We start from the raw sequence: 144,179 nt of genomic DNA, 5'->3' as shown, positions 1-144,179 counted from the left end.
GCAATATACTTCATTTCTTGTAACTCATCCATAGACTTTTGTGATTAATTAGAAGGCATCTGTTAGGATGAAAGCACACCAAAGAGCAGGGCTACGTTGTCTTTGAATACCTATTATTACTCTTATCTCCTGACAGAGACGGTAGAATAGTTTCTTAAAGAGAAATGTCATAACTTATTCTATCCCTCTGGATTTCCAGGAAGAAGAAACCAACAGGAGCAATAAAATAATGGAAAACTTTTAAACAACTAAAATCAGGCTGTCAGTTGGTAATTCTGTTTTAGCTGTTGGACTGCTTTGATCAATGGGACAGCTGTGTAATCAGGTAGAATAGGCATATGGTTAATATAATCCTGCGGGGGAAAAATGTAAGTTTTGTAGAAGAAAAAGGTGGTTGTGTTCTTTCCTAAGGCACTCTGTGCTAGGCACTCCTCATGGAGACCTAGGTTTTTATATGCTTCAATTGTAGAAACCTCCTTTCCATTAATTCTGGGGTTTACTGCAGAAATGAAGTACCTATACTGTCTATACCAATCACTGAGCAGTTCCTTTTGCTAGTGCCCTGTTGGTGCCAGCTGTATTGAGAAACGAAAGAGGCTCTAGAGATCTTATTGCAAACATATGTGAGTAATGGAATACACACACAATTCAAAGACAATCAGACTGTCCTTTGGAAATTATAACAAAGTCTTTTGTTATATAGATCATGTAAAACTGTGGATTTCTCTTAAAGAAACAGCTGTACCACAACATTTGATTGTACTGATGTGTAACTTTAACCTAAAGTCAGGACAAGAGGTTACTATAAGGACAGAATACAGAGAAAATAATGGTTGGTTTGGAAAAGGGGTCAAGCAAATCTGCTTTTTATCACCATATTTATTGGATGCACAACAGGACTGATGAAAGTACTGTGTCCTATCTCCAGTTCTCCTTGGCCAGTGGTTTCCAACCTTTTTTTTTACCCTGGACCACTTTGGCCAAAGACCACTCTCTAACATTAGTACCAAAAGGGTTACAAATCAGTTTTTGGTGAACTTTAGATTCAGTTTGTTTATTTGGGGTGCCAATTAAGAAAATTGCATTGGATAGATCACATTTCTGATTCAGAACACATGCCATCAAGTAGTCACCATCTGCTCACCCACAGAAAACAATATTTAATAAGCCTCGGCACTATAAGAGTGTTTCGCAAGACCAGTCACTCTTGTTGCAACAGTGTAGTAATGGTGAGGCAGCCGACCATATTTTTATTCTTTTGGACCACTGGTGGTCCATGGACCACAGGTTGGGAACCACTGTCCTAGGCAGTCTATCCCTTCAAGCTTCTTATCATAATTATATACAGAATCAGAGGACTCAGATGAAACAGATGGGGCTGTAAATCAGACAGTAATAACATCAATGAACACTGGATTTTTACTCTGATCTTCTCCATACAGTAGTATAATCTACCCCACATTAGAGACTCTCCCAGCATTGTGTAGAAACTTCAAAGAACTACCATGTTGTGGAGAAACAACCAAAAAAGTCTGTTTGTATTAGTCCAATTGCATACTATGCAACATGGCTCCTGCTCAGAAACTCTGTCCCTATAAAAACAGAACCAGATCTCCAAAATATAGTTTTATACTTTGGGGTAATGTCACCAAGTGGCTCTAGTATATATTGCTAAATATTAGGTGTGTTTATATGGTTTAGAACAGTGATTCCCAAACTCCTCCTCCTCCAGGTGTTTTGGACTTCATCTTCCAGAATCCCTTATGATTGACCAAGACAGCTGAAGCTTCTGGGAGTTGAAGTCCAAAACCCCTGGAGGAGGAGAGTTTGGGAATCGCTAGTTTAGAATAAAAAGTGATATATTAAGTACTGTACTTGTCATTAACAGAACAATCTCAAATGCAACCAATATACTGTATCTTGCCATCATTTCAGTGTGACCCTCATGGCACAAACCCACTAAAAATTTTACACGACTAAAGTTCCATTCTGCAGCTCTGGCATTACTTTTGTACGCATTTCAAAAGGAAAAGATCATCCTGTTCCCTGTGAAGTGACTTTACAGGCCTTAGTATATACACCCTGAACACTTTTTTTATTTTTCTGCATATAAGAGAAGATACTAGACTACATTGTTTTCCCTTGATATAGCTTAAAATTTGCCATTTTCAATAGCTGTAACATTTATTCCGTCTGATTTCCTCAGGTTGCTTGACTTTGCAACCAACCTTCCACAATTATTTCCAATGCTCATGTTGTTTTCACTCTTAAAACAAAATGACACCGTAAGCAAAATGCTCTCAACTGGATCAATCTTTCCATATGTGTGTGCTGGCAATACTAACATTTCATTAATACTGGCTTTTGCATAGAATTGAGCATATATCAATGGACGTCAAAATAAATATTGACCTCAAGCATTACTTTAGTCAATATTTATATCTTCATTTGATCAATCCATCTGATCACCTGAAAGAATCCGATATCCAATTACTATTTATTTGAGGACAGGGGAAACTGTATAATACTAGTGTAAGTATTACTCAGGCTAAACTAATGCTCTTTTCTTACAAAAGAGACTAATAAATGATAAGGCATCTCATAAAAGAGGTATGACTCATTATTTTCCATTCAACCAAATGCCAATCAGCGTAAGCATAGCCAAACAAAGATTATATGTTGCTGTTAAATGTCTGATACTCAGTAGGCATGCCCTGGGTACAGCTTGCTATTATGTTCAAAACAGGAAAAGTCACATCTATTGATATTACATTGTATGCTGCTAAAATGGGAAAGGGAAAATGACGTGTCAAATGTGCTGGACTTGGCTGGAGCTGAGTCATTGCCAATGTCATATCAACTTAAAACCTTCACAATTAGTCATTGTTAGTTGGGGAACTGGGATCTAATACAACTTTTGAAAAATTCAACATGAGTATAGTAATTTTTCACGATGTTAGGTTGACTCCTCAGTTGGTTTTTTTCCAGGCAGTTGTTCTACAGCTTGATTGTAGTGCTGACTTGGTATCCAAGATCAACACAAAATATTCTTAGAAACACATGGTCATAAAAATTGCATGGCTCATCTGGTCATTATGCTTATGATGAATCATGTCTAGAAATCATGAACTGCTTCCAAATTAACTCAGTTGAACATGATTCCCAGTGAAATCAAAGGTACAAGTGAGTAACTTAGCTTTAATGGAAATTGGTCAGGCCTAGAAGTAAACTCCAATGAGGGCTTGCCTACTTGAATAAAAAACCTGGACTTACCACAAATCCAGTGCTGGCCATCTAGACAATGCAAGGTGACTTCCAGTAAGTAACCAAAGTTTTCTACCCTTAAGCAAACTTTGCTGTAGTTTAGGCAAAGTTGGGAGATACTCCAAAGTTTGCAGGAAACTCCTGCATATCCTTGGGTTTCATGGTCATCTGGAGAGCTGGATCATGTCCATTTTGGCCTGATCCACTGTACAGGCAAACATTCCCCGTCCCTGATTCGTCCCTATGTCACTGCTGCCACTCCCCAGAAGCTCCCTGTGAACACTTGGCATTTACAATTGCATCTGCTGATATCAGAATGGAATTCCTGCAAGACCTGCTAGAAGAAAGGCTCCCTCTCTCTCTTCCCCTTTTGTGATGATGAGGCATTATCCCATTCTGATGACAGCTAACACAATACGAGATTATAGGGAGCTCCATAGCTGGTGGAGACAACATGGAGACAATATGATGGGACAGCATGGGGATCCAGGTACATGCTGGATCTAGGGGAACTCCAGGGCACATATGTGACCTGAGGTGGGACTTATTCACAGATAAATATAATACACATTGGATGGCAGCCTTAAACTATCTCCATCACAATAAATGTATTTGTTCAGGCTATGAAATAAAATGAAAACCTATTCGCTTTAGTCAGCTCTCAGAATAGGAAACATATGACAAAAGAAAACACTTAGCTGATGTAAAATGTCATGGGTGATTCTAAGTTTATCAAAGTGGCCAGTTGAGGCCCCAGGAAAATACCAGGAAGTGAAAAAGTCTAGCTGTATGCAGTCTGCCTTGGAATTCACAGTTGAACTTTGATAACTATTTTGAAAACTTTAAGTAGAAATTCTTTCCCTCACATCAAATCACAGTTGCAAATGAATCCTAGGTATATGAAAGGGGAAATGTAGCTCAGTTCACTAATATACAGCATAAATAACAGATTTATTGATTTGTTCTATGCAACAGAAATGGTCCTGGCAATCCCTCTAATCTTTCAAGCTTACTCAAGAGAAGTGCCAATATATGTCTGGTCTTGTGTTAAAAAAAGAGAGAATTATACATGTGTATATTTAAACTCAAAGCTCTCAGTATATCAAGCCTAAGTCATAATGCAACACACACATGGCTTAGGCTCATTATCTCTGCTCATTTCCTTTCCCAACTTCTGGGCTTCAGCTCTCCTCTCACACATCTGCACAACAGTGCATGAGTTCTCCAGCATGAAATGAGATGCCATGGGACGTGTTTAGTACTCCCGTACTTCTCTCGGTCTAATGCATTGTGGTCCCTGCCACCACTGTCATTACTGTGATTTTTTCTCTTATGTCCCTTTGGCATTTTTGCATGAATAAGGAATCTGGAAACTCCTGATTCAACTAGTAAGAACATTTTTACTCCCTTTAATTCTGAATCTTGGTTTTTTTCTTATTTTTCAGGACAAATTGTATTCTTATTTCTGGAAATTCCATAGCTTGCTAAAAATACAAATAAATCAGTCCCAGAAAAAGAAACCAAGCTTGAACACTCTCTAGTAGCCAAGTTGATTAATCAGAACCTGTCGTACTTTGGCTATATCATGAGAAAGCATGGCTCATTAGAAAAAACAACAACAATGCTTTGTTGAAGAAAAGCAGCAGGTAATAGAGGAAATCTGCATTACAGATATACTAAATCAAGGAAGACACAGCTCTGAATCTAGAAGAGCTGACCACTCGTGATAGTGTGACGTTTGGACACTCATTCATAGGGTTGCCATAAGTCGAAATCAACTTGTTAGCAACAATAGCATTTTAACTATGAACCAAGATTTTTGGTTTTGGCTCCAAACATCCAATCTATCCTTAGTATATCATCTCAAAAGGAAGCCTTTCTGAGTTCAATTCTATACTGCTAAGTAAGAGATGGAGACAATAGTCCTAATTGGTAGACGTCCAGTTGATTTTCATTGTGTCAAAGTTGAATTGAACTACTTCAGTCTGGCACAATATCTAGACTAAAAGTCCTAGACATGTATGGAGTTGCCCCGTTTTGGAATTCCCTGCTCTCAGTTTTATTGCTTAATATGCTATAATTAGTAAGGTTTATAAAAATAGATTTGGATCATCAACTGTCTGAAATAAATCCAGTGGGTAAAAAGTGATAATGATCCTGCATTAGAAATGAAAGAGGAAATATTCCCAGAAAAGAAAAGTGTAAAGTTTGTGTTAAAGCATAAACAAGAAAATACAATAGTCTTGGGAATGGTATACTTCCCACCCCCAACTTTCTGTTTGGGTTTAGGACAAGTGGAAAATTAAACTGGGAATTATTTAATAGCAACGAGACATAAGGTAAAAATATTGAACAAACAAAAATGTATGTCATTTTTATGATGATTTCCATCTGTAGCTATCAGCCATTCTGTGATATACATCATACCTTGCTGGCTTATTAGTTTGTTTTTATGAACTTTCACTCTCTAAGGAAATCGTATTTTCTGTCCTTTTTATTATTTTATTGCAATTCATTGTGAAACACCTGCCAAAAGAAATCCTAGGAGCCTCTACAGCACAGGTATTTTAAATCACTTTGAGGCTATATGCTATCAATTTGTAGAAAGTTATATTGAGTAATATTCCTATTCCAGGTATTGACATTTTTGATACACTGAGGTTTGGAATACATCACAGTCTCCTAAAGGGGAAAAAATGTTGTGAAACCACTACACATTTGTTTGATCAAAATGCATCAACACCTTCTGAATGAGTGAGTCGAATCTTTATTATATTGCTTTTATTTCAATTTGAATGAAGGAGAAAGCTTTGACTTGTACTAGTACAGAAATGGCAAGCGTTAGAAATCACTAAATATTTCTATAGGTTTCAATAAAGACTTTGGTTTATCAAAGGGAAAGCTATACAATTAGCAATTATTTATGGTTATTCACTGGTTCAATTAAGATATAATGATTTTAGTCCAATCAACCATTGTTAATTAAATCAAGAACAAGCACTCTGTTTGTTCTCTTCCTCTTCACTTCTTCTTTCTCTTTCACACCATAATAAAACACTCCTGGAGTAGTTTCCCATTGCCTCTAAACTGTAAATCTATGGTTTAACTCTTTGGTTTCCAGTCAGAGACTAAACCAATTTTCTAGTTTGGAAGTCCCAGGAAACTGTGGTTTAGTAAAACTTGGGACTATAGTACTATAGCACATAAGCAAACAGAGGAGAGGAGGAACAAGACAATATTCATGATAAGCCATGGTTTATTGGCTGAGATAAGGACATGATGCTTTCAACTCTGAATTGCAGAAAGTGCTTCAGTGTAAAAATCAAACAAATGTATTATGGCAGATCCACAATGAAGATCACCTACATATACATATATATGTATGTATGTATGGCAAAGAGATGCCATATATGCCTGTGTTAAAAGTCATAGAAATACTGCACTGGTAAAGGCTGTTCAGCCCTTTCCTACAGTGGATCACTGGTGGGGTCATCACAATGAAGATGGCCATGGTAGAGAGCCTCCTGGGCTCTGGCATTTCATTTGTGGTGCACTTTTTCTGTGAAGGCTTAACTGGTTATTTGTTTTATTTTCCAGTAATCCATGCCTCTTGCTGTGTGTCCCAGAAGATTAAGGAGACCCCAGGCCTACTGCAGTTGCCTGCCTTAGATTTACTTAGTGTCTTTAAAAACTCAGCACTTTTAAGATGCTGTAACTCATGTTGTTCAGTATTTTTAGAAGTTGTTTAAATTATTCATTGATTTGAAACTAGGATTGTTTACATTTTGTATAGTTTTTTATCTATTCTAGTCCCTGAGATATCACAATAAAAGACAGATTGTTTTAATTAATTAATATGGAAAAATACTATTAGGGACAGATCTTCATTGCACCTAGATAACATTTCAGAATCATTCTTTATGTTTGCATTTTGAAGTCCTAAGTGAAACCTGAAAGAATAATAACGTTAACGCTTTTGACTGTGCTAAAGATATCTAGAAAAAGATGTATTTCTTTGGACATTTTACAGAGAGAATTTATACTCTCTCTTTTGTGAAAATCTCTATTACAATCTCTGGCATCCTGCCTGTGTCTGCCTTGAAGTTGCTTGTCAGCTTATGGTGACCCCTTGAATTTCATAGGGCTTTACTTTGGCAAGAAATACTTGGGCAGTTTTAGAAGCCCCTAATATTCACTATTGATCTCCCATCCAAGTACTAACCAAGTCCACCTTATGAGACCCAGCATGGCATAGTGATTTGAGTACTGGACTATGACGCTGGAGACTAGGGTTTGAATCCCCGCATGGTTATGCATAACGTAACCTTGAGCAAATTACATACACTCGGCCCCAGAAAACCCTATAGTTCATTTTAAGGTTGCCATACTTTGGAAACATCTTCAAGGTACACAGCAACAACCACCCTCATAGGCATGGTGATCTCCTCACAAAAATAATCTATTGGGTTGTCCTTTTTTAAAGGTGAAAATGCAGCAACTTCTAACCCCTCAAAATTGCAGGAAAAATATTCTCAGTTAAGCCTAGCTGAACCGTGTCAAGATGCACCATTTCCTTGGCTACTTCAGCAACTTTGGGCTATCTCCGATTGCGACTTGCATATTTTATACCAAACAACCTGCCAAATGTCATGACGAGGTGAATAGGGAATAGAGAAATCATTCAAAGTGATGGATGAGCTGCAGACTTGATTATTTATTCAAATTATTCCCCCAATGACCGAGCCCGGATAGTTGCAGACAGCATTTTGTCAGAATCATTAGAAAAGGGCAAAGATGGCAAGAATTTAATGACCAAATTAGAGTTATTGAACAGGCTGTTGCATGACAATGCGGGGGTGCAGCTCCCAGGCAGATCTACCTACTTTTACCAATAGACATCATTAGGGAAAGCTGTTTTTGCAGAACTTTTAGGCACCATTTGGTATTGAGATGAAAGTCATTTATTAGGCTGTAAATTAGTTCAATAGCAATTCTACCAACTCCAGCTCTATATGGGGATGCATCTACACAGAAGAATTAATGCAGTATTGCACCAAATCAAATCACTTATTTCAGTCATAGACCAGCACAGGAAATAAAAGTCACATTTTCATACAAATTTGGTATGTTTAGTACATTTCAAATGTAAATATAAATACTGAAGCACAACAGGGGGTGAGGGAGTGGAAGGGGAAACAGGGTAAAAATATACAGGTCTATCAGCAAATTATAGAATCAAGGAAGATGATTACTGGATACACAGTTAACTTTTGGGACCAGTCATCCTCTGATGGATTTTGTATGCTGCTGCACAAAACTTTGCAGCATTGTAGGTTGAGCAGTATTGCCCCACTTTCAATGTCATCATACAAAGCTAGGTTCAGCGGCAAATACCGATCTAGCCCCAGTCATGCATGTAGCTAGCCGGCTCCATTCACACGATGATGTGCCGGCTCTGTGGGTGCAGAGGGGCAGAACCGGCATGCAACTGCTACCAAGGCAAAACAGGAGGTTTCAGCTGTTGCCTGTTGTATGGGGGGAAGCTGCATGCACCACAAATGCCCCATGCTTTTCCCCATGTAATTGCCCTCCTGGCAGGGAATGCGATACGAAGTGAGGCAAGGTGAGGGGTACCAAATTCCACCCCCCACAACAAAGAGGAGTGCTGCTGCCAGCAGTCTCCACTAGTATGGTGAGGATATTTAACTGTCATGGCACAATGCTATGGAATCCTGAAATTAGACGTTTTGTGAGACATCATCACTCTTTGGCAGAGGGGGCTAAAGATCTTGTAAAATGATAACACCTATGATTCCATAGCATTAAGTCTGATATGGAAACACTGATATAGAAGCAGCCACCCACCACTACAAATACTTCCTTGTTACATTTCCTTCACCTTCATGATTTCTCCTTGTTTTTTTTCCCCATTTTCTTTATTGCTCATTCTTTCATTTCAGAATGCCATGTTTCACCTCAATCTGTTGAGTCATTTTCTGCGTATAGTAGGGCACAGAATAACTCTATTTATTCAGGCCTCTTGATTTCTTGATGTAATTGCAGAAATGTGGTTGTATCTCAGCCATCAAAAGTTGGGAAAACACAGTACTAGAGATATTGATGGTGTTCATACAACTCAGGGCAGCATTTTGGGAGTAATCCCCAACAAATAATTCTCAGCACGCAATGCCAGAAGTCAATAAAACAGTCAAAGCCAACTAACAATGGGAAATATGTTGCAATAAAAATGACAGGTGCCATTTTAAAACAATGATTACAGATCTCCCTAGTGGAAGTCAGTTTCCTGTAAAATCAACAAATACAGAATAAGAAAACATATACTACTGCTACAACAAAAAACCCTAAGGGTTGGGATGGGGGAATCAACACTCTCTAAGATGCAGTTTTGCTGATCCAACAGGTCCAACTAGATTCTTTTTGCAGGATAAAAGTAATTGGCGGTAGCATTCATTTTTTTTTTTGTTTTTTCAAAGATGAGGGTCAGGATATCATTGGAGTCAAAGTTCAAGTAAACAAGTCAGGTGAGCTGGTAGCAAGCAACAATGAAGAATGGGATGAAAGCAGTAGTAGCAGAAATAAGAAAATAACAGCAGTATTAATTTGATGGTCAGCCATGGAATAATAAGACCAGACACAGAAAAACTGGATTAAATAAGGGCTATTTATTCAACCTATTTCTTGTTTAAGTTGAACCTGAAAGAAGCAAGAAGGGTGAACAATTTGATCAGGGTTCAGATGAGGCCATCTGTTTACTTTGGACTATCTCTTCAACCTTCCTATGAGCTCTGAAGGAAATCCAATAGTTGGGTTGCTCCCCAACCGGTCACTTACCAAAGTGTAAACTCAGGGTATTTCCATCCAAATCCATATAAGTGAGAGTAAAACCCTCAGTCATCCTCAAGGGTAGACACCTTCTCCACTCCAGATCCTAGGACATGAAGAGGCAGTTCCTGAGACCTAACCTATAAGTGAGAAAGTGTACACTTAAATTCTCACCTCCATCTACTTGCTACAGATCAGAATCTGCTCTGTCCCTGTCAGTTCTTTTGACTTTTTTCTATCCTCCAGTGTAATTCTATACCCTAGAATCATGCAGTAGAGCAGTGGTTCCCAACCTGTGGTTTGTGGACCACCAGAGGTCTACAAGAACTAAAATATGATCAACAGCTTTACCATTACTACCTCATTGCAACGAGAACAACTGGTCTTGTGAAACCGAGTCTTATTAAATATAGTTTTCTGTGGGCAAGCAGATGGCAAATACTGGATGGCATATGTTTTGTATCAGAAACTAGAGCTGATGTGGTCTATCCAATGAATCAGCACCCCATATAACCAAACAAAATCTAAAGTTGACCAAAAACTGATTCATAACTCTTTTGGTACTAATGTTGGTGAGTGGTCCCTGATCAAAAGAAGGTTGGGAACAACTGCTGTAAAGTCCATAAATACTTAAAAGTGTTATCTCAGTTTCAAAATATATATAGTGGGCCTATTTTCATGGTTTTCCCAATCCTGCATCCCTAGCCCATACAAAAGTCTAAATGCTGATACATTACTTTCCCATAAATTATTACAGCTCATTACCTATTTCTCATCAAATTTATATACTACAGTATTTCTTCTAGCTACAGCATATATCAAATAACCCAATTTTATGATGGAATGTCTTCATTCAATTCACTATCTCTTATCAAATCCCTATATGCTTGGTTTTCTATTATGTCTCTCCCTCCTCTCTAGGGAGATTGACTGCACCACCCATAAGAAAAGTCTTTTGTATGCACACAAGCTATTCTTCTAGAGACAAATGAGTAAACTGATCAAATTAAAACAAGACTTTCTAAGCATCCATGAAGCTGGCAGATGAATCATAGCTTGACAAAGTTCATTTTTTAGACTGTACCTCCCAGTATTCTAAGTGGTCAGTACAGATAATAGTAGTCTATTTTCCCACCACATTCTGAATTGTGGATAGTCTAGAGGTGGATAAAAGTACTTCTTCCACTTTGGATATAATTCCAAGGGCGTAGAATTTTGGATCTAGGTTCTGTTGAAACACAGGCCCAGGCCTTTGGAATTGAACCCAGAGAAATCACTGGGCATCTTTTGCACACTTTATGTAGGTCTATGTGTCATCACGCATGCATACTGGGACATGTGGTTCAATGATGCTATTAAGCTGAATGTCATGCAGCATTCTCAAGTTCTCTGAGGATTAAATCCTCATTACTATTTTAAGACTTCCCTAGTATATCAAGAGATCAGCCATTAAATGATGAAAGCTAATAGTATCATAAGTCAAGAAGAAATACTATCGTAGCTCAAAGCTGCTCTAGAAAATGTCAAATATATGTACTGAATCAAACAAGTTCAACTAGTCCATTGTTTGGATTCCTACTAATATATAACCCTACTGACATTAAAACATTTAGTCACATTGTTTTCGGTGTAATGTTTAGCAAAATAATTGGCTACTGGATGAGCCCGTTAAGTAAATGAGATGGTAGTATCTTAGTCTGTGAGAATTTTCAGGACATATTATTCCCCTTGACTCTTTGGCTTAACCCATTATTTGGAAAAGTTTTTTTTATAGAATAACTCCAAGAATTCCCCAAATTGCATGGCCAGTGGAGATAATGTCTGATAATCCAGTAGTAATCCACCCTTACATTTCCAAATGTTATATCTTTTTATATCTCGAATCAATTACTTTAACCATAAATACAGGTTGTATCTTACACTTTTTGTTGAAATAACTCTATTTAAACCATTTTGTTTGAACGTATTAAGTTGCCTCACTCTAGCATAAATAACATATTTTGCAACAAGTTTTATATACATTTTGCTATAGTTGCAACTTTCAGCAGCACCTCCTATGGTCTGCTACCGCAGTCCAGTACATACAAGGGTTATCCAGAAAGTAAGGTTACAAGGCATGTAGCTCTCACGGGGAATTTTCTTAGGGGAAGTTGGTATCACTGCCATGTAGTGGGAATCCAGCGGAAGCAAATGAGCAGTGCCGGTCATTAGTAGCTCATCGACTGGCATTGTGGTGACAGTTAGAGATGAGCATCCTCATTCCATTTCCCTCCAAGTGCAAAGTTTGCACTGTAATACTCGATCTAAATGCTCAAGGCATGAATACCGCTGCGATTCATTGTGAAATTGTTTCAGTTTATGGAGATGACGTAATGTCAAGGCAGCATGTGACAAAATGGGTATGGAATATATTGTGAGACCATGAAGAAACTTCACAGAGCCATCCAAAACAAACATTTTGGGATGCTGACAGTGGAAGTCTGTCTCTTTCATGACAATGCATGTCCGCACACAGCTCATGCAACACAAGAGTTGGTGACTTCATTTAGTTGGGAATGCCCCAATCCCATGCCCAGGGACTATCATCTGTTCACTAAATTGAAGGAACACCTTGATAGAAAACTCTTTTCTGATGATGAGATGAAAATCAAAGTGATGAACTGGCTGAAAAAGGCAGAGGGACACTTCTATGACACACAGGCATCAAAAACGTGTTCCACAGATGATAAAATGTATTGATAATGTAATACCTATGCTACAATTAATGTAAGTTTTATTAAAATATATTCATTCTATGTATTTTTTTAAAAAATCTTGCAACCTTACTTTCTAGATAATCTTTGTATATAAAAGGTTCCTTCTGTTTGTTGTCTCAAAAAAGGATGAATCACTATGCTTAGTGAAATGTACCCTAGGACAGTACTTAGGGCAATGTGTAACAAATAAAAGCGCAAGATACATAAGGCAGTCTTGGAACAATTTTAGGACACAATTACATATAACATTATCTTGTGTTACTTTTGATATTTCATTTGATATTTTGATTTGCCTAATGTTGATGATGTTACTTCACTATGTATCTATGTATAAAGTCTATGAAGTGATACATCATGTGATGACATCATATTACACTTTGTTTATGCTAAACAGCACAAAGACACACGAAGAGTAATAGCTAAGAGTTTCTTAAAACACCTATTTTGGCACTTAACTAAATCCCACAACAGAAGAACCATTTGTTTCTGTTTTTCTATTGCAAAAGAGTTGACGATACAAAATTTAGCTCACGGCAGTTTAGCACTACACTTGCCCAGGACATGTTATAACCTGCCACCATCCAAAAATTTCAAAGATTTAGGGAAACAAAGAATGCATTGTCCTGAATGTTAATTTTGGTCCATGTTAGCCAAACACCAATCAAAGCTTCCTTTGTCTAGCATGGCATACCTCTTCATCTACTACTCAAGCCAACAATGCCATAGAAACAGAGGACTGAAATCCAAAAATAATTTAATGTGTGCTAAATTGTCCCAGTGAAACTGCAGGAGAGAATAGAGCAGGTTTTCCTCTTTTTAACCACAAAGTGGGCAGCTCTATGCTGATCTATACTGATCAAGGAAGCAAACCCAAAGATCAAGAAACTCAAGACATCTGAGTCTGGACACACACAAGAAGTTAAAACTCACTTAGTTCCATTGCATAGCCAGTATTATTACCTCCAAAGACTCTCCCATCCCACTGTTCTGATGCAAGCAGTATGTCCAACAGGTGCTCCTGAAGAGTATTCTAAGTTCCTCTACAGAGCGTCAGAATCCCAAAAACTCCAAATCAGTTTCAGGGGATGTAAAAGTGATTACCTGAGCCCAACCTTTTATCACATTGTCTGTTCCCTGGGCACTATAAGGAGTTCTGGGAGAATTCCTGATCTTATTTTCTGCAATCTCAATCTTTTTCAACCACTGCCTCTGTCTCCTTTCCCCCACCAGCTACTTGCTTAATCTGTAAATACCTGCATACTTGTATCCTCTACCTTATAGGATTGGACAAACACAAAACTATTTATAGATCTCAACCATAGGACTACTTTTTGTGACTAAGGGTATATCTGCATGGTAGAATGAATGTCATTTGATACCACTTTACGGCCATGGCCTAATGCTACGGGATCCTGGGATATATAATTTGGTGAAGCACCAGTACTCTGGCAAGGAAGGTAAAAAGCTACAATTCCCATGATTTTGTAGCATTGAGTCATATTATTATATTGTAGTGTAATCAAACTACATTATTTATACAGGGTAGATGTATCCTAATAATCGGTTATTCTGTGTGGATTAGCAGGGGCCAACAGGCAGGCCCGTAGCCAGGATTTCGTTTCGGGGGGGGGGGGGCTGAATTTTTTTCAGGGAGGGTTCGGGGGGGCTGAGTTTCGGGGGGGGGGGGGGCTGAGTCTGAGTGAAAGAGGGTCTAGCCTAGCAAACCTTTTGTATCATTACCCCAATACCCTCATGCATATGGGATATATTGAGTATGGTTATCAGATCATGATATGAATAAACATAACAGTTTAAATAATGCACCAGTAAGGCCTTTTCGTGAACCACCATGAGAATTTGGGGGGGGGGGGGGCTGAAGCCCCCCGAGCCTCCCCTCCCCCCCAGCTACATGCCTGCCAACAGGTTACCAGCACAGCTCTTTTTTGTGTTGCAGTTGTCCAGACACTTCATATGTCTCTTTTTCTCTGTCTTTCTTTGGGTGATCTCAATGTCATGTATATCATGGACTGTCTCTCATGGCTGAGTATAATTGTCTTCCAGAATCTTGGCAGTGGTTCTGTAAATGGCCGTGAAGAATAAGAACATATATGTCAAGATGGAAGGCAGTCCTTACAAGGAATTGCTTGATGTACCTTCCTTTTGCCCTATATTGGTGCTTATTCAAAATCCATAGCACCGTTGGCGACAGATGGCCTCCAGTTACAACACTTGAGACTGACTTTTATCATATATATATATATATATAGAGAGAGAGAGAGAGAGAGAGAGAGAGAGATCTGAGTACAAATCAAGCACCTTAAAAAGTGTTTTCATGTCACCAATATGTTTTAATAGATACACCCATTGAAAGTCAAATGAATGAAGCGTCATTATGTGTATGCTAAACCTTTGGAAATGTCTATCCATAAGCATGAAAATAGAGAGTTGCTGTGAGGTTTCCGGGCTGTATGGCCATGTTCCAGAAGCATTCTCTCCTGACATTTCACCCACATCTATGGCAGGCATCCTTAGAGGTTATGAGGTCTGTTGGAAATTAGCAAGTGAGGTTTATATATCTGTGGAATGTGCAAGGTGGGGTAAAGAACTCTTGTCTTCTTGAAGCAAGTGTGAATGTTGCAATTGGCCATCTTGATTAGCATTGAATGACCTTGCAGCTTCAAAGACTGGCTGGGGGAATCCTTTGTTGGGAGGTATTAGCTGGTCCTGATTGTTTAATGTCAGGAATTCCCCTGCTGTTTGAGTGTTTCTATCATGCCAAGCTGCCATATTCCTTCCATTCACACATGTTTCAAGGGTTGCATTATGATGCTTTAAACTAGACTTCTTTCATCATGATGATATGCAGTTAACCAGTTGTGGCTATATGAAGATGTCAGCAATTCAGAGTGAAATTTCTGAACTCACTCTGAAAGGACAATCAGATTTAGCTTTGTGGTAAGTTTGACACAGGAAATGATTTATGGATATGAATGAGTCATGGACCTTTGAACTCACTCATGTTTCTGGATATTTTACAGCAACATCTACCGCTGGAACAATTGGCTCACAATGTTCCTTCCTAGACCAATTAAAAGTTTATGCCATCGATTTTAAAACTATCATATTCAAAGGGGCTAGACATAGGAAGCTGGATAATAGTTTTGCTTATTCATTCAGACTCCTAGACTTTTCCATTCATTAAGATATAAGAGCAATCTAAAACAATATGGTGTTTTCAAAGCTTTAAATGTGGAATTTTTAAAAAGCTGAATATGCACAACATAACAGAATAAGATAGCTGTTACAATCAAAGTCAAACTATTAATTTAATATATGATTACTTGTAATTACTAATGAATTGCTAGTTTTGATTCATTTCTTTTATTGGGTACTGGATTAGGGTTTTCCAAAGACCAAGTTAGAAACACACACACACAGAGAGAGAGAGAGAGAGAGAGAGAGAGAGAATTTGCTTAAAGAAGCTTCTCAATACACTGCTGTTGTTTACACCAAGCTTTTGCCAAAATGTTTCCGGTTTTGTGTTAGGACCTCAAAGCAGTCTAACCATTTTCAGGAGAAAAGAGTTTGGTACTGCATGCTAATTAGGAATCTAACAAATGCAGGTCAACAAAACAAAGGAAAAGCTTTTCCGGAAAAGGACAAACTTGTGATTTGAGAAAGAAAAGCCAGGAAGTTTTAAAAGTGAAACAGAGGTGAATGAAACCCATGTAGCTTTTGAATGCTGTGAAACAAGATGATTTTTCAACATAGTTAGTGGGAAGAACATTTCATTAACTCCATCCTTATCACTTGGCTCTGATAAATGGAGATTTATACATTTTTCACACAGCAAAGAAACTCCATAGTTTTTTCCCCAAGAACAGAACTGTGCATCAAAACAAATTATTTATGTCAAATAAAACTTGTTAGTCTTTCAGGTGCCACAAGGCTGTTTTCTTTGGTGGAACAGACTACTGCAGTTAACACCATGCTCAGGAAGATAAAGATATGCAGGGCATCCAATATTTCTGCAGCTCAGAATGTCTTTAAAACTCAGTACAGTTTAGAAAATGGCAATCATTTCCTTATCAGGTTAAGGACGTAATCACATGGGACTTGGGATCCATCCAAGAATACTTTCATGACAGAGCCTGGATGGAGCTCTGACCTTCCTCTGTCCTGGAAGTATCTTAGGATGGAGCTCCAAGAACATGGGTGGCAATGGTTTCTCCTATGCGATGGGGAAGAGGGTGATGTGAGTGATGCGGGGCTCTTAAGGATGGTTTCCCCCACTGCCCAATGGATGTGCCACACTGCCCACTAGATTTCCCTGCTGTCCTCTGGCTTAAGGACCTCAATGTGATAAAGCCTTTAGAGCATTAGAAACTGTGTTCCTAGCAGAGCTTAAGGAAGTAACTTTTCTGGACAACTAGAATCCTCTCTGTGCCAACATGACTCCATGCTTTAGCCCTAAATTCGAAAAAATGCCAATAGGTTTTCCAGCTGATGAATCAAAGTTGCCATGCTTTTTTGTGTAGTTTCTGAAAGTGGTGCAAGCACTTTTTAAAGAGTATGCCAGCTTCTGAAGAATTCATTTTCTTTTCCTGCATGACTGCTTTCCAACTTAACATTTAAACTGGATTTGGGAGAGGTACCTTTTGGGCTAGAACTCCAAGAATCCTCTTGGCTATAGGTCTTCTAGGTATATAAAATCAAAAGCATCAGATGTGACCAATACATAAAGATGGTGCCCTGGATGTAACAACATTTTTGGTTGTGCATTTATTTATTTATTTATTTGCGACATTTATTTGCCGCCCTTCTCACCCCGAAGGGGACTCAGAGTGGCTTACAAGATACACACACACACACATGCAATATATTATACCATTAGCACAATACAATATCAGCACTAAACATCACTATATTGTACTATACAATTATATTGTAATATTATTAGTAATATTACATGTAATATAAAATATATAATTATAATATCACATTATTATTAGTATTATACTGTATTACATTATAGTATTATATTATATTATATTATATTATATTATATTATATTATATATTAGCATAGCACAGGTGACAAGGTGGAACTGTCCCCTGGCCTTCCCTGTCTTCACTCGGGCTCAGAGCAGCAGTTGGTGCTGGGGGGAGGGGTCTCCAACTGATGATTTTGGCTATGTGTTTCAAATAATGTACATGTGCTTTGGAAGAACTTGCACAAGAAGGTATTTCCTGGGAATTGGTAATGTCCCTTCTTTCCCAGATGCACAAGGGCAACTGGAATGAGTCTGGTTGCATCCCAACAAACAATCGGTAGCTGAGGAGATGAAGCTGTACCTAAGAGCTTCCAATCCTGAGTTCTTAACCACGGGGTGGGCGGAGTGGCAAAGAAGAAACAGTCTCTGACCCTCCAATGGTATAGACAAGAATTCATCCAAGTATGCTCACTAGATCTTGGTCTATATTTTCCATAATTAAAACCTATTCATATGCCCTAAAGCATATAGAGGATGTCATATATAAAAAGAAAGGATAGAATCGCAATTTCAATAAGATGCATAAAATGGCAGCTTGAATTAGAAAATCTTTCAATAGTTTGGTGTGTAGCAGAGAAATATCCAAGCCAGTGGCAGTTATAGGCATTTAATTAGCACTAAAACATAGATGAAGATATTTGCATCAAGGATTTTGAGCACCATGTGCTTTCTTGGCATTTGTGGCTATTGTGGAAGAACTACAACAATGCGTGCTGAAAAAATGATGCAAGAGATAAAGTGAAAGGGCTTTCAATCAGCAAAAGTATGTGGTTACTATTATGTATATGCTATAAATAGAGTCATTTGTGAAATGAGGCAGAAAGTGACTGCAAAGAAAAAGGCTTGTGATGGACCAGACAGCAAAATCCATTCCAAACAGGATTGCTTTAAGTACTGATTTTAAATGTAAGATTCTTTCTCATAATGACTTTGCCAACAAAGCTTTTCTCAGCTCTGTACAGAGCAAGCTGAGTCCATGATATGTTAGGTTCCCTTCACAATATCTTTGGATATAAGCAGAATCGGATACTGCATGCCAGATGGCCAATAACAGAAGATTTGCTTGGATGTCCAAATAACCACACACATTATTTTGCATTTCAATTATTTTAACCCAATAAAAATTTGCTTCAGAACAGCCCCAGATCCAGCATGTTTATCCTGAATCCAGGGACACTGTTAAAACAACCCAAAACAGTAGCCATTCTGCTGAACTTCTACCTCCTTCAAATTGCCAGTGCTGCTGTTCCTAGCCAACCCAAATATGGTTCACAGGCTGACTAGGGGCAGCAGCATCTGAGCTTCTGGCCATTGTCGCTACCTCTACTGATGTTTGAATGAGGAGGCCATGCAACCAGTAAGAAGGGGGTCAGTATTTCCTACTTCTTCCTGGTTGAATAAGTGAACCATTCTGACATCAGCGGAGGTGCCCACAATAACCAGAAGCTTGGATGGAGTTAAGATCAGCGACACCAGAAACCCAGATACAATCCATTTCCTTTCCTATGCAGGGAAAGAGTGATGGTAGTGGTATCTTTCTGGAAAGCTGAGCAGGCCGAATCAGGCCTGACCCCACTGTCTATGGTGCAATGAAGCCTGTGGAGTTCCGGCAAACTCTGGAGTATCTCTCAACTTTGCCAAAAGTAGGGCAAAGTTGATTAAAGGCAAACAGATGCCAGAAACCACTGTGAGTCATGAACACTACCAGAGGCCCATTTGCAGTACATTTTTTAAATGAATTTAGACAAGTCCTATGTTTCAACTGCTGCTCCTCTGCAGCTCATTCGCCATTACTTGGGAGTGGATAGAAGGGGATCCAATGGGACATACTTCATAAAATAGAACATAAAATTGCTCTGTGTATTTCTGGGGTGATTGTATTAATTTCAGTTGGACTTAAACTTGAGTAAATACATATCAGTTTGTGCTCTTCTTTTCTTTGTTTCTTTCTTTCTTTTGTAACTTGGTATTGAAAGGCTAAGACTGAAAGTAAAACAGCTGCAGCAACCAAAACCTCATATAACCCTCTTTTGATTTATTATTTTTAGAATACAACAGAACTCTAGATGCCACTCATAGTTTTATCTTTCAAAGCTCTCTGCTGGCAGGCTTCTCTTTGCAAAATATTTTGTCTCTACCACAAGCTATCATATTTATATTTTTGTTTATTGAAGCTCAATACAATGCATCCACTTCTGAATTTTTGCAACTGTACAGAATATTGAATTGTGAGCCATTTCCTGCCTCTTTCAGATTAAGATACAGCCACTGATAGTTTCTTGGAAAGCTGGGATTAGGAAGCTTTAGTGGATCATTTCCTGATACCTTATCATTGACCTAACCTTGTGCACATAATTGATTATAACGTCTTCATGTTTTGCATCTAATTAACTGCACGTACGTCATTAATTCTTCCTCTTAAATATCAATATCCTTCAAAAGATACCCCATCGTTTTTTTTCTTTTTAAAAAAACTATCTGAAGTTACTTCTGAAATTTCTTGAAATCTTGCAGAAATAACATTTTTTTCCAAGCCAACTTGGTTATCTAACTTTTTGAAAGGCTTAAAAAATATTTTGAGTCCTAATAAGCAAGCAATATGTAGGCAAAATAATTATTTCAGAATATCATTATTTAAGTCAATGATTCCCAAACTCTGCTCCTGCAGGTGTTTTGGACCTCAGCTCCCAAAATCTTTGACCATTGTCCAAAGTGGCTAAGACTACAGGAAGTTGAAGCCCAAAACACCTGCAGGACTGAAGTTTATAATCACTGGTTTGGATAGCTTAAAACAGTCACATTTTTTGGAACTACAGCTCTTAATGGACATGCTGACTAAGAATTCTAGTCCTGCCAAAAGTAACTTTTCTAACTAGTTATGTTACGATATGATCTAATGAATTAACTAAATTACATTCAACATTGGACTGAAGAACTGGAGACACACTCAGCCAAACCTGATTCTTGAGAGGTGCTGTTTTCACTATAGTTGCCAACAAAAGACAAATTAAGTCTTTTGTTGATATATGTATTGTGTATTATGTTTTTTATGCTTTTAAACTGTATATTGCCGATTGTTATATTTTGTTGTAAACCGCGCTGAGTCGCCGGCTAGGCTGAGAAGCAGCGGTATACAAGTATAGCAAATAAATAAATAAATAAATAAATAAAGTTCTGCAATAAATAGCAGTTGAGGGGATACCTCCCGCTTGTCATTCCAATATCCCTTATTCCTATAACAGTATTCATTCCCCCCCCCCCGCCCCCATTCAAACATCAACACCTCTTAGTTGCAAACCATTTCAGCAGGTAAGATCTGAGATTATGAATGGATGAGATTTTGTTTCAATTCCGTTCATCAAAGTTCACACAGATTCTTCTCCTATTTAGAATGAAAAGAAGTTGAGACTTCCAACACTGGAATTTGGAACAACCTAAGCAGACAGATATACCCATCTAGGTCAAATGTTTTTAGTGCTTAACTCTTAAAACCTGGTTTTGGATTTCTATCCCTACATTCTGTACTGAATTAGGGTTACAACCTATTTACTGGGTGGCGATAGGAGCTAAGCCTAATGTTATGGGAGGAGCTTTATCTGTTCTGAAGAGACAATTTCATTTATTTTCTTTTTTGAAGAATTTGCCAACATTTGCAAACGACATCCTATTTGGACAGAAAGAATCTGTGGTTTAATAAATATGAATGTGCAATAAAGTAATATAGTGGGCTCTTGGTATCTGCTGGTTCTTAGTTACAAGACTCTCCATGAATACCAGAATCTGTGGATGTGCAAAGGCCCATTTATATGCAATGGTGTAGTAGAATGTTGTGCCTTATATAAAATAGTAAAAGTAAGACGAAGGCTTTCATGGCGGGAATCACTGGGTTGTTGTAGGTTTTTCAGACTATATGACCATGTTCTAGAAGCAGGAAATGTCAGGAAAGAATGTTTCTAGAACATGGCCATAAAGCCAAGAAAACCCTACACAACTCAGTAAAAATTAAGACTTTTCAAGCCATAGAAGGCTTAATACATGGATTTAGTCTCCATAGATAAGGAAGGCCAACTTTACTTATGGATTTTCTCCTCTCTAGGTCTGATGTTATTCCACCACCGTGTCACCAAAGTAGAGTGCCTACTTGCAAAATTAGGAGTCAACTGGGACTTTAGCTACTTCTTAGAAGTCTTATATCAATACTATTTTGACAATTGTTAAAGTTTATCTGTTTCTATTATCAGAGTGTTGTTTTCAGAACATGGATAAGATCATATTTAATTGCAACTCACAGAGTCCTTAGCCAGTGTACACTCAGGAAGTGAGCTTAGGTGTATTGCATTAAGGTCTAAAAGAAACATTTACACTGCTAAAGGCACTAATGTCATGTATCTGGATCAGGGCAGACAGGAGGTGAAGATTTTTTTTTGTTCATGTACAGAGGCCCTCAGAGAAAATGAATACTGTAGTGGTAGCAGAACACCACGTTTCATAGTACAATTGCAGTCATTCAGTACACTAGTGTTGCTGCTAAAAATGTAAGTGGCTATAAAAATATCAATTGCTAGCAGGACTCCATTTCATTAACCTTTTTGAATTTCATATGAGTAGACTCCTGTTCAGTCTTATTCATTTCACACATCTATTTTATAAGCAGGCTCATGGTGTTATAAAAGCCCAGAATTGCTTATTAGGCACAAAGCAGGGAGAAAGACAAAAACTGGCTCCACTCACTGTATCTGCCTGGTGAAATAATTCAGACTCGAAAGAGAGCAGGAGACACAAATCTAAAATTAGAACCTCAGTACAGAAAAAGAGAGATACATGTCTAGAGAAACATTTTTTTTAAAGTAGGGAAAAATTTAGACATATGTCTGGGTGTGTGTGGCACATTAGTTCATGTTTCTGAGTGTTTATTTTGCCCAGCTAAAGGAGAAGAATGTCTGTCGTGATAAGCTTGGCAAGTGAAAAATAGGAACCCAAATGCAATGCCAAGCTGCCTTCCAGAGGTAAATTCAGTGATGTGACCAACATCTGTCACATACGGTTATTTCTGTCCCCAAGACAGAACAGAGTGTGTTGCATGAGGGCTATTTAATATTAATTTGCACTTGTCATGAACTCTTTGTTTCTAGTAACAAAGAAAATGTGCAAAATGCTATCTTTAGGCACTTGTGCATGTGACAATCACTCCATGAAGGCCACCTCCCATCATACCCTATGGCAGCTGCCTTAGAATGGCAAGCCATATTTGATTTGCAGTGACTCATTACTTTTTGGATTCAGAGGTTTTCTCTATACCACTGAAAAGCTCTTAACAGATAATTTATAATGATGGGGTTGATGTGTGATTAATGTAGTGGTGAGGAGAAGCACATGTTGTATAGTATATTTTGCAGATAGTCACCAAAGAATGCCAAATATCTTGATTGACCTTGCAATACGATTACCGGATTCAATAGAGGCCAATTTCTTTAATAGCAGTACCCAGAAGCATCTTCAACACATGGAGCTTTGTCCAATCAATCAGAAGGCAGCTCCAAGAGATGGGAAACTTGAACTCAAAAGACATGCTACTGCCACTCTTCCCCTGTTGTGGCTCGAAGGGGAATGTAGTCCTTTTAAAATACAGCTTTCAGTTTAGAGCAGAATATTGATCTTTTCATCTTCCAAGTTTTCAACAGCTATACAAACTTATAAAATAATAAATGAAGTAAAATGGATCAGGATTCATCATGTAATACATTATAATATATATTTACATTATTGCATCCCAACTTTATCATTCTACCAAAACAAATAGAAAATGCTAGCCATGATAATAGATTTCAATGTGTCTGCTCTATGTATTATCATGTTTAGGGGTGTGTGCTTAGAAAGACATAGAAAGAAAGACAAATAATAATGATTATAGTTATGATTGTGGTGACGTCTGCAGTTTAGAAGAACTTCAGCTGTACTTAGCTTTGGAAGAACTTCAACTTTCAAAGATCATCATTTTAGGACAAACTGATTTGAATAGTCACTTTTGAAGAAGAATTAAGAGCAGATACACTACTCTTGGACATGCCATGTAGGACCCTGAAGCAGTAGACTGGGAACCCTAGAATTCTGACTTCTGGACACAAAAGGATCCGTGGGAGTGACATCATGAGTTACAGGACTGTGTAACACTTGCCCCAGTGATGTTTGCTGGTTGTTCATAACACTATGTAACACGATGCTTGTTCCTGTGTTGCAAATGCCATTTTCCAAATTGGTTCTAACATAAAACCTCGTAAAATGTATATTAAACTGCAAAAACTTTGTTTTTGTGGAACATCCTGCACCACATTTTGCTATAGTTTTTCAATTACTATCTCATTGAGTCTCCACCAATTCAAAATAGTTTGTGGCAGCCACAAAAATGACATTTCTGGGTATAACAACTACTTTCAGAGTAAATACCACACAATTAAACAGGAATAACACTTTCAAACTAGGGGAGGGGGGATCAAATTTTGTCACATAGTGTAATCAAATAGTGTTCTCAACCTGTGGGTCTCAACCTGTGGGTCCCCGGTTATTTTGGCCTTCACCTCCAAGAAATCCTAACAGCTGGTAAACTGGCTGTGATTTCTGGGAGTTGTAGGCCAAAACACCTGGGTACCCACAGGTTAAGAACCACTGAAATAGACAGTATAATTGAGATGAAAAAGAGAAGATAAAATGGCTGTAGATTACACTAATGCAGGAAGAGTGAATGAGTGTGATAAAGCAAACATGCAAACTACTGGGTTAGTGTAAGTTTTTCAGGCCATGTATAACCTCACAACCTCTGAGGATACCTGCCATAGATGCAGGTGAAATGTCAGGAGAAAATGATTCTGGAACATGGCCATACAGCCTGAAAAACTTACAACAATCCAGTGATTCTGGCCATGAAAGCATTCAACAATACATACAAATTACCGTTACTGAATATACACATGCAAAAGTTGTTAATTCTTAACATTTTCCACACTTTTTCCAGTATGTGAGGAGGATATGGCAGAGCTCCAGGGGAATGGGGTCATAGAAAGAGTTTTAGGAATACCTGTAGTTCACTTTGTACACTTTGCTCAACTCTGCTCTTTGTTTGTGAAGCAGGTTGCATATAACTCTGAAGCTGTTATCCTGTGTACTTATTTGGAGTAAATCCCATTGAACTCCTCTAAACTGGCTTTCAAGTCAACACAAATAAGCTCGGGCTTCAAGACTCTACTTAACAGCACTTTCTAATAGGAGGATATATCTAGTCATGTTTGAAAATTGCAGCTTTGAAGATTGCTTTTTGAACGACAGAAGCATTGATGGGGTGTTACAGTTTCTGCACTTGATCTATTCAGACAAGTCATATTCCAAGGTAACGGCTTCTTTGGCATTCAAATTGCCACTTAGAGGTTGATAAAAAATGTAAAATAAATGCACGAATATGAGAAAATGAGCCTTATGTTGATGATCCATGCTCTTTTATTATTATTCCCTAGGTCAGTGTTTTTTTATACATATATATTGCCCAAACCATCAACACTTTTCTCTTTTTAAAAAATGGTTTTCAATTTTGTTTGTGGCATTGCTTTCAAAGAGAAAAATCATCACCTTCAGTCCAAATTCACAAGAGAGTAATATGACTATCTATCATGTTGTCTTGGAGCAAGCTAGTAAGATTTCAGTGCTAAGGATAGGGATAAAAGAAATTCAATTAAGTAATTGTAGAGTGAAAGCAATCAAGATTAAATGTATTCTCAACTGCTGAGCTCTCAAATTCTGTCTTCAGAAAGAAATAGCAGAATGGTTTTTGGGGGAGAAAACCCAATCACTTTGTGACAATTTATTACAGTTCAATGTCGTCAAAAGTCAAGAATTTGAATTTCCTTCCATCTGTCTGTCTGTCTTTAAAGGAGCATCATCATTTCTATATAATGACTCCTTGGAAAGTCCATTTAACACTCATGATATTCATGTACTTAACAAGCTGTGTGATTTAATTAGATTCACAAAGGTTTGGGAAAATCCTGCCATGCTAAGCAAAACTACCCCATTTTTCTTTTTTTTTCCCCCCTTCCTCCTGGAAAACAAACAAACAAAAAAAACCCTTCAATTTTGTCAAACTCAGGAAGAATTATATTGCAACCAACTGACAATAAAACAAAATAGAATGGCAATTTTGGACTTGATCCAAAATGTTTCTATTTTGAAGTGTATCCAAATGAAAATGAATGTTCGAAAGAATACTATTTTGAGCTATCGCTAAATAGATAATTGACTGATACAGCTAATACACTTAAATCTCTTTAGGCTGAGAGACCTGCTAAATATCCACAATATTCAACAATCCACAATATTTAGATATCTGATCATTTTTCAAAGATATAAAACTGGGTCAAATGACATAACAATAATTTATATTTGTGTATACAATATACAACAAACATGCAATACTTTGTAAGAGAAAGTGGTCTCCCACAGACTTACTCACTTTACAAAAGCTGGGTAAAAAAAGTGAGGTGATACCCTGCTTTCAAAACGCACAACAAAGAGAAATTTAGTGATATTGACTTAAGAAAATCAATGTGGCAAAGACTTTAAACTACATTGATATTTTGATCTGATTTATCCCATTGGTCCCTGGCTCTGGATGGTACTCACTGTCTTATGGCTATAATCATATAGTTGAACTCCTAAGTAGAAGGAGTAAGATACAGCACTGATTTGTCTATTGTTTACTATTTTGCTTTTTTCCAGTACAATGAAGCATTAGAAATTGACAAAACATTGGATTGTATGGGCAGCTATGGAAACTGGGCATATGGTCCTACAGAGATGGACATCTCCTCATACAGAATGCATAGAGAAAAGAGCAAATCTTTTAAAGCTTATAATAAGAGGAAAGAGAATTTCATGGGCAAGAAATTAACAAAACATGTGGCCTACATTTTAAAACTGGCTGATAGTTGACAGGGCTCATTTACACTGACCACTTAGGTTGGTATGCAGTTGGGATCAGCCCAGCAGTGACTAAATGCCACACATGGCTCATCCGGCTTAACTGGCACAACATCACCTTAATGCAGCCTTGCTCCGTGTTAAACAAAGTTGTAGAAAAGCTTGAATCCTGACCCATGATTCAAGCTTTCCCCTGACTTCAGGGTTGTCAAGACAACATATCTTGACTGTCAACTCACATTCCTGGGATGAAGAATTCCAAGAAAAGGGGATGGCAACCTATTGTTGTCCCTCTCCCCATATCACAGCTATCACCAGCTGCAACATGCCATATACCTTGATCTTTGGTTCTTTTGCTGATATCAGCCAGAACTCCAAAGACCATGTGAATGAGATGTTGTGGCTGGCAATAGCTGCAACACAAAGGCAGAGGGAGAACCCTAATGTGGCTGCCCAGTGGCACTGAGTGGCTGGGCAGTCATGAATCCCTCCCATCTCTGAGGCAGTTGAGAAAGTCCTTATCTGGCCACCATGTGGAACTGATCCAGTGCCTGAGGCACCAGATCTGCCCTTCATTAGTGGTCAGTGGACTTGTGAAGAAATATAAAAATTGTTATCTTATTTCTTCATTCCCTTCTCCTTCTGTTTTTATCCTCCCGACCTTTTATCACGTATTGTACATACTCATCTACACATCTAGAAATTTTAGTCAAAAATCGACCCAAAAAAACCAGATCAACTTACCCATGTGAAAAGTAAATACTGTACCTTAACTCCTGCTTAGAAAGAACCATCTTCTTTGAGTAGAAAAATGTCAGAGCGCAGTGTCTCCCAGGGGAACCTAAAAGAAGCACTATCCCACTTTATTCTCTCCATTATGGTTCAGCTTCAGCTTTTTTTAAATGCCTGGGCAGAGAAATGATGGCAGCAGGTTTTCTGCACTAAGCAAGTTGTGGTGGTTGGTGTTTCCTTTATGTTCTGGGACAGAGAAGCTCTTGCTTTTTGCCACCCTACTCAGACAATGCAATTAATCCTTTCTTGACAAGCTTTAAAAGTGTATTGAAAAATAAACCATGAGTAGAATGGTGAAATGCCTTTTTGAATATCTGCAGAAAAATGGTGGTGGTGGTGACTAGAAGCTGCTGGTCCCTGAGTCCACTCTGGCCCTTTCTCCTCCCTATGGAATGAACCTCAACTTGCCTATGGGTCATATCATAATTTTTGACTCCAAGTATATCCTTGATATATACATGGTCAACTTATACGTGAGTATATAAGGTAATTATTTTCATTGCTTGAGCTGTGTGACCATTCAGCTAAATTCCAAATAACAAAGTAAATGAGTTTGAGAGCTCTGCATCAGAAATGGTGGGAGATGGCTCAAATATTTGGGCAACCAAATGAGCAACTTATGAGAGAGGCCTATTTGTGCTTTACATATGTCCAAATATCTGGCAACTAGTGAGGAAAGTTAAACAAGTAGTCCTCATGGGCAAGAGTTGCATGGAGAGATCCAGTGTATGTATTTGCTTATCACAAACATAAATATCATTCACCTTCAGAAGTATCATTCACCTTCAGTCTAAGTGCATCACCCTTCCTGCACCTAAAATGCAGCACATGGCGAGCTTTGAAGATGAAAACAATACAGTTCAAAGCATTTCCACTATTATTTGTATCAGTTATTTTAAAAAGACATATTTCCATAGGTCTTTTTTAAAAAAGGGGGGGGGGAGGGTAGAAAGGCTTTGCTGAATAAAAAACAATAGCCTGGGCTGTTGTTTGTACAAGATTGCTCTTGTTTCTTAACCAGTGGGGGAAAATTACCTGTGGTACCATATTTTGACTCTGAACAGGGATTTCCCAACATTGCCAAAGGGCTCTGACAAACTGAACGTATTGGCTTATCTTCCAGTTATGAGAAATAGTCTTGTTCCTACATTCATTCTGTCAGAGTCTTTTGACAGGAGGTTGTCAAAAGTGACAAATCCACTTGTGTGCTTTTTAAGAATGTGCTTACGGCAGAAAAGAGGGCTAAATACATTGTTAGTACTACCTAGAGAAGACCTGTTGAAATGAATGGAAATTGATGGATTAATTCAATCTTACTAAGGTGGGATTTAGCCTTAAATTTACCCATAACTATTATGAACACAGCATAATTGTACATGCTTGAATACCTTCAATAATTTCAACAGATAGTGCTGCCAAAATACATTTTTCTCATTTTAATTTGCAAATTTCTTTATAGCTATACATCTAAGGAGTTTCTTCGGTATGAAGAAATGCTTACTTGCTTGGGGGGGGGGGGGGTCCTGATTTGCCAAAAGATAGTTGAAATTTAAATGAACATGATACCATGCCATAGTCTTGATTGACTTGGCACTTTCCTATTACATTTACGTATGACCACTATCTTCCCCAGGTAATATTGTCATTAACTAGGGATTAATGCACTAGCAGCCAAGCACATTTGGTGATGATAGACTGGGTAAAACATCCATACCATTAAGGATTGGGGAATATTCAACATTACCCATTACCCCACTTTTTCTGTGGTGAGAGTACTGTATGTATATGTAATGTGAAACCTGGAAGTACTAAACATAATGAAATGCATAAAATGATAGGTCACCTGGTCCAGTGTGGACCATATCTCCTGAATTAAGTTCTACAGCATGAATACTATCTCTGAACTCTGAGCACGGTAAATAAATCATATAACATTTGGTTTTGGAACACCAGAGTATCAGGCTCTAAGAGAAAAACAGAGATTTTAAAGAAATCCTTTGACAGCTAAGGGTTATCGAATTATTAAAGCAAAGGTAACCAGAAGGATTATTCTAGCAAATATATTAGCAAATGTTATGGGGAGCTTTGAAGATGAGAACAATCAGTTTATGTTTGATTCCAAAAAATGGGAAGCAAAATGTATGGATTTGAAGTTGACATGATCTTATCAAATAAACATATCACGCATTATACTTCACAAAGTATAAGAGGATGTGAGATCATGCCATTGGTCTATTTCCATTCCTTACATCTGTTTAATGAACTAATAAAACACGTTCATGGATAATCACTTGCCTTTTAGCTTAGCAAAAGTGAAAGGAGATATGACAGAGGAGTATAAAGCTGTGCATAGTGTATAGAAAGTAGTGTTCGTTTTTTTTTAAAAAAATAGAATCTGAGGTTGTGACTACATCAGGCACGGGAAAACTTTTTAGAAAAGGGGTCACATGCCTGGGTTGGCCTGGGCAGGCCTGCCGGGCTGGGAGGGGGGAAGGGTTGGCATGAGTGTGGCCAGGGGTGTTGCTGTAGGGGTGGGAGGCCAGGGGTGGTTGGCACGGTGCAGGGAGGGTTTCACACACAGTTGCATAGTGCTCCTGGGAGAGTCCTGCACAGCTGTGTATTGTGCAGGGTGCTACTCTTCGCAGGAGGACACTGTGGCCCACCATGTCCATCCATGAAGAGGAGGGCTCGGGAAAGCTCTGAGCAACCATGTGTGACTGGGAGGGTGGGAGCCGAGTCTGGGTCTGGAAGCAAGAGCTCAAAGGGCTGCATCTGCCCATGCCTGAGTTACAAGGACCAAATAAAGTGAACTCACTGTTCAGATGTTTCAAACAGTCCACCCAACATACAACTGGATTCACAGCAGAAGGACTGCATCTAGCCATTAATCCAGTACAAGGAGAAATGGGATTTACTCCAGGGCTTCCAGGAAGCTGCAGATCGATTCTGGTGTTTTGAAGGTGTGGACACCTGCATCAAGCTTGATTCTGTTGCCAGATAAAAGAAGCTCTCTTGCAGAGGCTGGCTGACAACACCACTTCTGGTGAGATCACAACAGTGCACTGAACCATGTGACCAGGAAAAGTGGTGTTGCCAGCATGCCTCTGCAAGGAAGCTGCTTGCAATTGGTGATGCAGAAGCAAGCAGGATGACCCCAATGTGTCTTGGCCTGGTTGGCCATCTGGACACTAAAAGTGTTCCAAGGATGATCCCAGGCTGCTTGGGGCAATTCTGGAATAATTTACCCTGGAATACTCTGGCACAAAGAAATGATGTGAAAATCCCCCCTCCCCCAGTCTCCTGGTGCATCATTTCTTCATGCCAAATGGGCACAAGGAGCACAGTTATGGCGGTCAAGTAACTTTAACTTTTTTAGAGGTACATTTGGGATGCTTCAGGGTAGCTGCATGCCATCCCAATTGTAATTAGGATTGCATGTAGCCACCCTCCTCAGGAAAGCCCAGGTTTTTTGGGGCTTGTGGGAATGCAGATCCATACCAAAATGATGTTTTAAAAACCCACTTTGATGTGGATTTTCATCCTGTGCGGAAGCGGCCCATAATGTTTAATTGGTTATGGATTTTGAGAACCTGCCCATATTCCGAATTCCAAGAAAAGGTGTCATCCTACTGCCTTCCTTGGTACATCTTATTCCCGAGGGGAAATGTGGCAGCAGCTGACAGACCTATTTACCATTCGAACAGCACAAGCTATGCATTTTTGAAAGGAATCCTTTGATCCTTATAATACAAATAAAGTACAAAAATGTTGGGCTTTTGAAGCAAACCACTGGCATTCCAATCATTCCTTTTCATAGATATGCTGTTGTCTTGTGGTATATCCCATGTTTTGAATGCTGTTTGTCTACTTGAGTATGCCAAAAACATCCAGAAGCTAATCCCATTATTTGAGGCTGCCTAAAATCACTAGCAGTTGGACATTCTAGATAGATAGATAGATAGATAGATAGAGATAGATCAATGGATGGATATCTGTTATGATTTGCTGGAAAAAAAAGTCACTTCCCATAAAATGATCTCATTCTTTTTTTCCCCTGCCAGTATCTTGCTGTTTAAGGTAAACTTTGCATATGGTTTAAAATCCTGCTGGAGGATGCACACTGGTTCAATGAAAGACTTCACTAAACTCAACTCATATCTTTTCTTGGTTATGCTATCTTTCGGGAATCTAAATGAAGGCCAAAGAGGGGAATGTGATTCAAGGGGGGATTGAATATGTTGTTGGTTAACAAATCACTGTTGGGAAGCAATATATCTTGAAATATCATCAATAAAAGCATAGAATCAGTGGCATTAAGTGACAAACTTTGCATGCCTTCTCTTTGCACACGGATCTGACAAGTCCAAATGTTTTAATGTTCTCACCAGAGTCTGAAAATATTATCTTTTGGACTACAAGGCTCCAAATTCTGAAGCCAGTATGGTCAGTCAGAGTGGGGCATTGTGACAAGATGAACCCCTAAAATCACCTGTGCATGAACTGTATTAACTTTGCTAGAATAACATTTAGAATCATAGAATCATAGAATAATTGAGCTGGAAGAGACCTTGTGGGCCAACCAGTCCAACCCCCTGCCAAGAAGCAGGAAAATCACCTTCAAAACTCCCCCGACAAATGACCATCCGGCCTCTGCTTAAAAGCCTCCAAAGGAGCCTCCACCACACCCTGGGGCAGAGAGTTCTACTGCTGAACAACTATCACAGTCAGGAAGTTCTTCCTAATGTTCAGGTGGAATCTCCTTTCTTGTAGTTTGAAGCCATTGCCCCATTGTGTCCTAGTCTCTAGCGCAGCAGAAAACAAGCTTGCTCCCTCCTCCCTATGACTTCCCCTCACATATTTATACATGGCCATCATTACTCCTCTCAGTCTTCTCTTCTGCAGGTGAAAGATGCCCAACTCTTTAAGCCGCTCCTCATAGGGCTTGTTCTCCAGAGCCTTGATCATTTTAGTCGCCCTCCACTGGACACATTCCAGCTTCAATTGCAGTGGCTAGAACTGGACAAAGGATTCCTAGTGTGGCCTGACCAAGGCAGAATAGAGGGCTAGCACGACTTCCCTGGATCTAGACACTATACTCCTATTTATGCAGGCCAAAATCCCATTGGCATTTTTTTAGCTGTCACATGACATTCCTGGCTCATGTTTAACTTGTTGTCCACAAGGATTCCAGTAGCTCAACAGTAGTGCATGTAAAAAAGATCATGCACAGTAGTGCATGATCTTTTTTACATGCACTACTGTTGAGCATGTGAAAGTGTTCATTTAAATTGAACACTTGTTAGAAACATTGATCTGTTTTGCTGGGACTTAAACAATATTTGCTGCAGCAAAACAACAGTGGTATGCAGAAATCCTACCCATACTACCTTCATCTGAGGAGCAATCCCTAGAGCAAAGCCCCAAGGAAGCAAAATGAATGGCCACTTTCCCACAGACACAAAAATGACAGTTGTAGTCTATGGCAGGCAAGCTATTGCAACCATGGATGCAATCTAGCAAGCGAGGGGTCAAAATCTGTCACCTCTCTTGTTTTGCTACCTGAGCTATTTGGTTTATTGTGGCTTACCTTAAGGTTGATTCTGGTAGTACAACAGGAGCTATCATTTTTAGCCTATGAGTGACATTATCAGATATTGCTCAACTGTGTTGTCAAATAGTTGATCGCAAACTGGAAGGATAGGTCACTGGGACAAAAGTTGTATATAACCAGCAGTATAAACAACAACAAAAAATGCAGTCTATTGCATAGATTTTAAAATTACTCTCAAACACTTTTTTACATTCTTAGTTTTCTCCCAAAGCTTGAAAGGTTACTTTTCAACAGGAATTGCTTAGGCTGGATCTATACTACCAAGGAATGCAGTTTGAACAGACATTATATGGTCAGCGTAGAGACCCATATAATGCAGTTCAATGATGTTCAAACTACATTATATGGGGTCCCATCTATACTGCCATAAATTGCATTATATTTCAATGCACAAATTGCATTATATTTCAATGCAATTGCATTATATTACAATGCAGTTCAATGCAGTTAGACTTCATTATATGAGTCTACACCGATCATATAAGGCAGTTTCAAATCTCATTATTTGACATTCTCAATCCAGCCTGAATGTCAGAGTTCCAATTTCCTCAAATAAACTATAATTAGAATAACATTTTACCTTACTGTTTCTCAAAGGTAACAAAGATTATCTGCTTATGGCTGTGTAGACTCAGGCCCCTTCTACACTGTCATATAATCCAGATTATTAAACCAGATAATCCACATTATCTGCTTTGAAATGGATTCTATTAATCCACACTGCCATATAATCCGATTCATACAAAATAATCTGGATTTTACATGTCTGTGTAGAAGGGGCCTCATATAATCCAGTTCAAAGCAAATAATGTGGATTATCTGCTTTGATAATCTAAATTACATGGCAGTGTAGAATGGGGTCTATTTAAGTTACTTTAAAAATCTGAATGCTGCAAGCCTCAGTTCTGTGGAACATAGCGCACTTTCTTCCATGAATGTCATTGTTGCTCAAAGAGTTACAAAAGAGCATGAGACAAAAACCCAAGGCATACCACAAGCCAGCACTTGACCCATGTGACATTCCTTCCTAAATAAGGGCACACCCTCATAACTATAAGAAATAATATAAAATACTGTTGTAATACTAGGAAAGGAGTAACATCCCTTTTTGTTGCTATTGCTGCCAGCCTTCAAGTTATTTCCAAGCAATGGCCACCCTAAGGCACACCTATCATGTGGTTTTGATAGCAAGATTAGTATAGAGGAGGATTGCGTTTGTCTCCCTCTGATGCTGATAGAGTATGACTTACCCAAGGCCACCCAATAGACTTCTGTAGTCAGCTGGGGATTCAAACCCTGGTTACCATAGTCTGGATCTACACTGTCATATAATCCAGTTTCAGAATGCAGATTAACTGCATTCTAGGGCAGTGTAGACTCATATAATCCAGTTCAACACAGGTAATCTGCATAGTCCAGTGCGTAAACGACTTCATTATGCTGGCTCATGAAATACCTTGCTGAAATACAATCATACTGTAACTCAGGGTGTATATACACAATTTAATCTGCCATGGCACAATGCCATGGAATCCTGGGAGCTGTAGTTTTATATGGTCTTTAGCCTTCTCTGCTAAGGAGTGATGGAGTGATGCAGGTACGCAGCTTGGGTGTAATCTTGGACTCATCGCTGAGCCTGGAACCCAGGGTTTCAGCGGTGACCAAGGGAGCATTCGCACAGTTAAAACTAGTGCGCCAGCTGCGCCCGTACCTTGGCAAGCCTGACTTGGCCACAGTAGTCCATGCTCTAGTCACATCCCATTTAGACTATTGCAACGCTCTCTATGTGGGGTTGTCTCTGAAGACTGCTCGGAAGCTTCAAATGGTCCAACGATCGGCAGCCAGGATGCTAACAGGAGCGGCACTCAGGGAGCACACCACTCCACTGCTGCGCCAGCTCCACTGGCTGCCAATTTGCTATCGGGCAACCTACCTGTCCGAACGCGTCTCCTCCTATGAACCAGTTAGGACATTAAGATCGTCTGAGGAGGCCCTGCTCTCGATCCCGCCGGCTTCACAAGCATGCCTGGCAGGGACGAGAGACAGGGCCTTCTCAGTGGTGGCCCCTCGGCTGTGGAACGCCCTTCCTGCAGATATTAGATTGACCCCCTCCTTGCTGGCATTCCAGAGGAAAGTAAAGACCTGGCTGTTTGAACAGGCATTCGACTAAGCAGTGTGATTGATTGACTGACTATCGGAACACGGAATATCAGATAACGAGTTTGGATTCTGATTTCATTTATGAGACCTGATGGATTTGTTATATTGATGTAGTGATGTATTGATATTGATGTTTAATGATTTGTGATGCTGTTGCTTTTAAATGCTTAATGATTTTGTATTGTGTATACCTAAATTGTTGTAAACCGCTCTGAGTTGCCTAAGGGCTGAGAAGAGCGGTATACAAATAAAGTAAGTAAGTAAATAAATAAATGGTGCCTCACCAAACCCATGTTTGCGTAACATTGAGCCATGACAGTTAAAGTAGTGTCAAACTGCATTAAATCTACAATGTAGATGCACTCTTAATTATGCTATTGCACATTACAATGCTATGCTGAAGTGGTTGAACTCTGTACTCTAGCATACTATTCCAGGCTGCAAGGGAGGCACTGTATTTATTTATTTATTTATTTTGCCTCCAGTATATAGTATCCCTGCAAAGAGTAATCTAGAACTTCAGGGGGGAAAAATGGCTCAGCCGAAATCTGTCTCTGGTGTGTTAGTTAGCTTATGACGTAATAAACTTTTGTTTTGTTCTCTGTGTATGTTTTCTTTTTAAAGATGGGGATGATTCCAAATATAGTCAGTCCTGCTGGAAGACTATCACACAAATTACAATAGACACATAGACAGATACATTTAGTTTCAAAGTATAGCACGTAAAAGAACTGGATAGAGATTTGAGAGAAAGACACAAGTATGTAAGAGTCATGTATAACGTATGAGGCGCAGCTCCTTTATAAAACAGCGAAAACAAATGTAATTAAGAGAACAGAAGGGTGGGATTTTTTGCTCTCCATATGAAGTTGTGCTATCTATAAATTTGCCACCTTGCTGTATCATTACAAATTGTAGGTCACCCCAGAGGTCAAGCACTTCCTGTGACAGTCTGGTTAAATCTAAGCTGTGTAATTCATGCCATCTGAAATCACATAAACGATAATGACTCAATGTTATGGAATCACATGAGTTGTAGTTTTACAAGATATTTAGCCTTCTCTGCCAAAGAGTGCTGATGACTCAACAAACTACAACTTCCAGGATTCCATGGCATTGCACCATGGCAATTAAAGTGAGGTCAAACTGCATTAGTTCGACAACATAGATTCACCCTCTGACGCTTCAAACCACATATGAAGTTGCAAGACCAGAGAATGATGACTTTTCCAAAGAATCATCATCTATAGAAGTCAAACCAACCATGTTATTTCAACTTTTGTGGCAAACCGCCTCTCCCAATCTACCCCAATCTCCCAAACTACAGAAATACAATAATAGTGCATTGCAAATAAAAGATAAAGGTTTCCCCTGACATTAAGTCTAATTGTGTCTGACTCTACAGGATGGTGCCCACCTCCATTTCTAAGCCAAATAGCAGGTGTTGTCTATAGACACCTCCAAGGTCATGTGGCCAGCATGACTGCATGGAGTGCCATTACCTTCCCGCAGATCTTCTCACATTTGAGCTTCTCACATGTTTTTGAACTGCTAGGTTGACAGAAGCTGGGGCTAATAAATTTGCCACCTCACTGTATCATTACAAATTGATACACCCCACTCCCCGGATTCAAACTGCTGACCTTTTGGTCAGCAGGTTCAGCAGCTCAGTGGTTTAACCCACTGTACCACTGGGGAGAGGGGGCATTACAAATACTTGCTGCCTTTTTAATAGCACCAAAATATCAATTGGTTCCCTCAAAGAAAAATTCAGCCGTATATAACCCCAAAATGTCTCCCAATCTCCAACATGCTAGCATAGCAATAGTGTAAACTTCAGCTGATCATTTAGAAATGTGAAACACAACATACATCAGAATTCTAAGGTGAATTAAGGTGTTTCGGTTGCCATGCAGCTAAAAGTTTGGGAAATTAAGGAAAATTCCAGAGTTGCTGTTCTGTGCCTTCAAGTCATTTCTGACTTATGGTGATTCAAAAGCAACCTTTTCATGGGTTTTTTTTTTTTGTACGATTTATTCAGATTTGGGGGGACGTTTTGCTTCTTCTAAAGGTACATTTCTGTTCTGCCTAATGGCAGGCCAACCTGTGCTAAGGTATGGTACATTGGATTTTAAATAGTTGACACCTACATCATCTGAAAGAGGTCTTCTCTTCTCATTCAGTTCAGGATTTCTCACATTACTCCATGTTATGTTTAGAGGCCTAGGGCTCTTTAAAGTGAGATGTTGGATTCGTTCCAAGCCTTAGAAGATGCAGACTTTATTATTCTATAATTCTCTGATTAAGGCCACATGGCAACTGTCTTTGCTTTTCCAGATCCAATCAGAAAATCTGGAGTGGACTTTTCACTTTTCACTTAGTCCAAGACATTCCAACAAAGCTGATCTGGGTCCAGGAATGGATCAGACACAAACACTGGAGAAACACAATAAACTAACTCAAAGCTTAGAAAACTGTTTTTTAAAAAGCAATCTCTAGTATTTTATTCTCTGTATATCAGAAGTAACTCATTGCTATTATTAATTACAATGACGAATATATATATTAACTTATGGTATTGTTTCTTATGTTACTTACTACATTTCCACTTCTCTCTGACCTATTCTGGTCAAATATTTTATAATAATGTTTTTAAATGTTTAATGTTTTAAATTGTTTTTAACTTACTGTTTATTGTTTATGACCTGAATCCAAATTCCTATATTTCATTACTACATTTTTAAGTTAAGCTGAACTGTTCCTGTTTACTTGCTCTATTTCTATGCTATTATTCCTATGCCACTATACGTTTCTATCCATCTTGTTGACCACCCTATCCTTTAACTAGTTTCGCATATTGGCCCCTCCCTCCCATCCAAAAATGAGTCTGTTGTTGCTTTTGATGCTTGTTTTTATTGTTTATGCTGTTTTATGCTATTTTAATATTTTATTGTTCTGTTTTTAATTGTATGTTGCCTTGGGCTTGGCCCCATGTAAGCTGCCCCGAGTTCCTTCGGGGAAATGGAAGCGGGGTAGAAAAATAAAGGTCTTCTTTTTCTTCTTCTTAAATTGCTCTTATATTTGTTATATCTGTTTGTACATTGTGGCATAGAATTCCTGCCAGTGTAAGCCGCTCTGAGTCCCCCCCTTGGAGGTTGAGAAGGACAGGGTAGAAATGATGGAAATAATAAATAAATAATAAATATTTTGAGACAAATCGTCACTCCCAACATGTTTATACATGTTTATCTAAAAAGTGATATTCAAACATTATCAGAAACTATTACTTGTTATATCAATGAAGTAATTTTGCTCATACTTGTGATGTTATTTTTGACATGTGTCTTTGTTACCACAAAAAGTAACATGTTACAGGAACCTGTGTTACTTTGTAACCCATTATTTCCAAGCTCCTCTCTGTGCCCCTTTCCCAAATGGTCCTAGCTTTCATCCCTCCTAGTTGTCTGTTGTGCATTGTTTCAGCAATGTCTAGTACGGCTGTGCACAGATTTGGTTTTCACAATGAGCTTTGGGTGTTTCAGCTGTTTTGGCTCTTTCAACCAGCTCTGATGCCATTTTTTTCCTGGCCACAACAGACTACATAGCTGTCAGAAACAACTGCTTTGTGTTTCTTTCGGCTACATGTGGAGAGTGGAGAGGCAGTTGTGCACCCACACAGGGTTTTCCTATGAGCCCTGCCTGTGGAGCCAATCAAAATAGAAGAAAATCATAACGTGTCTTTTACCCAAACTGGGCTTCTGTTTTTCTGTTGTGAGCAGGCTTCTAAGAGAGACAGATTGGTGATATAAATTCTTACTGCCACTAGCAGATCTGCATGGCATGACTTGCTTTTTGACTCAAATAGCAACAAATAAGCACTTTACATTCTTACACAAGAAGCTGCCACCAATGCTGCCTTTCACATAAGGCGAACTTCAAATGTGGGGCAGAGGACATATCTTACCACTTCTAAAGCCACCATATAATGAGGAGGTAATTTATATCTTTTTTAAAGAATAGTTTCCATTGAAATAAGTTGTCTATCAAATAATAATAATAATAATAACAACAACAACAACAACAATAATAGTGCAGTTTTCTGAGCAGTTAAGCCCCCCACCATGGAGGTTGATTTTGCCCAGGGGCACTCTTGAGGCGCTCTTGGGGGAAAATAGACCTTGACATATGCGAGTTGTAGTTACTGGAATGTATAGTTCACCTACAATCAAAGAGCATTCTGAACTCCACCAATGATGGAATTGAACCAAATATGGCACACAGAACTCCCATGACGAACAGAAAATATATATCAGTGATTGGTTGGGGGGGGGGGGGCACCAAAATACTGTTTGCTTACCATTGAAAATTACCTAGGGCCACCTCTGGGTGGCACCCATAGGGGGGTGCCATACCAAGTGACAGTCGCATTGAGGAAAAACAACAGGAAAAACTCAGCTGTTATCAAGACCTCAAAATCGAACTGCAAAGGCTCTGGCATAAACCAGTACAGGTGGTCATCGGCACACTGGGCGCCATGCCAAAAGATCTCAGTCGGCATTTGGAAACAATAAACATTGACAAAATCATGATCTGTCAACTGCAAAAGGCCACCTTACTTGGATCTGCGCGCATCATTCTAAAATACATCACACAGTCCTAGATGCTTGGGAAGTGTTCGACTTGTGATTTTGTGATACAAAATCCAGCAAATCTGCTTTGCTGTGACATACTGTGTTTTTGCGTCAGTAAAATAATAATAATAATAATAATAATAATAATAATAATTGTATTGTTATTATCTCTGGCCACTAAATGTAAGAGTTATATGCATGAATAATTTCCAAAGTATCACTGTCTAATGTTAGAATTGAAGAAAAATAAGGGAAAAGAATTCATAATTGGGAGTGCAGTGTCCTCATTTTGCCTCCCCCCATGGCTACATTGTAAGGGAATACCCTTTTTTACCCAAATGCAAGTCTGTTGGGGTTTTCCTGCTTCTCAATGCAAAAACTGTCCTTCTGGAGATTCTTTTAGCTCTGGATAGATTGAGCTAGCTCAGTGAAAAGAACTTGCCAGGAAACAGAGTAAAACGGTTCACATACTTTGTATTTTTAAAACCTTTTTTGTTTCTTTTTTTGAAGAAAAAAACTAGCAAAAACCCAACATTAAATGTTTTGGTTCAGGGTTCATTTCCTCTCCTCTCTTTTGCCACACATGTTCATAAAAGTTATAAGAGAGCAAGAGGAACTAGAGCTGGATCACAGCAAAGGAATCCAGGACGTTTGGGGTACTGCTGGGCAAATTCCTCTTTAAAAAGCAAGCATCTCTTTTATGCCTAGATCAAGTGAACTTGGCAGAGGCAAAGTCATTGATGCTAACAGTGTGTGACAGGAAACAAGGCCATGTGACTCCTATGTTTTGTAAGCCTAGCCCTTGTGTAAGATTACGGTACATTCTTTTCCAGCGACTCTCTCAGAAATTTGAACTTTTAATTAAAAGGCAACATTGAAGCATGTCCAATTCTGGCAGCCTTAAAAGCAGCTCGTTCCTTCCCTGATTAAAATGCATCTTGAGTCAGCATGTGACGGGATGCTTGTATAATTGGCTTCATTGTCCATTATGTATGTGCGCACATATATAATGGAGATACATAACAGATCCTGGAGAATAGCACCAAAACTTTTTTTTCTTCTGTAAAGAAGCTTACAAGTAGCTAAAACTTAGTCATGTGATTTCCACCTTCCCCTTCACTGTACCTCTGCTGCTTTCTTTCTGTTATTCCACATGCGTACTCCCACTCAAAATACAAACTCACACACTGAGAAAATGTTGCAAAACAGGTGAATATTTTGCCTAACAGGAGGAGAAGAAAACGTGCCACATGATGAAGCTTATTTCTGGAAGATTAGAAACAGCATTGTAATCGTATTGTCAAAGGCTTTCATGGCCAGACTCACTGGGTTGTTGTAGGTTTTTCGGGCTGTATGGCCATGTTCTAGAAGCATTCTCTCCTGATATTTCACCTGCATCTATGGTAGGCATCCTCAAAGGTTGTGAGGTCTATTGGAAACTAGGAAAATTGGGTTTATGTATCTGTGGAAAGTCCAGGGTGGGAGAAAGAACTCTTAACTATTGGAACTAGGTGTGAATGTTTCAATTGGCCACCTTGATTAGCATTTGATGGCCTGACAGATTTTAGGTGTGGCTTGTTACTGCCTGGGGGAATTTATTTATGTATTTATGTATTTATTTCAGATATGTGTACCCCACCCTTCTCAACCCCCCCCCCCCCGGGCGGGCGCGCTAGGGGCGGCTTCCAGCCGGCAGTGATTTGATGCCTCCAATATGCGCATAATAAAATATATAATAAAATCCAATAATTACATACAATTAAAACATTAATTCAGTTTAAAATCTGTATAAATATAACAGCCTGGTGGCCTTATCTCAGCTGAATTCTGTGATTAGAGACTCCATCAAGCTTGTCCATAGTCTATTGTCATCATTGTTACTGTCATTGTCAGCATGATTACCTGAAGACCTGGTCCCACATCCATGTTTTAACTTCTTTCTGAATGAAAGGAGGGGCATAGATAACTTAATTTCAACAGGGAGCGAATTCCAGGTGGGGGGCCACCACTGAGAAAGCCCTGCCCCTTTTTCCTGCCAAGCGCATTTGCGACAGAGGCAGGGCTGAGTGTAGGGCCTCCTCAAAAGATCTTAAACTCCGAGGTGTGTTCTGCTATGGCTGACTTATCTGGCTGAAGTAGTCTGCAGTGCCTTTCATGTTCCTTGATTCGTGTCTGGGCAATTCTGCATTTGGTGATCCCTATGTAGACTTGTCCCCATCTGCATGGTATATGGTAGACTCCAGCAGAAGTGAGAGAATCCCCCTTGTCCTTTGCTGAACTTAGCATTTGTTGGATTTTCTCAGCATTATAATGGTTATCACCTTCCAGAAGCTAGAATCATGAAGATTAGATACTGGATGATTGAAAATAAGACAAAAAATCCTCCCAGGTGCATCAGTATGATTCAACATCTTCTCTTCAAGGTAAGAAAGTACAGCCAGTGCTTTCACTGATAGATGCCTCAATGCAAAAGCATCCATGCAGCAAAATGCCACATTTAAAGGAGATGCTGACATATAATTATCTACTGTACACATAATAGTTTAATATCAATAATTCAGTGATAACGCTCAGTTTCTCATAAACTGGAAAGCCTGCAACAATGCCGGTTTATTAGTATGATCACTATTATTAACATACTTCTATACGCATAGAATGTTGATTAAATCATTTTTCCACTGATTGTTGCTACTGCTTATTACTGCATGTGTAAGTGTGGTACTATTGGGACTTGTACTGGGAAGCAAAGCAAGACCAAACCTCACTCAAATGCAGTACATGTAGCCAGTATATCATAATGGCTAGTCATCACAAATTTATTCCAAATTAGAAACAAGTAGAACGGATGATGTGACATTATAATAATAGAATCATAGAGTTGGAAGAGACCTCATCGGTCATCCAGTCCAACCCCCAGCCAAGAAGCAGGAAAATTGCATTCAAAGCGCCCCCGACAGATGGTCATCCAGCCTCTGTTTAAAAGCTTCCACCACACTCCGGGGCAGAGAGTTCCACTGCTGAACAGCTCTCACAGTCAGGAAGTTCTTCCTAATGTTCAGATGGAATCTCCTTTCTTGTAGTTTGAAGCCATTGTTCCGCATCCTAATCTCCAGGGAAGCAGAAAACAAGCTTGCTCCTTCCTCCCTATGACTTCCTCTCACGTATTTATACATGGCTATCATGCCTCCTCTCATCCTTCTCTTCTTCAGGTTAAACATGCCCAGCTCTTTAAACCGCTTCTCATAGGGCTTGTTCTCCAGAACCTTGATCATTTGAGTTGCTCTCCTTTGGATACATCCCAGCTTGTCAATATCTCTTTTCAATTGTGGTGCCCAGAATGCCTTTGTTTATAAGGCATGGCATACACATATATGAGTGCAAATACATAGTTCCACATGGTTTTGTTTGCACAATAGGTAGAGTTCAGGCTGTCAGAATATCTTCAGCCCTGTACAATCTGTGGCACGAACATATAGTGTGCTTATGATTCGTGCAAAGACCTCACAATCGCTGAGGATGCCTGCCATAGATGCAGGCGAAATACCAGGAGAGAATGCTTCTAGAACATGGCCATACAGCCCGAAAAACCTACAACAATCCACCTCACAAAGGTGCTGGTAGTATGAGACATCACCAGTATGTGAGGCCCATATATACTGGCCCTTTTCTTCTTTACAGTATCCCATATCCTGATTTTCCTCCAGTGAGCTCAAGGCAGCATATGCTTTACTCTTCCTTTCACTTTTATCCTAGTAGGTCAGGCTAAGAGAAAACAAATGACTCAAAGTCATCCAGTGTCACTCATCCCTTAACCTCAGTCTGGATCTACTTCCAAATTCCAGTCTCACCACTACACCATACTGACCTCTGATCCATTATGAGAACCCAGATCAAAGAAAGCACGGAGAGGTCCAATGTGAAGCCAGATGAAGAAATCATGAATTGCTTTTCTATTCCATCCTGAACTGAAAGACCATCCAATGTAGCATAAGTCCTGCTGCCACTGATATGTGGCAGAATTAGAAGCAAGCTATTTATTGTTCCATGTCAGAAAAGAAAGTGGCTATTTGTTCAAGTCCACCATAAATACTACTGGTATAGCACATATAAAATCCACATTGAACTGGATTATATGGTAGTGTGGACTCAGATAACCCAGTTCAATTGTGAATTATCCACCTTGATATTCTGAAATATGTGTGGAAGGGCCAATGACCCTTCCAGATAGGGCCTATATCCCAGGATTTGATCCTTGGTAGGGCCCTTCAACTCAATCCCAGAATATCAAGGCAGAAAATCCCACAATATCTGCTTTGAACTGGGTTATCTGAGTCCACACTCAGATAATGTGGGATATTCTGTCTTGATATCCTGGGATATAGGGTTGTGTGGAAGAACCCTGAGATAATGTGGGATTTTCTGCCTTGATAGTCTGGGATATAGGGCTGTGTGGAAGGGCTTGTAGATTATCTGGCAGTGCAGACTCAAATCCAGTTTAAAGCAGAAAACCTGGGATCAGATCAAAGGCCTGTCTGGAAGGGCTTTTAGTGAATGCTTTAAAAGCTTGTTGCATCCTCAGTTCAGGGCACAGATAAGTCTTGAACTGAGAAATTCAAAGCTTTATTTAATAACTGCCTTCTCCATGTGTAAAAAGTGAGTGGGAGTATTGCTGAGCCTTTGACTGAACCATAAGCTAAAACCATAAGACGGGAAACTATTGCATAAGGGGGCAGATCATTTTCCTGAATATTGGGGGTACTATATGGCTGGCTATACCTAATTCCATGCAGCCTACAACTATTCTCTGTCTAATATAAATAGTATATGGTGTTTTTTTTTTCATATCAGGAGCAACTTGAGAAACTGCAAGTTGCTTCTGGTATGACAGAATTGGCTGTCTGCAAGAACATTGCCCAGGGAACACCCAGATGTTTTACCATCCTGTGGAAGGCTTCTCTCATGTCCCTGCATGAGAAACTGGAGCTGACAAGACAGGAGCTCACCCCGCTTCCCAAATTGGAACCACTGACCTTTTGGTAAGCAGTCCTGCCAGCACTAGGGTTTAACCCATTGCACCACCAGGGACTCCCTAATAGTATATGATAATATAACTAGAAAACATAGGAAATTGTGTATATAGTGATGGAGTCCCTGGTGGTGCAGTGGGTTAAACTGCTGAGCTGCTGAACTTACTGACCAAAAGGTTGCCGGTTTAAATCCAGAGAGTGGGGTTTGCTTTCACTGTTAGCCCCAGCTTCTGCCAACCTAGCAGTTTTACAACATGCAGTAGATCAATAGGTACCACTCCGGCAGGAAGGTAATGGCACTCCATGCAGTCATGCTGGCCACATGGTCTTGGAGGAATCTATGGACAATGGTGGCTCTTCCTTGTAGAAATGGAGATGAGTGCCAACCCCCAGAGTTGGACATGACTGGACTTAATGTAAGGGGGAAAACTTTACCTTTCCTGAGTGTATGTAATTGCCATGACTCTTGACTTCCCAATATGTTAAAATAATAGTACACAGGGCATTGGTAAGGGACTATCTAAGTGACTACTGCAAATCCTGCCCACTATTAGTACACCTTTGTAACTTCCTACTGCCTCACACACATGCCATGATTCACCAGCATTAGTCTGTCACTTTGGTCCAATTTAGAATTCATCCAGTTGGTCTGAGATTCATGAGTGAACATCATGAGTGAACTGATGTAGTGTTTAAGCAAGTATCCTGGTTTGAAACTATTTGTTTGAAGTTTTGTAATAACAAAAATACTGTCATATAGAGACTTGTGTACTGTTCGGAGCGTGACTGGCTAGTAGTGAGACATCTGCCTTTCTGATCACAGCAGGATGTCAGGGAACGCTCTGAAAGTGTGCTAATTTCAGCCAGTTGCGTGCAAGGAACAGGCCAGCCACCAGCTTCACAAAAGACTTCCTAACAAATCATTCTGCTGCAGGGCAGTCATGAAAGTAATGCAATCTGAAAATTGATAAGAGCCCGTCAGCTGTGTCATTAAAGACCAAAACATGTTACCAGACTGGGGTAGTTAAGATATACCCATTGACCCAGCCTTCTCAGCAGGAGGGCAAAGAAAGAACATGATACTTTCAACAAGACTAAAACAAAGAATTAGACGACACTGGTGTCCTTAAGGGAAGAGTCACAGATGTAGCCTGACCAAGACCAAGCTGTGCTTCTCATCTCATTTTGTCTCCTAAAGAGGAAAAGCAGTTATCCTAAATTCATTCTTGCAGTCTTAGGCCTGGTTCTGAGGTTAGAGGCCTTCCAATCTTTTGCAATGCACGGGGTCTTTTGTGACCTACTTCAGGGATTAGAAATTGCATTTTTGGAGTGAGGGGATGCAGGTTGTGTGTGCATTGCACCAGGTGATACCATCAGAGGGGGTGACATCAAAATGACTTTCTATAAAATTGTTGTGCAGTGTTTTGGCAGAATTGTAGTTAAATATCACCACAGATGCAGACTGCAGCCAGGAAATCAGAAGACATTTACTTCTTGGGAGGAGAGCAATGACCAATTTTGATAAAATAGTGAAGAGTAGAGACATCACACTGGCAACCAAGATCCGCAGAGTTAAAACAATGATATTCCCCGTATTAACCTATGGATGTAAGAGTTGGATCATAGGGAAGGCTGAGTGAAGGAAGATAGATGCTTTTAAACTGTGGTGCTGGAGGGAAGTTCTGAGAGTGCCTTGGACCGCGAGAAGATCCAACTAGTCCATACTTCAGGAAATAAAGGCTGACTACTCATTGGAGGGAAGGATATTAGAGGCAAAGATGAAGTACTTTGGCCACATAATGTGAAGAGAGGAAAGCTTGGAAAAGACAATGATGCTGAGGAAAATGGAAGGAAAAAGGAAAAGGGGCCGACCAAAGGCAAGATGGATAGATGGTATCCTTGAAGTGACTGGCTTGACCTTGAAGGAGCTGGGGGTGGTGATGGCCAACAGGGAGCTCTGGCATGGGCTGGTCCATGATGTCATGAAGAGTCGGAAGCAACTGAATGAATAAACAACAAATAACCACAAAAATGGCTGGTTTCTGTACATTCTAGCACATGGCCATACATCCTGGAAACCACACAACACCCAGTGATTCCAGCCATGAAAGCCTTCAATAATTAGCCCAGCTAACATGTACTGTTTTAATATTCCTACAAAGCAAAAATGCTATACTAAATTAATTTTTTAAGGTAATGAGTTTGGCAATTAGAAGTTAGTAGATGAGTTGGAGACTGTGACTACCAAAGTGGACACCTAGACCACTTCATTGTAGTCTTCCTATTTATTCATGTACAGGTTGGGTATCCTTTATCTCAGTGGCTCCCAACCTTTCTAATTTCCCAACCCCTAAATACAATTCCTCATATCGTGGTGACCACCCAACCATAAAATTATTTTCGTTGCTACTTCATGACTGGAATTTTGCTACTGTTATTAATCATAAGGTAAATATCTGATATGCAGGATGTATTTTCATTCACTGGACCAAATTTGGCACAAATACCTGATATGTCAAAATTGGAATACTAGTGGGGCTGGGGGGAGGGGTGTGATTTTGTCATTTCGCAGTTGCAGTTGCTGGGATTTATAGTTCACCTAATCAAAAAGCATTCTGAACTCTACCAATGATGGAATTGAAGCAAACTTGGCACAGAACTCCCATGACCAACAGAAAATACTGGAAGGGTTTGGTGGGCATTGACCATGAGTTTTGGAGTTGTGATTAACCTACATCCAGAGAGCACCGTGGACTCAAACAATGATGGATCTGGACCAAACTTGGCACAGACCCAATGTGGCCAACTGTGAATACAGGAGGGTTGGGGGGGGGGGGGTTACTGACCTTGACATATGGGAATTGTAGTTCACCCACATCCAAAGAGCACTGAACCCAGCTGATGACAGATCTGGACCAAATTTGGCGTAGAGACCCAACATGGCCAACTGTGAAATCTGGTGGGATTTGGGAAGGATTGACCCACAATTTTGGGAGTTGTAGTTCACCCACATCTTATGCATTTTCTAATAGGAGCATTAATGAAAAACAAAAGGAAAGACTGACTTTTTTCTAATAAATAACTTTACAAATTACTAAGCTGCTTCTGCTGTGCTCCTCCTCCTTCTGATGCTGCTGGGCCACTCAGTCCCACATCACATGGGCACTTTCCCTCCTGCTTTGAAGGGACTCGCTGGAACAAGCCTCCATCCATCCTAATGTGCTCTCCCTCCACCGTATATTCTCTGAGCATGCCTGCTCTCCCCTCCCCACTTGGAGTCTTAGAAAAAGCCCTCCCCTTGGCTGAGAAGCCACCTGAGAGGCCAACCAATCACAGCAGGAGGAGGGCATTTTGATGGGAGGATTCGTTATCTGTTTCTAAAAAAGAAGAGAATGACAGGTGGAGAGATTTTTAGCCTTCTCTTCCAAAAGGTTTCTTAAAACCATCAAAAATATGTGTTTTCTGGTGTTCTTTGGCAACCCCTCTGAAACTCCTTCACAACCCCTCCAGAGTCCCGACCAGGGCCGTAGCCAGAAATATTTTTGGGGCGGGGTTGAAAATTTCCGGGGTGGAGAGTTGAAAATTTCATGGGGGGTGGGGTTGAAACCTGCCTCCTAGCACATGCTGAAGCAAAGAGCACAGCAGGGGGCAGAGCAGCCTTCAATAGCCTGCAGCTCCACCCCTGTCAACCACCTCCACCAAGTCTGGCCTCCTTAATGAGAGCATTCAACACCCCTCCCCCCAACTTGGTTGCTTCACTACATCGGCTATTGCTGCAAGTAATGACAGTGTGAATAAATTGTCAATATTTTTTGCATCTCATAGACTTAGTATGGGGATTTGGTTAAACAGTTAAAATTCATGAGTAGGGATTCATAAGTAAATTCATGAACCCCTAACCCCCCCCCCCCCCCCCGGCTACAGGCCTGGTCCCGACCCCCAGGCTGAGAAACGCTGCTTTATCTGAAACACTTGGAGCCAGAAGCATTTTGGATTTTGGGCAGGTGGGGGGGGGGGGTCCCGATTTCGGAATACTTATATTTGTTTATACACACATAACAAAAATCTTAGAGATAGGATTCACATTTAAACATGAAATTCATGAAAGTTTCACATAGCTTGAAGGCAATTGTATACAATATTTCTAAGTAATTTTGTGTATGAAACATATTGTATACATTTTCAAAACACAAAGTAAAGGTGTTACTATTTTAGCCACCAACGTGGACAATTTTGGAGTACATTAGATTTTAAGACTCTGGAGAAGGGGTGCTCAACCTGTAATTTTATCTAAATTTGCTTCACGTCATGTAAATGAGAATAAACAAACTTTATCTTCTTTTAGCATCTCTCATAGTTATGCATTTCCACATTTTGGCACAATATATTAGAGACCATTGTAATGAAGCATTCTTACTTCAAAAATCACAAGAACTTCCCCATTTAACTTCTTTTGAAAATTGTTGCTGATATCTCCCTAAAATGATTATTGTAATATGGATAGTAACAGGCAACAGAAATATGAATTAAATTAATTTAAATTCCTATTAGATGTTTGGCTTATATAGAGGAAAAGGGGAACTGGCAGAATATGGAAATATACACTTCCCATTATATATTCAAGAGGCTGTCAACATTTTTCAAGCAGTTCAGTTGTATTGAGCAGCACCAACACTGAGCAGAAATGACAACCCTTCATCTGTCACTAAATCTTAAAAGGAGCACAAGTTTGTTTATCAAAGGAAAACATGCTGGAGTCTGCAAATTGTTCAGTGCAGCTGAAGTCACCTTGGAAGTGCCTGAGGAGCCGGAGGGCCCTGGCAAATTTGCATATGTGTAATGAACTTAATTTGCCTAACGAAGATGCACGGCATTGTGGGAGGTCAACATTTTGCAGTTCTGCAGTGCTGCTCATGCATTTTGCAATGTTAGACAAAAAGGCAAGAATTCTCAGTCCCAGGGGACTTTACAAAGGTGTGCCTGTAGGAATATCTGCTGGAAGAAGAAAAGGAGTATGGAAGATAACATACACACACACACACACACACACACACAGAGAGAGAGAGAGAGAGCAGGGAGATATTCAAAATTGTGTCATGACCTCTCAAGACATTATTAGTGCCACCTTGTCATTTGTTATCATTGCTTTGTATTTTCTATGCCCAATTATGATTCCTAATGCCATCGAAAATACTCAATTAGGATTCAAGAACCAACATTACTCACCAGAAATTTCTGTGTGCATCATGTAGACATCCAGTGCTGAATTTGGAGTATTTTTTTTAAAAAAAACTAGTGTACACAAGCCTCATGTGTACTACAAATTGGAATTAACTTTCTTCTGACATCCAGAATCTCCCAGTCCTGGACCTGGTTTCTATCACTGTTCCAAATGGATTGCATCCATAATATTTATATAAAAGTACTGGGGATCATATAGGGTGTCTTCTAAACGCCACCCTCTTTAACTCAGGCCCCTTCCACAAAGCTGAATAAAATCCTACATTATCTGCTTTGAACTGGAATATATGGCAGTGTGGACTCAGATAACCCAGTTAAGAGCAGATATTGTGGGATTTTCTGCCTTGATATTCTGGGTTATATGGCTGTGTGGAAGGGCCCTCAGCTTGCAAAACTGGCCAAACATCCCAGCTTCTGCCTCTATAGGAATAAATTCTGAGACCTTCTTAAACTAGATCATCCTAGTTTCCCTTACCTATGCACATTGCTGACAATAGGGCACACCTACACTGAACATTTAAATCTGTGTGGGGTTAGAGCAGGCTGCAACCAGCTATACAATGAATGGGGGCCAATCCAGATCAATTTGAAGAAAGGTAATCAATGCAGCTTTACCCCAGGTTAATAAAAAGTTGGGGGAAACCTGACAGCCAGCCTGTGCTCAGGTGGTCTGGGAACATGGGATGGCTGCCCCCCCCCCCCCCCCAGTGTCAATGTTAGCTACAGTAGTGACACAGCAACCTACCTGATCCTGGGAGCTTTTTTTAATGTTGTGCAACTCCCAAAGGCACTGAGAGAAGGAAAAACGGGGTTTGCTCCTCCATCCTCCCCTATTTCTTTGAAAGGAAGAAGAATTCCCCAGGATAAGGTGGGTGACTGTGCCACTGCTGTGTAACCAATAGTGACACAGGTGAGGGGGTGAAGGTTGAGCCTCTACCCAGTGGTGCCTAACCAGGTTTGGGCAGTAGGGACTCCCTGCTACCATGGTGGCTCAGGAAGCACCATAAAGTGGTCTGAAACCAGCATCTTGGACATCGGTTCCAGCCCACTTTATTTGGCTATATAAAACTGTCTTATCAGCCATGTAATTTTCTTTCCTCCACCATTAGTGAGAAGAAGGAAGAAGTGGGGGGATTCTTTACTCTCTGCAATCTTGGTAGCACCACTTCCCATTTCTTATCTAAACCCACTTCTGTCCTTTGCAAGCACTCACCAGTAATACTTTCTCATTGCCCAGTTATATTGTCTAGGCCTGAAGATGTTACTCCCCTTTACTATATCATTTTCTTATTTGATTTATATCCTAATTTTTCCTGAATGTTAGCACAGGTGTAAACATATTTTTTGCAGAGTATATTACTTGAGTTTTTTCTTTTGATTTAGGTTTATTGGATGGGCAATTTGTGTTGTGTAAGTGGATATTTGTGTGAGTGTTTATCTGAATGTCACCTACTTCATCTTCTGTGAGAGGGGTATTTTCTTATGGAAATAAATATATGATTTGTTTTTTTGAGGCCAAAAACCTAGTTTCTTGGTCAAGTGACTTGTTTAAAAACCACATCACTTTGTCTTTTTCTAAATTGGTGGTGGATTAGAAAAATATGGGTTCACACAACAAGTAGTTTCATGCTTGGGAGCACAGAGTCCAACTCAGCCTTGTAATCAAATTCTTAAGCAAAGAATTTCATTTTTTTTAACCTTTTATGAAATTGATGTTTCCTTAAAGGCCACATTCACAATAGCAGCTATTTTGTGAGCATATTTCTGACCCATCCTAAAATGACAAATATTGTCTACCCTACAAATGGCTGGGGACAGCTGATTCAATGACTGAAAAGCTTGTTGATTTAAGAAGAGCTGAAGAACTATAATATAATCACGGAGGTATCTAATCATGACATTAGTTTGAGATCAAATCCCACATATTTGAAGAAACTAAAATTTCAGACATGCCCATAAACCTTCTAAAATGCATTTGCACTAATTTGTTATACAAATTACATTCAGATGAATTGTGAAATATATCTTCACTAAGAATTAGAAATAATTCAGAGTCCATTATTCCCCTGCCCTCTTGATTTCCATTTCTAAACATATCTTCTGGTTTTCAGGTCTGCTTGCATATTGACTGCTATAAATATTTTACATTTTTATTAGGTTTCAGAATGATGCAACTTTAAAAACCCAGTTAAAATAAAATAAAATAAAGCAAATTAAACACTGAAATAAATCCTTCCTCCCCACAACCTCCTCACATTCTTGCAGCCCCATCCTTTAAAAAATACAACTAAAATAGATACATTGAAAAGCCCTGTTGCTGAAATTTTAATTAAACTCTCATTGAAAGTTTGAAGGACATTACTAAAAACAAACCAACAAAAATGTTCAGAAGAATAACTGATCAGTGTTACTTTTGAACCAAATCAAAATTTTTATAGAGTAACCAGTTATTTGGTGACTGCTTCCAGAAGCCGAGGGACATGTTTGTTGACGTTAAATATATTAGATTGCAAAGAGGCTACACCACTGAGTGATTATAATGCATTATCATAAATCCATAGAGGAAGCTTACTGATTTTAGTTCTCCGATAACTGCATAATATATTGCATACAGCCAAGCTATGCTTTGCAGTCATGAAAGCGGTAATAAGGAAAAGCTGTTACTTCTGAGTAGACATGTATGGAACTGTGTAAAGCTTTGTATGCTTAGTGGAAAAATGTTGAATTGATTAAAATATAATGTATTTTCTGGCATATAAGACTACTTTTTAACCCAGGAAAATCTTCTCAAAAGTTGGGGTTCATCTTATATGCCAGATGTCATCTTATAGGGCGGTGTTGGGACTCATCCTGGGTGTGAACCTGAGCCTGAATTTCTGATTGTATTGCCTAATGTTGATGTTAATGTTGATGCAAATGTTGATGGGCCTAATTTGGATAGTGAGGCTGAAGTGATCAATGAGGATGAGGCTCAAGATGGAGACACTTTGGGCAGTAAAATTCCTACAGGCTTTGATTTAGAGGCTTCAAGGGAAAAGTCAAGTTCTCATGAGAAAGTTTATGTCAGACCGAGAGAAGAAAAATCACTCCTTTTTTCTCCTGACCTGAGCATGCAAGATATCTTGACATCTGTTCGGATCAATGATAACACCCGCAGTTTGGAGATAAACCAGAACCGCAGGGAGGCCCAATGTTTACGTAGGTCCGAGAGAATCCGACAACTGAAACCAAAGATTAGAGTTAGCTGGAATCAGTTTCTGGGATTTAAGAGTGCCCATGAGGGAGATTTCCTCAGACCAAGCATTGTTTAAAATCAAGTACAAACCTCATGGGTTTTCCAGTTTCCGGTGGTCTGGTCTCTAAGGGAATTTCTGGCTTCAAGTGAGATTAGTAAGGGTTAATCTGTTCATGGATTTCTATTGAGAGTTTTCTGGACATTAATGTTTTGGATTTCCTGCAAGCTTACTGGACATTGCTGTTTGCTGTTTCATTTTGGCTTTTTTAACTTTGGACTTTATTCTATTTTATATTCATCTTTCAATAAAAAGGATTGCATTTTTCCTAAACCATGGTGTGGTGTATTAATGACAAGAGGGCCCTGTCTCCTGATCTGGAGTGCAATGGGTGGGTGCTAAAACTTCCGAGACATACTTGAAAATCTGAAGTCACCGCATATAGTGGGGGGCCTCAAAAACAGCTGTGGCTGCATCCTCACCATATGTGGCAACCATATGAAAGCAGCAAGCGCAACGCTGTACAAGTACAGTAGAAGAAAATCCACTTACCAGGATTTGTGGAAAGAAGTGACTTAACGAGGTCCCCATTATGAGGCGAGGGGGCACCTCACCGGGAAGGTGTAAGTGAAGGGCGGAGCAAGCTGCAGGAGTCTGGGATGCCTGGAGTATGGGAAAATGAGATAGAGCAGTGCTGTGCCCAGAAAATAACGCCTCTTTCATCGGTCTGGCCAGCCCTTGTATCCTATTACCATACCTCCTTCCCTGCCTCTCAGATCTTGCTCCCGAGGACTGCAGTGAAGAGACGCAGGTGCACATGTGTGAGATCTGAGAGGCAGAGAAGGCAGTTTGGTAATAGGAAAATTACCATATTGAAATAAAATCTGATGTTTTTTAAATTTTTATTTGGTGTACATTGGAAGAGGGGTATTCTTATACAGCGAGTATAGCCGAAACTCTATATTTTAACTGGAAAAGTTGGGGTTATACACCAGAAAATACTATACATCTAAAAGATGACACTTCTTGAATTTACAGTGGAAACAAAAAAAAAAGTGGCTACTAGTGAACTCTTTCAAAAGGGTGGGTAGACGAAACCACAAATACTATCACACAGGCATGGCACTTGTATTTCCATCCAGCATGCTTTCATGCCACCTGCTCTATCCTGCACTCCTTTCTGTGTTCTTAGCTGTGCTGAAACAGAGAGCATGATACCTTCCTCATATTTAAGTTCTATTTATGAATAATAATAATAATAATAATAATAATAATAACAATAATAATAATAATCTCAGCTGTGTTATATATTGTTCTCTTGGGATCTTCTGCATTGCTGACAATATGCTTCATGGGTTTTTTTCTTTGCAGTATCTCATGGTTGTTTTAATAATGGTAATGGTTGATATTCTAGACATTTAATAGTTTCCATGTTGTGGAATGGTGACTCTGCTCCAAGTTTTAGCCCAAGCACTAAAGAAATTAGTGAAAACACTGAACTCTATCCTCAAAATAGGTTCAGCAACTTGCGCAATTAATATAAAGTTCAGATGTATACCTTATATCAGGCTGAGTTCTCTACTGACACAGAAGCCACTAACCACCATAGCGTTTTTTTCATGTCAGAAGTGACTTGATAAACTGCAAGTTACTTCTGGTGTGAGAGAATTGGCCATTTGCAAGGATGTTGCCCAGGGGATGCCCAGACGTTTTACCATCCTGTGGGAGACTTCTCTCATGTCCCCACACAAAAAGTTGGAACTGACAGATGGAAGTGCACCCCACTCCCAAGATTCGAACTGCTAACCTTTCGGTCAGCAGTCCTGCCGGCAGAGGGGCTACCCCATTGTGCCACCTGGGACTCCACCACCATTGGCTGAACCTTATAAAAAATTCAGTCAGCAGATTCCCTCTCCATCCAGAAGCCCAGAATGGTACAACCTTGAAAACAATTAAGCACGTGATCAGATTCTGCCATTTGTTTATATCAAAGCAAAGTTGCACCAAAAGCCTAACAGGGCATAGTATCTCTACGGATGTTTAATATAGGCTGGGAAGGGTGAGGCAGATAAATTGAGGGGATAAGAATTTTTCCTATTTTTCTAAAAGACATTTCCCCCCAAAAAACAACTGAGATAAAACTAACAGTGGAATGTTTTCATTTAGGATAAAGGAGAAAATGTTTACATTTTCTTGATTCAGTTCTTTTTGGGGAAACAAATGCTTTATGTCTGCTTAGCACTCATACACACTAGAAGACGCGAAATAACATTATTTGATTTAGCAGTGCAACTCATTTGTTCTGTATTTATTTCAAAAGCAAACAGATTCATTATAGTTTTGAACCTTGTAACTCTACCCGTACCAATAAAATAACAATTAAAAAGAAAATGAAATTTGTAAATATTTTTATTTATTTATTTATTTTACTATATTGGGCATGAAACTTTTACAATCTATAAAGGATGCATTTTTCATACATTTCTTTGAAAACATCAGAAAGAAAGGGTTTTCTTCATGGCTTCAAATATTTCTGGAAATTGTACAAGGAAGAAAGTGCATAGTAAGGCTGAACATTAGAAAAATAAAACAAAAATAATGCCCACAGATTATTTACTGAACTAAGATAGATGATAAAGTTTTCCCCTGACATTAAGTCCAATCATGTCTGACTCTGGGAGTTGGTGTTCATCTCCATTTCTAAGCCAAAGAGCTGCCGTTGTCCATAGACACCTCCAAGGTCATGTGGCCAGCTTGACTGCCTGGAGCTCCATTACCTTCCTGACAGAGCAGTACCTATTGATCTACTCACTGAACTGCCAGGTTGGCAGAAGCTGGGGCTAATAGCAGGAGCTCACCCCGCTCCCCGGATTCAATCCTGCAAACTTTCCTTTAGCAATTTCAGCAGCTCAGCAGATTAACCCACTGCACCACCGGGGGCTCCTAAGATAGATGGTGAAGATACTGAAATCAATCTAAGACTTGTCATTCATTAGAATAGAGACTGCAGTCAAGACATCAGAAGAAGGCTTTTCCCCCTCCATCTCCAACAGGATGCTCTCAGCCCAACATTTTGTCTGCCATTGTTAATATCTTTAGGCAGGAGGCACAGACAGCTAGGACTTTTGAACTATTATCTACTGATGTTATTTTGGATTCTTGTTTAATTGTCCTAATGGTTAATTTTCCCTGTAGCAGGGAAATTAACATATGTATTAGGAACTATCAGGTCTTAATGAGCTTCCCAGTGACACATCAAAGAATCAGAGGCAGTTGGTCCTTGCAAAAAATGTGTGAGAGAGAACACCTAAGGATCAAAGCTATCACTCTGATGGGAATTTGAAGCAGTGGCTTAATTGACCATAAGAAACATTTTCCCTTTTCACTAATCTGAATTTCCCTGAGCTGCCAGAATTGCAGATGAAAGTGAGAAGCTTCCTTGACCTCCTCTGACAAGCAAAATGTTTTTTTTTTCTTTCTCTCATGTGTAGAAAGGAAGATATTTTGGGAGTGATTTACAAGGTCTGGGAGCTGCAAAGGAAAGGTGTCAAAAAACTGCATTCCAGCTATTTCATACTCTACTGCGTCTTGACCCATAAAGAGATGTTAAAGAACACTTCAGTGCTTGTCAGCTTATATACCATCTTCGGTCTACGTCTCCTGGAGTGAATTTATGTGCAGCAGCAGTAGTACAAGGTAGTTTCTTTCTCATCTCGAAGAAACACGACTGTCCATTTCGTATGTGCCTTGTGAAGTTTAAGAAGGGGACACAGGGGAATATCAATTTCCCCATCAAGGCACAGGTTTGCAGCTTGGGAGTGATCCTGGACTCATCGCTGAGTCTGGAACCACAGGTTTCGGTGGTGGCCAGGGGAGCTTTTGCACAGTTAAAACTTGCGCACCAGCCATGCCTGTACCTTGGGAAGTCTCACTTGGCCACAGTGGTCCACACAACCTGTTACATCCCAAATAGATTACTGCAATGCGCTCTACATGGGATTGACTTTGAAGACTGTTCGGAAGCTCCAAGGAGTTCAGTGAGTGGCAGCCAGGTTGCTCACTGGAGCAGCACTCAGGGAGCACACAACCCCCTGTTGTGTCAGCTTCACTAGCTGTCAGTTTGCTACCAAACACAATTCAAAGTGGGCTTTAGCCTATAAAGCCCTAATCAGGAGACTTCTCTCATGTCCCCACATGAACAGCTGCAACTGGCAGATTGGAGCGCACCCTGCTCCCCAGATTCCAACTGCTAACCTTTTGGTCAGCAGTCCTGCCGGCACAAGGGTCTACCCCATTGTGCCACCATTGGTTGAACCTTATGAAAAATTCTGGCCCAGGCTGCCTGTCCAAAAGTATTGTCCCCCATGAACCAGCACGGAGATGAAGATCATCTGGGGAGGCCCTGCTTTTGGTCCAGCCGGCCTCACAAGTGCGGCTGGCAGGGCCTTTTCAGTGGTGGCCCCTCGGTTGTGGGACTCCTTCCCTAGTGACATCAGAGCAGCCCCCTCCCTATTAGGCTTTAGGAAAAAAGTCAAAACCTGGCTCTGGGAGAAGGCTTTTTGAAACCAGAGCAATCCAGTATTCTAAATTGAAACTCTGTGCAATTTGACCTCAGAATGGACTCAGAACATGAACTTTGGATGGCATGTTTTTAACTTCAAATCTTTTTTAACTCTATTTAATATGTTGCAATTTTAAAATTTTTAGGTAATTATGGTTGAAGCACAATGTATGTGCCACTGTAAGCCGACTTGAGTCCCCCTGAATGGGGTAGAGAAGGGGCGGGGTATACGTATGCCAAATAAATAAATGATAAGTTGTCTGCCTTGTTGTGCCAAGAAAGTACTATCTGAGGTGAGGCAGCTTTCTGGTCTTTGCTTTTTCCTACCTGATCGTCTATCTTTTAACTCCTCTTTCAGTTGGTTTCAATTGCTATCAAAGTAGCAATTATGGGTGACCTTTTGCTCTGCCTGCAGTCCTCCATCTCTACTGCAAGAGAGAGAGAGGAATGTCTGCCACATCTGAGAGACCTTTCCTTTCTAGGAGCCTGGGATCAATGTATCAATTAAATTAATTAGCTGATTATTACTCAGAATGAACGGCCAGGAGACAATCATAAAGAAATTAATTTTAATATAAATTGTAATAAAACCGCAGGTGGCTTACACCATCTTAAAGCTCCAGCTTACCCTGCATCTCACTCAGCCTCCAGAATTGCATCTTAATTAACATCTTAGATCAAGATTCAATGCACATTGAAACTGGAGTGGGGATTGTATGTGTAATGTGTAAATTGTATTACCAATATGCAAATGCATGTAAATGTAATTGGTAAATTAACCAATGAATCATGTGTGTTTTAGCCAATTACTGGACTCAAACACTTTTAGTTAATCACTTTGAATCTCTTTCACCAACATTGTAGCACTAACATACTGCATACAAAGAGGCATTATCCACAGGGAAATACTCCTGGTTGGATTTTGTGCAATAGGGATTTTACATACTTTCCCAATGAACAGCATTCAATAATTATTTAACAGAAGCTGCTTAGAAGTTTAAAGGAGGGCCGGGGAGGTGGTAGAACTGAGTGAAAGCCTGTTGTCTTTTTAAGTAAAACACCATTTTCTGAAAAGTTTGTGTATTGCAGAATGACAGCATATTACCACAGAAGATCACATTGTAGAATATGTGGTGTCATAGGCATGTTTCTCAGAAGGTGAAACTAGATGACATAATAATATTTTTCATACAGAAAATAGGATTGATTTTGCACCAAGTTCGCGTGTAGTTAATATATCTTATATTACATGTAATATTACTAATAATATTACAGTACAATTGTATAGTGCTAGATAGTATTATATAATACTGATATGGAGCCATGCTAATGCTATTGTATATTTATATGTGTCTATCTATCTATCTATCTATCTATCTATCTATCTATCTTGTAAATGCTGTTTCTGCACAAAACTGTCACATGCAACCAATGTCACGTCCAACCTGGACGGAAGTACAACCTGTTAGCAAACCTGACATTTGTGAGAGATCCCTAGTAGTTTTGTCTCCCTGACACATGACTTAAACAAAAAAAAGAAATCTTTTCACAATATATACAGCATTACAGTACTGCAATAAATCATAATTTAAAATCCTTCTTTTTTGTCTTCTACCATGACTCAAATCATAGATGTTTGCAAACTACCTCCCTGACAATCTCTTACTAATACATTACCCTGTATGCAGTTCCAGTAAATCCAAGATTATGCTTGCCAGGGTTAGTAAACACTAAAAATGTTTTGACACTTCTGTGATTTTTTAAAAATAATCTTTACACAGTCTTTGAATGCTACCAAAAGGGGATATGTGTGTCAGATACTTCTGAACCCAGGGAGGTCCTCTTCAAGGGGATACTCCAAGTTAGAAAGCACCTTCTCCTAACAGAGGAAATCATTCATGACCCACTGAGGGCCCTTCTAGACAGGTCTAAATCTGATAGACTTAAATACTACTTTCTACCAGGTTTGTGGTACCCTGCAATTTGTGGTCAGGGTGGCTAGATACCCAGGGGAGTATTGCCACCAGCCTCACCCAGAGTAAACCAGATTAGTTTGAGGGGTCATTTGGACTTTGGAAGGAAACACAGGCTTTAGCACTTTGTAAATGGGCCCTGAATTAATCCATCTTTGGTAGATCTTATCAGTCAAAACGGCAAGTATGCATGGGACGGAGTAATTGGGGAGTCTTTTCCACATCGTTACCATGCAACACAAGAGACCACTTCCGGGAAATCTGACCAGATAGAATACTGAGCAATTCTCCAGATGCTGAGATACTTATGCAGTGAGATTTCATATCATAATGATTATCAAAGTTTCAACAACTGACACAGGACCCCATCCCCTGCTGAACCTGAGTGTAATGGACAAGCTTAGGAGATGCAGGATTGATCTTCTTGTACACAGCTCTGTAAACAACCTGCCCATCAACTTCTGCTACCATTTCATTCTGTCTGATGGTAAGACTGGTCCTGGAAATGTGATTAACAAAACAATACGACATAAAGATGCTGTACAATCTCAAGGATACAACTGAAAGTTCTTTTTGTGCCTCACAAAATGATAAGATGAATAAAATAGAGTTTTATGCACATGTTTTTGAGAAAAAGAATGAAATGAGAGGAGAATGGGAATCCATCTCGAGCACTCTATTGAGAGATATCAGAAGAAAGGGACACAGAAAAATAACCATTTCTGCGTAAGACAAGAGAGCATTTATTACTGCTATCTGTTGCTAGTACATTCCGCTGGTATTCAGGTGATAGATAGATATGAAGGATGTAATTACCCAAATTATACGTGGCTACCCTCATGTGATCTTTGATACTTCTTTTTAATTAAAAAAAGATAATTGCAAGGTCAAGGGACTTTTAATCGAAAAATAGGAATATTTACTCTGAATAATTTTGAAACAAAAAAGCTTTAAAAACATATCAGAAGTAATCTTTTGTATGATTCCATTTGTAGCGACTTGGACACTATAAAAGAAAAAAGTCAGAGACCTCTCCTCTGTTAAAGGACTTGGATTGTGATGAAGGCAAAAGTGTAATCAAAGACTCAACATGAAACAGAAAACCTGGATGATAAATTAAAATGATATCTTCTTTTACGTGATGAATGTGTTCAGAACCTTCCTGCAAAACATTATTGCCCTCAAAGTACACATGGCCAGAGCCTGGAAAAAATAAATGTAGACCGTACCTCCTAGAATTCATCAGCCAACATGACTACTTACATGAATAACTCAGAGTGCATTTACACTATAGAATTAATGCATCTTGACACCACATTCACTGCCTTGTACTTGTAATTTTACAAGGTCTTTAGGCTTCTGTGCTAAAGAGTGCTGGTGCTTCACCAAAGTACAAATCTTTGGATTCCATAGGATTGAGGCATGACAGTTAAAGGGGTGTCTGACTGCATTAATTCTATATTGTACATGCACCCCAGTTAGTTCTGCTAGAACTTCATGCTACTAGTGTGTGCCAAAAAGTTATGCTGATTCTTAGAATATACTTATTATACTTCTCAAATGAAGATTCTCAATAAATATTCTGTGATTTGAACCTGGATTTCAGTGCTGAAAAATAAATCCAGAGTTAATCCGTGTTTCAAAGATTTCTCCAAAATAAAATCGGCCCAATCCAGTTTACCTGTCTGGTCCCAGCTTACCTGTCTGAATACATCTCCCTCTATGAAGATCATCTGGGGAGGCCCTGCTCTCGGTTCCAACTCCTTCGCAGGTGTGGTTAGTGGAGATGAGAGACAGAGCCTTCTCAGTGGTGGCCTCTTGGCTGTTGAACTCCCTCCCTCCTAACCTTCAGGGGAAAAAAACTAAAAACATGGTTATGGGACAAGGCTTTGGACAATAATCATTTAGTGCAATAAGTAAATACAGATTTGTGCAAAGATGACTGCAATGGCCTTGGACTATGAGTTTGGACTGTGTTTAATAATTGTTTTAATAATTTAATAATTGTTTTAATGTTTAATGTTTTTATATATTTTTTAATTTCTTGGTTGGTCGTGTCAGGAGTGACCTGAGATACTGCAAGTCGCTTCTGCTATGAGAGAATTGACCGTCTGCAAGCACGTTGCCCAGGGGACGCCCGGATGATTTGATGTTTTATCATCCTTGTGGGAGGCTTCTCTCTTGTCCCCGCATGAAGAGCTGGAGCTGATAGAGGGAGCTCATCCGCCTCTCCCCGGATTTGAACCTGCGACCTGTCGGTCTTCAGTCCTGCCGGCACAGGTCTTTAATCCACTGCGCCACCGGGGGCTCTAATTTCTTGGTTTAATGTATACATTTATTTTACTGGATGTATATTTTACGGCATCGAATTGTTGCCTACCTGTAAGACCTCTCTGAGTCCCCTTTGGGGTGAGAAGTAAATAAATAAACAAATCCAAAATATTTTGCAACCCTAAACCAATTCCATGCTGAAATGGAAATCAAAACAGCTGGACAGATAGCCAATGAAAGTACTCCCTTTACATACATACATTCATGTTCAATTTCAAGACTTAAAAAGGTAATATTAGCACAATCTTATAATCCTATAGGATGAAAAGGGGGGTCATGGTGGAGGGTTTCATTTTGCCCTACGGGTATGCCAATATATGCTGGAGATATGTGAAAAAGGCCCCTAGTTGCACAGGTGAGCTTCCCTTGGTGAAATTCATGCACTGATCTATCCCATGGTTGTCAGATTAGATGTCTAGAAGATATAACTGTGAGAGATATGTGGCCAAAACATTCATCTCCATGTTAAATTCTCCCCTAACATGTATGAACACTTGTCAAGACTGAGATACCATCTTTCACCATTCATTCAATATCATTGATGCTGAAATTTTAATGTACGGTTAGCAATTCTACATCTTTTGGGGAAGAGAAGAGAATTTAAAATAACCTATATACTTGAGTATAAGCTAAATTTTTCAGCCCTTTTTTAGGCTGAAAAAGCTCCCGTTGGCTTATACTTGAGTCAAAGTTATTTATTATTTTACTCTGTTGTTGTCGATATTATTTTACTCTATTATTGTTATTATTACATTTATTTTTTCCTCTATTATTATTTGTATTACATTTATTTTACTCTATTATTATTGGAAGGATTCATTAAGCACATTTACATTGAAGAAGGTTAGAATAATAGTTTAATCAGAGTAGGAGAGTCTTATCTTAAATGGCAGTTTTATGTAAATATTAAAAAAAACGACCTACTGATGTCTCACTTAATGTAATTTTATTGGTATCTATTTTTATTTTGAAATTTACCACTACCTTCTGCATTTCTCACCTTCGGCTTATACTCGAGTCAATACGTTTTCCCAGGTTTTTGTGGTAAAACTAGGTGCCTTGGTTTATATACTCGAGTATATATACTCGAGTTTATATACTCGATTCAGCTTATACTCGAGTAAATACGGTAGATACCATTTTGAGAGCTATTCCTGGAAAACACCTATAATGAAAAATTCCACATTTACAGCTATTCACTCTAACTGATCATCACACTGCCTATCCTTTGATCAGTCATCAACAGCTCAAATGGCTTTTTTTGTATCTGTATGGCTAGTGGGTATATTGCTTGAGGAATTCTGGGAGTTCTAGTCCAGTTTTCTTTCTCTCAACTCTTACATATTCTGCTCTGAAGACAGATGATAAGATAAGAATTCACATGGCTTATGTACAGTCTCATTATCCTTTTTCAATACTTTAGTTCTGTTGGGCTTATCTTTCTCCTTTCATTTAGTGTGTACACTCTTTATGTCGATGATTTGTTCACTATCATTCTCTAGTTTGGGGACATTCCAAACTAAAATGGGCAACACTTGTCGATGTATTATTGCTAAAGCTGAAATACAAAGCAGCCTCCCAGGAACAATTGCACAACCTGATGTCTTTTGTCTGTCATTTGTAAGTAGAAAATGGTTTCCCTCTCCTAACATCCAGTATAGATGAGAAATAAAGGAAGTTTTGTGACTCATCAAGGAATACACAGCCACAGTACTGCTACTCTGATATTTTTCCAACGTTTGTAGTGTAAAGACCACAGAGGCTTTGATGGATGTTGTGCACTGAGTGAAAGGTCATATGTTGGATCCCTTATTGTTTAGGCTTTAGTGAAAGCAAGCAAATCAGAACAGGTGTCGCTGCTTCTCTGCCTGAATCAACCTAGAGCAGGTATGGGCAAACCCAGGCCCGGGAACCAAACGTGACCCCCTTGGGATCTTTCTCAGGCCCTCCTCTCTCTCAACACCTTATCTTTCCTCCCTCCTTCCCTTCCCTCTTTTACCCTCCTCCATTCCCTTCCACCCTTCCTTCCTTCCTCCCTTTCTCTCTCTTTCCTCCCTTTCTTCCATCCACCCTTTTCCCCTTTCTTCCTTCTCTTTTTCCTTCCTTCCTTCCTCCTTCCCACCCTCCCTTACTTCCATCCATCCTCCCCTTCCTCCCTTTCATCCTTCCTTCCTTCCTCTCTCTTTCCTCCCTTTCTTCCATCAACCCTTTCCCCTTTTCTTCCTTCTCTTTTTCCTTCCTTCCTTCCTCCTTCCCACCCTCCCTTACTTCCATCCATCCTCCCCTTCCTCCCTTTCATCCTTCCTTCCTTCCTCTCTCTTTCCTCCCTTTCTTCCATCAACCCTTTCCCCTTTTCTTCCTTCTCTTTTTCCTTCCTTTCTTCCTCCTTCCCACCCTCCCTTACTTCCATCCATCCTCCCTTTCCACCCTTTCATCCTTCCTTCCTTCTTTCCTCCCTTCCGTCTTTCCTTCCTCTTTCTCCTTCCTTCCTTCCCTTTTGTCTTTTCTTCCTTCTTTTTCCTTCCTCCCTCCTTCCTTCTCTCTTTCCTTCCTTCCTCCTTCCCTCCCTCCCCTCCATCCATCCATCTATCCATCCTTCCCTTCCACCCTTTCATCCTTCCTTCCCTCTTTCTCCTCCCTTCCATTTTGTCTTTCCTTCCTTCTCTCTTTCCTTGATCCTTTTCTTCCTTCCATCCATCCTTTCCTTCCATCCTTTCATTCTTCCTTCCCTCTTGATCCTTCCCTCCCTCCCGTCCTTCCATTTTGTCTTTCCTTCTCTCTTTCCTTCCTCCTTCATTTCCTTCCTTCCCTTACCCCCTTTTGTCCTTCCTTCCCTTTCATCCTTCCTTCCTTCTCTCTTTCCTCCCTCCTTTCCATTACCAGGCAGCCAGTCCTCTTAGCAGGGCATGCTAGCACGTGGCCCCCAAGCTAGAAAGTTTGCCCATGCCTGATCTAGAGCTAACTCATGAAGTAACTGGAAACAGGACACAGTTCCTTTCCCATTTCTCCAATCTGGCCAGAAGGAGGACTTGTAAGTTAACCTGATGTATGTGAGAGATCACAGATAGTTTTGACTTCCTGGCACATGTCCACTACATATTAGCAACACCCACCTCTGCTTTATGGCCTATAGTTCATTGTTTATTTCACTTTAGTGTACACACAGTAAACAAGATCACATAAGGTATACCTCATCTAAAGATGTCTTTTACACTAGGTAATTATGGTGTAACTTTAACTCTACGTCTCCAACCTTCACAATCCTAAGATACAGTGTTTTGTATTCTCTTTCTGTATTCTCTTTTGTATTCTCTTTATTTACCTATAGGAGTCTGTAGGCTGCAGACATAGGAAGATAAAGTGGTTTAAAAGTCCTGTTACCTAAAGATGCCATTCACACTTAATAATAATAATCGCATTTTGATATCACTTTAACTGCTATGTTTCCATCCTATGGAAAAGGTAGGATTTGTAGTTTCATGCACTGTTTCGTATTCTCTTTCTGAAACCCTTATCACCTCACCTACCTAAAGTGGGCTAGCATAAAAGAAACAAAAAACATGACTCAGAAGCTGCTTATGTGACAAAATATTTGTTTTCAAATCTCTTGATGTTCCCATAATGTGAGCCTTTCTTGTTTCTACTACAGTTTGTAATCCAGTTTGTAGTAAGGACTGCCAATGGCAAGGATGTTTCCATTCATACCCTTGTTTTGCCTTACTTTCCGAGTCCTCACTATTTACAAAATGAACACAGGATGTACAGTACATCTTTTTACGCACTCCACTTTTGTTTTCCTTTCAGTGTACTTTCCTTGCCCTCATTCTGTTTGTCCTTTTGTTTCAATCCCTTGCCAGATGGTCTTCCACTATCACGTGGCCAGTGAGTCACATTTACAGGTGCAGCTTATAGATGCATCAAAGATCCAGGTAGTGGCCAGTTTTATCCATTAAAGCTTGGCATGTGATTAGCAGGCTTAATTAATGGCTAGTGACTCATGTTCTTAACATGGCATCTCGTTCTAACCAGTTTGCAGCAAACCTTGCTTGTACTAAAGGCAAATAGCCTCTCAGATGCCTAATACCTTATGCTAATGCATTTTTAAACTGCAATGGGACAAAGTTTGAAACTTCGGCATCTATAATAAATATGGGCTTGCTACATATCCTACAGCAACTAGTACTGTGTTAACTGGCACTATATCTTTAAAACTGCATTGTTAATGTTTACTGAAGGGCCATTATAGCACTATATCTATGTTTAGGGATCCCAAATTTTGTATTTTTCATTTAGGCTCAGAGAAACATTTGCATTAGGACTTATTTGGAGTGGACTTGAGCCAGCATGAAGGACATACAAATATTAGATGCTATGGAGCAAATATTTTTTTTACTTAAAACCTACAAAAGCAGATTCATAAAAGCGTATTATCATGATTTGCTAGTTATTTCAAACAAAGAAAGGATTCTGTTATTTTGAAATGTAGGGATTTCCCCTTAACATATTACAAGGTGTGAGCAGATAAACAGAGGTCATGTTCCAGGCAGTCTATTATTTTTAAAAAGTATAAATTCAGAGAGAAAAGGTAATCCTAAACTGTCATGGCTCTCTGAATATACATTCATAAGGAAACCATTAAATGAAAGTTAAATGTGAGCAACAGCAGGAACCATACTTGGAAAATACCTTTGTCATACATCCCCAAGAATCCTGTAGACCACATGGCCATGGGCAAATCCTGGATATTGTATTCCAAAAATAATATTTTCAAGTCCTAGATAGAATACAGAGAGAGCGGTAGGGGATAGTTTTATTTTTCTTGTCAGGAGTGACTTGAGAAACTGCAAGTCACTTCTGATGTGACAGATATGGCCGTCTGTAAGGATGTTGCTCACGTGACACCTGGATGTTTTGATGTTTTACCATCCTTGTGGAAGTCTTCTCTCATATCCCAACATGCTGAGCTAGAGCTGACAGAAGAAGCTCAACCCACTCTCACCAGATTCCAACGGCTGACCTATTGGAAAGCAGTCCTGCCATCACAAGTGTTTAACCCATTGCACCACTGGAGGCTCCAGGAGATAACTGAAACTGTAGATTTACCCTAAAAACCCATGTATAACCACCTCATCACATTGTGGGGGAAGCATGGGTGATTGTCCCTTTAAAAGTAGAGACGCTGCCCTCTTATATTGTTAGCAATCCCCTTTAGCATTCTGCCTCCCCTCATACTCACATGTGGAAGCTTCATAGCTGGCAATACATTCATCACAAGGTCAGTATTACTTTTTGTTTTTAATCAGGAGAAACAACACTATCAAGCAATCCCTTGCTCTGCCCAAAACTCCTAACATTAAAGGAGATGGACATCTGTTAAAAACATGGGATCCTATGGTTCTGCATCAAAGCCCAAAGGATACAAGAGACAGTGATCTATGTTCAAACCATTGCTGACAGCTGAGCAATGAAACAGGATTGCTGTTTCATTCTCATCACACCTGTTTTTCAGTTATAAACATGGGAGTAAAGTGTGATAAGAGGTAGGAGCTCTGAGCACGATTGCTGGCCTGTGTTCAGCATTCCCTCCTTTCAGGACATATCTCCCTCTTTTCAACTCTGGAAAATGGGATGAGCTCTGTGCCTCTCCATGCTCTGTGTCCTACCAGGGGCAAATTTCTCAATGTGATGAGGTCCATTATCTAAGTTCCCTCCTTTCAGGACACTTCTGCCTCTTTTCAACCATGGAGGGCTATGTATGACTGCCAGAAGTAGTTTAACTCATGTGATGAACTCAGTGCTTCTCCATGCTTGAGAAGAGGCTAAAGAATCATATGACTGGGGCATTTCTCAATGTGATAAGATGGTAAATATAGAAATTTTAGTCAAAAATTCATCCCCTATCCCCCAAAAAGGGGTTGAGTGATCCATGGGTCAATGTATGTATTACACTAATTCTTATCAAAAGGGAGCCATCCCCTTCTCTGAGTAGAGTGTTGAAAGAGTGAAAGCTTAGTCTGTCCTGGGAGAACCATAAAGATGAGATGGCATTAGTGAGTTCCCCTCTTTGTAGAATGACCCATTATTTATCCATGGGTCATATCAAAATCCACAATTGTGGACCTGCCTTTGACATATATGAGGGCAACTTATTCATGAGTATACAGTAGCTTTTAAACTCCTACTGAAGCAGAGGAAAAGACAGCCATGGCTCTTCCTGTTGTTAACTATGCAGTCATGTGTTCTTATGGCCAGGAATTCAGATCAGTATTGGAGCATGTGGTCTGCATGGAGAAGGTGAGACGTTCAATCCTTGGCATCTCCACTTAAAAATGTATCTCATCACAAATAATATAATGTGGCCATGGGAGTGCCATTGACATCCGGTCAACCTAAACATCTCCCAAAGAGCTGGACTTGATGTCCCCAGTTATTCTCTCCCTGCCTGTGCACATTTTTTTCCTGTGGAACTGATTCTAGCTGTAGTCACTCAATATGAACATGAGCAGAAGCAAGCTGAAAACAGGGGACTGTATCTTCCATGGTTCCATCTTACAGATTTGAAATTCTATCTTACAGATTTGAAGTTTAGGGAGGAGCATTTGTAATTGTTAATCAGAAAACTCTAGTGCCCCAGCAAGGTACAAACTATAAGATTCCATGGCATATTGTCATGGCTGTTAAAATGGAATATTATATTATCGTCATGTAATGTGAAAGGGCCAGGGGATGCTTTACTCATCTGCAGAAACAACAAGTCCAGGTTCCTAATCCATGTGGAAAGCATCCACATGTAAAGAAAGCTCTCGCATACTGAGTTATTGATCTCCCTGTTAGTGGAGTGAGGAAATCAGAGATGGAGCTCAGTCAGTACACACCTTTCTATGTATACACAATACATTTAGTCAATAAAGCTACATAATGCCTTTAGAAGTTAATTGTGAATAATGTTTTTTACATTACAACTATTTCCCATTGAAATGTGCTGGCCAACATGATTTTCCCATGGGATAAAGATCCTCGTACATCTTTTCTGTGCAGAGGACAATTTTCTACACTAATTTTGAATTTTGCATGCAAGTTGGTCATCCCAGGTAGGCCATTTGCCCCTTGGCTATGTTGATTGATGTGAGGAATAACTAGCCAATCTTATTTCATCTGTAGCCATGGTATAGATCAGGGGTCCTCAAACTTTTTAAACAGAGGACCAGGTCACAGTCCCTCAAACTGTTGGAGGGCCAGATTATAATTTGAAAAAAGCATGAATGAATTCCTATCCACACTGCACATATCTTATTCGTAGTGCAAAAAACACTTAAAAAACAATACAATAATTAAAATGAATAATTTTAACAAATACAAACTTATCAGTATTTCAGTGAGTAGTCTGGGCCTGCTTTTGGCTGATGAGATAGGATTGTTGTTGTTGTTGTTGTTGTTGTTGTTGTTGTTGTTGTTGTGTGCTTTCAAGTCATTTCAGACTTAGGTTGACCCTGAGCGAGGGCTGGGTAAATGACCTCAGAGGGTCGTATCTGGCCCTCAGGTCTTAGTTTGAGGACCCCTAGTATGGATTTCTGCAGCAATACAATTCCAGTGTGGACCTTTGGGAAGAATTGCAAACACAGCTAGATGCAGCCGAGGGGAAGAGGAATGGCAAAGGGTATGCTGAACCATGCTTGAAGTTCTGATGGAACTGGGCCTCATGAGAAACTTAGCATTTTTAGAATTCTTTCCCTTCTAGTAGTGGTCAGGCTATGGGCCAAGACATTTTCAAATTGGACTGCCCTGTTCTAATGCAAAAAAGGGTAACTATCTGCATTAGTACAAATATCACATTTCAAAACCTCCCAAGGCAATGAAACTATTCCATCTGTTTGTCCTTGTGCTCCTTGAGAACAATATACTGTTCATAGCTAAGTATGTCCCTGGAGGTCAGAATTCCAAAGCAGATGCCATCTCCCAGTTTCCGTTCCAAAGGGTCTGCCACCTCGTGCTGTCAGCTGCACCACAACTATTGAGTGTTTCCCTAAGGTCTTTGGAAATTCCGTAAATAGAGGTTCAGAAGCTTTTTGCCCTATGCCTTGATTTATCTGCCAGGAAAGCTTACACTAACTGCCTGGTGGCATTCTGTAAATTGCAAAAGGAAATATAGGGCAGAATGTTGGCCAAGACTTTTGTGAGTCTGAAATATATCCCACAGTGTCTGGTATTCATTGACAGTTGCCCATTCAAGTGAAACCAGGGCTGAACCTGCTTAGCCTTTGGGGTATTTATAACACAGTGCTTAATAATCTTTAGCACTTCTTAAAGAGAAAATGTTTAAGATTAGGAGGAGAAGGAAAGCAAAACAATTTATTCAAGTAATTACGTGCACCACACTTTTTGAGCACTGGTTGTTCATCAAGAAGAAAATTCTATAGTAATATGATGTGAGAAGCGTTCTCTGGAATAACTTACAGGAAGTGAAAAAACTATATACAATGTTCTGACAAAGAGCAGTAATATATTCATCAGTACATTCTAGAAAAAAATGAGACTCGTGTCAGATCATATAATCTGCCTTCGTCACTGTGCAAATACAATGTTAATTCAGGAACTTTTGTCAGCATTGGTTCCCTCGGTGCTCCAGGTTGACGTCACAGCCCATGAATAGCCCATACATAAGTGAAACAGTTCAGGAGCAACAAATACGCTGACGTACATTTACTGAAGATGTTTCCTGGTCAACATCAGTGAGCCATCCTTTTAAATAATAATAGTGTGAGGGGAGGGGGAGAGGCACTGAGACTAATCACAGGCTCTTCACACACTAAGGACATAACTGGAAAAATTATTTGTCGAGCTATCTGTAGCACACAGCACTGCCCTAAATGCTAGATGCTGCCTTCCTTTCTAGTCTGCAGTTTGAAGCAGCACAAATGGCTCAGTGAAACAGAGATGCTTCTAATAATACATCACTGATCTTTGCTTTCCAAGTAAGACCTGTTGTAATACAGGCGCACCTCGGTTAAGAAAGAATCTAATAGTGAAGCTCCTTTAAACAAAGGCTGTTTGTGTTTGATGTAGTGGTTGGAATGTTGGACTACAACTCTGGAGACCAGAGTTTGAATCTCGACTTTGCCATGAAACCCTCTGTGTGAGGCTATGTCTATAGTTTTTTGAATCATTACGGTCTTTGCCTGGTTTCAAGATGGCTATGATTATTGCTTTCCTCCAGGGAACATGAAAGAAGCTTCCCTGCAGGATTGCAACACATCCGGGCATCCCCTGAGCAACGTCTTTGCAGACAGCTGATTCTCTCACACCAGAAGCAACCAAAAGTGACTTGAAGCATTGGAAAGAAGTAAAAACATTTACATTTCTTTCTCTTTGTGGTAACTGTTGCTATTGGTTCCAGGGACGAGTGTCATGGGGATTGAGGAAAAGAAAAGAACAATATCTGCAGAACTACCCTTTCAATTCTCCAAACACTTGATACAGATATCCGTTGTTCCAAATTAGCCACTAGACTTTGTGTGCCTAATTTTCTGTGCTTCCTATTTCTCAGATGGTAGCTTGCCGTATCAGACCTTTCTTGTAAAATGACAAAGAGAGTGAAGATAAATCATTGTTCCTCGGCCCTTAAAAGGCACAGGAGCTTCAATGGCATTAAATTGCCAGAGGCAGTTAAATGAAGGAGAGCTGCATTAGTAACTGCTTAAATGTCGTTTTGCAAAATGTTTGTCAAACTTATAATGTGTGAAGTTATGCCACTGGCAAGAATGTAGCATGTTCTTTACCAGTGCTAAATAAACCAATGGGCAGCTCTAGGGTGTCTGTGTGTCTTTTTGAGCCCTCTGTTTGAAGGTACATGCCATTTGAAGGGCTGTGTAGTTTGACTCTGGTTCTCTAAGGACAAGGCCCTTAAAGATGTCCATTAATACACTGGCCAACACACATTTTTGAGCCTCAAATGTTAACTCTGTTTCAGGGTATATTTGACCTGCTGATTCCAAAAATGGCACTAGTTTCCCCCATCGGCTCTAGTTTTTGAGATACAGAACATATACCATATATCAGTTGCCATCTGGTTGCCCATAGAAAAACATGCTAACCATATCTAGAGCTGATGTTGTTTATCCAATGCAATGTTTTGAATCAGCACCCCAAATAGCCCCAGGAACAGCCCTTAAAACTAAAACACCAACTTTTTGTTGGGCTGTGTCAATATGATCCTCGGCTTACTTGGCAGTGGAAGTTCCACAGTGGTTTGAAGGTGTCAGCCAGGGTGGGGGACAGCTGAGATCATGCTACCTTTCCACTGGGGTTGGGAAGAAGACCTTATCACCGAACACCTGGAAGAGCAACACTGGTGGAGTTGTGCTTCACCAACAATGCTTTTGGATTGTGGCCACTGTATCCACTGGTGTGCATTGTGTAGTGTTTAATAATATATTATAGAATAGTTATGCTGTTTAAGTGCAGGTTGAATATCCCACATCTGGAATTCCTCAATCCAAAATAGTCCAGAATCCAAAAATGTCTGCTCAGATTGTGACATTTTAACTTTCTGGTGGTTTTTTTTAATCATGTCAGAAGCAACTTGAGAAACTGCAAGTCACTTCTGGTATGGGAGAATTGGCTGTCTGCAAGGACATTGCCCAGGGGTCACCCAGATGTTATACCATCCTGTGGGAGGCTTCTCTCGTGTCCCTGCATGGGAAGCTAGAGCTGACAGGAGGGAGCTCGCCCTATCTTGTGGATTCAAACTGCCAACTTTCAGGTCAGCAGTTTAGCCGGCACAAGAGTTTAACCAATTGTGCCACCACAGCTTACTTTCTGATGGTTCAGTGTACAAAGTTATTAAAATATTATGCATAAAATTACCTCTATGCTATGTGTCTAAGACAGGAGTTCTCAAACTTTTTAAACAGAGGGCAAAGTCATAGTCCCTCAAACTGTTGGAGGGCCGGATTATAATTTGAAAAATATATGAATAAATTCCTATGCACACTGCACATATCTTACTTATATTGCAAAAAAAATAAAATAAAAACAATACAATGATTAAAATGAAGAACAATCTTAACAAATATAAATTTATTAGTATTTCAATAGGAAGTGTGGTCCTGCTTTTGGCTAATGAGATAGGATTGTTGTTGTTGTGTGCTTTTGAGTCATTATAGACTTAGGTTGACCCTGAGCGAGGACCGGGTAAATGAACTTGGAGGGCCGCATCTGGCCCCTGGGCCTTCGTTTGAGGACCCCTGGTCTAAGATATATATGAAACATAAATGGAAATTGAATTTTGATTTGGTTCCTATCTCCAAGAGATCTCATTATGTAAGTGCAAGCATTCCAAGATCTGGAGAAGGATGGGGCGTCAACTCCCCCCCCCCCCCCCACTTTTGGTTTAAGCATTTCAAAAAATGGATCCTCAACCTGTATCATGTTAACTCAAAAAAAAAAATTCAACATTTTCCATTTTAATCAATTAATAGTGTGTGTGTGTGTGTGGGGGGGGGGGGTGTTATGTTTTTCAGCAGGTTGTTTTTGAGTGGTAAATGGACTTTAGTGTGAGTGCTATTGCAGTGAAGAAAATTCTGGATATTTTAAAGAAAATAATGTTCATGTTCACACCAACTTAGACATTTTTGTATTTACGGTATCAGGGATAGAGGGAAAAAAACAAGTGTGCCATCTACATTATATATTATTAAAAATTCATCAAAATAGACTTTTAATAAACAGCAGAAGACATCTTTATTTCCTTGGATTTTCTTCTTGAGTTTCTCACATGTGAATTGTTTTTAGCTGCACTTAGCTGTCTTCTGAACTGAGTGTTTATTACTTCTGGCATCTATTGATTTGTGTCGTTTCACTCTTGTCCCCCACAACAAGAGGTAAGCTACATTGTACAGACTTAATCTTTAAATTTGGTATGTTTTTATACAAGAAATAATTCAAATAAGTGCGTGCGTGCATGTGTACATACATAATTAAGAGCTCTCATGGTAGACAAATACTGTTTAGAACACAAATACCATGAAGTTCACTTTAGTTTGCTTTTTAAAGTCTTTTCTTTTTGTCTTAAATAAGCCTCCCTTTACTCCTTCGTTTGCAATTCCTTCTTTATTTTCAGGAAACAATGAACTGAACCCAACAACCCTGGGACGACCCAATACTTAAGGACACAGCAGCCCCTGGCTCTTGTTGTGACATGACATTCTCAGTTCGCCTTGTGACCAACCTAAAAGTGCATTTGATCACTCAAAACAGCTCTGTAAAGTACAGTAAATAAAGAGCCCCATGAAGGAAACTCTAAATACAGAGTAAAACTAAGATCCCATTGAGCTTCAGATATGAGTAACTGTTCTTTTGTTTTCTGCCTGGTCACTGTATACTCTAAACACATAAAAGGGACTCCACACATAACTGTAACCAAAGATCATATTCTCTCATTAAAAAAACAGCCTCTAAAGAAGCAAGAATTTAATGAAGTGATTTAGAGATCTGAATGCTAAAAGAACTTTTAATGGAAATAGTATGGGTTGACCTTTCATTTTCCATCTTGAAACAAGGATAAGAAATACACTACTTTGAAATGGGTAGCACCATGAATGTTTTGGGGGTTTTTTTGCGGGGAGGGGCTCTTTTGAGAGTCAGAGGGCTTGTCTACATGAGCCAATAGCCCACACTCACTATAAAGTTGCTCCTGGCTTTCTTTAGACACCCAGGGACTTCAATTTCTTATCATTAGCTAAACCAGGTGAATCCATTTTATAATAATAATAATAATAATAATAATAATAATAATAATAATAATAATACACTTTATTTATACCCCGCTACCATCTCCCCAAGGGACTCAGTGCGGCTACATGAGGCCGAGCCCAAAATACAACAATACAAGCAATAACAATAAACAATACAAGCAGTTTAAAACAACAAAACAGTAAAACAATAACATAAACATTATCAAATAAGACAACACACTTTAAAATCTATGGGTAGGCCAAATGTAATTAAAATTAAAAAATAATGCTGGACATGGGCAAAAAGAGTGATGGGATGGTTTGTGGAAACATACAAGCAAACTTAAAACAATATCAAGTGCTTTGGAGGACAAAGTGCTATGGGAACATTATTCTGGGAAGGCACATTGGAACAACCACGTCTTCAAGCTCCTCTTAAAGACTGCTAAGGTTGGGGCATGCCTGATGTCCTTAGGAAGAGAGTTCCAGAATCGAGGGGCCACCATTGAAAAGGCCCTCTCTCTCATCCCCACCAATCACAGTTGCGATACAGGTGGGAGCATGAGCAGGGCCTCTCCAGATGATCGAAGAGATCATGTGGGTTTGTATACAGAGATGCAGTCACGAAGGTAGGTGGGTCCCAAACCATTCAGGGCTTTGTAGGTGACAACCTGCACCTTGAATTGGGTCCAGAAAATGAATGGCAGCCAGTGGAGCTCCTTAAATTTTAGCCTCACATTAAGGAAAGTTGAGGGATGCTATGGAGTTTGGTAGAATCTCCCAAAGACCTACCCCACTCCTTAATTTGGGCACAACGTGGACAGTACGTGGGTCTGATGTGGATCAGTCTTTAAGAAATATCCAGATGCTTCATGCAAAGTGTTATTCTATTAATATGTCTTGACGCTCTAATGGACAAGAGCAGTTCTTTTTAAAAGAAAGAGAAGTTATTTTTTTCTTCCATTTTGATATAATGAGAAATTGTTTGATTAGGTAGTCCAAGAAAGATTGTGGTGTTTTAGTCATTTGATTGTACTGACTGGATTCATGAAGGCTGACATCTATACACAAACTATATATTTTTAAACCCGCACTATTAAAAGAGTCTTTATTATGCACTATTCTTTGTTTACCTTTGGGTTTCAACTTGTAATTCAATGCTGTATAATGTAAGAAGGTTTTTCCCTCTAGGGAAGCTATAGCAACTTTCAATGGATTTTAAAATAGCTTTTGTTTTGTTTTTAGTAAAAGAAAATAGTTATGTCATATAGATTGTAAAATATTGGAAGAAAAAAACCAAACATTTTGACAACTGAAAAAAGTGAATCACCATGATGCTCAATATAGCAATTCCTGCCTTATGTATCACTCATCCTGTAACTGCTGGAATCTGTATTGCAAAGGCATAAAGCAACAGCTGTGAAATGATTACATATTTGATAATGATGACAACAACAACAGGTGATAGGGAAAATATAATACTTTTTGGCTGAATCACTCTGGTTTGTAGGAATGATATTAATGAAAAGACTATAAAGCAGATGCTGAAATAGTGGTTATATATTTAACTTATACCATGTAGATGACGAAAGTTAGCACTACTGTTAGCCAATTTGAACTATCTTCAGTCTGGAATTGTTAGCTGTTCTTTTTCTTTTTAGACTCCTGATTCATTAGTACTTCCTTGAATGGTGTTAGCTTTCTAGTTTCTTTGCTGTTGCCTTTTCAGCCTGCACCCCTTAAGACAGGAAATCCATCCAGTATTTAAGCCATTCCACTATATTATCTCAGAAGTTGAAAACAAAGTCTGGAAAGCATGAGAGTGATGTTAATTATTGTATTTGTCAAAATACAGGCTCAAATATTGGCACAATCAAACTGTGAACATAACTGTGAAGAAAATTAAAAATCAGGCAGGGGCATGTGACATTTCACCATGAGTCTCCCCAAGTCCAATGTTAAGAGCAGGCTTTGGAAGAAACTTTGTAAAATCTATCCTTGGCTGCCCACCCTTCTGATCTCACCATACATATAGATAATCTGCCCATGGTCGTCCGTCCCCCCCCCACACACACACACACACACATACACAAACCATCATCGCCACCAACACCACAAATATTGCCTTTTCCTTCCCAGCCTTGCCTATGGGATTGGTGCTGAAGAATCCTCCCATTTTCCCATCAGCATCTCTTTCAATCACTTTCAATCCAAAATAATATTTTTCTTTAAGAGATGTTCAGAAGAGAAGACATTTTGCAGAAAGTCTCATGAGAGAAGGTCAAAGTGACTGAACTTACTATAGCGATAAGGTGGCTAAGGAATTTCTGTGCAAAGGTCCTTTCTTGCATTGCTCAACTACCTTTGATTGTTCAGTCACCAGACTCTCCAATTTCAATAGTATTTTTTTAGATCGAGAAACACAGATGTCTCAGAGAGTCTGCAGTGTGTGGAAAGAATATTCAGGAAAAGTAAGAGAAATACAGCACTTGCTAGGAATACATTGCAGTATCCAAATATTTTCCATCTTTTCTTGTGTTGCATGACTGTCTTAGCTGTGCTGTCTTCCATCTCTCACATCAGTGCCTGGAATAATTCTAAATAAAAGCTCTTGGAGGCATTACAAAATAGTGGCCAAGGAGCAGCATCAACAGAAAAAGAGGAAACTGCTTAAAACGAAAGAAAAAAACCAGGATTCATAACCTTGGATAGCTCCTTTAAGGTTTGGGTTCATTCCTGGAGTGGATTCAGTAACCCATTGAGAGCCACCATTCTCCGCTGTTAGGTTTGGCAATTCAGCAATACCAGAAATGCTGCATGTTCACTATCTGCATCACTTTGAAAATGATTGTGTAGCACTTGGAATTGAAGATTATTTTTTAAAGACAATTTTATTGGGTTTTAATCCAAAGAAGAAATAAGCATTGAAAGTGGGGGAACAATTTCTAAATAGGAAAGTTTAGAAAGGGAAAAGCAAGAGAGAAAGAGATAGAAGAAATAGGGGAAGAGAAAAAACAACAACACTGTTTGACTTCCTTCTATTCTTTGGTGGTTGTAAAAGAAAAGCAAAATTGTACAAAATAACTGGGAAATCTAGTACTACCCCATGTCTGTTATGCCATCTCATGACTGTTATGCTTCAAATTGTCAAAACTATATTGATATGTTTAAAATAGTCTTTAATCAGGTCCCAATTGGGTTTTTTTAAGGAGACCTTGATTTGGAGTGATCCAATAGGTTAATTTGTCCATATTCATTACTTCTAGCATTTTTTGTGCCAGTCTTCTTTTTTGGTATTTCTTTCAACCTCCAGTTTTTTGCAAACACTATTCTGGCTGCAATCACCAGATAGTTAAAGAGAATTTCCTTTTTTTTCTTTTTCTTTTTCTTTTTCTGTCTTCCGGAACGTCTAGTATTTCTAATAAGAAAAATTCTGGGTTTTTATCAATCTTTTAATTTAATGCTTTTGTATGTCTGTATTAATTTCCGACCAAAACTTTTTTGCTTCCGGGCAGGTCCACCATACATGAAAAAAAGCCCCCTGTTTGTTGGGCACATTTCCAACACTTATCTGATGTATTTTTATAACATTTTGAGATCTTATGTGGAGTAAGGTACCACCTATAAATCATCTTCATCCAGTTTTCCCTCAATTCGTATCATATGTATATTTGACCTTTTGATTCCAAATCTATTCCCATTTCTCTAGTTTTATTGTATGTCCTACATTTGTTGCCCATTTGATCATGAAATCCTTTATTTGTTCTGTTTCAGTGGTCCATTCCAATATATCTTGGTAATTAGTTTACCTTCTGATTTCATTGTGTTGTCCCAAAAAGAGTTGTCCTCTGCAAATCTGAGAACACTGTCCGTCTTAAAAAAAATCTTTGTCTATCTTGAAACATGAAAAATTTGCAAAAGTCTTTTTGATTTCAGGAAGATTACATTTTATACTATTTTTGTAATTATAAGGTAGAAACTAAGACTATACGCCTATAAAGCCCTAAACGGTTCAGGACCAGCCTATCTTTGTGATCGTATCTTCCCCTACAAACCAGCATGTACTCTAAGATCATCTGGGGAGGCTCTTCTCTCACTTCCACCACCATTGCAAGCATGGTTGGTGGGGACGAGGGGAAGGGCCTTCTCTGTGGTGGCCCCTCAGCTCTGGAATTCTCTCCCAAGGGAGATCAGACAGGCCCCCACTCTCTCAATTTTCTGCAAGGAATAAAAAAAACTGGTTGTTTTGTTGTGCCTTCAATTAGGTAGCTCACCAAAGAAGTTCCCGACCTTATCTAAGCTCTTGCACTTTGGTTTAGTGTCCCTTCTAACACTTTAATAATGTAAGGGCATTTGTCTCTTAGCCCAGCCCTCTGTTTGCCACACTTGCCCTTGGGGCTACATAGGAATAATCGCATCTAAGAATCATGAACCCGAACCCATTAATTGTTTGTTCAGCCACGATATTGCTTTATGATGTTTGTCTTATTATGATGTTTTATTATTTTTTAGATACTGACTGTATTTCTGTGCTTGTTTTAATCTGTATTTGCTGGGCACGTCCCTTGTAAGGTGCCCTGAGTCCCTTCGGGGAGATGGAGGCGGGGTATAAAATAAAATTATTATTATTATATTATTATTACATCACATAATAGTGGGAAGATTACTTTTTCTTTGGGAGGAAAGGTAGAAAGTTAATTTTAGTTTATGCACATGGGAGTGGGGGGGATAATTTAAATTGGAGATTTAATTAAATCTAGGGTGGACTTTAAAATGTTCATGGTATATTATGGTTCTTTCTGATTTGTTGTAACATTACAATTATATTACAATTTTGAGAAACTGAAAAACATAAAAAGACAATTGTTGTGTGGCCAAAAGGAGATGTTACGATATCTGAATTCTGTGTTTTATCCTACCAAATGCAGTGAAAACATTAGCAGAGTTTGTAAACAAATGAATCTGCCAGACATTTTTCATAAGTTATCAAGAGAATAACATGTTACAATTCCCATGTATACTTCCTTTCTCAAAAAAAAAAAAAAAAGCAGATTGCCTGCAACTATTACCTTCAGCTACTGATGTAGCCTTGCTAGATAAAACCTTCTTCTTCCCCAAATGAGGCTTCTTTGAAACTTAAGTTACTTAAAAGTATGTACTTTTATTCTGATATGTTTCCACATTAATAAAAGGTTACTCTAACTTTGAATACATTTGGGAAGAAATATTAGCAAAATAATCAATAAACAAATAGACACCATCTAAGCAGGAAAAAAATGGCTTTAATTGCAAGTAACCACAACATGAATGACTACAATGGTACAGCTACACTGTAGAATTAATGTAATTTGTCATGATTTTAATTGCCATGGCTCAATGCTATGGAATTACAGGAGTTGTAGTTGATGAAGGACCAGCACTCTTTGTCAGAGAGGGTTTTTTTTATCGTGTCAGAAACAAATAGAGAATATACTGCAAGACGCTTCTAGGACGCTTCTCTTATGTCCCCTAATGGGAAGCTGGGGCTGACAGACGGGAGCTCACCCCATCTTGCAAATTCAAGCCTCCAATCTTCAGGTCTTCAAGTCAGCAGTTCAGCAGGCATAAGAGTTTAACCCATTGTGCCACTGCAGACAGGGGTAAAGACCTTGTGATGCTCCTATAATTCCATAATATTGAGCCATGGCAATTAAAGTGGTGTCAAACTGTATTAACTCTACAGTGTAGATGCACCCCCAGCTAAGTAAATGAAAAGAAGTTCAAAATTATTTACACAGAATCCCAAAAACAGCAACTCAACCTTAAAATGCCCTTAAGATATAAAGTATCTATAGATTCAATGTAGCTTAGCTGCAGCCTTCTCCCAAATTCTATGGTCAGTGTCATTCTTGTTAAAATTGCCAGCAAATACCAGGTTATCATTTTGCTCGCCATCCTAATTCACTGATTCTGACTGACCAATATTTTCTTTTTTTATATATAATAGTTTTTATTAAGGTTTTAAAAATAACATCGAAAACTGACCAATATTTTCAAAGCACCATTTGTGAAATAAATAATGCCTTGAAGATGTTGACCAGATTCAGTAACCGCCTAATGCAGCTGAGTGAAAGTGCAGGTTTTATTACAATTGCAACAGGCAGTCTGTTGGCATTTCATTGCAAAAGTATTGAGGCAAGGGGAATATGAATGACTGTTAGAATTGGCAGGGTCAATGACAAGCTTTTCTGAGCCTCTAGGTTCTTGGCAGGTGCACAGCTAAGCCAAAATGCAGTACTGGGCCTGAAAACAGCAAAGAATTCCCCAAAGTGAAAATTGACAGAATGGGGACATTGATTTGCTAGAGTCAGGGATCAAACAACAGAGATGGTAAATATGGAAGCTTGGCATGTATGCATTACCAGGCTGCGATGCAGCTAGGACCGGGCTGTGGCTTAGCTAGTTAGTAGCCAGCTGGATTAAATCACTACTGACTGAGAGGTCATGAGTTCAAAGCCAACCCAGGTCAGAGTGAGCTCCCAACCATTAATAATCTAGCTTGCTGTTGACTTGTGCAGTTTGAAAGACAGTTGCATCTGTCAAGTAGGATATTGAGGTACCACTTTATGCAGGGAGGCTAATTTAACTAATCTACAACACCATAAAACCTTCCAGCAGTGTGTGCAAGAATGAGGAAATACTGCATCAAGGACTCAGTGTCACAAGTGGACAGTGAAGCGGCAGCTCCCCCTGTGACCAGAATCATGAAGTCGGAATGCTGGAATGTTAAATTGCCTCTGTGTCTGTCTATATATGTTGTATGTCTAAATTGCATTGAATATTTGCCATGTATATGTGCATTGTAATCCGCCCTAAGTCCCCTGCAGGGTGAGAAAAGTGGAATACAAATACTGCAACTAAAATAAATAAATAATAATTACTAAGAATGGAATTATACAGAAGAAATGAGAAAGATATGAAGCAGAAGGAATGTTCTTGAGATCTCATCATGACACTCTATGTTTCAGTTCCTTGTTTTGGGAAAAAGCTCTTGAAAGGCTAAGTACTATTATCTGATTTTGATGATAAGCATGATAGTGGTGGTGGTCATGATGAGAATGATGACATTTTAGGGATCTCATTCTGTTAAAGCATAAAGTGGAAGGAATCATCTTCTTCTATTTCGTGCCTTTCAATTTTTTAGAGAACCGGTGATTCCTTTGCCACCAACACACTCTATCCATTTTTACAGAAATTATAAAATATTTTCTGAGCTATTGCATTCACATGTGTTTTCTCTGCCCGTATCACTTTCTGTCTCTTTTTAATTTAAAAAGGGGAACCCTTGGAATGGCAGAAGCCCAAAATGTAGGTCAAAAAATGGGGAAATATAGCTACAGCTATCTGGTAATATATCAAAATTGCACAATTTCCAAAGAATACATTATTTTAAAATAGTTACCATAAAAGTTCCATGCAAGAGGATTAATGGTGAGGAAAGGAACACTAGGGCATATTTTGAGACCACTACAGAAATACCCACAATGATCTTAAATGAAGGAATCTGACAGGGCCCATCCCACATTAAAATAAGTACCTTTAGCCGTGTCTGTGCAATATGGGAACTCTGAAGATGATAAGTCCTTGACACCAAAAATCTCAGTTTCCACACACTTTAAAAACATGTTGAAGACAGAGCTTCTCCAGGAAACTGTTGGAAGTAGTCTTGTGTCATTTGATGAGCTTGGGGGTACTCCATCTTTAAAATGTTTTAAAATGTGTGGAAACAGGATGGAACCCTGAGTCTGATGAGGTCCCTAGAGTCCCCCAGATAGCTTGGCCATGTTGGCTTAGGTATTATGAAGGCTGTAGTCCAAAAGGTAACATTTCTGAGCTTGGGGGTGCATATGGAGGTTGAATAACCCTCATCCAAAAACCTTGAAACCAGAAGAATTTGGGATTTGGGAATGTATTTATTTGTTGGATTTTGGAATACTTATATTTGCACATATGTACATAATGAGATGTCATGGCATCTAAAGTGGGTGTCCCCAAATGCACAATGGGTTAAACCCTTATGCTGACAGGACTGCTGACCAACAGGTCAGTGGATCAAATCTGGGGAGAGCGGGTTGAGCTCCTTCTGTCAGCTCCAGCTCCCCATGTGGGGACATCCAGGTGTCCCCTGAGCAATGTCCTTGCAGATGGCCAATTCTTTCACACCAGAAGCAACTTGCATTTTCTCCTGACATGAAAAAAAGCATCAAAACACAAAATTAATTTGAATACTATTGTGGGTGAAGCAGAGTTTGCATACATTGAACCATCACAATGCAATTTCACATCTAAATTTTTCTCATTGCCTGTCTCAGCCATCCTTGTGAACAATTTAGAATTTCAGAGTATTTTTAAATTTCAAAATTCTAGATATGTGATGCTCAACCCATGATGTTAGTTACTGATATGTTGGATGAAGCCTTGGTTGTTATACTACTTGAGTGTGAAATGTGAAAGGACATTTAATCCAGAGTTATAGTAATATCCTATGCACAACTGTGAAGTAAGTCCTACATTAATGTTAGCTACTAGCGTTTTAGGGCAATATGTGTAGAATTGCTTAAGGTTCGATTTATACTGCCAGTTTAGAACTGCATTATATGGTCAGTGTAGATCCATTTAATGCAGTTTAACTGCATTGAACTACATTGTACGAGACTACACTGACCATATAATGCAGTTCCAAACTACATTATAAGGCAGTGTAGATCCAGCCTCAGTAGTTACCTACTTTTCACAGACAAACAATATCCTATTGCAAGCTATTAAAAGGACTTTCATTTAAAACCAGCAGTAGTAATATAAAAAGACAGCTGGATTTTATTTGCCTCTTCTGAGCACAGATGCACTATACTTTCCAACTTCAGAAAGGCTCATTTGTAAACACTACTAATAATAAAATAAAAGCTTTGGATGACATATGAAATTGGGATTTGAATTTTCCTCATCATTGCAGTCCTTTTTCTTGTAGTATAGTTGATTCAAAGGATAAAGAAGTAAACACTGGTGATTTCCCCCCAAGATTTAGTGCTTCCTTTAAAGTCTAAAATGTAAGGCAAAGCCTGGCCCCCACTGGCCATGTGGACAGGAGCCAAAACAATGTGCGGATGGGCTGCACAGACAAAACATATGGATTTTTCACAGCTTTTGGTGATAAGTGATGTTTTGCCTGTGTAACTGTTTGATATCATACGACTTTGTTTTCAGACCATGTTCGACGCTGTCTGAAAGCCTTTGATTTTCAGCCATCTTTTTGTTATTCCTCTCAAGACGCACTGCTTAATCTTTCCTGTGCAGACGCCAGCAGCGCGGTGGGCAAAACATTCGGGAACAGACTCTCCATATATGGAACTGAAAACAGACACTTGTTGCCAATAGTGCAGGCTGGTGTAATGACCATCTGATAGCCTATGATTAGTAGTTTAAACATTTATTTTTCAAAAGCTAACCATACTGGCAATTTGGCAAACTTGGTTCTGTATTCCCTGCTGGACTTCCTCCAGATGTTCTGGACTGCAGCCCCCTATAATCCCCACCCCATGCTTTTATTTTCCAGCACATCTGGGTGAAGGTGTTTACTGGCTTAATGCAATAGTCTAGCATTGATATTTTTCCTCCCTATCAAATCAGCTTAAAGTACTATCATACCAAAAAGAAGAAGAAGAAATACTGTCATTGTGGTTAAGCCATTCCTGTACGCAGAGAAAGTTGCTTGTTTCAAAGCTTCCTCTTTCTCCAGCCTGACTTCCAAAAAGAGCACTTCCTTGCATATATATATATTTAAAAACCTAGTGTTTTAAAATTCTCCGCAAAAAAGTTTTTTAAAGAGGGGCCCACATGACTCCGAAAGTTGCCTGTAGCTTTCCTGGCACTGAATTGAGAAATATTTCTTCATCTCGCGTTACATAATCATTTTTGACGCATTGTTTGTTCCAGCTCAGTGCCGTTTTCCTCAAACCGCAAATCCAGTGGAAGAGTAGAAATGTTCTTCCCCTTTGCTTCCCTTTCATGAGGCTACTAACACTAATCATTGAAACGTAAATCATATTTGCTAACTTCCATTTACACATTTCCTGCCACTATTCTAGTAAGCGCACACTGACAGCCAATGGTCAATGGCATAAAAACCCACATCTAAAACCAAGGGGGAAAGGGGACAACTGAAGACATGAAAATATACCTCATTTTCCAGTGTAATTCAAGTAATTCAAAAGGAGGAGCCCCCGGTGGTGCAATGGATTAAACCCTTGTTCCAGCAGGACTGGAGACTGACAGGTCAGAGGTTCAAATCCAGGGAGAGTGCAGATGAGCTCCCTCTGTCAGCTCCAGCTCTCCATTTGGGGACATGAGCGAAGCATAACACAAGGATGTTAAAACATCAGAAACATCTGGGCATCCCCTGGGAAATGTCCTTGCAGACAGCCAGTCCTCTCACAGTTTCTCAAGTTGCTTCTGACACAAAACAAACAAGTTCAAAAGTCATTTTCATTATAGGAATAAAGTATTATTATGATTCTAAGCTGTCACTATTGTTATGCCTTCAAGTATGGACAATGTGTGGAGTCTCCTGTGTCTGCAGATGTGCAACAAAAAAAACTTTCATTGTTGTGTGCTTTCAAGCCAGTTGCAACCTCTGGTGACCCTAAGGAGAGCAAGCCATGAGGTTTCCTTGTTACATTTTTCCCCAGGGAGACTTCACTATTGACTTTGCTCAATGGACAAGTTAACAGTGCATTTACACTGTAGAACTGATGTAGTTTGACACCCATTTTTGACACTGTCATGATGCAATGCTGTGGAATCCTAGGGTTTGTAGATTTATAAGTCTTAAGATTTCTTTGCCAAACACTTCTCACCAAACTACAACTCCAAGGATTCCATAGCATTGAGCCATGGCAATTAAAGTGTAGTCAAACAACTTTAGAATCATAGAATCAAAGAGTTGGAAGATACCTCGTGGGCTATCCAGTCTAACCTCCTGCCAAGAAGCAGGAAAATCGCATTCAGAGCAGCCCAACAGATGGCTGTCCAGCTTCTCCTTAAAAGCCTCCAAAGAAGAAGACTCCACCTAACTCCAGGGCAGAGAGTTCCACTGCTGAACAGCTCTCACAGTCAGGAAGTTCTTCCTAATGTTTAAGTGGAATCTCCTTTCCTGTAGCTTGAAGGCATTGCTCTGTTGCGTCCTAGTCACCAGAACAGCAGAAAACAAGCCCTCCTCCTTATGACTTCCCCTCACATATTTATGTATGGCTATCATGTCTCCTCTCTTCTCTTCTGCAGGCTAAACATGCCCAGCTGTTTAAGCTGCTCCTCATAGGGCTTGTTCACCAGACTCTTGATCATTTGAGTCTCCCTCCTCTGGACACATTCCAGCTTGTCAACATTTCCCTTAAATTCCAGTGTCCAGAATTGGACACAGTATTCCAAGTGTGGTCTGACCAAGGCAGAATAGAGGGGTAACATGACTACCCTGGATCTAAACACTAGACTCCTATTTATGCAGGCCAAAATCCCATTGGCTTTTTTAGTTGCTGCATCACATTGTTGGCTTATGTTTAACTTGTTGTCCATGAGGACTCCAAGATCTTTTTCACATGTACTGCTATTAAGTCAGGAAATAAAGCCTGACTGCTCATTGGAGGGAAGGATGTTAGAGACAAAGTTGAAGTACCTTGGCCACATCATGAGGAGACAGGAAAGCTTAGAGAAGACAATGCTGCTGGGGAAAATGGAAGGAAAAAGGAAGAGGGGCCGAGCAAGGACAAGATGGATGGATGGCATCCTTGAAGTGACTGGCTTGACTCTGAAGGAGCTGGGGGAGGTGACGGCCGACAGGGAGCTCTGGCGTGGGCTGGTCCATCAGGTCACGAAGAGTCGGAAACAACTGAACGAATGAACAACAACAACCACTATTGAGCCAGGCATTTAATTCTACAATGTAGATGCTCTGTTAATGTAACTTCCTCCAGGTTACCCAATGGATTTTCATAGCTGGGCAGGAATTCAATTTCTGGTTCCCAGAGTCCAGCACTCAACACTTTATATATCATGCTGGAACTCAGTTAGTGTCATTACTGCATTTCAAAGTAACTTTTATATTTTCTCATTTCTTCAAAATAACTAAACGATCAGTGCCTTAATACTAATTACACTAGTTTATTACATACCAATGATTGTATACTTGCATTTAGTTGTCCTTTTTATTTTTTAAAAATGTGAATTCTCCAAGTCTTGGGCTCTTTTTCTATTTATTCTTGTCTCATCACACACTACGCACACAAGTCAGCATGAAACATGACGCAAATTCATGCCTGAACCATGTAATATTCCTTTGCTACCAATGAATGAGGCAACATCCACATAACTGTTATAGTAACCAAAGGCTTATAGCACCACTGCCAATGGAATGAGGTCTTTGCTGGTTCATGTGGAAGCAGAAAGTGCAATAGTAATCCTTTTGTTATTGTGAAGCACAACAAATTATAATATAACTAGTCATTTGTAACTAGTTCTTTTCAAACTGGATGTAAATTAAACAGAACTAGATGCATGTAATATTGCCTATTCATTGTAAACTTCATTCGAATCTGGCATAATATGCTCCATATGCTTCTTTTGTCTGTCTCTTAGTCTATGTGTTATTGTGTCATACTCAAAATTGTGTACCTCATGTCTATGTTGCCTAGATCTATGGATTCTATTCTTTTCCTTTAAATGTAAGGGTTTTTAAAAGCACACTTCTTCTGAATTTGGGCTTATTTTTCTCCATTTTAGAAGGAAAAGTAATTTATACACGGTGGGCCAAAAAAATCATAAATGGGGTTTCAATATTTAATTACTCCTTTATTATTTGTTTTGTTAGCACTATGTACAGTATCGATTGAAATTATATTTGCATTACATGTGAAAAATCAAATCTCGTAATTCACATCCAATATTGTAGCATCATATACAGTATATATAGGAACTCTTGTGACTTTTGATTCAAGAATGAATGGACAATTTTTATGCATTTTGCCTTTAATACTTCAACAAGTTTTGAGACATACCTCTTTCAATGTTTCTAGCAATTGAAAGGTTAAGCTTGTAGCTAGTGTCTTCAGTGGATTGTTTTTGGATCCAAGTAAACATAAGTATTTTATAATAATAATTTTCTTAATCATTTATCTGCAAATTCCATTTTTTCCATCTCAGGAGTGACTTGAGAAACTGCAAGTCGCTTCTGGTGTGAGAGAATTGGCCATCTGCAAGGAAGTTGTCCAGGGGACATCCAGATTTTTTGATGTTTTTACCATCCTTGTGGGAGGTTTTTCTCATGTCCCCGCATGGAGCTGGAGCTGATTGAGGGAGCTCATCTTCGCTCTCCCCGGGTTGGATTCGAACCGGCAACCTTCAGGCCAACCTTCAAATCATTAGTCCTGCTGGCACAAGGGTTTAACCCACCCTACCACTGGACAAATTCCTGGGCAGCCATTATATTTCTAGACTTTGAGATTAAGGGGGCTTTTTTGTACCAACATCTTTTAGGGGCTCAATTTTCTAAGGTTCTCTTGAAAAATTAGCATTTGTTGGGTTTCTGAGCTACTGATTAGTCACCACTGGATTGAATCCATTGATTCAAATGTTGTCTGGTGAGTCAATACATAGGTCAACTCTACAGATTTGCTGCATCTACTCAAATGGGGATTAGTAATAGGACTCAGAATTATTATTTTTTAGTGTAAAAGATGGCTCTATTTATGGAATTAATCCTGCCATGTTTTCTCAAATGACTCCCTGCTTTTTGCCTTTGGCACCTATACACACACTGCCATCCTCATTATGTCTTGAGGTCTGAGATGCTTGAATTGCCAAGTTTTTTCTGGGTCATCCAGGCTTTTGACATATATGGCAGGCTTCCCTAACTGACATGTCTGTTCTCTCCCTGGCTCACTAATCTTCATAGACATTGGTGCATGACTAGTCTTCTCGACCACTCTGCAACTTCTGGCTGTTTTTTTGTCCACAGTGTTGCAATCCGTTATACCCTTCTGCCTTCTAGCAAGTGGAAGACATGTCACTTTTCTACGTTTCCTCCCATTGTGTTGTAATTATATTATGCACTTTTCTTCTTCATGACATGTTGCAGCACTCAAATAATTTGGATTTGTAAGAAGTGGGTTTCCAGGTATATATATATATATATATATATATATATACTCAGAAATCCACTTCTTACATAAAAATAATGAAATATGACAGCCAATTATGTTTGAATGCAATGTTTCAGAAAGGAACCTTCTGTATGCTAATTTAGTTGTTTTATGCACCACTGGACTTTTCACTGTCATATGAGTGACTATACAATGAATATCCATAGACATCATCTTTAAAACCCTGGATTCCAATTAGGTTTTCTGGGAAGTCAGAGAGAGAAAATGGAGAAAGGGAGAGAGTTTCCCATGTGCTGTTTATAGCTATTAATTCTGAGTGCCATGTTATCATCCCTCTTTGATCATCTCCGTAATTGCCTAGCAAGAGACGACAAACAGGGAGCATCTAAGTATTCCAGGTGAAAGCTACCATTTGTGTTATCTATTAGAATTCATCCTCATTGGACCCATATGGTAGGTAGGCACATTGGCCAATGCTCAGTTCCCTGTTAGGGGTTCACTATTGAGATATTGAAGCTCCTGGACAGCTTCTTGTTCTTCTTAGTGCCATTCCCTTTTCTGCTGTAAATGTGAGCAATAGTAGTGAATCTTGCAAGCAGACTAATAGCACAACCCAACAAAACAATTTGTTTTCTTGGTATCTTCTTTTTTAGGACTGTTCCTTGGGTTATTTGAGACACTGATTCAGAAAATTGCATTTGATAGACCACATCAGCTCTAGCTTCTTAGATATGGTTACCATGCTTTTTATAGGTGAGCAGATGAAGTATATGACATATGTTCTGTATCTCAAAAACTAGATAGGGAGAAACTGGTCCCATTTTTGGAATCAGCAGATCAAATATACCCAGAAATAAGTTTAACATTTGAGGTACCAAAATGTGTTTTGGCCAGTGTTACAATTGGCAGGCAGTTGAGCCACTGCCACTACTCCAAGGGTCTAGCAGCATAATATAACAGAGACTACTGTAGATTATCTGAAAGAATGTGTCTCCCCATATGAACTTGCACAGCTTTCTCTTAGTCTGCTACCATCACAGACTGGCTTGTGAAGAGAGAGCCTTCTAAGTGGCCTCTCTCATGCTTTGGAAGATAGGAAGGAAGGAAATGAAACAATATAAGGAGTAGCTTTACTTACAACTATAAAAAGTTTCATAACATTTCATGGTGTGTGGTTCTGCAAGCACATGCTTCATGGAGGGGAAAAAGACTGTACACAAGGTTTATGGGTGATGAACCAACTGAGACTAACTATAGACTAATAGAAATGCAGCCAGAAAGGGGATGCAATAAGATGGAAGTTACATACACATCTTGTGTCTACAATCCTAGTACAACAGGCAAACTAGTAAAATTTGCTCATGTTGACATCTTCTGGGTTCCAATCTAAGCAAATGAACAGTGGCAAGAGTACTGTGACAGACATGCATCCTCTACCAGACTTACACACTACTTCTGTATAATTCTGTAGGATCGTGACTGCTCTATGCCAGTGATTTAATCCAAAACCTTTAAGGTGCTGAACCGAGTTTATGGAGATAGTTTTAACAACCATGGCAATCCCCTATAATAATAGCTGGGTTAAATTGAGAATAGAGATGTTGGTGCTACTTTGCTGCCCTTTCGTTTCAGTATTTCCATTTTTATACACCCTGAAACTAAATTTCAACTCTTCATCATAAATATGTCATCCCATTGTCATTTCTATTGTCGTAATGCCTTATTTGGCATGATAACATCATAAATATAAGCAAGCTGTGGTTATCACAGCAAATTCACATGGACGGCATATATCCAATACACCATTTAATGTACTATTAATGTTTCGTTGGTTTCCCCTATTTTACAAGAGGAAAAGCACATGTTCTTATGGTCCCTAGCCAGGCTACAGAATGAACATGAAAACACACAATTAGTTGGTAACATGGAAATGTACTGTATTCCTTCTCTTTTTGCACGTGATTTTTCATAATTGCAACCTTATCTGCACTAAGGGAATGACACCATTAGATCCAAACCAATGGCAACAAAAATCAATGATGTGGTAAGCAGTGAAAGAAAAGAAGAAGAAATAAAAACACAATAGCATCCAAACGACATGAATGTAGTTCAGACTGATATTGAATATCAACAAAATCAGAAACATTTTGAAAAGCAGTGAAAAAAATGGCAACAAAATGAAATCATTGCAGTCGAATCCTAATAATCTTCTAATATTATCTGTGAAGGAAGTCATTAACTGTATTTACTACAGTCTAATGTGTCCCAAAATCTAATGTGCACCTCAATTTTCAAAAACCCGAAACCTAAAAAATAATGTTTGCTGCTGAATGTGATATGTAATGGCAAAAAGTGCACTCTTTGTCATTTGGCCAAAAAAAAGTGTGCATTACAGTTGCTGCATGCATAGGATTCCTTCTTTAAAACCAAAAGTGTTAGAGCACCACAGCTTCCAGCAATACAAAGGAAAACCTTGGGGTGCTGTTGAATGAATCCACTTTAACTACCTTGGTTCAATGGTATGGAGTCATAGGGGCTGTAGTTGTCAACATTCTTGAGCTTTCTCTGCCAAGGAATGCTGATGCCTCATCAGACTACAAATCCCAGAATCCCATAGCATAGAGCCATGACCATTTAATTAGAGATGATGTCCCTCAAAGAGGAGCTCTTGAAGCAGCTTCCCCTTTTGTTTTGTCTCAGCACTAAGATGACCATATGACACAAATCTAAATAGCACCCCAATTTTGGCTGGGATATTTAGCCCAAACAGGTGAGCATTAGATTTGAGTAAACACAGTATATCCTTTTTTACAGATAAGAACTTATAATGAAAAGTTAGCCCAAGCCTAGACTTGTGAGATGTATAAACCAGCTTTTGAAGCCCTGTTTATATTTGGCATTAATTATAACTGCAATTTTAGATTTTATTTACAATATTGTCATACTAAGGAACAGTACAGTAAAGGTTAAAACATGGGGCAGAGCTCCTTATCCTGTTCAAATAATTGTTGTTGAACAGAAGTATCTGTTGTACTTTTAAAATACTGTGTCTTGTCTTTTGTAGAATGAAGTTGAACTGGATGCAATACAGAACTAATGACCCATATTGAGATAAGGTTAATCGCTTCCAATGCCGTTGCATAGGAAAAGCTTAAGACTGCAATATTTCTTATTTGAAAGTCACTGAATAGTGTAGAAAGGAAGACAACTTCATTAAGGAGACAAGAACCCTAAGTATGCTGGCTTTGAAAAGGAGATATGAAGGTCATTTCGTTAATTGTAACCGCTTTCAACTTTGGGAGAACTCTCACCATCTCTTGGAGTGATAACAAACATGCAATATCCTTATCACTTCTCAATAGATTTACTAATTTGCTTCCCTTCTAGATAATTGCCTAACCTGATAAGAGAATATGATCCACGATAGCAATTTCATAGCATAATCAAAGTACAGTTGTGATTGTCACATGAAAAAATGTAATCAGCAAATTTTCCTCTCTGACTTGGTTCCATACAGCTCCTGGAGATGCACCCCGACACTGGTACAGTAAGAGCTGATGGCTTCCATGTCAGGGATGCAGTGGATCCCTCTCTAGGTTTTATTATAAACTTTAAATAATAATAAGAAAAACAGCATCATCATCATCATCATCAACAACAACAACAACAACAACAACAACAACACACTTTATTTATAGACTGCCCGATCTCCCCAAAGAGACTCAGGGCGGTTTCCAACAAACATTCAATGCCAGGGAAAAGACATAATAACAAATAATATCAAAACAATACACATTAAAGAAAATAGAAAAGCCATTAAATTAAAGTTCATGCCAAATAGAAATTAGCCAAAAAATAGAACGTGACAACCATAGCAAACATAATCACATAATATGAATTTAAGCCTGATAACATTTAAAACAACTAGAACCACGATTTGAGGTAAAATGGATCCCAGCAGTTAGCAAGCAGAGATTAATTCCAGTAGCTAGAAAGAATTAATATATCTAGGCGATGTCATATATTGAGACATATTTTGTTTCCTCCTCTTCGTACGCCAAAGTGCATAGGTGTGTTTTTAGCAGCTTTTTAAAGACAAGAAAAGGGAGGGAAGTTTTTAGTTCTTTTGGGAGGGAGTTCCAGAGGCGGAGAGTGACCACGGAAAAGGCCCCTCTCTTGTTCCCACCAGTTGTGCTTGAGGCTGGGGCGGGACTGAGAATAGGGCTTCCTCCATGGATTGGAGCACTCAAGCTGATTTGTAAACAGAGATGGTTCTGCAATTAGTCTGGACCTGAACCATTTAGGATTTTATAGGTAATGACCAGCACTTTGTATTTAGCCTGGAAGTAGATTGGTAGCCAGTGGAGCTGCAGCAGCATGGGAGTTGTCCTCTCACAATACTGCACTCTGCTTAGTAACCTGGCTGCTGATCTCTGCACCAGGTGGAGCTTCTAAACTGTCTTTAAAGGAAGCCCCACATAGAGAGCATTGTAGTAGTCCAAATGCGAAATACCAAGGCATGGACTGCCATGGCCAGATGATATCTCAAGGTATGGGCACAGCTGGCTCACAAGATTCAATTGTGCAAAGGCACTCCTAACCACCACTGACACCTGGGATTTCAGGGTCAGTGATGAATCCAGGATCATCCCCAGACTACAAACCTGTGTCTTCAAAGGAAGTGTGACCCCATCCAACACGTGCTGTAATTCCACATCCTGATCCACCTTCCCACTAACCAGTAGTGCCTCTTTTATGTCTGGATTTACCTTCAACTTATTAGCACTTATCCAGTCCATCACTGATGACAGACACTGGTTTCAGGGCAGGATGGCATCCTTTGCTTTTGGTGGGAAGGACCAATTGAGTTGGGTTTCATCAGCATAAATTTGACTCCGAACTCCAAAACTCTGGACCATCTCTCCCAGCGGTTTCATGTAAATATTAAACAGCATGGGGGATGGAATTGAACTATGAGAGACACCACAGGCCAGGGAGTTGAACAGGAGTCCCCCAACTCCACCGTCTGTGTGTGTTCCTCCAGGAAGGACTGAAGCCACTGCAAATCAGTGCATTCCAATCCCATCCCAGAAGGATACCATGATTGTTGGTATTGAAAGCTGCTGAGAGGTCCAGGAGAACCAGCAGGGACACATTCCCCCTGTCTAGCTCTCTTTGTAGATCATCCACCAATGCTGTCTCTGTCCTCTGGCCAGGCCTGAAACCAAATTGGGATGAATCCAGATAATCCGTTTCATCCAATAAACTTTGAAATTGTGAGGTCCATGGTGCTGAACCCTGTCCACCAAATAGTTTAGGATTCTGAGATTGCTCTTTTGAATTCCCACTGCATTCTTCACTTGCATGCCACTGATCATTACTGCTCAAGCATGGTAACTAGAAGCCAGAGACCCTAGAAATCAATTTCTTAGAATGGTTTCATAAATACATGCCATGTAGCATACCTTGCCATGAGGCATGGGGGGAGGGTTGTTAAAATATCCACATCAACTAATTACTTGGCAACTTGAAGATGCAGCACTGAGTGTCCTCATGGATGCTTCCTTCTGCCACTTTCTTCATGGGTGCTTCCTTCTTCTGCCACTTTCTTAGTCATCCAACGGCATAGCTTGGCTTTTTTTGAAATGTCAGAAAGAAGCAAAAAAAAAATCTGCCACTTCACCCAGGATTAGCTCAAGGCCTAAGCCCAACTGTCATTACCAACTAAAGTATGCTCACTGAATCATTGGGATATCAGGCAACATTCACATGAACTCTATTAACTCAGTGACTTTAGTTGGAATGAACAACTGGAGCCAAGACCAAGACATTCTGCTTTTTGAAGCAAAGGAGATATCAAACATCTTCATTTGCTGGAGGGCTGTGTTGAATTTGACTGTACCAGTATCCAGGACCTTATATGAAACTAGCAAGCTGGCATACACAGCCCTGTTTTCAAGAGAGGGGAGTGAAGAAAGGCTCTAGAAGAATATCTAGAGGGCTGTCATTGCTATCCTGCAGTATTTACCTCCTGAGGCCATTTCTTTCCTCTGCCTAATGGAAGGACTGGCTGTCATTTGACTATTTGATTAACTCAGCTAAAGAGGATACAGCTTGAGGTGAACTAGCAGACAAAGGGGCAGTGGTAGGCACTTGTTGCACCTATAGCAGGGGTGGGAAGACTCAAATTAATAGTCTCCAGTCACCCCTCCCCCCCCACCATCCCATTTATGGAGGGGGCACTGGAGACTGGAATTAATGATTTCAATGACAAAAGTGTAATTAGAGTTATGCATTCCTAATGTATCCATATCTGTGATACATATGTATTCAATAATGTCGCAACTACATAGGCATCATATATGTTCCTCAATTCCAATTAGGTGAGCAGCAGCCACTGCAAATGCTGGGAATCTGTGAGCCTGTCAAAGGAGATGCAACAGGCTAATGTTTCCACACACACCAATGTGCAGTTTCTGATGTGACAGTCAGAAGCAGGATTCTATTTCAAAATCCATGTTACAACAAGTTAAAAACCTCATTAAATATGTTTAAAACATAACAAATTAAAAGCACTACATGTTCTGTTAAAAGCTCTGTCTGCCACAGGATATGAAAACAGAAATGACTTTAACAGCTGGTGAAAAAACAGCATGGCCAGATGAATGTCCCAAGGAAGTGAATTCCATAACACGTGAGTAGCTAGGGTTTTCTCTCATGTCGTCATCAAAGATCTCTAGAACCTCACTAAGCTACAAATCCAGGTTTTTGTAGGAACCAGCCTTAAGAGTTAAAGTGGAATCATAATGCTATAATTGTGTAGTGTGAAAGGCACTAAGAAAATCATTTTCTCAATTTCTTTAACCAGAAAAAAATGTGTCCTTAGGCATTTGGTGGGATTGAGGTCACAAGAACAGGTTTAGTGGTGACATGCAACCCTGGGTCTGTAATTTGTTCACTACTGACGCCAACACTAAAGATATAAATCTTTGCTTATTTCTCTCCTAAGTACAAAAACAAACTATTCAAGAGGTTGTCACCCCACTGACCTTTTGCATGTTTTTCATGTGTTTTTCATGCTGCTGGTACATGGCCACAGGGTCCAAGATACTGAAAGACCTTCTGAGAAATGCAAGAGATGAATGGAGGATGTGAATGGCTCACATGCTTTCAAATCTCTTGAACAATATAGTGTCTCCTTTTTTATTATTCTAATAAATATTACAGAACTATATTCACCTCTATATTTCTAAAGTTATAATTTATGCTTCAGTGAGATATGAAAGAGTTCCTCTTCGTACCATCAATCTAAGCCCATCATTACTAACATCCATCTAAGTCTATTTCAAGAGCTCAGTTCAGCCATAAACATGTTCTCTTCAGCAATTGTGCCAGTGGTGGCATCCATGCCAGTAAATCAGTGAATCTGTTCTGAGTTTTAGTCTGAATTTATGAAGGAAGTATCTAGGGTACTGAACTCTACTATGAAAGTAGTTCTGTAGTTAGATTGTTCCCTTAAACTTTGTGACTGGAGATACATATACATTAGGGCTGGGCGGTTTCGTTCGTTAATTTCGTAATTCGTTATTGATTCGTATTTAAATTAGCTTACGATCCGATATTGAGCCATGCAGGAGCAACTAAAAATCGAAACGATTTTTTCAATTTATTTTGTAATTGTTTTGTAATTAGTTCGAAATCGTTTCGAAATCATTTCGAAATTGTTTTGTTATTATTTCTGTATGTCTGGTGCAAGTTTTATAGTTGTTGTTTGTTTTATCAGTGATAAAAAAATAAATTATCACACCAACAGTCAACAACAGAAGGAGAGGGAAGCTTCAGAAGTTCCCCCTGTCCCATTTGGAGTTTTTTTTAGCGTATTGCGCAATCGCGTCCGCCATTAACGAATCAATTCAAAATTTACGAAATTTCGTAAATAACGAAAAAATTTTAAAGAAAAATTTGGAATTCTTTTAAAAAACGAAACACAATGGACCCCCTAAAAACAAAATGAGTTCAGAAACAATTTTTTCCGTTGTTACCCAGGCCTAATATACACTGTTGAAGCACTCAAGCATTGTAACTGGAGGTCATCTGTTACCAAAGGTTCTATGAATTTTGAAGAGGTATGAATATAGGGTGTAAGGAAGAAATGTGCCAAGAGCATGTCAAGCAAATGCTTTTCATCTGGAAATCTATGCCCTCTATATAAAAGACCATGTAGATCCAAACAGGTCTTCACGGTCATTTATGGATCCATCACTAAGGACCTCATCACACTGAGGTCCTTGATGCAGGGAATCCACAGGGCAGCAGTGCAAATCATGGGACAGTGGGGTGAATCTGTCACCCAGCACCCCACATCACCTGCATCATCCACCCATCACATGATGGTAGGCACATCTTCCCGGCTTCCCCAGCATTTTCAATCTGAACATGGGTACTCTCTTGTGTTCAGAATTCCCCATCGTAGAACAGTTTGCCGATGTACCCATCACAGAGCCCTGACAGGAGCAGATGTGTGTCATGTGATTCAGCGAGATTCATGCTGGCTGTGTCGGTGAACTGTTTTATGATGGGAGAAAAAGACAATGTGATGAGGTCATAGGACTCTACCTCTGAAATATAATCATAGTAACCTATAACCACCTATGATGATGAGAATTAATGCTGTTTGACACCACTAGCTGCCAGGGCTCAATGCTATAGAATCCTGAGATGTGTAGTTTGGTGAGCCACCAGCATTCTTTGGCAGAGAAGATTAAAGACCTTGTAAAACTATAACAGTCCCATTATTGCAAGATTACAACAGCTCTTATAGGTCTTTTTTTGGAAAGATAACTCATGCTTGTGGATGCTTACCCCCCCATGTGAAAAACACACATTACTTTCAGTTCAATAATGGATTCTTCTGGCTGGAAAAAATCTGACCACCACCACCCCCTCCATGAACTGGGAAGAGATGAGGCTTCTCTGCAAACTGTATTTTCCACAGAGATCACCATGGCCAGAGATTCCAAAACAACACATAATCCATCTGTCCCAATTTTGCAGGAGCAGTTGCAATTTAATCCTCTGCTGTCACACTGTTTATGTGCTTTTAAAATGTCCCAGTTCTTCTTGCCTCCTCCCATTTTCTCCCTTTGCCCCTACTCCAACTGTTGTATATTGAGTTCAAAGTGCAAAAGTAGTCTGTACTAATTAACTCAGCAGGCGCAGGGGAAAAAGGCGGAGAAAAAGGCACATCAAACTGGTGCTGCCTCTCCTAACTTGTCTCTTTTTCTTTATTAATATTTTGCCATCTTGATCACACTATGATCCTGCTCGGTCTTTTTCATCCCAATTCATATTTGAAATGTTGGAATGTAAGCAACAATTTCACACACACTGTAAGGGTGGATGTACACTATAGCATTAATGTGGCTTGACAACACTTTAACTGCCATAGGTCAAAGCTTTAGACTTCTCTGGCAAAGAGTGCTGGTCCCTCAGCAAACTACAAATCTCAGGATTCTATAGCATTAAATCATGGAAGTGAATGTAGTGTAAAACTGAATTAATTTTACAGTTTAGATGCACCCTAAGAAGGCTAGGCTAAGGAGACACTGCTTCATTAATTCCGTGTGCCTGAATACAACCGAAATATCAGACATCTTTTTCTTTGGAGACGGCAGAAAAAGATTATATGACATTGTGAAAAATCTACCTGTGGACATCTCTCCTTGAATGGGTTATGCAAACATCTGCATCACTATCCTAAAGGCCAGGAGAGCAGGTGGTTATATTTGGGGGAGGGGGGGTTGAATGATATTTCCCACCCATGTCTCCATCTTTCAGCTTGACAGCAAATGCTTTTTCACTTCTAAGAGTTCCGTAAGTCCTTGCCTTTAACTTGCTGCTCTTTGCAGCTGCCCTGACACTAATTGGGAGTAGCAGGGCTGTGTCATTGCAGTAGGTTTTCCCACCGCCACTGCAGGTTGGGCTGCCGGCCAAGGTAGTTAATGCTTCTCTTTGCATTCCTTTCTTCTCCCAAGAGAAGAGCTATTTTACGGACACCTGGCATTTACGGATCCAAGAAAGTTATTGCTGCCGCCACTGTTAAAACATTACTCTGAAAGAAAATTGCTGCTGCAGCAAAATCCCATCTCTGAAGTTCTAAGTCATTAAGGGAATGGGGTATTTTTTTTTTAATGGAGAAGGCTCTGGCTCTGGCTGCACCATTTGTCATTAAATCTTTGAGTTAATTTAATTAAAGCTGTAATTACTCATTTTAGAAGTGACACCAAATATCATCCCATTTGGCCGAAAGAGACTTGTGGATAGGGCGCTAAAAAGATGAATTGCATATGCTACTAGACAGCCACCCCATCTAACCATCAGTTGAACGTATGACAAATATACTGCCTCAGAGTTGGTTTGTACCACAGTACCAGCTGGGAACAGGCAAAACAAGCAGGGACACTTGTTCATGCTCATGAGGTCTTAAAGTGGTGGTGGTGTCATTCACAGTTGCTGTCCCAGAGAATTAAAAGCTCATTAGTAAGGCAGGAACATGTCTCAGTTATGCTGAAAGAGCAAAATGGACTATCCACCTGTTGCTAGGGTGGTGGTTCTTTTTCAGGCATCCCTAAATGGGTTAGGACCTGAAAGACTATTTTCAACTACAAGATTGCCTTAACCTTATCATCTCTTTTGAAGGTTATTCTCCAAGTCTGCCCACTCTCTAAAGCAAGGGAGCACACTGTGGCCCCCAACTCTGAAATTCCAACCTCCACTTTTTCCCATTTGTGGCTGAATTCCCCCATCCTTATGGGTGCTCCAACATATTGCCCATCTCCCTGAGAACCCATCCTAACCCTCCAAAGAGTCTCTAAAAACGCTAATATACAGCACTTTGCCCTGCTTTGATCTCACTAATGTTACACTCACCCATTTTAATCCAAACCAAAATGGATCTTGAAAAATACACAGTTTTTTCACCCTGACGTCACATCAGTATGGACATTTGTACCTTATTCACATATTCCATGTATTGTATTATTTTAAGTCACACAACTACTGTGTGGCTGCTCTTTCTTCCTGGCATACGTATGGTTTTTTTTTAAACTTTCTGGCTTGCATACGGATATACATAATATCTATATTTATATAGACCATTCGTTTTTCTTGTTTTCTCATCATTCATGTTGTCCACTTGAACTGACATTGACTGGCTTGTATATGGCTTCCTTGCCGAGCTACCTCATTCTGCTTTTCTTTGCCATATAATTGTGTTTGTGTATCTGGAACAACACCTCCTCATTCACAACATTTATAATTCCTCACATGATCCTCCCTCCATCAGAAATATGTTTGTAAGAGGAGAAGGCGACTACCAAAACACACGAGATTGGATTTAGATCTTAGATAGTAAATTTCATGTTTTTTGAATTTTGCTCACAATTTAGTTCTTCGCCATTAAAACATATTGAGATATATACATATACACATATATACATACACATATGCTTTCAAAGACAGCATGTTTAAAATCCATGTTTCAAAAATGCATCCAATTAAACACACACACAAATGCAAAATTAAATAAATGGTCTTGATAAGAATTTCAAGAATATTTGCAGATTGCTAGTGAAGATACAGATTGAAATTGTGGGCAAAAATATCTGAAAATGGCAGTGTCAGGAAACGGATGAGTTCCTCCCTATGGCAGAAGGTTGTTGATAGGCCTTTCAATGAAATAGCAGGTTAGAGAAAAGGGTCTATAAGCCTTCCATGGTTCAACGCAACAGAGGGCTTTACAAGTCAGTACTGAATTGTATCAGGCAAGTCTGGAAACATATAATGTTCCTGAAGGAAATCAAGTATGCTGCAGAGGGAATATCATTTACTGATGCCAAGTCTTTAAATCTAAGAATGCCCTTGCTTTTCTTACTGAGACAAAACCATTAATTCTGTGGAGAGACCCATCTTGTTTATGGTTATGAAACAGAGAGCAAATGGCTTGGCACATGAGGCTGAAGAAAGAAACAAGTAAGTAAGTAAGGAGAGCTCCAAACAAGTCCGAAGTGGAGTATTCTGCAGATCAGCAACTAGTTGTCTCTTAATTGGTCTGAATGAGAGCCAGGTATACTACAGAAACAAACATAAAAGGACTGGATCTCTCCATATATCTTAAAATTCTGTGCTATGCCAAGAGTCCAGCTTACAAAGACCACACACCATGATAGGATAGGCAGCGCAAGCAATGCAAAAGAAGGAAATGCATGCAGGATATGAAATGAGGCAGGGCTCACAGCTGTTACTGAAGAACTAAATCCACATTCCCTACAAGGGGAATGGGACTCAAATGTCTTTTTCCCTTACATGTGACTATCCCATTTTGATACTGACATTTCAGATGGGTCTTGCATAGCTGAATTACCTTAACAGCTCCTTGGGAGGGCTCAGTGGTAATACTTCACATGTAAAATGTTCCAGGTTCGATCACTGGAATCTCCTGGTGAAAAAAGATTGAATGTCAGGCTTTGAGTAAGGAAATTGATCTACTTTGATTGCAACTCCCAGAATCCTCAGGCAGAATTCTGACTTGGGGATTCTGGGAACAGTAAGTTATATAAGCTTTGAATGCGTGATAAGGAGGAAAAAAAAACACTCCTTCCACAATGTTTGCAGTCTGAGTGGATGGTGATGGTCTAGATCAGTGGTCCTCAACCTGTGGGTCCCCAGAAGTTTTGGCCTTCAACTTATAATACCTTTTCCACGTGGTATTATGGTCACTCACTTGTGAATTTCAAGAATAACATCAAGAGTCAAGCTTCTGCCCCTGATAGAATCTGGCAGAGCATGGGAAGAGCCTGGGGGTTATGGGGCTATAGGAACACAAATCTCATTCCAGCAAACCCCGAAATGCTGGGCTTTGAGGACCACATTCTTGACTGTGTATCGGAATGCAGTTTTCCTGGTCAGTCTAGTCAAATATTGCATGGCTCCCAACGTCAGTGAACCCTGGTCCAAAGGGCAACATTTTTTTAAGGAATCTACAGAAGAAGACAACTTACTGAAAAAAGACATTATCTTTGCTTTTGATGATTTTGCTAGCAACTGTTACAATGACATCTCTGTTATAAAGCACACATATCTTGTGGCAGACAATGTGCATAAATATTTAGCCACCAAAGATATGAAAATCTCCAATTTCATTGTATTTTTTAACTACCATTTTCATTTTTCTGCAATATATGTACTTGTTCTGTACTCTATTTGAAGACTCTTTCTCCTCTTAGCATGCAAATTACACATTTTCCACTTTGACTAAAACATATTGCATTTTTACTCTTGCACATGTCTTTGTATTGTGTGGCTTTAAGTCATTTCTGTCCCATATGAAATTTATCACAGGGTTTTCTTGGCAGGACTGATTCAGAAGAGATTTGCTATTACAGTAGAGCAGTGCTTCTCAACCTTGGGTCCCAACTCCCAGAAATCCCAGCCAGTTTACCAGTTGTTAGGATTTCTGGGAATTGTAGGCCAAAAACATCTGGGGACCCCAGGTTGAGAACCACTGCAGTAGAGTATCGCTTATCCAACCTTTGCTCATCTAAAGTTCAGCATTATCCAACACAGTCTGCCTCCCACTTGGATCCACAGCTGTTTCAATACATTGAGATGTTTTGGTGATAAATTTGTAAATACAATAATTACTACATAATGTTACCATGTATTGAAGTGCTTTTTCTGTCATTTTTTTTGTAAAACATGATGTTTTGGTGCTTAATTTGTAAAATCATAATGTAACTAGACATTTAATAGCTTTTTCCTTAGTCCCTCCTTATTATCCAACATTTTCACTTACCCAGCATTCTGCAGCCCATTTATGTTGGATAAGCAAGACTCTATTGTACGTTCTTCTGAGGCTGATGACTTTTCTAAAGTCTCCCAGCGGATTTCATGGCAGGGATTCAAATCCTGGTTTTCATTGCACCACAGTGGCTTTCCTTCTGCATCTACCTATGTGTAATTCCTTGCCTAAGAAGGCCATATGAAATTCATGGGAATGCCATGACACAGCAGGTGACCTGAAGGCATATATACAAACACACAATTTGAAAGGGAAAGGTGATACAATCTAATACCTTGTGGTTTCTTACCAATGATAAGAAGTGTATTGGAATCATGTCTGAAGGTAAATCCAAACTAGCCAAATTTTGTTTCTGTTCTTTCCCAGGGTTAAAATGAACTAATGCAGGCCTCTAATCATGGCAAGAACTCACATAAAATATTTTGTGATAAGCAAAATGTATTTGGATTTCCATAAGAAAACTGGAAAGAACAGGAACACAATATGGTACTCTTCAGTCAGAAAATTGTCTATATATATAGGGACATCTATATGACTTAGATGGAATGCAGGCTACTTCTAACTCTTTGGGAACCTTTCCTGATAATATGGAATGGTCTGAACTGAGTGGGTGTCCTACCCTAGCTTTTTTTTTTTTTAGGGGAGACCTCCCAAACAGATCTTTTGTAATTAAGAAAACATAGCTGACTCACATTTGATCCATATATAATTATTCTAAAAAGATAAAAAAATGTGCACCACATTCATGCAGATTAATTAAAGTTATCCACCTTTGGGTCTCGTGCTAAGATGGAAATGATTTCACATTCTCATGTGACATATGGGAGTTGCTGAATCCTGAAGCAGTTAAAAATGGATAACAAAGACATTCTATTGTCTAACCCAGTGGTTCTCAACCTGTGGGTCCCCAGGTGTTTTGGCCTACAACTCCCAGAAATCCTAGCCAGTTTACCAGCTGTTAGGATTTCTGGGACCTGAAGGCCAAAACATCTGGGGACCCACAGGATGAGAACCACTGGTCTAACCTAGCCCATAGAGTCTCTTCCAATGCAAAATCCCATCAGGATAAGTGATAACCCTGGGGCACCAGATCAGTCTGAGGTGACCTGAATTGGACAGGAAGTCTTATAGTATAAAGTGTTTGCCTTGGTACAATACCAGTCTGTATCAGAATCTGCACACTTATGGATTAACTGTTGAAAATATTATGTGTATGAACAAGAACAAGTAAGTTGTTTTTGACAATGACAAATGGCACCTTGTCTGGAACATGTCTGTACACTATATAGTTACTGCAGATTTCCAGCTCTCGAGTATCAATGCTCCATTCAAACCAAACCTAAGATTTACAGTTAGATGACTGCCAAATTAAGATTGAGATTCCCATCTTTAATTTTAACCAGTGCTTTATTTATGTATTTATTTATTAAAGTATTTGTATCCAGCCATATAGTCATAGATATAACTGTTGTTTAATCACTTTCTAAATACTTTTAGTTATACTTTCATTCATGACTTTGTATGATTTTGATTTGTATTGTTTTTAAATGTGCTGTTAATTGAGCCCCATTACTGATAGAGAGCCAGGATATCACTGAATAAAAGTAAAAGTTAAAAAATGAATAGATATTGAGGCGGTGAAGTGGAAGCTGCACCATTCAATACATAAATGGTATTCTCCATGTTGAAGCAAGATGTTTGAAAACCTGTTTTTGTTCAATGCACTAAAATGCTGGAAGTGATAACAAAGCGGGTAGCCACTTGATCTTTTGTATCAGGCTAAGCCCTCTGAACTCTGCATTCCCCCACAAGAAGGTACAGTCATCTTTCTACTCAGCGATTTTATCTATCATCTTACATTTGACATATTTTCAGTTCCACCTTAGTTCCCACTAACTGTTTAGGTCAACAGCTTGGTAAGATAAGATTTTAACAAGATAACATACATAACAAAATCTATATGTGCAAGCACAAAAAGCAGGAAGAAGAATAAGTTGAAAGGACAAGGTGGCTGTGGTAAACACTTCTTTATTTTAATAGCATGCAAGGGCTACTGAAAGTTTTTGAGGCCTGGAGCAAAATAAACCTGGTAACCCACTCTCTCTAGACAGTGCAACTCCACATCCTTTCTCTCTCTCTTGCATTATTTCTCCTTAGCAATTGAAAGAATACTTGAAAATATTTTTAAATGATCAAAAACTTGTTTCTCTTGTGCCAGAAAATTCTGATTAGAGGAATCGGTGACAAAATGAAAATTATGCATAGTTCATGTTTGATCAGCCCACACACTGCCTTGCCAGAGAAAGAAAATATGCCACACAGATGAACACTAAAGGACAAGTAGTTTACTCTTTGTAGTTCAGAAGAACATATTTACAAACATGTGATCAGTCACATTAACTCATATAATGTCATTTTAAAGAGAGTTTTAGAATGGTCTTTCTTTGCACAAGTTAATAATCTCCTTCAGCAGCGCATGAAGCAAGAGCATACTCCAAACTGTGTCTCTATTGTCTGCTTCTCTCTCCTTCTCTTCAAGCACCTGCATAGCTCAAGCCTGAAAAATGTAACAGTATCCAAAAGTCCCAGGTTCAGCCATCTCTCCGGACAAAGCCCAATGAATCTTATTTTACAGCTGACTCACACACAAACTGATTCTAACATGTTCTAAGAGAATTCTGGACTGAGAATCTCGCAGTTGGGAGCTTATCTTGTGCAAAATACATATTTCTTTTCAGAAAAAAGGAGTTTTCTGTACAGAAAATATTCAGTTTTGCAGAAAACATTACGTTTTGCACATACAGTATTTCCATGCAGAGATACTATTTTCTGCATAGAAGATGCTCTTTACAGTGCATAAAATGTAATTTTTCAGTGCAAAAATTGTAAACTTTCCATAGAAAAGGACCACATTAATCATCTTTACTGTACAGAAGAAATGCTGTTTCCTGTGCACAATATCAACACCAAAAATATATACAAATTTTGCACAACAAAGATTCCAGACAGTGTGTCTTTGTGTCAGTTTTCTTTCAATCAGAGGAAAATTGCTAATATGTTTTCATTGCTTCCTTCACAAATGAAACAAACAAAAGTGGAATCCCTAGTTTCCTTTGTTAGGGATCTCCAATCAGGAATAACCCAGTTCCTGAAATTTTGGGGCCAGATCCAGTGACCCAAGTAAGGCTATTTGTGATGTTGTGGGAACTCTGTGGTGAGATTGTTATGATACATTGACCTTCAATCACAGTTTTACTTGAGTATGTCATCCAAATTTTTAAAAATCACCAAGTCCAACAAATTAGAAAAATGCATTTATACATATTTTCCAAGGCTGCATTGTAACCATGAAATGCCATTCCTTGCCATCAAGCTCAGAGAAGTGACAGAAATGGAGGATAGGCATGACTTAATCTGGGACAAGACTCCAGTGTGGAACTTGTTTTCAATGCTAGGATCTCTTTCTTGAACATCTCTTCTGAGAGAGTATCAAGGAACATGTACTGAGAGAAAACTGAGAAAAGGCAGAAATTTAAATTTATCCTTCACTTTAAATCAGCGGTTCTTAAACTTTCATTCCCCAGATGTTGTTAGATTACAGTTCATAACTAGCATGGCAAATGGTCTAGGCTTCTGAAATTGGTATTATATCTGGGGACTCAAGTGTAGGAATCAATGATTTAAATAATAGTTCCCCATGGTGATGGTAGAGAGAGGCGGTCATTTTTTTAACATGGTCCTTATGTCCCATTCCTAATGACCCAATGATAACCTAATAGCTCCTTTCTCCAAACTGCTCCAAGTGGAAACCATAGTACCATTGGAAGATTATTATAATCTAGCAGGACTACTGGCTAGCATCTCAAAAACCACAAAACAATGATAACTACAATGCACAAGATATATCATGCAGGCTTTCAAAGATTCACTAGTTTTGTCATCACGAAAATATATTAAAATTCAAACCAGAGAGGGGGAAAGTATTTATGGTAGGGTAACAGGTCTGCATTTTGTCTCCAGGTGTAACTAAATTGCCAAATTATTATAGTTTGACACAACTTGAACTGCTGTGTCTCAGTGCTGTAGAACTCTGAGATTGTGGCACCAGAATTCTCAGACAGAGGTAACTAAATACCTCACAAAACTACATATCTTAGAATTGTATAGTAATGAGTCATGGTAGTTCATTTGATATCAAACTGTTATAATCCTGCCATGTGGGATTGTCTACAGCAGGCATAGGAAATACTTTTAAATGTGGAATCCACATTGCAGGCTGGGCCAGCCAAGCCAGGCCAGACCAGGAGGAAGAGGGGAAGGCTGCGCGTTGGCATGGGAGAGGAGACCAAAAGCAGTTGACATCGGGGGGGGGGGGAGCAGTGGTTGGCATGGGCGGAGGGTTTCACACGTGGCTGTGTATGGCTCTCGGAAGAACCCTGCACAGCTGCATGTGACTGGGAGGGTCCTCCTCTCACCAGGAGGACGTGGTGGGCCACCATGTCCTCTTGCAGAGAGGAGGGTGTGTCACACAGCTTGCTCCAGGACTGGAGGAAAGAACCCAAGGGGATGCATCTGGCCAAGGAGCTCAGTTTGCCTAGATAGTCTAGAGGCACATCATTACAAGTAGAGACCACTCACTCCACTTCTTGGCCATTGGGGCTCATAACATCAGTTAGTAATGAGAGCTAATAAAATTCCAAATACATAGCACCATTTGAAGATGATTATAATCTGTCACATATTATATCTCTATCTAGCCCTGGATTGCCTGTTCTGACTGGTAGCAGCTGCGTGGGGGCTTAGGCAAAGAGTCTTTCGTGATATCTGTTACTCAAGGTCTTTTAACTAGAGAAGCCAGAGACTGAACCTAGTCCCCTGGGCATGCAAACATGTGCACTTTCGCTCAGCTATGGCCTATCCCTGACCAAATAGCAGCTGGAAGGGTAAAGTGTTGGGACAGTGGTGTGGGAAGAATATTTTTTTCAAAAACTCTGCAATATGCTGCCCCAGTCAAGAACATTTATTTTTTAAAGCATTTGGAGGATTTTTTTTTCTGTGAATGCACCTATACTGTCGAATAAATGAAGTTTGATACCACTTTACCTGTCATGGCTCAATGTTATGGAATTCTGGGATTTGTACTTTAGTGAGGCATAAAGAAAGAGGAGAGACCCTACATGTATCCAAACAAATCCAATCTTAGTTTGTTAAGGTGACATATGACCACCTAAACATGGCCAATGTGTAGATTAGCTGCCACTGTTGTCAGAGGGAAAGAAATTATATGTTCCTTTGGTGCAATTTATCCCTTACAAATGCCATTTGGAAAAGGTCACTTGATGTTATATATCAGCCTTTCCTGATTGTTGCACATTTCTGAATAAGCACTTACTTATTTCAATAGTCATTATTACCATTTTAATAGGGTGCAGTTGTACATTTATCATTGGTTTGGAGATCCAAACTGGAATGTTCAAAATGCCTCTTGAAATTGAACTTCCCCATCAAGGTCCCATTTGTCACTGCCAAACTTCAAAAATCCTGTTGGCTCAGATTTTCCAAGTCATAATAATTGAAGCAAGAAGTGTTCATTTTCTATGATTATCTTTGTGAAACGTTTTCTTTTAAAGGTGCCAAGTCATCATATTAAAATCCCTGCATTATTCAAATGAGGAAAGGAGTGCAAGAAATGAGGATGTTTTATTATGTATTTATTTATTTACAGTATATGTATTTCATCCCCCCTTCAAAAAAAAAAAAAAGATCATGAGCTACGAAAAGCAATGAATGAATAATGAAATGCAGTGAAATAAAAAAAATAATAAAAATAGACAGTTCAATAAAATGTGACGGAACCAATCCTACAAAAAAATCAAACATCAAATCAGATCCACTTCTAAAAGTTTGATGGAGCAAGAAGAATATTTACCATAAATCTCATGTACCACTCTACTAAAAATCTTCTTTATTTGCATCGAGAAAGTAATCTCCACACATGCAAATGTGTGTATGTGTGTTTGTGGAGAGGATGGGGAGAGAGGGAGAAAGAATCTTCCTTTATCCTAGTATGGGACCCAATGCAGCTCTCATAAGTCAACGTAGGAGGCATCTACATGAAATATAATTAATGCAATTTGACTCCACTTTAACTGCCATGGCTCAATGTTATGGGAGTCATAGTGTGGTGAGACGCCAGCACTGACTGGCAGAGAAGGCTAAATATTTTGCAAAACCACAACTCTTAGTGTCTTATCATGTGAGCCCTCTTCTTTTAGCATTGCATTGTTTGTAAAAAAAAAAAAAAGGTATACAATTGGGAACCCTTTTGAGATTCCAGAATTTGTTAGTTCCAAAACCTCATCACACACAGACTGCCTAACCACTACCTTCTACAATATTATCCCTGCCACTTGTCATTGTTACTTTTCAAAAGAGTATCAAGAAGAAGGAAGGGAGGAATGGGGCTATGCTCAGGTCTTCCACCTGAGCATAGCCACCTTCAAAAGCCAGTTAGTGGCCCTCCTTAGGGAAATGTCCGCTGCCTCCCCTCTTTCCTCCCCATGTTTTGCAATCATCACTTTGTGGAACCTCTCCACAGAAGGGGACAAGCAGAAAGACAGCAGCAGGAACTTTTGTCCTTTGTTTCTCTTCCATAGCCTATGTACCCTGCTCCTACAGCAGCAGAAGTATGTGAGAGAATGCGAGAATGAGAAAGAGAATGAGGCATTAACTCTTCATGGTATTATACCAACATAACAACAGAGAATCTGGAAAGTGACTGGATCTCCCACTCAAATCAGACAACCACTGACTCCCCCAAAATGGATATAACAGTGCAACTGAATTTTGTATGGGAAGTCATAGGGTGCTTCCAGATAGCACTTAATCGTGCATTTTAAACAAGAGCAAATATCCTGGGACTTCAGAAGAGGTCCACATACAGACCTCTTGGTCCTGGGATTTCTGCCTCCGTTGTCCAGACTTGATGCTTTGTTGTGAGATTTAGGGGCTCCCAAGATGGCTGCTACAGGAATTCAGCCGGAAACTTTGGCGTTTTTAAATAATAATAATAATAATAATAATAATAATGATAGAAGCTCAAGATGCGGATATGCAGATATGCGGAGAATTACTGCAGCAAATCACTGCAAAATTTCCATTCATTGTCCTGGCCAGAGAAACTGTGCCCTCCAGATGTTTAATGAAGTATCTGCCACACAAACAAAGTTTTTGGGGTAGGACCACTTCTTCCAAAGTCAGCACTGTGCAATCAAACAGGAACACACACTTTAAAGCCAGGAACAGAAATTTGTAATTATTAACACTTTTTACAGCCTGGCTGCCTGGACATCTGTCCTGACACATTTGGTTGTGTACTTGTGGCATCAAACAACAGGGTGCTGTTACTGGGTTATACATGGCTGTTCCTGATGGCTCTTCTTGTGAAAAGATGTACAACATTCACTAGGGGTGGCACAACTTTGTCCTTGCCAGAGAAAATGTGCCCTCCACGCATTGTATGGAGTTTCTGACACACAAACAAGGTTTTTGCCTTCTACTCAAGTGTCATCTTCCTTTTAGGAACTGACCAATAAGGAACAAACATCTAAAACCTGGGAACAAACCCAGATTAAAAAAATCCCATGATTTCTGATTGCAAGGACATGCAGACATGTGAAGATCTGTATATTCGTTTCAACACCATGATATTCCTGCACCTGGAAATCTCACAGTTTTTGCCTTTTCTGTCATCTTGCCACCCTCCTGTTTGCTTTAGAAGCTTCTGGGATGCAGGTACTATCTGGATGGGCCCATAGTGTGGCAGAAGGAGGTATGGATTAGTTAAAAAACAGTTTTAAAACAATTCTCCATTGACAGCAACAGTACATCATGTTGTAGAACCACATCCAAAATTTTGCCACCCCCTGTACAACTTGGTTTGTGTGTGTGTGTGTTCCAAGGATATTTCTCTAATGAAAGAGGTGGACTATTACAGTGGATTTGGAGAAACTTTCTGACCCTATAAACCCAAGATGGGGACACGGACTACAAAAAATTGTGAAATACGGCACCCCCTGAAATTGAAACAATTTGTGGGGGTTTTCTGGGGGGGGGGGTGTCTCAGATTCATTTAAAAGGTGAATCACAGTTCCTCAAGAAATGCAACCCCACCCATGCCATTCTGGTAAGAACTATTTGCAATGTAAATGCATTTTTTGTCCTACAAGGGTGTTTTTTGGGGGGAGGGGGTATCAAAAATATGTTGAGGAAACTGGAATCAGAAACAACCACATTTCTATTAGACAGGAAATCATGCCTTTTCTGAATTTCTGGGTGTAATTTGCTCTCTGGGTTTTAGGATTTAGGCTGGTTTGGCCACACAGGAGATGGAAAACAAAAAGCAAACAAACAAAATGCCAATTAGACTTTCAAAAGTTGCTCATCCCTGAACCAAAGAATGAGAGAATAAAACCATTAGAGCTTAGAGAAAGCCCAAAAATAGAAGAACTGTATATCAGCAGGAAAATCATGACACATTGTGAGCTGAAAACTCTTCAAGGGTTTAATTTCCATCACTGAGAGATGTTAGCAAAAAAATATATTCAAAAATGAGTACTGTTGAGGGCTTTCCCAGTTTCCTGTTTTCTTTTAGAAAGAACTTGTGAATTAGGAAGTTATTTCTTTATTTTATTTATTAGTCACCTTCCTCCAGGAGTCCATAATATCATTAAAATTACAATTATGCTGCTACATAACTCAAGGAGCCTGAGCGAGAATAGTTGCAATAAATCACTCTCTATTAGAACTAAAACTTAGGGGGAAACCTAGGAAGTGATGCTCTTCATTTACCAGCTAGGATGGCTAGTATAATATTCCCGTCAGGTTGAGAATTTATGTGACAGACAAAAGACCTTTAGCAAGAGCTGCTGGAAGACAGTGCAGTAAAAGCTGGCAGGAAAATACCTTACCATTGAAAAAATAACAATGCAAAGTAATTCAAAGTGCTGGCATTTCTTACTTATATAGCCCTATACCATTTAGCACATATTTCAAAGTGCTCTTTCCTCCACATACTAAGGGACTCTTCTCTGGGATTTCTGCAAGACCAGGTGGTCCAAAAACCACCCCAAAGTATGGAGATTTGCTTCCCATGGGGACAGCCAAACCTGTTTTTATCTCCAGGAGCTCTTTGGAGATACGCATGTGGTTTTTGCTGCAGAGACAAATGGCAAAAAAGATAAATGGCATTTCCCCTTTTCCCATCCGGCAGTGCACAGGGAAAATGGAATGGTGGCACTGGCCAATGTCAACAGTGGTGCCAATTCAAATGAGAACCAGACCAGGTGTTCATACCATTTTGGGTAATAACCTTTTGGAAAATGGCATTCATAACCTTTTAGGAAAACCAGAATTTATTTTTGAAAGGCATGACCTTGATAGAAATCATAACGTTTTGTAAAGTATGATCTTCCTGAGAAGAGTTAAAAACTTGCTTGAGTCAACCTTCTCCTTAGTGGTAAATATCCACTAGTATTCATACAAGGCAACAGCTCTTTAACTTAGATATCTCTTTGAACTGTTAGGAACAAAGATATGGCAATACAAAAAAACAAACAAACAAACAAACAACAAAAACACATGTATAGCAGAGTTTCAGAAGTGTTCTTTCAGTTGCCTAAAAACAACTACTCTCCCTAAACATCATGGTTTAAATCATGCTCTCAAGAGACCAAAATTAGCAGATTTTTTAAAAAAATAACATAGTTTTCTTACAAACTTCATGTATTCAGCATTGCATATCAATCTAGTTACAGATAGAATTTGAAGTATTTCTCTGCAGATAACACAGGTCATCTTTTTTTTAGAATCTTAGCAGTCCAAACTCTAAAGCCTTCTGTTTCTACTGACTTCTAAAAACATACAGTTTCTAAAATGGAGTCTGAGTCCTGAATAGTCCCAGTTCTGATCACATGGTCTGCAGCCCCTACCACAACATAGAGTTAAGGAAAACTACATACCAATACACATATACAGTACAGTAAGCAATCTGAAATACATTACAAACAACTGCTGGAGGCTTGAAGAAGGTTACTATTTCCAGCATACCATCCCTGAAGTGTGGCACTCTTCTGGAGTTTCAGGGAAGCTCCCAGAGCATTTCCTGACATTTGCCAATGTGGGGTAGAATTGGGTTAACTAATTTTACCCTGCATTAGAGGAAATGGGCCTGTGAATGTTGTATGGAAACTCAGGAGCAATATCTGGCATGATTCAGGGTATGTGGCCCATGGAGACATGCCCTAGGTGTTAGGTTTAGGCCCTGAAATCTCATTTTCGCAGATACAACCTGGAAATGCTAATCTTTTGTCACAGTGTCAGAACACATGTGCAACTAATATGCTAAGAATTTGGCTGTGATCGTGCCCTAGCTCTGTTCTTCACAACTGAGTTAGAATTCTAAGTTTTCAAATGAAAAGGAGAGAACTAAAAAAGACGATGAAGACATTAGGGATAGTTTTGAAAGGATTTCCAAATGCCTTTCAACTTTTCTAGATATAATAATCTTCACGAGGCACTGAATGTCATTAACTTGCTCCCAAAATGAAAACTAGCTTTCAAAGACAAAACAAACATTCCATCTTTTGCTAAGGAAAAGCAATATATTTTGGCTTTATTCTGTTTTACTATCTTGCAAATTTGACTTATGGAACAAAAGGAGTCTTTTAAGAAGGTGACACTGTGTACTGTATTGCGTGGGCTAGATTTTCAATTCTATTTATTAAATCATCTCTTCACTTGTAATTATGTGTTCTTATTTACTAATGGGGCTTGATGAGTCAGATCTTGACCCTATGATTTGCTTGGGTCACTGATGGGTCAAACTGAATGTTAAGATCTTTTTTCTATTAAGGTTTTCTGAGTGGGAGGAGGGAGAATTAAAATGATGGTAATAATAATACACTTTATTTATATTCTGCCCTTCACCCCTAGAGGACTCAGGGTGCTTCCAGACAGGTAGCTATCCCATGACCATCCGTGTTTTAAAAATGTGTTCCTGAGGGCCTGTCCACCCCCACCCCAGAAAGCACGTGCTTTCTGGGGTGGGTGTTCAGATGCTCTCACATGTTTTTGTACTACAAAAACATCTGGAAGCCCTACCCCCTTACCCCAAAGCCCCCAGCTCCCTTTTAAAAGTAAAGAAAACTTACCCAGCCCCCCATACAGTCTTGCAGCAGCTCTCCCGACACATACTAATAAAGTGCCAGGAGAGTGGGGGTGGGAGGGGGGGGAGGAAAATTTAATCCAGAAAACTGTGGGAATGGTGTCTGGAATGCAGTCCAAACACCAGAAGTAGCGGGTTTATCCCGTGCCTTCCAAGAAGGCGCGAAATAAACCCACTATCTAATTAATTGGCGAATTTATTCAGGATTGTCCAGAACTGTGTCTGGACAGCCCCCTTTTTATTGCAGAAGTTTCTGCAATAAAGGGGCTGTATAGATCCGCCCTCAGAGAGGATTACAGCACTGGCAAACATTCAGTACCTTTACAATCATATACAATGAGACACATGCAAACAAAGGCAGAGGCTTCTGTCATTTCCGGCTTCTGGAGAAATAAACCTGGACCTTTGGAGATGGAAAGGGAGTAGTTCTTCCTACTTCTTTCATCTTGTTTTATGGCGTTTTATGCCTTATCGATATATTAATAACAGCAGTGAGTAATGAAAAAAAACCAGCAGTTTGTTAGAAGGAAGGGTTTTCCTTGGGAAAATTATGTCAGATGATCTGCTCTCCCTCAATGGTGTGATTCCAAATCAATCAGTATCACATCAGTTGTGTCTGTGTGTGTGTGTGTGTGTGTGTGTGTGTGTAAAAGTAAAGAAACAGATTAATGCATTAAGAATCTTTATAATTTCATCTAGTTTGATCTTATCCATCTTATTGATGTAAAACACAATGCATCCATATTCTATGGATCCCCTGGTGGTTAACACATAAAAGGAATCTATTTAACCGCATAGAGTCGCTTGTCTAGGCTGAAATATGCGGTATAGAAATAAAGCAAATAAATAAATAAATATTGGTAGGAAAGGTGGAAGGAATAGGAAAAGGTTTTTTTTTTCTTCCTGAAATCACTTTGTGTATTTCTGTTTGTGCATAAATACTATTTTGTGCATCACTTTTTTCTTGCCCAAGTATTCACTGTCTTGTGATGTCCAGATAGTGTGATGACTGCATGCTAAGTGTACAGAAAACTGTCTTAAATAGGATCAGGCTATTTGCATTTCATTTAGAACTGTCCATATCCAGCATATGGCAAAGTTCATTTCAAAACTTCTCAAAACTGGTCTACTCCTGGGATGAGCAACTATCTCCAGGTACAAATGAGTAATCTTATCTTCTCAAAACCAATGCAAAAAAAAAGTTGGATGACTTTAATCCTTTGGACACCAGGGAGACAAGTTAATGGTGACTATCCCATGCCACACACTTGGTGCAGCTCAAGCATGACTAACTTTCTCTGACTCATGCAGGAATAAGGCTTACAATGCCCAACCAGGACCAAAATAAGATTTAAAACTGGATGTTCCTTAGTAAGTAAGAATTTGTAAATTGCTCATATTTTCAGATATTTTTCTTAACTGCCCTCTTCAGGCCTTCTAAGTAATTGTGAAATGGAAAAATGCCAGAAGACTTTATACTAATATAATCAATATAATCAATGAATTGTTGAATTTGTACTCCACCTTTGATGCTTTACAGATATAAACAAAACAATTATATTTTGTGAAAAATATACCAAACATCAAGATTAAAAGTATTTACCTTTCTGTAGTACTAAAACCATTTAAAACATTAAGAACATAGATTAAAAGTAGTATAGCACACAACAATGTGCCATAGTATCAGTCCAAAAACACCTGCTGGGTTACAAATGTGGAGTTTGTTTCCAAAAGGTACTAAATAAACAAATGAGTCATAGGTGGCAGCACATTGTTGGCAAGGAGTAAAATATTGTTTACAGTTCAAAACTGTTAGATCACTTTGGTACAGAACTTGAAAAAAATGCATTTTATAGCAAAAGAATGCATATCCTCAGCACATTTTCTCGATTTCTGTAAAATTTATTCATACAGATTTGGTACCTTTTGGAAGCAAACTCCTCAGGTGTCTTCACCTTAGTAGATGCCCCTATTATCAGAGATCATCCTGTCTGTGGAAACTCACCAAATGTTTACCTTGCTATCTTATAGGGATCCAAAATTTGGAGTGTATTATCACCCGAAAACAGTTTCTGTAATACTTGACAGCAGTCTAGTATTTAAAAAAATGAGAAATTCCAAAATTCTACAAGATGGAACCAGGACCGGTAAAATGATGTTGTTGTTCATTCATTCGGTTGCTTCGAACTCTTCGTGACCTCTTGGACCATCCCACACCAGAGGTCTCTGTTGGCTGTCACCTCCCCCAGCTCCTTCAGAGTCAAGCCAGTCACTTCAAGGATACAATCCATGAAGGTGGGGTGTAATAATCCTCAACCCTTTCATAGTTGCCTATTCCTGCCCTTAAATGCCCTTAAAATATTTTGAGTATTCTCCTTTCTGACTTTATCATTGCTTGATACTCTTTGAATGTTGCTGTTCTTATCTTTTAGCTGTTGCGTATCATCACAGAATCAATGATGAAAGGCAGAACAAAAATGCTGCACTAAATAAAGGTGAGACATAGGACTAACTGAAAGTGAGAAAGAGAGGGAGGGAGAGAGATCCTTTCAAACATCTGAGAAAAACAGAAAGTTCAACGGACATGTGAAGCGCATATGTGGGAATAACTCATAAGCACATCTCTTAAGGAGCGTCTCTCATTCCTGATCCATGTGATAATTATCCTTGCGATCTCTAAAGACCTCCGATTACATATTGAAATTTCCAGCATGGCCCTGTTCTAGTTCAGCTGCTGACCCAAGCCTCTATGTAGTAGGGTTTCTGTTTACAGGGAAAATACAAAGTTGGAGGGGCAAAGCAAAGACATGTGAGTTCATCTCTAATGGGGGGGGGGGGGGGGAGGGTGTGCCTGTATACAGTGTGCTTTAAAATGACCTACAGCAGCACTTGAATTAGAAGTGCTCTAGCTGCCATAGCCAGTCCATTTTAGCTTCCTTTTTTGGTTGGCAATACTGTCAAGTCGCCTAAGGCTATAACACTCAGCCGTCACCCTATGATGTAGGGAAGAGAGATGTGCTTCTGGTATGTTAAGTGAACTTGTTGTACATACAAGTCAACTAAAAAAAATGAAAGAATCTTTGTGTGGCTCCAGAAAAGGAAACAATATATTGAGCTGACCAAAGCTGGTGTGGTTCTTAAAACTCTTTTAAACGTCTTTACCATTTTGACTTTAGTTTTAGATGGGTTGAGGAATGTGCACTTTCCAGGTCTGCCTAGTAATTAAACAGGGCAGAATCCATTTCAGAAGAATAAATGTCTATTCAAAATACACATTCTGCAGGGCACTTGGAGAAGTTACTCTGGGTATATCTATACTGTAGAACTGATGCAGTTTAATATCACCCTGATTGCCATGGCTCAATGCTATGGAATCATGGGATTCATAGTGTGGCAAGACACTGGCACTCTGGCAGATAAATCTAAAGACTTTGTAAAACTACAGTTCCTATGATTCTATAGTGTAGAGCTATGACAGTTAAAGTGGTGTGGTTTCAAACTTCATTAATTGGTTGTGTTATGTTTTTATTTGATTTATTTTAATGTGTTTCTGTTTTTATCTGTAATTCTGGGCTTGGGGAGATGGTGGTGGGGTATAAAAATAAAGTTGTTGTTTTTGTTATTATTATTATTATTATTATTATTATTATTATTATTATTATTTTAATCTGTATTATTATCTTTTTAATCTGTACCCATTACATTTGCCCGGCCTAGTTTTTATTGTACCCCGGTGTGTTGTTTTATTGTTTACTGTTATTGTTTTAATGTTTTTGATTTGCTTTGGTTTATATGTAATTGTTAAATTGTTGTTTTATTGTGACCTTGGCCTTTGTAAGCCGCATTGAGTCCTTCGGGAGATGCTAGCGGGGTACAAATAAAGATTATTATTATTATTATTATTATTATTATTATTATTTCTATTGCGTAAATCAGGCATGGGCAAACCTTGGCCCTTCAAGTGTTTTGAACTTCAACTTCCAGAAATCCTAGCCAGAAATCATGGAAGTCCAAAACACCTTGAGGGCTGAAGTTTGCCCATCCCTGGTATAGACATACTCTTCCACCCATCTATATTGCCAGATAATGCAGAGTAGCTGTCATAGTAGCCTGGAACATCCAAACAATGCACCCAGGCTAATGTGGTTTAATCCATGGTAAGCCTTTTTCTCTGGCTTACACCTGAGTTTAAAAAGCACCTGCAAAAATCCGGATTTTCTAGAAAGACCTGAATCTTTTGATTGCTGAGGTAGAGGAGACAGACGTTTAAGATAGCCATATGTGGTCCGAGATGGCGTTCCCGCAGCCATCCTATTCTCCCCAGGTTTAAGCAGCCAAGGGAGGTGGGACAGCAGTGCTTCCTGAGCTTTCCTTCACCCTGTTTTCCCTCACCCCCCCCCCCAAATGATAAGAAGGGTTCCTTACCATTACTGGAGGCTACCCTTTCCATGTACTACCTTCACTGATGACATAGCAGACCTTTGGAGAGGAGAGGGGGGTCCCTGCTCCATAGCTCCATCATGTCATAAGTGAGGCCAATCCAGGAACATGGCAGCCTCCAGCAAGGTGTTGTCGAAGGCTTTCATAGCCAAAATCACTGGGTTGCTGTCAGTTTTTCAGGCTGTATGGCCATGTTCCAGAAGAGGCTTTCTCCCGATGTGTGTGTGTGTGAAGAGAAACTTTGGAGGTTCTGCCTGTGTTCAGCTGTACTGAATCAGCATCAGCACAGTTGGGCTGTATTGCCAGTTTCCCGCCAGTGAGGCAGGGTATAGCAGCCATGTGAGGACAACATGCTGCACCAAATCAGCATTTTCAATACCAATTTGTCCCATGTTTCATGCCAATGTGAAAGGGCCTTAGTGGCAGTCATATTTCAGTGGGTTGCATTGTTTAGATGTCTCAGCATGACTGCATAACATTTGTGATATTTAGAAACGCATGACTGATAAATGCCTTTACAAATGCGTGGAAGTGGATTGGGTTTTCAGCTGTGGATATCACTGAGCTGAGAATGCAGTGTAAAGGCTTGGAACAGTTTCCATCCTGGAGGAAGATAAGCTTGGATGGCTGGAGACATTTTGATGCCCGAGGGCATTAACAGCAAATGGCAATTGCTTTCAACTACATCAAGGTGTGTGATACTCTATGCTAGCCAAGTTATTTCATTGTGGGAAGCAAAAAATGATCACGACCCCCTCCCCGGATTTAACAATTCAGTAAGTAACAATTGCCGTGACACTATCCAAACTGCCACCTGCACTCCTCTTCCATCGCAGCAGCATCCCTGAAAAAAATAGAATTGAACTTTGGAGCTTTGTATGATTATAAAATGTTAAGCCATCCTTGGTGTGATTTCCTTCATGATTTATTCAATCCCACTCATAGCAGGACATTAACAGAGCAGGCTTGCACTTTCTGAAATGTATTATTGTTTGCTTATCATTCATTTTGAATGATTTGATAGCACAGCATTATGTACAAATGTTTTATACATCATTAGCATTTTCTATTTCATACTATTTTTTCCATGTCTCAACACTTCACTTTCAAGTGTACATCACTTTCTTATGGATTTGCCCCAGGAAGCAGTTAATAATATCAGGCTCACATGAACACACATGCACAAGCACAAATAGCTTAAGGGTCATAAGCTGTAAAATGTTACTTCTGCCAGGGTGGTGTATATGAAGGCATATACCGATTTCTTTGATAACATTGACCAGGGACAGCATTGAGAGCATTGTCATCCATTCAACATCAGTGGATCACACAATCATATTTTCACAATAGTTAGCTCCAGCTATAACTATAGTGATATTATTACATATTTCTGAGCCAAACTTATGAGAATTACCACTACACGTGAACTATGATGAACTACCATATATATATCTCATGTATAAGTCAGTGGTAGGTTTTGGATTTTCATATGATCCATGGATAAGTCAAGGGTTATGGATTTGGGACCTCATCACATAGAGGTTCTTAAGCCAGGGGATAGCTAGGGAATATGTTGGGAGAATCCATGGGGCAGCGGGCAAAACTGTGGGGCAGTGCCCCACATTGCCCCCCCCCTCCTTACCATCACACACTGTTTCCCATCAGAGAAAGGATGGTTTTTTATACATTAATGTACAATATTTTGATACATTGATGTAAAGGATTCACATTCACCCATGGATAAATTGCCACAGGTTTCCGGATATACTACACATGAGTATATGGAGTATATCCTTGATGATTTTTTAATTATATCATCTCCCTTTGGATCTTGTTGGTGTTTATTTCTGTTGTTACTGTCATATGAATCAGTTTATCCTGTTTGCTGTAAAACATGATTAATAAACCATGTTTATATGTGCAAGATGTCAGACTGTTTTTGTTTTGGGAAGGCCATACATTTAATATTAATCATCTCATATTCAAATAAACCATGTTCCCTATCTTCTCTTATGCTCACCTGCTAACAATATGAGTCAAGTTGACGAAGTGATGTAAAAATATCTGATGCTGCCAGTTGCTGTATGGGTGATTAACAGATTTTGGGCACCCAACAGTACTCACAGGTGTGAGCAGCGCCTTCTGGGAAAGTAGTGACTTCATATGCTATTCGTATGGGGTCTGAACTCCATAGTTGAAATTGAATCCTTCACCTGTTCGGTCCAGAATAGACACATTCACTAATGCTACTCAGCACAAGGAAGGCATCTTAAATGTTTTCTGGCCAAGGAGCAGTTGGCTTGAACTACTATGTAGTTAGACACATGCAACCTCTTTAAATGAACCCTCTAAAAGATTTACAGGTCCTCTTATCTGAGGTTTCGGTTACATGATTTTTCTCCAGAGAGTGACAGAAGACTAAACTCAAGTCACATGGTCAGCCGGCTCCTCTCTTATTGACATAACATGAAAGTGTTGTCCATTGAGGATTACTGTACTGTCTAAACATGAACTTGTTTATTGTACTTGGAGAAATAGCCACGAGGCGATGCATTTCCTCAGTCACACGTCCAGTTCTGTTTGTTTGCAAGCAAAACAGGTGCAGACTCTGCATTAAACCTAAAGAAATCAAAAAGGCAAAATAAGATATTAGTAAGAGAACACTGGGAATCTTACTAAAAGCTTTGCACTAGAAAAATAATGTTTCCTCTGCCTGGTCTACATATTATTCAAGGAAGTTTCTGGCAAACCACACATACTTCCTTTACAAGGCTTTGAAGCTCATTAACTCTCTTTGTATACACTTGCCATCTGGCTACACTTATGAGATGCTGCTGCCAATGTGCCTCATAGTCTATGACAGCCCTTACTCTGTAGATGAAAACTATCTAGATGAAAACTATCAGGGACCTTATGCCATCTAATTTCTCCCTAACAGAAGCTACTGTTTCTCTTACAAATACAAGGATCTGAGTGAAAAGCTAACATTTGCCAATTGGAATGTCAGGCACATTTGACGATCCTCTTTATTTTTCTATCACGGGAGGATATTTAACAAATCAAAGAGTCCATTGGAGTTCGTTCTCACTAATACGCCATTTTTTTCCTGTTAGTTGCTGCATTTTCAAAACCTTTTATTTTTTTTAAAAAAAATATTTTATTTTTAGATTTCTTGACTGTATTTTCGGAAGGAAAATAAGGGAATGTTGCTAAATCTGATCTCTACAACTTCACAATTCTCAATAATTCTGAAATACAACACTGCCTGAGCTCTGCAAGTGCAGCATTCTTCCGAATGAAGCACAGAGTGTTTGAGGGAAAACCAAGGTGCTTGTTTATAAAGCTATTGTCCTCCCAACCCCGCTATATGCCTGCAAAACGTGGACTGTCTACAGACATCACATGCAACTTCTGGAATCATTCAATCAGCGTTGCCTCCAAAAAAACCCTGTAAATCTCTTTGGAAGATAGGCGGACAAATGTCAGCATGCTGGAAGAAGCAAAGACCACCAGCACTGAAGTGATGGTGCTCCACCATCAAATCGGCGGGACTGGCCACCTTGTTTAAATGCCCAATCACCATCTCCCAAAGCAGTTGCTCTACTCCAAACTCAAGAATGGAAAACAGAATGTTGGAGAACAAGAAAAGAGATTTAAATATGGGCTCAAAGCCAACCTTAAAAATCTCTTTGGAAGATGGGCATAGACAACGAGAAGCCCTGGCCCTTGAACACTCTAACCGGAGATCAGCTGTGACCAGCAGTGCTGTAGAATGTGAAGAGGCAAGAATAGAGGGTAAAAGAGAGAAACATGCCAAGAGGAAGGCGCGTCAAGCCAACCCACACTGGGACTGCCTTCCACCTGGAAACCGATGCCTTCATTGCAGGAGAACATGCAGGTCAAGAATAGGGTTCCACAGTTACCTACATACCCACCTCCAGGACACCGCATTTGGAGGACAATCTTACTGAGACAATGAGGGATTGCCTAAGTCCAAAGTCTCAATAATTACATTATAGTGAATTCACTTCCAAGTCCTCTTACCTAGAAGTAAGCCTCAATTAATTCAATAGGACTTACTTCTCAATTAACTTATGCTGTGTCAAACTCATATGATAGAAAACAGACAAATACTTCCTAAATTCATTTCCTCTGCAGTGAGGGTGAGCAACATGAGACCTTCCCAATATTATTGTCGAAGGCTTTCATGGCTGGAATCACTGGATTGTTGTAGGTTTTTTCGGGCTAATACCTCTAGAACATGGCCATATAGCCCGAATAAACCTATAACAACCCTTCCCAATATTATTGGAGAGCAACTTGCTTTAGCTCTGTCATAGCCAAATGTAAAGAGTCCTGGGAGTAGTAGTCTCCGAGAGATTCATTTTGCTATTCTGTCGGAAAGAATGGACCAGTCAGACCAATTAAACTTTCTTTTTAAAGTAGGCACAATCACTAAGTGATGATAGAAGTGCAGGACTGCTGTAGAAGGTCCTGCATCCAAGTTCCATATGTTGATTGGACATGATGCACAGCAGTTGTGTAAATATAGTCTATTTGAGGCAGAAGCGTACTATGTTATGTATAATATGGGTCCTGTATCCTTGGAACTGTAATCCACGGTTTCACTTGGCCATATCTCAAAGGGAATGAATGTATTTATCATCCATACTTCATAATGTAGATAGTCACCACCTGGTTTTCATATTGTATCCCGTTAGTAATGTAAACCTAAACAGCATTATGCATGTGTAGTGATTTCAGACTGACTATGAGCAAGGACCATATTCTGGTGACAGTGGTATAGAAAGTATTGTTTATGTGGTACTGTTGCACATGCAACTGGCACATTAAAGTGCACAAACTAGCAAGGGGATACATAGATCCTCCTTTAATTGCCATTGCACATTGTGTGTCACTATTGCAAACTCATCATTGATCCACATACATTGTGCAACTTTAATATTTATCATAGAGGTTGAATAATGCAAATATCCCCAGTAGATATTCATGCTAAGCTGAAGTAATATACAGCATCAGTCATAGTTTTATAAATCTGAAAGTGGGGAGAAGTGGCATAAGTTAATTTGTTTTCTTCTCTCAAGAGCAAGTACTTGCACAACCTGGGCTGCACCATATATAGTGTTCATTTTTACCCGTTTTCTCTGCCTCTATGAACAAGGTTATCATTCCAGTTTTAGCAATCAAATTAGGCCCATTAAAAGCCGGCAATGAATGCTATTCTTGGTAACTCTAGATACATATGACAAGTTGAGCTCAAATTGTCAGATAGACCAACCATGTGACAAAGCTTCGAGTACTGCCACCTGCAAGCAAAAGACTCCATCAATAGCACTCACCATGTAGGTTCACGGTTGTTAATGTGTATACCCAGAACAGGAGTCTCTAAAATAAGAGCCTGAAGACAAGTTATCGTTAGTCATTCACACCCACTTCATGTTCTTGGGCTGTCACAGGCTCAACCGTGCGCTCACACGTACCAGACTGTGGAAAGAATGTTCAGTGCTTGGGATGGGAAAAGGTCACTGTGAACAGTTTTCTCTCAGAGGGTGCTTAACGTTGGCTGAAAGACAACATCTCCTGAGCTGACCTTGCAGGCACATATTCCAAAGAGGTGATGGTTATTTAGTATTCCACTGAGTCAGGTCTGCTGCATCTGAAGAAGGGTCAGGCTCAGAGCTGCTGTTCCAGGGACTGGGGCCAGAGCGAATGATAAAACTCCTCCTTGTCCATAAGAAGACCTTCCCAAAACCAAAAAGTGCTGTAACAGCAGGAGATGATCTCAGCAGACCTTTGGATGTTGATGGCTTGATTTGATCTACCTATAACCATGTCTCCTCTCCTTCATTTCCACAATGCACCTAAGTTCTTCACTGCTTTGCAATACATTCAGTTATGAAGTTGCAAGTCATGTAATAATCTTTAATGAGTTAAACTTTAGATAGCAAGGGAAGAATGGAGTTACACTGAAAAATTAGTGCAATAAGCAAGTAAACTAATGAACTATAACAAAATAATTTCTAATTTATTCTGAAAGTTTAAACTTGTAAGATATTTGTCATATACAGGGTGTTTCAAAAATGGATCCAATTTGAAATAGCTATATATCTCTGCAACTATGAATCAGCCCTGAAGGAAACTCTTAAACTTGAAAGGATGGGCTATAGAGTACCAAATAAATTACTGCTCAGTGCACAACTAGACTCTAGCCTCAGTCATTCACAAGATAGTGATCCTGCAACATAAGGCCTAATGAGATATTTTTCATTTGCAAAGGGTTTTTATAGATTTATTTCTGGTTCAAAATTATTAGCAAACTTGATAACCGGATAACTCATTAAACCATTTTTAATTTTTAGTGTAAATGTAATGTGTTGACATCATGAAATATACTGCTTTGAAAATGGGTTCATCATTTTGAAACACCCTGTATTTGGCAGTCCCCAAACACACATTTATGCCATTGTCCTACCAATCCTAAACTGCTCCCAAGGTTGTATGTTTTTGCTTTCAAGTCTTATGACTTTCCATCTTGGAAGTTAAGGTGTGTCAGCCCTGATTCCTACTTCAATGGGAGCCCATTAATAAATATCAAGTGCTGTAGGCTACATTTCAGAGGAAAGAACTGACAAAATCAGTTCTGAGTATTCCTTGTCTAAGAAACCTTATGAAATTTATGAGGTCATCATAAGTTGACAGGTAACTTGAAGGCACATGTACACACACACACACAAATAATCTGTGGTCATTATTTCTGAGTATATCAGGATAATCCAGTGCGGTGGCACATTCATTTCTTTATGAGGTATAGGTTTTTTTTCATAATCTACACCAGGGGTCCCCAAACTACGGCCCGCGGGCCGTATGCGGCCCGCCGAGGGCATTTCTCCTGGCCATGCCCACCCGGCGCCGCTCCGCTAATTGCGGACACTTCCTTCTTCTCTCTATCTCCCGTCTGCTGTCTCTTTAAATCTCCACATCGATGGAGGCGCCTTTCCCTCATGGAAGCCAACGGTGCCAATGTCGAGGGGTGTGTTCACCTCCCTTCCTCCCTTCCTGGATAAGGAAGAAAAAGACTCCCTCTGCCGAGCGGCCGGAGCAGAGGGGGTCTTTTTCTTCCTTATCCATACTCCCCTATTCCTGGGGTGAATTGGTTGGTCCCGCGTATGTGATCCTGAGCTGAGGAGGATGGTACCATTCAGCGCGGAGGGAGTTTTGGACACATAGAGACACCCCTCTTCCTGAGAGGAATTGGTCCGTGCCGGGTATTGCAGCCTGTGCTGAATTGGACGGTGCCTTTCTTCGCAGAGGGGGGGAGAGGTGGTGTGGAGATTTAAAGAGACAGCGGCCGGGAGATAGAGAGAAGAAGGAAGGGAGGAAGGGAGGTGAACATACCCCTCGGCATTGGCAGCGTTGGCCTCCATGAGGGAAAGGCACCTCCGTTGATGCCGCCGCCGCTTTGTTCCGGATTGAGGAGGAGGAGGAGGAGGTGGAGGAGGCTGCTCCAGTGCGGCGGAGGCGGACCAAGCCCCACTGCCTTGGCCCTTTTTCCGCCTCTTTCCCCGGAGGAAAGGGGCGGAGGGTTGATGTCTCGGGGGGCCCGGACATGAGAACAAGCCCCCGCAGCGCCGCTGTCAAAAGGTTTGGCACTTTTGGAATATCAGTGCCAAGTTTGCAGGTGAACTATAAATCCCAGCAAATACAACCCCCAAACGCCACCAGTGTTCACATTTGGGCATATTGAGTATCAGTGCCAAGTTTGGTCCAGATCCATCCTTGTTTGAGTCCACAGTGATCTCTGGATGTAGGTGAACTACAACTCTAAAACCAAAGGACACTGCCCACCAAACCCTTCCCGTATTTTATGTTGGTCATGGGAGAATTCTGTGTCAGGTTTGGTTCAATTCCATCGCTGATGGGGTTCAGAATGTTCTTTGATTATAGGTAAACTATAAATCCCAGCAACTACAACTCCCAAATGACAAAATCAATTTTTTTGAGTGAAGGACATACATTGGGTTGTTAGGTGTCCAGTGCTTTTTGAGCTCTGTTAATCCCACAAACGAACATTACATTTTTATTTACATAGATTTATTTCCTATATTTATACCCTGCCCTTCTCGCCCCCAAAAGGGGACTCATGCTTACATATTCCAAAAACCACTTTCAAAAAGACAGAAAATAGAATGTTTTCCTCATTTTAATTGGAATTATTTTATCTTCAGAAATGCTAAAACCATGCTTTATGTTCAGATTGTAACAATAAAAATACATCCTGCATATCAGATGTTTACAATTCATAACAGTAGCAAAATAGGACATGTGCAGTGTGCATAGGAATTTGGTCATCGTTTTTTTTAAAAAAACTATAGTCCGGCCCTCCAACGGTCTGGGGGACAGTAATTCGCCCCCCCGTTTAAAAAGTTTGAGGACCCCTGATCTACACAGTCAAAGACTTTATAGGAATCTGTAAATCAAAGGTTGGTTTTTTTTCTGAAATACTTTGCTGTGCTCCATTATTCAACATATATTTGCCATATGATCCCTTGTGCCTCTTCCTTTCCTGAACCCAGCTTGGACATCTGGCATTTCTCCCTCCGCATACAGTAAAAGGTTTTGTTATAGACTATTGAACAGCACTTTGCTTTCATGTGATATTTATGCAATAGTTTTGTGATTGCTATCTGTGGTATTCCCTTTTGTGGAGACTGGAATGTATAATGAGAATTTTCAAACTATGGACTAATCTTTTGTTTTTCATATTTGTTGATAGGCTTTCATTAGAACTTGAATGGATTATGGCTCTGTAGCATGAAGAAGCTCTGTTTGGATGCCATATGTTCTTGCTGATTTATTTTTTCCAAATTCTCTGAGTGCAGCTTCCACTTCACTTTCTGAAACTGTTAAGTTCATCTTCAAATGGCTCTTCAGTCAATGAATCTGTCATCTTTTTGCTTATTTTATATAGTCCTTGAATGTTTTATCTTTACTTGGTCATGTAATGTATTCCCCTGGTGGGCATACATTGTACCCACTCTTGGTTTAATTTTCCTTTGATTGCTTTCATCTTGTGAGAGATGTCTCTTGTGCTTCCTTTTTGTTGTCATCTTCTATTTCTCTAAATTTATAGAAGTTCTCTTTGTCCCTGTATGCAAGTAACAGAGCAGTTGCATTCAGGATTCTGACTTTATTTATTTTTTTTACTTTTGCTTTTTGTCTGTCCTTTTCATCTATCATCCTGTGTGTGTGTGTGTGTGTGTGTGTGTGTGTGCTTCCAGATAGTTTCTTTGACATTCGTCCCTAAGAATATCACTATTTTCAGTGCAGAACATTTGTGTTGCCTGGCCAGTTGGCTTAATAGTACAAATCTATTTTACAGCATTTTAGAATTCTACAGGAATGTTCTTCAGGTTGTATTTTGGCATGATGTTTAGTTTACTGTTCTTATTTTTAGTTTCACTTTTTAAAAAAAATCAGCAGTTCATGTTTTACGTTATGGTCTGCTCTGGATCTTGTTTTAGCAGAACTTCTCCATTTTCTGATTACAGTTATATTATTTTGTTGATTTCTATTTTGATCATCACATCTTGGTTTTTATATTATTTGGTCAGATTGCTTTCTGCCTTTTGACAGCTTTTGCTGCATCTTTCTTTTCCCTTTGCCTCTGAGTACATTAGCAGATGTTCATCCTTTTGACTTGAGTAAAGTTAGCCACAATGCTACTTGTAGTTGTCTTCTTCTGTACCCCAGTAATTTTTTGAGTATCCAACTTGAAAAGTCTCATCTTCTGGTACTATCTCTTGTTTCAGTTTGAATTGTCTAATCATGGAATTTTCGTGGTAAAAGATACACATGTCCCTATATGTCAGTGGTTCTCAACCCATAGTTCCCCAGATGTTTTGGCCTTCAACTTCCAGAAATCCTAATAGCTGGTAAACTGGCTGGGATTTCTGGGAGTTGTAGGCCAAAACACTTGGGGAACCACAGATTGAGAACCACTGCTATATGTGTTGTGTAGCTATGGACTTCCTTTTCATGGAATACTGATAAATTATATTTTCAGATAATATTCATTTAACCAATAGGATTATATTCAAAAACAATTTGGCATTGTGTTTGTCCCCACATACCCTTTTGAACAATAGTATTTCCTCCAGCTGTCACTTTAGCATCAAAATAGTTTGCTCTTCCAGTCACACTGCAAACACTGTAGCAACTCACTTCTGTTCACTTAGATATGTTACACCTGGCAACCATCTTTGAGAGTTCTTGGAGAAAGGGAGAAGTTCCAGCAGATTGGAGGAGGGCCAATGTGGTCCCAATCTTCAAGAAGGGAAAAAAGGATGACCCAAACAACTACCGTCCGGTCAGCCTCACGTCGATACTGGGCAAGATTCTGGAAAAGATTGTTAAGGAAGCGGTCTGCAAACACTAAGAAACAAATGCAGTCATCGCTAATAGTCAACATGGATTTATCAAAAACAAGTCATGCCAGACTAATCTGATCTCTTTCTTCGATAGAGCTACAAGCTGGGTAGATGCGGGGAATGCCATGGATGTAGCGTACCTGGATTTCAGTAAGGCCTTCAACAAGGTCCCCCATGACCTTCTGGCAAGGAAACTAGTCCAATGTGGGCTAGGTAAAACTACGGTGAGGTGGATCTGTAATTGGTTAAGTGGACGAACACAGAGAGTGCTCACTAATGCTTCCTCTTCATTTTGGAAAGAAGTGACAAGTGGAGTGCCACAGGGTTCTGTCCTGGGCCCGGTCCTGTTCAACATCTTTATTAATGACTTAGATGAAGGGCTAGAAGGCATGATCATCAAGTTTGCAGATGACACCAAATTGGGAGGGATACCAATAGTCCAGAGGACAGGAGCAGGATTCAAAACGATCTTGACAGATTAGAGAGATGGGCCAAAACTAACAAAATGAAGTTCAACAGTGACAAATGTAAGATACTCCACTTTGGCAGAAAAAATGAAATGCAAAGATACAGAATGGGGGACGCCTGGCTCGAGAGCAGTACGTGTGAAAAAGATCTTGGAGTCCTCGTGGACAACAAGTTAAACATGAGCCAACAATGTGATGTGGCGGCAAAAAAAGCCAATGGGATTTTGGCCTGCATCAATAGGAGCATAGTGTCTAGATCTAGGGAAGTAATGCTACCCCTCTATTCTGCTTTGGTTAGACCACATCTGGAATATTGTGTCCAATTCTGGGCACCACAATTCAAGAGAGATATTGACAAGCTGGAATGTGTCCAGAGGAGGGCGACTAAAATGATCAAGGGTCTGGAGAACAAGCCCTATGAGGAGCGGCTTAGGGAACTGGGCATGTTTAGCCTAAAGAAGAGAAGGCTGAGAGGAGATATGATAGCCATGTACAAATATGTGAGAGGAAGCCACAGGGAGGAGGGAGCAAGCTTGTTTTCTGCTTCCTTGGAGACTAGGACGCAGAACAATGGCTTCAAACTACAAGAGAGGAGATTCCATCTGAACATGAGGAAGAACTTCCTGACTGTGAGAGCCGTTCAGCAGTGGAACTCTCTGCCCCGGAGTGTGGTGGAGGCTCCTTCTTTGGAAGCTTTTAAGCAGAGGCTGGATGGCCATCTGTCAGGGGTGATTTGAATGCAATATTCCTGCTTCTTGGCAGGGGGTTGGACTGGATGGCCCATGAGGTCTCTTCCAACTCTTTGATTCTATGATTCTATGATTCTATGATTCTACCTGCTGAGATGACATCAAAGGCAACCAAGACCTTTTGCTGCCTAGAATAAGCAGGAACATCTTCCACATACAGAAACCAACAAAATACACAATGCACACATCTTTTGGGACTAGCAAGAGAGTAATGGCCCTGGTATAACTAAGGGGCAGTCAATAGCTTTGGGAAATTGCAGAGTCAGTCACTGAACCTTCTCCTCCAGTCCTTTGTCATTGCTTCATAGCCACCAGCAGATGCTGCCAAACTAGATTGCTTTACTCAGTCTAATGACAGAACCAGACCTACTACAACTGGAATAAGTGACTGCTGTTTGTGAGAGAAACATACACATATGTTTCAGTCAAGTGTACATAGTTGAAAATATGCTATACATTCAGTTATATAACATCTAAGGTTGTTTGAAAGAAGTTGGGATAATTTATGAGTGTAGAAGTCTAATTTACTTTGAAAGACTTAACTCTGAAGAGGAGTTCCTTTCTTGAAACAATGCTGTTTTTCAGTCATGTGCAGTTTGTCCTTAGACATAATTTTTCCAATCCCTTCTATATATCTCTCTGTCATCTCTAACAGGGTTATCGAGACACTGTGCAAAAGAGTTTCTGGTGCTATATCTACCTGCCTCTTAATACTTTCTCAAACTGAATGTGTTGGTACAGCACATAATGTGCCCAAATAATTGACTTCAAAATAGGTTCCTCTTGTACATTTCTCCATGACCATCTAAATATTCATAATTGATCCTTCTCATGGCTGTGCCTTTTTTATCTCTACTTTTACTGCAACTTCTGCCATTGTTCTCTTAGAAGTACTTTGATGTTCATTAGAGACTATTACTTGCATCATTACATATCTATTGTGTTCAGAACAGGGTTAAAATTACAGAGGAGCATGTGCCCAGTTTAAAGATTGCTATGTTCCAATATAATCTCTACAATCCATCAGCTCACCCCTTCTGTCTTCTTGGATCTCATTTAGATGTAGTCTGAATATTCCATTTACCAGCATTAGAATACAATTACAATCTTCAGCTGCTGTTCACTTGTTGAGGATGCAGGAGTTGGAAATTAGGCTGATGAAAACACAAAGGCAGTGGAGAAAGATATAATATTCCCTGGTGCCATTGTGTCATTACTGTAGAAAATACCTATTGATGTGGTATAGTAGGAGTGAACAACAAGGAAGCAGATATGCTGTGGAAACTATGAACCATATCTAGTGTTAGTCCTACATGGCGTCAATGGAACTTCATGTTCCTTTGGGTAGGGAAAATATTGGCTTTGGTCCCATGCTGAAAAAGTAATGAAGCCTTGGCAGCAGAGCCAGGAAATACTTCTGCATGAGAACTCATGTCAGGAATGACCTTAGACCCAATAAGGAGTCAGGATGAGGTGAGAATGTCACTTTGCTTTTTTTATTTGTTTTCAGAATTAACCATTTTTCTCATAATTTGGAAAGAAAGAATACAAGGTTATGCAATATATACATGCAACAGAAAATAAAAGTCAAGAGATTTATTTTCTCTCTCCATTGAGAAGTATCCTTTAAAGTATCTCATAGAATCATAGTGTTGGAAGAGACCATCCAATTTATTCATCCATCCAGTCCAACCCCTTATTATGCAGGAATACACAAAACACTCCCAATAGATGATTATCCAGCATCTGTTTCAAAACCTTCAAAGAAGGATATTCCACCACAACCAAAGGCAGTGTGTTCCACTATCAAATGCTTCTGACTGTTAGGAAGGTCTTCCTAATGTTTTGGTGGAAGCTCTTTTCCTGTGGTTTGAATCCAGTGTTTCACATCTTAGTGTGGATCTACAGTGACTTACTATCCCAGAGCTGATCTGGTGTCGTGTATATCAGGTTGGTCCCTGAGATTAATCAGACAGCCCCCAACATCCCCCATCCACTACAGAGGTGGGAGGTAGTTCCTATTGCACAGTGCATTGAACACAGCACCGTTGGATGGCCACCCTTACCATCCTCTCCCATCCTCTGTGTTGTAGTGCAAAGTGACTTCTACTGATTGGCTGTTACCTGCAGTGACATTGGCTAGGCAGGAGTGAGATGAACGAGGGGGGAGGGAGCCACCCCACCAATGTCACTGCAAATGATGTCACACCAACATAAGCATATTGTGTCTGGAGATCACAGCAATATGTGTCCCTTGGCTGCCTGAACCTGATGTCAGCTTGATCCAAAGAGAATATAGCAATTTTTATTTTGTGAAGTTAAAATAATCTGCTTGTTTAAAAGTATACTCTGTTGAATTACAATCCTAGACATATGTAACTTTGAACTCAAGCGCAAGCAAAGAATTGTAAGCCCAAACTATTTGTTTATTCACTGCTGCTCACTGCATAAGGCATTTCACAAATATGAAATTCAGTGTAACATCACATGTCCATTATACACCTGCTAACTAGGATCTTGCCTTTAGCGAATGTCCTATGTGAATGTTTGCTTGTAAGGCTACAAGCAAACATTTAGTTTTATTGCAAGCAGGAATATATTGAGTTAAAATAAGAATTCATAATGTACAAAGGTTCTTTATAAACAAAATACTTCAGTCACTACTTGAGTATTTCATGCCACCAATGATTTCCTCTTTCCTCCAAGTAACCACAGTTAAATCTCTTCCCTATTGATACTGTGCTGAATGCAGGAAGCTGAAAGACAGGGAAGTCCCTTTTTTTCCATGTGTGACTGCAATGTGATGAATAAAATCAAATTTTCATACAGGAGCACTGCTTTGAAACCTGTTCTAATATGGGATGGGAACACTGAGATTGCACACAGTGAGGAGACAGGATGTTCTTGGCTCCTCTGCTATTATAAGGCAAAATCACATGCACTTGCGAAAAGTTAATACCTAATTTGTGTAGACACCTACTGACAGATTGTTTTCATTTTCCTTCTCATTGTGAACTGTGGGAATTTGTTTGCTTATTTATTGATACAAGATCCCTGTTGAATGCATTGTTATTGTGCAGCTACTTTGGCACAATGGAATTCCACATAGCAGCTGATGATGATCTAAATGTACACGGCAGCACACTATTTATTATGCAGAAACTGAGAGGCACTTATGCCTCTGCCTTCAGGATGATAGGCCTGTCAATATAAGAAGATTGAATTATTGCTGTATTATTAAAAGCAGATGAGTCTGTTAATAATGCAGGCAACCCACATATCTGACTCAAATCCACTGAAGAGAACTAAAATCTTTCACTGCCTGGAAGAATGTTCTCTGTCATCTTTTGCTCATAAAGGTCCTTGCAGGTAATAAATCAAATATCCATAAGCCATAGCCGATCTAGACAGTTTGGGTCTCTATCACTCTCTATCACTGGAGAATGGCCAGTGCTAAAGCCCACTGTAATTTACAAGATGTTTTTATACATTAAGCCAACAACCTGCAGCTGTCCCTTCCATTAGACATAAATGACATATAATGGGAGCACACAGGTAGCTATTTCATTTTATATTGTTGCATATATCAGGATCCCCATATCCACAATTTCACTTACATATGCCTGAGGGAATAATTGTCTCTCTACAAATCTGATAGGTTTTCCAGGTGCTTCCACACTGCCCAAAATGGAGGTTTGTTCCAAGTTTTGCTGCCATGTGTGGGGTATGCAGGCATTTTTTTTAACCCCAGTGTAAACTGCAGCCCCATCCATGCAGTACCTTAATCACAAGAGCACCCATTTTAAAATGAGGGGGGGGTAGCTAGACAACATCACTGGAGAACTCACGATGATTTGCTACAAAGGAGGGATGCCACCGAATAAAAAGATCCCCTTTTATCCCGTTTCTGGCTGAAAGATCCAAATCTTCCCATGTGTGATCTGACATGCCAGAAACATGGGTTTTCCTTCCTTCCCCCCTGTGGAGACTGGTCCACCTGATGTCTGTCCCTTTTAAAAAGCATGAACCATCTGATCAGTTGATTGGGCTGTCAAACGACATACAGCTGATCGAAAGGAAGCACAAATGGAGAGCCATTAGAACTCCCTGAAACTCTTTAATTAACACTGTAAACACTGTAACACTGTAAACAGAGCTTTAATAAATAAATAAATAGTGGAAGGAAGAAATCTGGCTGAAGTTTTTTTTAAAAAAAACCCTCCATTATCCACTGATCTGCATATGAGCACATGCAAATATGCTTATATTCATTCTATTAGGATATGCACATATATGGATCAGTGCATAATCATATACTTAAAAAAAACTTCCAATGATGCCCTCCGTTTGCCCTTCATCTTATCCCAAGTGACAGAAAGGAGGCCAGTGAGGACAGTGACGGAAGGAATCCCGGAATTGGCTTAGAAATCCCATGATTTGACGCTGTCTGGAAGCACCCTGCATTAAACAGTTTACACCAGATTACTCTGTATTAGCTTGGGTGCATCATTTGAATGCCCCAAGTTAATGTGTTATCTACACTACATTTTCAGGCAGTGTAGATGGCATACTTCCCTCAGATATTAGCATAGTTGCACTGAAGGACCTAGCAATTCCAAGAGAAGATATATCTCTTGGAATCTTTAGATTCTCTTACACAACTCTATGATATTATGATATGCTGGGATGAGAAGTGAGGTAACTTAATAATATTTGGTCACAATCACAGTTTTGCATTACTGCAGTCCCAGCCAATAACATATCCCTTGCAGATACATATATCTTACTGTATTTACTGACAGAAAGGGGCAAGAGATACTTGTGTCACATATGAGAATGACGCGGCCTGGTTTGGAAACCATGAAACTTTATTTGAAGAGTTAAGATTCATGGATCATTAACAATCACTGCAGAATTAAACAAAAAAAGGTTAAAATGATCTACCTTTCCTAGCGGGGACTGCCTTTCCAACATGGGTATAGTTCCAATACAGGGAAAAAAAAACATGATCCAAGGATTCTTAATCTATAAAGTTTACATCTTGATGCCACATTTGTTTAATACAGAGAACAATATCAAATGTCATTGGCCTCATCCACACTGCCATATAATGCAGTTTGAAACTGGTCAGTGTAGACTCATATACTGCAATTTCAAACTGCATTATATAGCAGTGTAGACTGGGTCTTAGACAAGTAATAACCAAAGTTGGTTTTGACAGTTCCTTCACTGAATGCTGTTTTTATTCCATAGTAGTGGAATGCACTCTACCTGGGGCTGCCTTAGAAGATGCCCTGGAAACTGCAGTTAGTTCAAAGGATGGTGGCCAGGTTATTAACTGGAGCAAATAACAAGGAGCGGTCAACACCCCTGTTCAAACAGCTCCACTGGCTGCCGATAAGTTTCCAGTCTCAATTCAAGGTGCAGGTTATCACCTATAAAGCCCTAAATGGTTCAGGACCTGCCTATCTTCGCGACCACATCTTCCCTTATGAACGCGCGTGGTCTCTAAGATCGTCTATGGAGGATCTTCTCTTGCTCCGACCTCCGTCACAAGCATGGTTGGTGGATCTTCTCGGTTGTAGTCCCTCGGCTCTGGAACTCTCTCCAGGGAGATTAGGCTGGCACCCACCCTGTTCCTCTTTCTGAAAGAGCTAAAAATGTGGATGTTTCATTGTGCTTTTGATTAATTGGTCCCCTATAAAATTTTGGCCCCCAGCTATGACCCAAAATCTAGTCCTTGCACTTTACTACTGTTCCCTACCCAGAGATACAGCGCTCTATGTCATATTGCCCTCTCTTCCTACTTTTGTCACCTGGCTTTTGCACTTTATCCATCAGCCCTATCCTCATAACTGATTTACACCAGTCCACCCGAGCCCAGAAACTGTTTACAATTTCAGGCTATTGGTTACTTGCTTGATGGTTGCTTATATACTGTGTTATGTTGTCTGTTTTCATATTGTTTTCATATTGTTTTATGATTTTTAATTATTTTTAGTGTGTTATATTTTAACAATGTTGAACGGGATTGTCCCCATGTAAGCCGCACCAAGTCCCTTCGGGGAGATGGACACAGGATAACAAAAAATAAAGCTATTATTATTATGGACTTCACTGTCATACAGTTGAATATGACCCTTCTGACCATAAACATTTTTGAAAGAAGGAACCTCTCTGTCAAAAAAGAGATTGTTCAGCACCCAAACAAATGGTGGGATGTACTGAGTGAGGAACTCAGATTTTTTAAAAAAGAAAACTCATTTCTGTGGCTCCATTCAAATTGTCTCAAACGTTAGCCCTATTTCTGGGTATGTTTGACCTGCTGATTCCAAAAAATGAGACCAGTTTTCCCCTATCAGTTCTAGTTTTTGAGATACAGAACACAGATTAACTAACAGTTGCCATCTACGATAGAAAACTATGATAAACATATCTAAGAAACTATAGTTGATGCAGTCTATCCAATGCAATTTTTTGAATCAGCACCTCAAATAGCCCTGGAAACAGGCCTAAAAACTAAGACACACACAAAAAATTGTTTTGGTTGGACTGTGTGTTGAGTTGTATAGAAATCACATTTCAGCAGGTGAATTTTGTGACAAGCAATATCTGCTAAAATTCCTGCTTCATCACAAACATTAAAGGGTTGGGAATCCTGTTCATTAGTTTCACTTGGGAACCATATAATAATAATAATAATAATAATAATAATAATAATAATAATAATGCCTGTAAAGTTCTTTGAACACCACAATGGCATATTGTTATCATGAATATTTTCACCATCCTAAAATATATTGTCCATATACTCCCCTATAAAAAGCTATACAAAGGCTCTATTTGAACATTTGGTCATTAATCACCATACAGGGCATGTCTATGCCTCCAGTATTCAGATTTCTCACAGGATGTACTGTTTAATATTTACTTGATTAAGAAAGAAGGTACCTATGAATGTAAAAAAAATAAAAAATAAGAGGAGGCCTTACATGCAAATTTATACAGAAAACATTAGCTGCCCTCAGGAAACTGCAGTGATTCAAAAGTCTCATATGCCTTTAAATAACACAGCTTTTCAAGATTGCTCTTTTTGATGAAGTACTGTAATTAGGAGCACATTTCTAAATTTCTGCTTATCTCAGTACATTTGTTTCTATAATTGTGATACAATGGGAAATTCAGTGCTCAATTGCCCCTGAAACTCGTTGTCTTCTCCCTTGGTAGCAGCCAAGTAATTCCTGGCCTTTTCTAGTGACATATAACATTTTAAACCCACATTTCCATATTAACCTTGTAATGCTTTTATACTTTTCAGGAAGAAGAGCTGTGTGGCATGCAAGGTTAATGAAGGGAAGCAGGAATGCCCAATATGTCTAAGAGCAAACTCAGAAGTGAAGGTGTAATGGAAGCAAACCCTCCATTCCACACTTCTTGCTTTTCTAGCCTCTGCGGCATTTGAACCCATAGGTCATGTACCTGCCAAAACTAATTAAAAGGTAAAAATTGGCTAGAATATACTGTATGGCCTTGACCCTGGAACAAGGTAGTTTACACATTTAGCCCCAATTTGCTTTTTTAATAAATTGCTAAGGCACTGGCAAAAGCACCTTTGAGTATACCTTGCATAAGAAAGCCTTATGGAATTAATGGGGTCACCATAAGTTGACAGGCAACTTGAAAGCACACACACACACACACACACACATATATATATACACACAGTCTAAATATTCTGCTTCTGGGATGTCATGAATAATAATCAAGATTGCAAAAAAGAAAAGAAAACACAGCTCAGATGTAGTATTTTACCTCAAGAAATCTATAACATCCACTGCTATTATGTTTAGTAACTTATTTTTATAATAATAACTAGAGTATATACCCAGCATTTAGTTTTCATGGAAAGAACTGTGGTGTTGGAGGAAAATTTTGAGAGTACATTGGACCGCAAGAAGATCAAACCAGTCCATATAAAGGCCAGCTGCTCACTGGAGGTAAGTATATTAGAGGCAAAGATTAAGTACTTTGGCCACATAATAAGAAGACAGGGAAGCTTGGAGAAGATAATGGTGCTGGGGGAAATGGAAGGAAAAAGGAAGAGGGGCCAACCAAGGGCAAGACGAATGAATGTTATCCTTGAAGTGAATGGCTTGACCTTGAAGGAACTGGGGGTGGTGACGGCTAACTGGGCACTCTGGTGTGGGCCGGTCCATGAAGTCATTAAGAGTCGGAAATGACTGAATGAATAAACAACAAACAACGTAATCAGCATTGCCTAGGTGTTAGAAGGGGCCACTGCCCACCTGCATTCATTCCTTATTTCCTTTCCCTTCTTTACTCCCCTTGTTCATTTCCCCCTTTCCTTTTCCTCTTTTCCCTTACCTTTTCTTCCTTTCTCTTCCCCTCCCTCCCCTTCCTTTTTCTTCTCCCTTCCCTTTCTTCCCTTTCTTTTTCTCTTTCTTTTTTCCCTTTATTCTTTTGTCCAAATATAAATCTCACCTTTCTTTCCCAGTGACACCACAGAGGCCCACTTAACCTAACAACAGCCTTTGTAGTACAAACAAACATACATTATTTGACTTTTATATACTGATGTATTATAACCTCACACATTTTATTGGTGGGTCACTTCGATGCCTCAAGTAAAAGTCTGAGAGGGCCCACATTCTACAACTCCTTGTGCAGTTGTGCCCACAGTCTACAACTCCCACTGAAATACTTAGCAAACTCTGTTTGGCTTGAATTGGACTATCTTGTGTCCTATAGCTGCCAGTTTCAATCCCATGTACTTGCAAAAAAATACCATTGAAATAAGCAAAATATCAACATAAATGGTCATAATAGTACCTTGACTTCATACTCTCCAACATTTTATAAATAAAATGTAGCCAAGCAAAACTGTGGTATGCTCAAGATGGGAAGGGTTATGATTGAGGAGGAACAAATAAGCTAGCAGAAGCATCTGTCATTTCCTTCTGCCTAACCCTATAGGGAAGGGTTAACCCCCTACCACTTGCTGGTCATACGGTTCCCCTTTCAGACATCAGCAGGGGCTGAGATGGAGTTCCGTGGCAGCAAATATGGAGGAGGTGAGATGTGAATTGCTGTCTAGACCACTGCTTCTTAAACTGTGGCTCTTGGTCCCAAATAGTGTCCATTAGCTCAACACTGGAGTTTTGAACAATTTGGCAAAAGCAAAAGATTTCTTGCATTGTTGAAGACTTTCATGGCTGGAAACTCTGCAGAAGATGCTTCATCTGCACTTCATAAAATGGAAACTCAGCCTATTTAGGAATCCTTGCAAATGCTGATTTATTATCAGTAAATGTTTAATTAGTATACCTATTTTATATACCTATATACCTGAGGTCATGCAAACATTTGTCAGTTGGAAAGGGGTTGTGAGTGGGAAAAGTTTAAGAGGCTCTGGTCTAGGCAATGCCTCTTGATTGGACACAAGCTTACATCTGCTGCGTTACAGCATATTTGCACTGGCCTTAAACAAATGTTGTTTTTTTCTTTTTGGGGACAAAGTTTAGAATAAACATAGCAAAATATATCTGTCCCTATCAACAAGAAAATGTTACCCAACAAATGGAAAGGAATTAAAACCTGAAATGTCATTTTCAGAATGCTAATATTGGGGGAAATGGAAGTAGGAAAACATAAAGAATTCAAAGCATGAAAACATGTTAGAAGCATTACAACATGTGCATTATTTTGAAAAGTCCCTAAACCTTTTTTTTTTTAGGAAAGAGCAATATTTTTACATGAGATATTTACTAACCTTTGACTAGAAACCTACGTGGTCCAGTTTCAAAGGTAAATTATCTTTTCAACAAGAAACAGTGTTTTCCCACAACCTTTGTAAGTTTCCAGTGTATATATGTCATTTTTATGTTATTCATGGCTTGCTGGTTCCCATAACTGTGGTGTGTAATTTAAACCTACATGTGACTGACTGACTTAATTCTTTCCCTCAGCCTCTTTCCTTACTTGTGCATTGCTGGGAGCAATGGGCTGTGCTGACTAGCTAGAAATGCATATGCTTCTTCACATAAATCGCTCCTGTCCGTGGCAGTCTACTTTCAGTTCACATTTGCTGCGCACTCAAGCATAATTCTGCCCAGAGCAAGCCTTAGGGTTAAATGATCAACGGTGCTGAGCCCTCCTCCTCCTCCTTTAAAGAACTAAAGACATTTGGGGCATAGCTACCATATGCTCAGTGGTGCATATTACTATGCTAAGGTAGTTTCTCTTTTTTTCCAGTAAAGGAGAGCCTTTTCTAGCTTGATGTAACATGTACTTTCAAAATGGCAAGAAAGGACCATTTACATTGTTTCCTGGATAAGGAACAACAGTCTGCTTTCCCTCAATTTCTTGTACAAAGTCACATCAAGCCTACGTAAATAGATTCATACCAAAGAAACATTGGGTTAGATCCATCTCAATGAGAATAGGAACTATTGTTGACTTACAAGTACTACTAGTAGTAAACTTTATTACGGTCGATGACCAGATCATAACAGGGGGACCCAGTCCCGCACATCCCCATCAAACCCAAGGGGTTTTAAAATCTAAGCTTTAAAATCTAAGCTAAAAACCACATACAAGTAGGTATTTAAACCCAACTCAACCCATGAGACCATCCGAAGGCAGTCTAAAAAAAGGTAGTGGGGATGGCACCAGGTGAGGGGGGGGGATAGTCAGCACTATAAATATCAATCCTTATCTGATTTCCCATCTATATTCCAGAGGTGAAGCTTAAGTCTTTTGACCCTCAATCATCGTCCACCTGATTTTAATCTCAGCCATGAAGAACTTAGCGACATTGTACGTCACAGCCGAGTTTGTGTCTAAGAGCAGCAGGGCTGTGTAGAATTGTCCAGAGCATCCTGGGTATTTAATTGTCTATGGCGAGATGAGACAAGATCGAATGTCTCTATAAAACAGGCACTGCAGAAGCACATGCTCCGTTGTTTCTATGTGACCTGAGTCACAGGGGCATAGCCACTCAGAGTATGGGGTCTTCTTCAGTGAATTCCTTCAGCGAATTTATTCTAGTTGGGACTACATGTTGATTTCTAGTTTGGGTGAATATTATATTAACAGTCAGCATAATCATTGGTTATGAATATTGGGATTAGCAGTTAAACTACATCTGGGAGACTATATAATTCCAAGTTAAATTCAATAGTTGGTCCCAACCAGAACAGATTCAATGAATCTGTTGTGAAATGGGAAGTCAATGCCACAATTCCCATTCTGATTTAGGCCTTAGTGCAATTGGGGACTATTCACATATTGAAACAAATGATCCCACCAATTCTTGGGACTGTGTCACTGCTTCTTGAGAATGCCATGATTGATGGAATCACAGCAGACAAATAAACAGGGACAGGCATACATTTCTAGACTTTTAGGTTTTAAATTGTATATTTTATTGCTTTTATTGTTATTTATTTATTTACCATATTTATACCCCGCTTGTCTCACCCCATAGGGGACTCAAGGTGGCTTACATATATATATAGGCAGCAATTCAATCCCATAAAAACACACATAGTAAAACCTTATCTATTAAAACAATAAATAAAACATATAAAACCTTAAAGTCACTTATTTAAAAACATGCAATCCAATATCATAGTCTGAGACCATTCCAATTTGTCATTGCACTATTCCATATTTTCTTATTGGACTGATACATCCACATCTTTTGGTCACACATCCATGTCTTTAGCCTTCTCCTAAAGGTTGGGGGGAGGGGGCTGATATAATTTCACTTGGGAGGGAGTTCCTTTTGTCCCCACCAAACGCTCCTGTGAAAGAGGCAGGACTGAAGTCAGGGCCTCCCCAGAAGATCTTAACCTCCTAGCTGGCCCATAGATCAGTGGTTCTCAACCTGGGGTCCCCAGATGTTTTTGGCCTTCAACTCCAAGAAATCCTAACAGCTGGTAAACTAGCTGGGATTTCTGGGAATTGTAGGCCAAAAACATCTGGGAACCCCAGGTTGAGAACCACTGCCATAGAGGGAGATATGTTCAGATAGGTAAACTGGACCAGAACCATTTAGGGCTTTATAGGCTAAAGCCAGCACTTTGAATTGTGCTCGGTAGTAGACTGGCAGCCAATGGAGCTGACGTAACAGGAGGTTTGTGTACTCCCTGTACCCCACTTTTGGTTTCTTTTTAAAGAAATAAGCAAAATACAACAACAATAGTAGTAGTAATTCAGACTGTACTACTTTTTAGGGTCAGTTCAAAAGTAGGCACAGAAAAGAATATATTTGACTGTCTTGATGAAAGCAGGTTTTTCACACCTCACCACAAGAAGGAACTCAGCTCACCTTGAGAATTCATGTGTTTGCAAGGCTTACAACATGGGTGGGCCATTATGGAAGGTTAGGTGATTGCTCTAGCATCATATAAGAATATTAAATAAAAAAATCTCTGGGGAAGCCTGAGATCAAATTTGTACATCACATCTTCCAGGACGTTGGCCACAAACGGATTGTAAATGTAACAATTTGTACTTTTAAATTTGTGAACAGCTAAATGCATACAGTTGAAAAAAGTGTGCACAAAGATGTTTTAAGTAATTAAGAGAAATAAATATGTTAAATAAAATCATGAGGAGAAAATATTTTAATTTTTTTAATTGATCTTCCTGCAGGAAGACAAAACAAAACCTTGCACTATAATACAAATAAAGGATGGAAAGAAAATGTCAGTTATTTGGAGGAATTCAATAAATTCAAGACTGAGATTTGAACATGTCTACTCACAAAGATAACTACAATTTCAAACTGTTTTACTCACCCCAAAAATGGGTTATTTGGTTCATTGATATATTTAGATGAAATAAAATGGCTTACAAAGTAAACCTACAGACATTTCATTTGAAAGCAGATCAAAAGGTTTAAAAGTTGTTTCATGCCATTTTGGAGGAAGAAAAGTAAAAATCAAAGATTAAGAGTGTCTTAATATATATCTCTGTCTAATCAGAAATGTCTGATTGCCGATGAGAAAGTGGGGGAAAGCAGAGGGAACTGTCTTACCTCATTTCCTCCTGTTTTTTCCCCAACTCCTGAAGATGGCTATTGAAATGGAGCTCCACAGAGTCCTACCAGAAGTGCCCTTTGTGATAGCCTCTGTGGGACTCCTGTGGGGTTCCATTTCCACAGTGCATGGAAATTGAGCTAACAACCATCTGATGGGGTCCTAAGTGAGCACAGTTTCTGCATGGTGTAACAGTAGATGATCCAATCATACTCAAAGAGCTGGTGTCCTACCCATGGGCTTGGAATCAGTATTTATTAATTAATTTATTATGTTTATTTCTATCCTGGTTTTGCTCTCCATACAGAGACTCAAAGTGGCTCACAACCAAAAGCATTTCAATACAATTTTAAATATACAAATATTAAAACAGCATTGCATTTATTTATTTCCTATATTTATACCTCACTCTTCTCACCCTGAGGGAGACTCAGAGCAGTTTACAGAATGGCCACTTCAGTACCACATTGCAAATACAAAGTATATAAATACAACACATTAAATATCAATAACAAAACATATGAATGCAGTAAAACTGTTAAAATTGATTTTAGTTTTAATATTAAAGG

The sequence above is a fragment of the Anolis sagrei genome, chromosome 5 (assembly GCF_037176765.1).
Source record: "Anolis sagrei isolate rAnoSag1 chromosome 5, rAnoSag1.mat, whole genome shotgun sequence".
NCBI classification, from domain to species: Eukaryota; Metazoa; Chordata; class Lepidosauria; order Squamata; family Dactyloidae; genus Anolis; species Anolis sagrei.
The sequence above is the reverse complement of the archived record's forward strand: the minus strand, read 5'-3'. Positions refer to the sequence as shown.